Source organism: Odontesthes bonariensis, chromosome 1 (genome assembly GCF_027942865.1).
Source record: "Odontesthes bonariensis isolate fOdoBon6 chromosome 1, fOdoBon6.hap1, whole genome shotgun sequence".
Classification (NCBI taxonomy): domain Eukaryota; kingdom Metazoa; phylum Chordata; class Actinopteri; order Atheriniformes; family Atherinopsidae; genus Odontesthes; species Odontesthes bonariensis.
Window position 1 is genome coordinate 5,832,367 of NC_134506.1, and position 144,179 is coordinate 5,976,545.

The window sequence follows — 144,179 nt, forward strand, 5'->3', positions numbered from 1 at the left end:
ACGGGAGGCTTGGCGGGAGCCGGCCCGCTGGACACTAAACGGTTCCCCACTACCAGCACTTAATGTATGGTTTGGTTTGCAAAGGGTGTTGCAGTCACCGTGTTCTCTTAGGTGACAGGGGTTGGGGACCCACCAGAGTTACAGAGTTATACTATTTGTTTGTTTTGTTAACTGTCTTACGTGTCTTAAAGTACGCTGTCTTGAAGTCTTGGGGTATATCTATGGTGTATCGTTCACTATCATTCCTAATGGCTGACACAAATAACTTAGGAATGACTATGAGTTGCCTGGTTAACTTTGTAAGCTGGAACGTCAAGTCCTTAAATCACCCTGTGAAGCGTAGAAGGGTACTCTCACATCTTAATAATCTCAAGGCTGATATTGCATTCCTCCAGGAGACTCATTTCTGTACTGCTGATCAATTCAGACTGAGAGGTGGATGGATAGGACAAGCATATCATTCCAACTGGCTCCAAGGCAAGGGGGGCAGCAATCCTAATTAGTAAGAATGTACCATTTGTGATGTCTAGAATAGAATCTGACTCCATGGGGCGTTTCGTTATTGTAGTTGGTCGATTGCATGGATTCCCAGTTATTTTGGCCAACATCTATGCTCCAAATTGGGACGACAGCGCTTTTTTTATCAAATCGGCCCAATCAATCCAGGCATATGGTGTGGCTGATGTCTGGCGTTTCCGCAACCCTATATCTAGGGGCTATTCCTTTTTTTCCCCTGTCCATAAGACGTTCTCACGGATAGACTATTTCTTTATCGATAAAAAACTTCTCCCAATGGTAGCTTCTTGTGAATACCAGTCCATAGTCATCTCTGACCATGGCCCCTTGACTATGAAGATACGCATTCCCGGTGCAGACCCTGGTTATCGCCCATGGCGACTTAATTCTTTGCTTCTTTCAGAAGAAGCTTTTTTAAATTTCTTTGAATCTGAAATCAAATTTTTTCTTGCCCATAATCAGACCCCGGGAATGTCATCCTCAACGGTTTGGGAGTCATTGAAGGCATATTTAAGGGGACAGGTCATATCTTATTGCGCATTGCAAAGGAAAGCTAACACTATACGCCTTAAGCAGTTGACAGATGATGTTTTGAAGTTTGATATAATGTACAGCCATTCACCCTCAGATGACATACTCAAACAACGCCTGATACTTAAAATGGAGTTTGATCTCCTCTCGACGCGCCAAGCAGAAAATTTTATTTTAAAATCTAGATATGGCTCTTATGAACATGGCGAGAAGGCTGGAAAAATTTTAGCACATCAGTTGCGTCAGAGAACCGCCAATCAGTACATATCTGAAATTAGTGATGAACAAGGTTTGAAGCATACCGACCACTTGGAAATTAATTCATGCTTTCATCGCTACTATTCCTCCCTCTACACTTCAGAGCCACCAGATGATAGATCTGCTTTGGATATGTTTTTCCACAATCTTGACATCCCCAGAGTAGGTCCGGAGCTGTCTGCTGAGCTAGAGGATGATATCTCTATCGAGGAGGTCGTAGAGGCGATTAAGAGTATGCAAAGTGGCAAATCTCCAGGGCCTGATGGCTACCCGTCCGAATTCTTTAAAACATTCTGAGAAACACTTGCCCCTCTTTTGCTCTCTGTTTTCAAGGAATCGCTCTCCTCAAATTCTCTCCCTCCAACTATGCGCGAGGCGACTATTTCACTTGTCTTAAAGAAAGACAAAAATCCCCTTCAGTGTGGCTCGCCCAATCATATATATATCGCCCAATTTCTCTCCTGAATACAGATGTAAAGCTTCTTGCAAAGCTCTTGGTCCGACGTCTTGAGGTATCCCTCCCTTCAATCATTTCAACAGACCAAACTGGCTTCATTAAGAACCGGTATTCATTCTTCAATATTAGGCGCCTTCTAAATATACTTTATAGTCCCTCTCCATCCGACACACCAGAGATTTTGCTATCACTTGATGCTGAGAAGGCTTTTGATCGGGTAGAGTGGGATTATCTTTTTTACACTCTCAAAAACTTTGGCTTTGGCCCAAAGTTTTTATCCTGGATTAAAATTCTCTACTCCTCCCCAATGGCTGCGGTGCGTACCAACAATAACCTCTATGCTTATTTTAACCTGCAAAGAGGTACTAGACAGGGATGTCCAATGTCTCCACTCCTGTTTGCAGTTGCTATTGAGCCGTTAGCACTAGCTATTCGACAAGATATTCATATTAAAGGAACTGACAGAGGAGGTCAAGAGTGTAAACTATCACTTTGCGCTGATGATTTGCTATTGTACCTGTCGGATCCCCTGTCAAACCTCCCTAGAATATAAGACCTATTATCAAATCAAATCAAAAATCAAATCAAATTTATTTATATAGCACATTTCATATACAAACAGTTCAAAGTGCTTTACATAAAATAAAAGCATTGCAGCAGGGAGTGCAAGAAGCATTAAAAATACATAAAAGAATATAAAGAGAAACAAATAAAATAATTTAAATGAATTTAAAAACAGGCAACAGTCTAGATAAGTTAAAAGATAGCGTGCAGATTTCATGCATAGACACATGAGAAAAGAAATGTCTTTAACCTGGATTTAAAAATGTCTACATTTGGTGAAAGTTTAATCTCCACTGGCAGTTTGTTCCACTTGTTTGCAGCATAACAGCTAAATGCTGCTTCTCCATGTTTAGTCTGGACTCTGGACTGGACCAGCTGACCTGAGTCCTTGGATCTAAGAGCTCTGCTGGGTTTATATTCTCTGAACATATCACAGATGTATTTTGGGCCTAAACCGTTCTGGGATTTGTAAACCATCAGCAGGCTTTTAAAATCTATTCTGTGACTGACTGGAAGCCAGTGTAAAGATTTTAAAACTGGTGTGATGTGTTCAGATCTCTTAGTCCGGGTTAAAACTCTAGCAGCAGCGTTCTGGATGAGCTGCAGATGTTTAATGCTCTTTTTGGGAAGTCCAGTTAAAAGAGCGTTACAGTAATCGAGTCTACTGGAGATGAATGCATGGATGAGTTTCTCCTGGTCTTTTTGGGAGAGGAAACCTTTAATTCTGTTGATGTTTCTGAGGTGGTAAAAAGCTGCCTTGGTGACAGCTTTGATGTGGCTGCTGAAAGTCAGATCTGAGTCTATCAACACTCCGAGGTTACGAACTTGGTCAGTGATTGTAAGGTCCCGAGTCTCAAGATATTTACCAACGCTGACCCTCTTCTCTTTGCTACCAAACAGAATGATCTCAGTTTTGTCTTCATTCTCTCTCATCCAGGTGTTTACTTCTTCCAGACACTGACACAGTACGTCTGCTGGGCTGCAGTTGTACATACATACGTCGTATTAAAGAGATTTGGTAAAATATCCGGTTATATAACGAATCTTCAAAAAAGTGAGTCAATGCCAATCAACATAACTGCTAATGACATCTCCCTTAATTCGACCCCTTTTAAAAGCAACACAAAAAAGTTTAAATATCTGGGAATCTGGATTACACATAATTATAAAGACCTCAACAAAGCCAACTTCCTGCCCTTGATAGATTGTCTGAAACAGGACATCAAACGTTGGGATTTGCTGCCTCTTTCCCTGAGTGGAAGGATCAATACCATCAAGATTAATGTATTACCTAGACTCCTTTATCTGTTTCAAAGTCTTCCTATATTTCTGACCAAATTCTTCTTTAGCTCTATAGATAATATTATATCAGCCTTTATCTGGAATAATGAAAACCCACAAATACGGAAATGCATACTGCAGAGGCCTCGTCTCCAGGGCGGTATGGCACTCCCCAATTTTTTATTCTACTATTGGGCAGCCAACATCAGGGCACTGATGTACTGGATGAGTGACATGGACAGCCCTGATACCCTTAAATGGCTAATCCTGGAGAATACATCCTGTAGGCTCACCTCTTTACCAGCTCGACTGTGCTCGGAACTCCCGCTGGTAAAACCCATTTCTTATTATACCACTAACCCCATAGTTGCACAGTCAGTAAGAATTTGGAATCAGTTTAGGAGATCATTTGCTCTCCGGAATCTCTCCCTGTCCGCTCCAGTAGTTAAAAACCATATGTTTACCCCTTCAATACTAGATGGAGCCTTTGGTATCTGGCTTAAGTGGGATCCTATCATTGCAGGACCTCTATGTAGACAATAGTTTTGCATCTTTTGAGCAACTGGTAAACAAATTTGGTATCCGCAGGCCTCATTTTTATAGATATCTACAATTGCGGAACTTTATAACCTCACACTCCAATTGTTTCCCCTTATATCCCCCCACATCTCTGTTAGATTTTATTTTCAAGTTAAGGACAGATTTAAGGCAGATTATAGGTAGGATATATAACCTTCTCAATCTACATAATCTGACAACTCTAGATCACCTCAAAAACAAATGGGAAGAAGATTTAAATGTGCAGATCCCAGATGTAATCTGGCAGAAAATTATCCAAAGGATTCCCTCATCATCCATTTGTCAACAGCATGCTGTTGTGGAATTCAAGATAGTACACCGACTTCACTGGTCGAAGGTCAGGTTGTCTAGAATTAGACCAGAGTTGGACCCTACATGCGATAGATGCAAGCAAGCTCTTGCAAGTCTATTACATATGTTCTGGACATGTCCAAGACTATATAATTTCTGGCAATCTATTTTCAAGACTTTCTCTAAAGTGTTAGAAGAGCCGTTGGATCCTTCCCCCTTTATTGCCCTATTTGGTGTTGCACCGCAATGTGTACATCTCAGTAATTATGTGCAACATGTTGTTCTTTTGCACCTTGTTGGCCAGGAGACTTATACTGTTCAGGTGGAAAGACCCTCTACACCCTACGCATTCTCATTGGGTCAAAGAGATTATGCAACATCTTAAACTAGAGAAGATCAGACACTCTCTCCAAGGGTCTGCTCAGAAATTCTATGCAGTTTGGCAGCTTTTCTTGACATTTGTAGAAAAAATGGAAGCAGAGAATGTAACCCCATAGACTTGTTTTGTGCTGTGTCTGTTTTTTTGTTTTTGTTTTTTTGTTTTGTTGTTGTCTTTTATGTGGTCTTTTTTGTTTTTTCGTTTGCGTGTCTCTCTGGTGGGTCTGGCGGGTGGGGTGGGTAAGATGGGTGGATACTGGGGATTAGACTAGATACAGTATACTGTTTCTATTATGTATATTGTGAAAATCTTCAATAAAAAGACCTTGATCAAAAAAAAAAAAAAATTTTAAAAAAAAAATGTCCACAGACCAGAAGCAGTGTGTAAATCAAGTTATATTTGTGTGTACATCAGAAATACATTTGTGAATCTTGTCATGCGCATTTGTAAATCGCCCTGCGCATTTATTAAATCGTCCTACGCATTTGTGAATCTTGTCCTGCGCATTTGTGAATATTGAAACTGATTTAGCTACATAGGTTTGTTCTTAAATCGTGCGTACGAGTGATTTAAGAAGATTTGCGCTTTCACCAATCTTTTCGTATTTTACGTTTCCTTTCAGGTACGAACAGAATTTACGAGTGATCCAGACCTGTCGTAGGAGTTTCGTAAAATAAACGCTGTTATTCGAATCCAGTTTGCTTGACTAATGGATTGTATATTTAATTACTTTGAAGCAAACATAAATAAGTATATACATTATACCCCATAAGGATGCTGCCATTATTCTGTTTGACTTAAATTATGCGCTAATTGAAGGTTAATTTGACTCTGTATATAACAAGGTCAATGGGAAACGTAACCAGCGGCTGACTTGCTACTTTTGGATGCCTTAGCGCATGTGTGCTCCGAGACCGTGTAGACAGACAAATGGCTGACATCGCGATTTAGATTGCCAAGGACTGTGCTGATGCAAATATGCAACTTGCTAGAGCCACAACTCCAGAGAGAAACACGCCAATCAAACCCAATTCCACCACACATCCAGGTCCTCACCACCCTTGGATTTTTGGCCACTGGAACCTTTCAGAGGGATATTGGAGACAGTTCGGGGGTGTCCCAGTCCTCTGTGAGTCGTGCGCTCCCCTTGGTCATCAAAGCTCTCATCAGTTTATCACCCATGGTACATCAAATTCCCATACACCGCTGTCCAACAAGTACAAATTAAGAGGGACTTTCATGCCTTGGCTGGACTGCCAAACATAATCGGAGCACTAGACTATACACATATACGCATCAAAGCACCCGTTCCGTTGTGGAGCTGAAGGCCAGGTGGGTGTGTCTCGATACAGCAGGGGGCAAACTGCTCTATAGCCCAGATCTATAGCATGCCAGATTTGCACAATGTTGTCATGAACGAGGGTCTCCTACTACCTGAAACAGCCCAGGCAGAACAGAACGTGTGGTGCCAGAAGACCCCCCTCATTAATCGTCCCATTGAAGAGCCATCATGATGAGACAACAACTGATTGGACGGCTTTAGTTGCAGTCATCGAGCGCCTGACCATGGTGAGACGTTTTTTTAAGCCATTTTCATATCAAACCAATTTCTTTTTTATTTCGGTGACATTACGAACTACAGGTGACACGGAATTAACAGCACTCGTAATTGCTTCCCATGTCTTCTCTTGAGCAGGTCCCATAATTCCACTGCTGACACTGCTAAAAATGACAGATTTTCCTTTTTGGATCTCTGAAAGCAGAACTTCAATCTCAGAGCCCCTAAAGTTGTCCTTTTTGCGCCTTGATGCCATTGTCATGACTCAACACTTCCTGGCACAGGAGACAGGAAGCGTAGCCTAATATGGTAAAATTTGGGGCGTGGAGTATGCAAATCTACCATCCTCGTGCACGTGCACTTAAATATGCATGGGTGGCATTCATCATTTACGCAGGTCGTTTACACAGCCGTGGCCGCTGTATTTGGGCAGGATGGGCAGAGCCCCGCCTGCCACACCCCCAACCTTTCCGAAATTATAGATAAAATATTCATTTCAACTTCAATCACAGTGGGAATCATATTACACCATATTGTGGCTTGTGACGGACTTTGCGAGTGGAATCTGTTTTAATTTTCGCTGAAATATAGCCTACCTCCAGTGTGGCTGTTTAACGTTAGATCTATGGCCACTGGCCAGGGCAGATGCCTGGCTGCCCTCAGCTAAGCCCGGCCCCGCCGCCCCTTCTTAGAACTCTCGAGCACATTCTACCAATCAGAATCACTGTAGGCCCCTACTTAGCATAATATCATGTAACATTTAGCGTGCCTGTATAGATGCTATTGGGGCAGGTGTATGATCTGCCCTGATATGATGTATGACTTGCCCTGGACATGGAAAGGACTCAAAGGGTTTAAGAAATATATTACTCCGCCCATCTAGCAAGTGGGAACTTCAGTGCCGCCAAATTCCCCTACAAAGTTGTTGGATAAAACGGATAACTATGTCAGATTTGATGAAGGATATTGGCTGTTTAATCCGGATTCACGTTTGTGGTAGGTAAAGATTTTACTTTATAGTTGCTATCTTACAAAGTTTAAGTGATTGTGAACGAAGTCTTTGCAAAATGGGAAACTGGGAGTGATTTAATGAAATATCTTAGCTTGATGAGCAAAGCAATGTTGAGACAGTAAACAATGTGTTGACAGCTTCGTACATGTACAGTAGGTTACTTGTCTGCTAGCTTAGGTTTCCCCAAGACTAGCTAAAAACGTTGTAAGGATCTCCTCCGAGAATCTTTGCTACACACTGTCCCGCCTACTGCTATATTACTCTGCACAACCTCAGGAGCGAGTCAGTCTGATAGTAGGCTACAGTGAGTGAAAGCAGTAATCCGCCGGTGAAGTTTTAACCATGGCTGCTAGCATCGAACCTGTACTCAATAGCGTTGAGTTTCTCTTGGAGAACTCATTTGAAAGACTAGATTTGGGAACAAAATTGGCTATTAAAAACCTTGGCCCCCATAAACCTGATATTAATATAGTTCAGCAAACAATGGATAAGGGTAGGTCTTTCAATCGGACGTTTTCCCGTGCGTGGTATGACAAAAAGCCCTGGCTCTCTGGTTGTTCCAATAGGAATAAAATGTTCTGTTTCCCATGCTTGCTCTTCCAATCGCCTGGCACGGGGGGACAAGGGGATATGTGGAGCACTGTCGGTGTGTGTGACATGAAGCATTTTTCGGAAAAGGCAAAAAAATTGAAACGTAGGCAGAATTGATTCCTTTCACAATCTTTCTCTTCACTCATTTTCATGGGGCTTTTGTGTTTGTTGTATGGCAGACTTTTATGCGAGTGCGCACATCCCCCCCTGCGTATGGTTGCATAGACTATTGGCCTATTGCGTATGCTCCATAAAAGCTTGCATTTTGATAACGCAGATCATCTGCCCCGCCTATTTTCCAGACCACGAGCCGCTACTGCGTTTACACACTTTTTCCAAAGTTAAGAGCGTTTGTTGAATCTGACGTGGCGTGTTCATAAGAGACCTGTGTACCAAAAAAAGTAAGAGAAATTTAGAATACAAATCCAAAAATGCATGAGGCCCAATGTGTGATAAAAGTCTGGTAAAAGTTATGTGTTGGAGGAGATGCTAACACACGTCCCAAATAATTTATGGTCAAAATAAAACTCTTGAAAACACACAGTGAGTGTGACGCTCCAATATCTAAAGGTGTAAAAATAAAGACATAAAAGTGTAAGTTAAACTAGACACCTCCCTCCACTCAGTGACTACGTCTTGAGATCCTATCCATGAAAATCACAAACAGGATTGGTGACAAGTGACAGCCCTGCCAGAGGTCCTGTGCCAAGTGTGACGACCCCTCCGCTCCACTAGATGTCCCGGTTCTCTTCAGTGCCTTTTCCCTTCTACAGAGAGTACGGAGTGCTCGTCAGACTGATTGGGCACACCTGGAGCCTGTGCTTCAAAAGCTTCTCTCTTGCCAGTTTCGGCCCCTCCTGACTTGCCTTTGACTTGCAGGGCGGCGGCTGTTTTGTTGTTTTTGATCGCTTACACATTCACACACTCAGGCATGCATACACGACTGACAACTGACTTCCACGTTTCCTTAGTTTAGATTATTTTGTTAATAAAAGTTGTTTGAAATTTGGAAGCTTTCGTCTGTCTCCCATTTTTGTTACAGCCTTAGAGCCGGGCTGTGACAAATGGGTGGTGGTTGTTTTAGTCAGTGAGCCAGCTGCTGTAAGTCTGTTTGGAGATCGTGTGTTTTGTTTGGCACTGAGTTGTCTGGTCCCGTACGCGGCCGTGGTGGCTCACGGTGGTTCTGTCCCTGTTAGGCTTTACAGCGAGTTCCCTTTTGGAGTTCGTTGGGGGGGGGTGTTTTTTTAGAGCGTTGTGAACGTGGTCAGAGCAGTTGTCTCGGGAGCACATCCGGAGCTGCAGGTGAGTCGCCATTAATTTTTGGTTGCTTTACCGGGCTCACGGGCGTTGGTGCATAAGAACCCACCACAAGTAACATCCGAAGACCAGGGGGGAGCGTAGCTAGAGGTTGGTGAGGCAGTTAGAGGGACGGCTCTACTGTGACGTTGCGGTGCTTGTGGGCTGGTTCAACTCAGGTAAGTAGGCTTTTGTAATTTGGTTCGGGTGCATTGGTAGGCGTAATCTGTATTTTGGACAGGTAATTGTTTGTTAGTTGGCATGGCTAGTGTAGAGGATTTTTTGAGTGATCCGTCCGAGGAGGGGCTGGAGCGCTGCACACGCGACCAGTTACTAAGGATTGCTGATCATTTTGAATTAGAGATCAGTGATAGACGGTCTAAGGAAAGTATCAAAGCTATTATCAAAGCTAATCTGACTGAGTCGGAGGTTATCAAACCTGGTAAGTCGCAGGCTGCCGGTACGGTTTCGGAAGCTGTTGTGTTTGGTGATCCTGGTTTAACTTTTGAACAGAAGCGTGAGTTGCTTCAGCTACAGGCTGAGGTGGAACAAAAAAGACAGGACACTGAACTTAAAAGGCTGGAGGTGAAAAGGCTGGAAGTGGAGGAGCGTAGGCTGACTTTAAGGGGTGCAGGCCATGCTTCTGGTAGGTTAAATTCTGATTCGTTTGATGTTGCCAGTAACCTGCGTTTGGTTCCTCAGTTTGGTGAGCGAGATCCGGACACATTTTTCTCCCTGTTTGAGCGTGTGGCTGACAGTAGGGGGTGGTCAGATTCAGACCGAACACTGTTGCTACAGTGTGTGTTAACAGGTAAGGCGCAGGAAGCGTTCTCTGCTCTCACAGTAGCTGAAAGTAAAGTTTACATCACTGTGAAGGAGGCTGTTTTGACCGCTTATGAGTTGGTGCCGGAGGCGTACCGACAAAGGTTTAGGAGCTGGGAGAAGTCTGGGAAGCAGACTCATGTTGAGTTTGCCAGGGAGCTGGAGACTCATTTCAGTCGGTGGTGTGCTTCCTTGGAGGTCAGCACTTTTGGTGACCTTTGTAATTTGGTTGTTCTAGAGCAGTTTAAGAACTCTATTCCCAGTCACATCGCTGTGTACATTAGTGAACATAAAGTGAAGACTGCTGCCAAGGCCGCTAAGCTGGCAGATGAGTATGTGCTTACACACAGGGGTGGCCGTGAGTACCACTCTCGGGATGATTTTGGTTACCGGGGAGGTGGTAAACGTGGGGCAAGTCATGTGAAGGGAGATGAAGGAATTGGTCATCTGGGTAACAGCAGACCAGAACGGGTTGCATATGGTCAAGTCCAGTTTGACTCAACTAAAACATGCCACTATTGCAAAGGCAGGGGGCATTGGAAGGGTGATTGTCCTAAACGTAGGAATAGTGGTCCCCAGGTTAAATCTGTTGCTCTTGCTGCCTCTGATAAACGTGTTAATCCTATCATTTCCTCCTCCCAGCAGGTGGAAGCTGGAGGTACGTGCAGTTTGGATAAGGCTGATTTCTCAGCTTTTGTCTCGGATGGCTATGTGTCACTGGCTGGGAGTGATGCTACTGTGCCGGTAAAAATTCTGAGAGATACGGGGGCTTTTGACTCATATATTGTGAGTTCTGTGTTGCCTTTTTCTGAGGAAACAAATACTGGAGACTCCATTTTGATGCAGGGAATGGGGCTAATGGTGTTGCCAGTTCCGCTGCATAAACTGATGCTGCACTGTGGGTTGGTTCAGGGTGAGGTTACCATGGGGGTGCGTCCTGCACTTCCCCTTAAGGGGGTGGATATTATTCTTGGTAATGATCTTGCTGGGAGACATGTGTGGGCTGATGGTCTGCCACCTCCACCCATAGTAACATCTTCACCTGTTGTTACAGGAAGGCCAGATGAGAGTGCTCAGTGTTTTCCTGGAGTTTTCACGGCCTGTGCGGTGACACGAGCTATGTGCCGTGTTGAGTCGGAGTCTAATACTGACCTGGAGGATGAGAGAGCAGGAGAAAGTGAGCTTTTCTCCGTAGACATCCCTGAGTCTCTTTTGTCTGTTTCTCGCAGTGACCTGCTGGCGGAGCAGAGAGCAGATCCCTCTCTGAGTCAGTTATTTGATCAGGTTCTCACTGTTAAGGAGGCAGAGAGTGTTGCAAGTGGGTACGTGTTGAAGGATGAGTTGTTGGTGCGGAAATGGCTGCTGCATGGGGAAAACTTTGTCGGTGACCCTGTCTGGCAGATTGTTGTTCCTTCTAAATTTCGCAGTGAGGTGCTGAAGGCTTCCCATGATCAGTCTGGGCATCTGGGTGTCCATAAGACTTATAATTATATTCTGCGGTACTTTTTCTGGCCTTGGTTAAAAAAGGATGTGTCAAGGTACATTAGAACATGCCATACATGTCAGATTACCGGTAAGCCAAACCAGAGTATTAAACCGGTTCCTCTGTATCCTATCCCAGCAATATTACAGCCATTTGAACATTTGATTATTGATTGTGTCGGTCCTTTGCCTCGTTCCAAGGGTGGTAGTAATTATTTGCTGACAGTAATGTGTCAGAGCACAAGGTATCCAGCTGCGTACCCGCTTCGCACCATTACTGCTAGGTCTGTGGTAAAGGCTCTGACGCAGTTCATTTCCATCTTTGGCATTCCAAAAGTAATCCAGAGTGATCAGGGATCAAACTTTTCCTCTCATTTGTTCGCTCAGGTTTTGAAACAACTGAATGTAAAGCATAATCAGGCTTCTGCGTACCATGCTCAGAGTCAAGGGGCTCTGGAAAGATTTCACCAGACCCTGAAATCTCTGTTGCGTGGCTACTGTGTTGAACTAAACCAGGACTGGGAGGATGGGCTGCCTTGGCTTCTGTTGGCTGCTCGAGAAGTGGTGCAGGAGAGCACCGGGTTTAGTCCAAATGAGCTAGTTTTTGGACACACAGTGCGTGGGCCACTCACATTATTGCATGATGCTGTGGGGCTGTCGGAACCGCCGAGTAATTTGGTTGATTATGTAAATGGTTTTCGCCACCGGTTGTATGCTGGGGGGGAGATGGCTAGAGAGAAGTTGACCTCTTCCCAGGGGAAAATGAAGCGTCTATATGACCGTAAAGCTGAGCAGCGGCAGTTTAGCCCTGGTGATCAGGTACTTGCGTTGTTGCCAGTTTTCAGCTCCCCTTTCCAGGCAAAGTTTACTGGCCCGTTTACAGTGTTACGCCAGCTGTCAGACCAGAATTATTTGCTGTCAACACCGGGCCGTAGGAAGTCCACACAACTTTGTCATGTCAATTTATTGAAACCTTATTATACTCGGCAGGTCGACACATCCAAAGGTGAGGAACAGACAAGGACAGGTAAGGCTGTGGCTGCTGCAGTAGGAGGTTTGAGGTTTTTGTCTGTACCAGAGGTTGACGGGGTTATCCAACCTGATGAAAGTTTGTTACGTGGGAGGTTAAACAATTCTGAAACTCTGAAAAAAATGAAACTTCTGTTTGGACACTTGTCTGAGGTAGGGAGCTCTGAGCTGTTTGCTCTGATAAATGAGTATCTGTGTTTGTTTGGTGACGTACCAAGTCGAACTCACCTAATTGAACATGATATTGATGTAGGTGAGACGCAGCCAATCCGCCAACGTTTCTACCGGGTGTCGGAAGAGAAGCGCAAGGTCATGGACAGGGAAATACAGTACATGCTTGTTAATGGTATTGCTGAACCCTCTGCATCTAGCTGGGCATCACCTTGTTTGTTGGTAGATAAGTCTGACAAGAGTCCCAGGTTTTGCACGGACTACCGGAAAGTAAATGGGGTTACAAAACCAGATGCTTATCCCCTACCGCGAATGGAAGACTGCGTAGATCAGGTCGGCTCAGCTCAGTTTGTGAGCAAGTTCGATTTATTAAAGGGTTACTGGCAAGTTCCACTGTCCAAGAGAGCCAGGGAGATCTCTGCTTTTATAACTCCCTCTGGTCTTTTCTCTTACTCAGTTATGAGTTTCGGGTTGCGGAATGCACCAGCGACGTTCCAGCGCCTTATGAATATGGTTGTGTCTGGATTGGAGGGTTGTGCCGTCTATCTCGACGATGTGGTGATCTACAGTAATACGTGGGAAGAACATCTGGTCCGTATTAAAAAACTGTTTGATCGTTTAGCTGACGCACGCTTAACCATTAACCTGGCAAAGTGTGAGTTTGCCAAAGCCACCGTCACATACCTGGGTAAGGTAGTGGGGCAGGGGAATGTGCGGCCTGTGCAGGCAAAGGTGACTGCAATCGTGCAGTATCCAGTACCAGCAACGAAAAAAGAACTCCAACGGTTTCTGGGTCTTGTGGGGTACTACCGCAGTTTTTGTAAAAACTTTTCCACTGTGGTAGCTCCCCTAACAGACTTGTTAAAGGGTAAAGCAAAATACATCTGGTCACCTTCATGTCAGCAAGCTTTTGACAATGTGAAATCCGTCCTTTGTTCTCCTCCTGTGCTTGCAGCTCCACGCATGAACCAACCTTTCCAACTGCAGGTGGATGCGAGTGATGTAGGTGCAGGTGCGGTGTTATTTCAGTGTGATGATTGTGGTGTTGAACGACCTGTGAGTTTTTACTCCAAAAAGTTTAATCGGTTTCAATTGAACTACTCTGTTATCGAAAAAGAGACACTTGCGCTCATCTGGGCTTTGCAGCACTTTGAAGTGTACCTAGATTCTGGCAGTGTTCCTCTGGTGGTCTTTACTGACCATAATCCCATAACTTTCTTGCATTCATTACAGTGTCCAAACCGCAGATTGATGCGATGGGTGTTATTTTTGCAGTCTTATTGTTTGAATATACGCCACATTAAAGGCTCGGATAACATTGTGGCTGACGCTCTATCCAGAGCACCTTGCATTTAAATGTGTACTGTGCCATTATGGTTTACTTTGGTTTTTCAGGCTTCCTCATCACTGTGTCTCGCTTCTTCAGGCGCCGGAGTTGCTGGGTTGCAGAGAGGGCGGGTTGCTTGGCTGACTGGGGTTTGCAGTATGGTGCATGTGCCCTCTTTTAGTTCCAGGGGGGAACTTTGTTTTTATGGGGGGGGTGTGACGACCCCTCCGCTCCACTAGATGTCCCGGTTCTCTTCAGTGCCTTTTCCCTTCTACAGAGAGTACGGAGTGCTCGTCAGACTGATTGGGCACACCTGGAGCCTGTGCTTCAAAAGCTTCTCTCTTGCCAGTTTCGGCCCCTCCTGACTTGCCTTTGACTTGCAGGGCGGCGGCTGTTTTGTTGTTTTTGATCGCTTACACATTCACACACTCAGGCATGCATACACGACTGACAACTGACTTCCACGTTTCCTTAGTTTAGATTATTTTGCATACACAGCTCTTGCTTTGGTTACACAAAGACTGAATAGCCCATACTCCAGCAGCTCTTGGAAGCCGTATTCACAATGGAGGTCCTAATCATTCCAAATCCCCAACCTAGATAATGAAAATTCTCGCAGAGGTGCAGATTGAAGATATCCTTAACAGAGACCTCCTCCTGACATTCCCAGTTCACCCTCACTACCTATTTGGGCTTACCAGGTCTGTCTGGCAGTCTAACCCATCCAACTCACCATCAGGTGGTGATCAGTTGACAGGTCTACCTCTCTCTTCACCAGAGTGCCCAAGACATACGGCTGCATGTTTGATGATATGACTACAAAGTCGATCAACATTTTGAATCAGTTTTGCAATAGGCAAATTAAAACGATGTATAATTCTATGAAATTGGATTGGAAGTGATATCTGACATGTTTTTTTCCTTTTTGGAGAGTCCAAGTATCTAATTCATGGCTTGCTTGCAGCCAAGCTCAGTCTCTTCAAATTTGTAAGTTAAATAAAAATCAATATTTCAGTACACATACACTTTATTGCCAAAAGTATTGCTCATCTGTCTTTACATGCATATGAATTTAAGTGACATCCCATTCATAATCCATAAGGTTTAATATGACTTCTGCCCACCCTTTGCAGCTATAACAGCTTCAACTCTTCTCAGCAAGCTTTCCACAAGGTTTAGGAATGTGTTTCTGGGATTTTTTTGACCATTCTTCCAGAAGTTCATTTGTGATTCAGACACTAATGTTGGACGAGAAGGCCTTGCTCACAGTCTCTGCACTAATTCATCCCAAAGGTGTTCTATCGGTTTGAGGTCAGGACTCTGTGCAGGCCAGTCAAGTTCTTCCACACCAAACTGGCTCATCCATGTCTTTATAGACCTTGCTTTGTGCACTGGTCATGGTCATGGTGGAACAGCAAGGGGCCATCCCCAAACTGTTTCCACAAAGTTGGGAGCATGAAATTCTCCAAAATCTCTTGGTATGCTGAAGCATTCAGAGTTCCTTTCACTGGAAATAATGGGCCAAGCCCAGTTCCTGAAAAACAACCCCACACCATAATCCCACCTCCACCAAACTTTACATTTGGCACAATGCAGTCAGACAAGTACCGTTCTCCTGGCAACCGCCAAACCCAGACTCGTCCATCAGATTGCCAGATAGAGAAGCGTGATTCGTCACTCCAGAGAACACGTCTCCACTGCTCCAGAGTCCATCCTTTGTATCACTGCATCCGATGTTTTGCATTGCACTTGGTAATGTATGGCTTGGATGCATCTGGTCGGCCATGGAAATGCCCATGCCCATTCATGCAGTTGTGGGCTTTTACCAAGAGTGACGCTTTTTTGACATAAACACAATAGTCTCACATTTCGTTTGTACACGTAATGCGGAGAGACTGGGATGGAGATTATTAGAAGCTGTGTTTCTGTTTCTCTGAAACATAAAAAATACCTATTTTTTTCAGTTCTTTTTGTGAGAATTTTCCCCTTGGCCCCTCCCACAGGTGGTGAGCCCGTCGTAAGGGGGACTCACGTCATCTCTTCGGGCTGTGCCTGACTGGGCCCCATGGGTATAGGCCGGCCAACATATACATGTATATATATATATATGAAAACTGGGCTTTACACCAATTTGAAAAATAAAAAAGGAAGAAGAATGTGTATTTCTAAATCATTATTCACACAAAAATTAAAAAAAAAATCTGTACGTTTTGTAGGCTATATTAATTACCTGATTAGCGCTTGAGTGAAAAACAGCTTTGGATGCAGGGTATATTAGCGAATGCCCATTGGAGAGAATGGGTTGATATTGGGCATTCTTACTGATGGTCTTTCTTGTCTGTGTCTCTCTGTCCATCTCCTGCCACAAAGTTATTAGTAATAATTCCTTTGTCATACCTGACAGAACTGTAAACCAGCATGCTAATGTGAGTTTATGTGACAAAATGTTTAATACTGTAATTCAATTCAATTAAATTCCCAGGCACCTATGTCTTTACCAGTGTTTAACGGCATGATATTTTGGTGACTTTATGATAATAACTCCACTAGGCAAACTCAAAATACAGATATTACTGGTGTCCTGCAGTTATAGACAGTTTGAGCTACAATAATCACTGCTCCTCCCTATGGGGAGATGAGGCATTACATCTTATTTTCACACACAGTGATTAGGGTCGTTACTATTTAATGATGTCATGGTAGGGGGTGGTGCTACCTGGCTGAGAACTATCTCAGAACTGGCTAGGAGATGGCTAGGAGCCGGCTGGATAGAGCGACTATTTAGAGTTACAAAATCTGTAAGTGAGGAGCCATGAGAGAGCCAAAAGAGCTGGCTCTTTTTGGTGAGCTGACCTAAATGATCTGACTCAGAAAAGAGCCAAAATGACCATGACTAACTTCTAACTTACTATACGTACATACGTTTCTTATTATTAAAAATATTACAGAGGTACGAATAAAAGAGACAGCAACACGTACTGTGAACTAAATTCCAAATGTACTCTCTGTACTACACACAAAAAGTATGTCACAGCAGATATTAAGGATTTTACCTGTCAGATGGAGCTATCCACTACCTGAAAAATTGCCCCTGCTTACAAAAAATCTAATTCTCAACACAAATTTAATAGTACACAACACAAATTTATAGCTTATGCAATTCTCAATCCCTGTCTATATTTTTATCTGACAGCACTGTTATATATGTCAGGTCCTGACGAGCTGCAAACACTCTCACCTGTCCCTCATTCCATCATCACCAGCTGCTGCTACATAAGGGCGGAGTTCCATCTACTCATCGTCAGATTGTTGTGAAACCCGATGTGGTAACACCTTCAGGCCTCCGTAAACATTTGATATCGCAACCTTGTCGCTAACCAGTCTGTTTCCCCCTCTTGACCAGTTCGACCCTCTCCTCCAGCCAGTTCCACTCTGCTTGACGCTTACCCCTCCTTGGACTCGGATTCCCGGATCTTGGACCTGTCTGCTGCCTAACCCTCATAACTGGACCACGGCTTCTGGATCTCTTCACCCGGCTCTGTTCCCCTGTCTGTCAGACCTCGTGCACCTCAGGCCCATTGGCCCCGGACCTTGCAGTCTAAAATAAAAGACTCTTTGATTCTAAATCTGTCCTTCTGTGCCTGAACCGTGACAATATGTGCTTTGTCTTTTTCTAGTTTTAACAGAGTTCTCTTCATAAATTAGTTGCATAGGCATTGGATAGCATAACCCTTAAACATGTGTTTAAGCCTTAATAAAACACAGGTAAAGGTTGTGTTAAAAGTATTGCTAGTACTGTGGCGGATCCCAGGAAACAGGGGTGCCTATTGCAGACATTCCTTGGCTGCCCTCTCCGGGGGAGCCTCTCTCCCCCGGTCTTCTAGATCCCCATACCCCTCTCCCTTCTGGCTCCTGTACACAGCACACATTCACACACGTAGGGTTTGAGGGCGGGTGTGTTCTGTGGGGGGCAGCGGATGGGTCCACGTAGGTGGTCCCCTTTGCTGCACTCTGCAGCCCCCCGCCCTTGTTTTAATTACACCTTAGACATTATTAATCATGAGACACACACACACACACACACACACACACACACACACACACATTAGGTTTTGGGGGGCGATAGCACTGAGTGGTATCTGGTGGGCGGGGCTCTTTGGGTATGTAGGCTGCCCAGAGGGCCACGCTCCCAGTTCCACAAGGTTGCTTGCCCCTCAATTTTAAATGCTCACTATTAGAAAATATCAAAGAGCCAGAGGGGAGAGGGGAGGGGTCTTCCCGCACCCCTATTGCCTGGTTGCTGCCTGGGGCGGGGGGGCCAGGAGGAGGAGTTGTCCTGCTGGTTTGGGGTCTGTGGTGGCTGGGGGGCTGCTGGCCCCCGGATGTGCCCACTGCGCCACACTCCAGCGGAGGTGGGGGATTGATGTGCTGTGCGAGTGTTTGTGGATGTGTTTTTTTTTTTTTTTCTTTATGTATGTATTTATTTATATTATTATTATTATTATTATTATTTTTTTTTTCTTATATGATTTATGGGGTGACTGGGTCTGGGTCCTGGCGGGGCTGGTAGGCTGCCGCCTCTGGTCGCCGGGGGGGCTCTGCCCGATGCTTGTGGGGGCTCTGTCCGGGAGCTTCCTCTGCTGTCTTCTGGGGGATGCGTGGTTGTCCCTATGGTGGGCTTCCCGGGTTCTGTGCTCCTTGGGGTCTGTTGGTGGCCTGGGTCTGGGGGCCCTCTCATTGCTGGGGGGGGGGGGGGGGATTGTGACACTATACACTGATATTTAAGCATGGTTATTATGTGGGACCATCTATGTGTATTGCATGTTCATGCACACACACACACATTCATTAGCCCAGTAGCATGCTCACTAAGCAGTTGTTGTGCTGTCCTGTGGTTTAAGGTCATCTGTATCCACAGTTGTATTATATGTGATTGCTGCTGCTTGTGCTTTTTTGTTTGTTTGTTTGTGTGTTTGTTCTCTGCTTGTCTGCTTTCAGGTGCTCCTGGTGCTTCTAACACTGGATTCCCCACAAAAGCCGTGACTTGTCTTCAGTTTTGTTTCTACAGGTGTAGCAGCTGGTTGTCTGTTTTTTCATTGTTTTTTATGTTTGTCTCTTCATGTTTCTGTTCCTTTTTTCTCTTCTTCGCTCTCCCTCTCTCTCTGTCCCCCGGTCCGGTTCGGCACTATTATCATATCATGTTAAATATTGTAACAAAAATAAATAAAAAATAAAAATGAGGAGTTGATGGGCGTCAAGGGGAGCTTTACATTCATAAAGCTTCCCTTGGCATAGCAAATGTGTTTAGCATAAACGGTATTCAGATTACAATTCTGCTGCCATAATGCTGGACAGGACAAGGGAAAAAAAAAAAAAAAGTATTGCTAGTAATTATAGCATATATGGCATTGTATATATTCAAAATACATGTTATATTATTATAGTACTCTATTAAAGATTGCCATAAATCTTCTAAATCTATTAAAAATGTCCCCTTCCTCTTCTCCTTTCTCACACACATACGTGTTACTAAGTTATTACTGACACAATTTCCCATTTTCTAAAATTTAGCCCCCCTGAAGGAAAAGACAAGACCAACTGATTAGATAATTGTAAAATACATTTAATCCCTTTATATATTTGGGCAAACCAAAATCTACAAGTGTAGAGAGGGGTTAAGATTTAGATAGCAGTGTGACCTGAGAGAACACTGTGAAATAGAAAGGATGATAACATGGACAATATTGTCAGATTACTGTTAGTGAAACACAGTGAGTGCACTGATCATTAGGGTTTTAAGTGTTGTATTTTTCTTCAATGATTTGAACGATTTGGGTAGAAATTTACTGATGTGCTGTATGTTTGACTTCCCCTCAGTGGGTACTGCTACAAAATCTTCCACCCTTTCTTGGATTGTTTGACGTACCAGACAAAACTATCACAGTACAAACAGGAAAAAAGGCATACATTGTTTTCTAAAACTTTAGATATTTTCATTAGAACAATACTATAGAGCTGTATGATACACTTCTACTGTTTCTTAGATTAAGTTCACGTGGTTATCAAGGCAAGGTTTTAACTGTTTGACAAAATCTAAGATTATATGGGAGGTTACAAAACTGCTATGATTTAATATGATTCTTTATAAGGAATTAAAGCTACAGTGCTGTGCAGTTATGCATTGAGGTGATAGCTGTAACAGAATCAGGGTAATAGAATTTCAAGCCTAAAATGGTGGATTAAAAACCCTACTGGACCGTTTTAGAATGTGCATACAGGAGGCATGTAAGAGGCAACAGCCATGTAGCACATGAAAATGTTACAAAACGGTTACATTGGGAGAATAAGATGAGCTGCTCTAACTTTGTCTAACCCTGTATTGAAAACAGTTATTACATAGGAACTAAATAGAGAAGGTTAACAGGCAGTGGAGCTAGAGAGACAGTAAAATGTCAATGACATTCTATGTTAGATAAGACTGGACTCCACCTGAACTCATATCAAAGTTAATTCCAGCCTACTGAACTTAACCTAAGCTTGCTTTGTGGAATCCATTCCCAATCACAGAGTTTGGCTTCATCTTCCATGAATAAGTAGTGGCTGTCAGCACATAGCAATGTGGATGTGAACTAAAACATTTATCTGAGGGACAAGAGAGTGTCTGTGTGTGTCTACGCCACTGCAGGTTGTTACAGTGTTGTTGAGGCCAATCCCAGTGCTTCATTAGAGCCGGTCACATATATCACAATTAGATTCAATCTAAAGCAAGACAATGAAGCAGAGAATATATGTGGAATTTTGTAGAGGGGTTTCATGTAATACAATATCAATGCTCAGGCAGACATAAAACACTGTCAATACATATTTATATACAGTTTACACATAAAACAGTGAAATTAAACTGATAAGACAAAGAATTCATATTCACTGGCAAGAAAGTATTAAAAAAAAAAAAAAATCACTAAAGCATTAATGCACCTTTTGAATGTAGCTGATTTATGTGAAAGAAGGTATAAATTGTAATAAAGAGTTGACTAAATCCAGCATGCACTATATGTGTGATTTCCTGGTTATACAGTTAAAGAATAAGAAAGAGACTGAGTGTGTGTCGTGTGCAGTCATCCTTCCACCCTTTGGAGAACGAGTTGGCACCTGGTCATTTTAGTACACTGGGCTGTTGCGGATCCCACAGCACAAAACCATGCTGAAAATCATCTCAAAGATCTATGAGAATAAACACAAACACAAATAATGATCAGATATGTTCTTTTTTTGTCAAGTCTAAATTACAAGGCAATGCATCAATTAGAGTAACAACTCTCATTTCTGCAGCTCAACTCTCTCTGCCTTAAGCCCGTATCTACATACAAGCATAGGCATATGCGCATGCTTCATACATTAAAAAGTTGATTGCTTTTAAAAGGTGATGATCCTCTGTTTCATCTTTCCATCTACAATGTCACACTTCTGCCTACACAGATTTAGTTGCTTTTTGTACGATCTCATATGATCTGGTATAAAAATATATGACTGGTCTTTAGTTTCCCATCCTGTTCTATGTTTTAAAGCCTGAAAACCGAGCCGTACATGAGTCAAATTTTTCCTCACATTACTTGAAATGTTATTTTGGAATTTTTGTCTAATGGTGCAAAAGTAAACACAACAAAACAAAACAAACAAGCAAATAAATAAATGAAATGGCTATCCCATCTTCGAAATAGCACTTGACAATTTGGCTGTGATGTAAGAAGTTGGGTGATGTAACACTACTGTTCGAAAAACAAATCTTCCTGTGAGACACATAACATTTTTTTTTTAATCATGGTGAGAAGGCCACAAAGACCCCATCAAAAGCCTCTCTCAAAAGGGGCCGGAAACCAAGGTTGTGAACTGTGGTATCTCAGCCCTCAGGCACTCAAGGGCAGTTTCAGGCCCAGAAATATGCATAACAAAAGTCATTGTACTTCAAAACCATTCAGAAGCCATTAGTTTTAAGGTTCACAAACTTTTCTATTTTTTCTTTAAGACAGGAAAGAGGCTGTAAAAATAGACATACCAGTACCTCCGAACTACAAGTGTTTTCATTATAATGCCTGTTTAAATTGTACAAGCAATGTTAAACAATTTTATGGTTTTAGAGGTAGTTCCATGCTGGAGGTATTTGTGGAGTAGCAAGACTCCATGAAGTTACTTTCCTCAGCTACCATCTGTAAGAGAATTGCCAAACTTTAAATTAAAAGTTGAAATAGCAAGCAGGTATATCAAATTTCTCAGTAAAGGTCCATTGTAATGCCCCTGAAGTCTGATTTCAGACAAAAAAAGTCAGAGGAACATTACCACCCCCGACACCTAAATCTAATATGACTGTCACATGTAGACAAAGCGCTGATAGCTACAGATTGTTAGCTCTCCTGTCAGTTTGTTTCATTAAATATGTCTCGCACATTGTGCTGTCCAACCTTAATCAGTAAACATATTACTCTGGTGGATGTATGTATAAAATATAATGAGAAGTGTTGTTATAATCTTATGTTGCATATAATAGCCAACCTGGCCAATGAGTACAACAGTGAGCAAATCCTACTAATCTTCCAGCTTGAATCTGGGACAAGATCAAATACAGTGGGATTTCCTAGGCAAATTAAACATAGCATTGCTTATAATTGGCATGGATTTGAGTTGTTAAAATTTGCACTGAACAAGGTTAGTTGGCGTTGACCAAAGTCTTTGTAGTAAGCTAGATTTAGCTCTACACTCAACACACACATTATCTTTGTGCAACAAAGCTCTGTAGTTGTCAAGAAACAAATCAGTGAGCCACACTTTTGAAGTGTTATTTTATGTTCTTTCATTACCCTGAATACAAACACTAATTTATTTTGTCTTAATACTACAATCTCTGTTTTCTACTCTTACACTTACTCAAGCAAGACACGTGTTATTCAGCTTCTAAACGCACTCTTCGTAATTTACCAGAAGATTCCAACTCTTCTGGTAAATTACTCATTAAACTTTAAACAACGTATTAGATATTGGCACTGATAGATAAGGGAAGATAATAAATAATACTGTGAGATGGACTAACACATTTTGTTTTGATATTTTTTGTGGGATTTCTTGACTAGAATAGAGAATCAGAACAACACAAGTCTTACCGTTTAAGAGGAAGAAAAACAGGCAAACAGCTGACACCAAAGTAACTCTTACTCTAAAGAATGTAAACATGTCCAGGTGTATTAAAGTGAGTGTCACAATAATCAAATTGATAACTACAATAAAAACAAATTGATATATAGTAGGTTTAGTTGGTAGAAGGAAACAGATGTTCGCATATTTCTAATTCCTTTTCAGTGTTATAGATACACTTTAATTGTAAGGGCTGCAGTTCAAACAAATAATAAATAGACTCTTCTTTTATAGTGCTCTTCTAGTATTGTTAACCACTAAACATGCTTTTACACATCGAGCCACATTAATCCATTCAGTCATACACTCAGCACTTTTTCACTTCTTTACAGTTTCACAGGTAGTGCATTTTCTTTATCACACACATTCAAACATCAACGGACACATCGGAGGCAACATGGGGTACAGTGTCTTGCCCTAGGACACTTCGGCAGGTAGTCTGGGGAAGCAGGGAATCAAAACACTGAATCACTATACCCCATGACTATAGCTGCCTCAGTAATCAAAAACACTATGTGTAAGCTGTTTATTCGTGTTTAAGGAACCAAACTTGTGACATATATAACTGAAATATCCTAAAATATCAAATGCCTTGTTAGTAACACTGGTGTCTTGTTACAATTAAGCAGGATATCAATTACATTCATGAAATATGGGACATGTATGATGTGTACTCTCATATTCTCACCATAATCACTGCAACAACGAGAGCAGCGATTCCAATCACGTAAATCTTATTTGAAAATAACTCCTGGATCCTGCTGTGGCAGCTCTGGAAAGGAAAACCATCAAACATGAATTTAATTTCCAATAAAGCAATACTGACTGAGACTGAAATGAGTATCAACATTTTTTTTCTTTTAACAAAATTATTTGACCAGGTTGTTTTTGTTGTTTTAACTATTGTAATAATTATAAAACATGGAAATACTGCTAATAAGATAAGAGAGAACTTTATTATTCCCGAAGGAAATTCCTGTGCAAGGTAGCTCCAAAATTACAATTACAATATACAGCAGAGCATCAAATAGATGATGTATAAAAATAAGTGTAATGAGTAGAAAATCTAGATACATTAAATACAAAGTAAAGCAGATAATGGCAATTTTCATTGACAGTAATGTTGCCACTGCTATTGAGAGGTTGTATTGCACCAGATAATAAATGTAATTGTACATGGTAATAATAACAATGAAAAGTGAAAATAATGAAAAGTGAAATAATATTGCACATACAGTTAAAATATTGCACATCTTATAAAACATGATGCAAAATTGAAGTATATTGCACATGATATTGAATTGCACATGGTTTAAGAATAATAAGTGTACTATTGCACATGATAATAGAAAGTAATATTGCACATGATGCGTGGAATGACATGACCTAAAGTGCACATGACAATGAACATTATGTCACCCAGTATTGTTAGAGGTAATACTGAACATAATATTGGTGTTGCTACTCTCATTCAGGTGTGTCAGGTTTCCTTACTGCAGAAAGGAGAGGAGTTATAAAGTTTGATGGCCCACAGGTAGAAAAGACCTCCTGTGGCGTTCTGTGGTGCTCCTCGGTGGTCTCAGTCTACGACTGAAGGTGTGTCGTGCGGGGGGTGAGAGGTGTTATCCATGATACTGAGCAGTTTCCTCAGCATCCTACTCTCTGACACCTCCACTAACGATTCAAGTTCTATTCCCAGGACAGAACAAGTCTTTTTGACGAGCTTATTGAGTCTGTTAGCGTCAGCTGCCTTCAGCCTGCTGCCCAAGCACACTACAGCGTAGAAGATGACGCTGGACACCACCGAGTGATGGGACATCTGCAGCATAGTTCTGCTGTTGAAAGATCTGAGTCTCCTTAGAAAATACAGGCAGCTCTGACCTTTCTTAAATATGGCTTCTTTGTTTTTATTCCAGTCCAGTTTGTTGTCTATGTGGATGCCCAGGTACTTGTACTCGTCCACAATGTTCACCTCTGTTCCATTGATGGAGAAGGGGTTCAGACGGGTCCTCTGTTTCCTAAAGTCCACCACCAACTCCTTCATCTTTGTGATGTTGAGTTGCAGGTGGTTTAGTCCACACCACTCCACAAACCTGTTTACTACACTCCTGTACTCCTGTACTCAGCCTCCTGTCCTCTGCTGATACAGCCCACAATGGCAGAGTCGTCCGAAAACTTCTGCAGATGGCAGGACTGTGAGCAGAAGCTGAAGTCTGAGGTGTAGAGTGTGAACAGGAAGGGAGACAGGACCATCCCCTGCGGTGCCCCTGTGTTGCTCACAATAGTGTCTGACATGATGTTCTGTAGCCTCACATACTGTGGGCGGCCTGTGAAGTAGTTGGTAATCCAGGCCACTAGTGGAGCATCCACCTGCATGTCCAGTAGCTTATTCCTGAGCAGGGCAGGTCGAATGGCTGTCAAGTGCTGCCTGCCTTCTCCAGGTGAGTATAAGCCTTATGCAGCAGAAAGATGATGGCATCTTCCACTCCAATATGGGGCTGGTATGCGAACTACAGGGGGTCCAATGATGGCTCGAAGACTGCAGGAAGGTGCTTCAGGATGAGCCTCTCCAATGACTTCATGGCATGTGATGTCAAAGCCACCGGTCTGTAGTTACTGTGTGTTTTAGAGTGTATCTTCATTGGCACAGGGACCAAGCATGAGGTTTTCCACAGCTCGGGGACAACCATCATGCTCAGGCTCAGGCTGAATATAAATTGAAAAACACCACACAGCTGAGAAGCACATCCCTTAAGCACTCTGGGACTGAGGCCGTCAGGGCCCACAGACTTTCCCGGCTGAAGGCGACTGAACTCTCTTCTCATAGTAATTGTAACAGTGGACAGTTAAAAGATGCAAGAACCCACAGTGCTTTCATTTTAAGTGGGTATGTCATCAATATTAACTGAACAGTAATAATGAATAAAGGTTCCTGAAATGAAAGTGTTGCCTGCCAACACATTCATTTCAGCAGCCTTTTTTCATTACTCCAAGAGTCCAAATCAGCACACAGTCCAATAATTGAAATGGTTGATCTGACACCACATCCATAAAATGTAATCACACTATAGACAACTTATTCATCTTTTTATGCAGCAACTTGCTGTACGTTCTTATGGGCTGTAAAGGCCACTTTTTTTTCTTTTTTTTTTTAGATAAGCACTTGCTAGATGCCAAACACAGCAGACTTCTTGACTCATTTCATTAACGTTAATGAAAACAAGAAATCAAGTTCAGGCCACTGTGCAGCACAAGCCTCAATAAAGATTATTTCCACTGCATATATCAAGATTGCATATTTATATGTCTTCAGCCCTGAGTGATTCCCTGTTAAATTGTACACTCGGAACAATATTAGAATAGAAAAATACTTTATTCATATATAAACAGCACACATACATGTATATATGTATTCATATTTACACCGTTGTTCACATTTTCAACCCCTGATCCCAAAAAAGTTTCTCATCATATTTTGGATTTGTCAAACAGGTTTAACTGTTGACATCTGAGAAAAAGTTCAGGAAATTCACCTGTCCATTTGAATGCGAAGAGCAAAAGGAAAAGACTGATATAACATTCTCTCTCTAAAGGTGGATTTTGATCACAGGAATCTTTTCCAGGAACTAGGGAGGTATTTTCCTCAATCCCATGCAATTCCATTATAGGGACCTAAATAGAGTTACAAGGGAGATATTATCACTCAAAAATTGCCCTGGTAGGTGAATAGTACTTTTGAGATTACTCTAAATTTTAGAGTGAAGGTTGCAGATGAATATATTGACACATCATTTATAAAACTAATTGGAATAGAGAAACTTGACCTGTCATTTGTTCACTACACTAGTTCTTCTGTGTAAAAGAATAGTTTTCAAAATCCTATTACTTGTTTAGCCCTAAATCGTCTTTGGATCTCGGAATAACTTGAACATCATGGGGCACCCAGACCATTCAGGTAATCTGGGACAGGTTTAATTAATTTTAAGTACAACAACAGTAACAACAATGTAATCAACCTATAGTAGCAGCTTCAGCCAAATTAAAAGCTGTTGTATTTACATAAGATGATTAACAAAATTCCTAAAACTTCTTAGGCAATATACAATTTTGCTGTATGTCAACTCAGAGGTAAAGAAATATGTTATGGAAACATGATGTTTCATCCTTTCAGTGGAGCTCCAAAGAGCTGAAGAGTGAATAAAGTTAGACTGGTAGAATGTGGCTGTCTATCTTCTTTCTATGTCACTTTGTTTTTCCTTTATTCTATTACCCATCTAATTGGCCATATAAAGCACTTTGACCTGCCAAGTATCTGAAGGCTGGTTTATAAATAAACTTGACTTGCGTATTAACTGCAATGCAGTTCAAAGGGGTACAAATGGAAAGGTTAAGATACAGTACTCTGTCACAATGTGGTACTTCACAACGTTTTTGTTAACGTGGTATGTTTTGTCTCATATTGACTTCAAAATACGACCTGGTTTTTATCCAGTTACAGTGTGAATACAACCTCACACTTTGTTAGGGCATTGAAGAAGCTGTTGAGATGGAAGACAGCACTTACAGTGTTAAACTGTTGGTTGGGGCAGACGTTGCTAATACCTAGCTTGTCTGTCAGCTGTGTCAGAATTGAGGTCCCCATGCCCTTACCACAGCAGTTCAGCTGAAACACAAAAACAACAGAGAAATAACCCTGTAAATATGTTCTTTTAGAGCTTTTCTAAAACTGACTCCAGTCAGTCCTTCACCTGTGATTAACTTAGTGTTGTGCTTGACCAAATAATTCAATATTTGCTCTAACTATGATGTCAACACATCATACATCTCTTCACACAAGTATAGTAAATGGTTATACCGTCTCATGGAAGACTTTGAGTACATGAGCGACAGCATTCTTGGTCTCCTGATCATTCATGGTTGGTGTCATGGCTTTGTCATATACAGAGTCATAGAAGGTGATCATCTCCTTTGAGACCTTAGAAAGAAACAGACGTTACTATGAACACATCCTCCAACTGAATAGTATCAGTTAAATACTCAGTTATAAGTTAAGGTGCTAGTAAATAATTTTGTGCATACTCTGAAAAAGGCAAATAAATGAAAAAATAAAAAGCAATCATTTGCACATAACTGAAACATGAATACTGAAAATGAGAATTTTTGATTGTGTTTGGAAAAATATCTTCTCATCTGCAATTTGATGCCAGTCATGTATTTAAAACAAGCTGGGACAGGATAACCAGAACACTACAAAACGTCTGGAATGCTTAAAAACATCCCGATGGAACACTTCCCAACCAATTGGGCTAAGTTGTCAACAGGGTAACAACAATGCTCAGCCTTTCAGAAATAAAGATGAAGAGGAAGGTCTTTCCACTATGCAAAAGACTGTGTGGACAAATAATTAAACAATTAAATAATATTTTGTCTCAGAATAAACTGCAAAGAATGAAGGAATTTGATCATCTACAGTAGGTGATATTAGTGAAAGATAAAGAGACAATTTTTTTCAACATATTTAAGGATCAACTGAATTATATAAATAAGGCACAAGTCCCTAAATATTCTTTTTCTCTTTGAGCAACAAAAGAAAAACAGTTTGTATTAATTCTATGTTATGTTACTATAGACATAACACATTGATAAATAACGTCAAAGTCTTTAATCAAGCATAAATTGAAGGTGAATATGAATATGTTCAGTTGCCATCTTTCTTTGGGAAAGTAATAACTGTTTTAAAGTTATAAAGGTTAAATTAGAAGCTTCTATGATTGGTTTGTTTGCCCATACAGCAACAAACAGGCAGTTTGCCACCCAGAATGAGGTTTTGCACTATTTGGGAGGAAAAACAATGAAGATATTTGATTGCTTGTATCTCCCCTCATGATTTTTCATTCATGTAAATATGAACAAAATATCAGCAGTTTCCCTTTACTTTATAAGTATGGTGATTTTAATCAGACAAGGTTGTGGACTTCTTAGGCTGTGTAAACAAACAGAAAATGCATTTCCTGTATTTTTGGGATCCGTTTTGTGATTATCTCAACACCTAGAGCATCTCTGCAGGCTTACAGTGTCCTTGTGCATGTAACCCCAGATTCCAGCAGCAACTTCACAGGCGAAGAGGATGACAAGGCATGCAAAGAACTGCAGAACAGATAAGAAACATCAGACATGTGGATTATTATTTAAGGATGAAGTTTCACTGAAGTTTAACATTTGCTTTAAAAGACAAAATATTAAATGGCACCTGTGGAGATTTACTAATACAAATATGTGTATTCAATGTAATACTATCAACACATTTTGTGTATCCTTGATGTCATGAATGTGTTGATTGCTGATTGATTATTAGATTTGCAAAGACAGGACTGTGCCACTCGTGTACAGAATAACAAAGCCCCACTCAAAAATCAGCTTAACTACACAACTAGATGTCCAAATCTCCCCTGATATTCTGTAAGTGTGACTGACTCACTGTTCCTAACAAACACTGGGACTCCTGAATGGCACCATAACACCCAAGGAAACCGACCACCATCATCACTGCACCAACTGCAATCAGAATGTGAACACCTACACAAACAGAATGACAGACAGGTAAGAATGACTGGAACAACCTTTCTTTAAAAAAAATGCATTCAGCCTTATTGACAGGTGTTTTGGACCACAGACTTTCGTCCTTATGGACAGCAGGTGGACCCATTTATCTTCTGCACCACTAGTATAAAGTGAGTCGTAAACTACTTTCCCCTTTATCCCTGTTTTTGCATACAAAGCTCCATTTCCATAGTTCAACAGAATCATACTTTTTTCCCCTTCTCCTCACGGTCCCTATAAAGAATTCCATGTTTGTTTGGCTGTCCCATGTTTAATTTGACTTGATGCAAGATTGAAGGGCTCCAGATTGGATAAAAGATGTGCTAATGTGCTCAGCTGATTCTTCAGAGGCGGTCTTCCATTTTTTTTTTTTAAATCTAGCTTTATAGTGGTGTATAAAAAAAAAATAATTTGAATTTTGTTTTATTTATATAGCGCCAAATGTCATCTCAATCCACGTCAAAGATACAGTCCAACTCAAGCCATTTACAATTCAATTCATTGTGACACAATCATGATCCAATCAAATCAAATTCATTAAATTTCAAATTTGTCCAATTCATACTAAGCCAATTCAAAAAAAGTTACCTCGCTAAGGAAACCAACAGATTGCATCGAAACTTTTCTTCGATCCAATCTCCTGTCCTGAGCATGCATGAGGCAACAGTGGAAAGAAAAAACTCCCTTTTAACAGGAAGAAACTTCTGGCAGAACCAGACTCAAGAAGGGCAGCCATCTGCCTCGACCGGCTGGGGTTTGAGAGGATAGGAAAGAGGGGACAACAAACACCGTAACACCAGACCAGGGATACCTGCTGAGAAAGAGAAACAAAAGTTAATGTAAACAATCATTTCATATGAATATGGAGAGTAATAAAGAGCAGAGTGAGGAAAGGTGCATCATGGGAGATCCCCCAGCAGTCTAGGCCTATAGCAGCATAACTATGGGATGTTTCAGGGTCACATGAGCTATCCCTTTCATTTTTATCAAAAGGTTTTAAGCTCAATCTTAAAGATAGAGAGGGAGTCTGCTTTCCCGTTCCACAAGAGAGGGGCCTGTGGACTGAAGGCTCTGCCTTCCATTATATTTTTAGGAACTTTCTGAACCACAAGTAAACCTGCAGTCTGAGAGTGAAGTGCTCTGTTTGGAAAATACCAACTATGAGATCTATAAGATATGATGGAGCTTGGTCAGTAAGAGTTGTATGTGTGAGGAGAAGAATTTAAAATTCTTTTTGACAACAAGCTAAGAAAGAGAAGATGAAACTAGAGAAATATTATGTCTCTTGCTACTTCTAATTAGAACTCTGGCCGTGGCATTTCGGATAAGCTGGAGGCTTTTCAGAAAATTTTTGGGACAGCCCAATAATAAATAATTGCAGTAGTCCAATCTTGAAGCAACAAATGCACGCTCTAGTTTTTCTGCATCACTCTGAAACTCGAAGTTCCTAGATTTGGCAATATTTCAAAGGACCAGGAAGGAAGTCCTAGAAACCTGTTTTATATGAGGCAAAAGACAGATTGTGGTAAAAAATATGTAAATAAAAAATTTTTTAAAAATCATTTGACTCTTCAGAGGCAGTCTTTTATCCCTTTAAATCTTGCTTTTTGTGATGTATAAAAATCTTTAAATAAAAAATAAAAATCTGAAACTCACACTGAATGGGACCCTTTCTCTTTCTGAAATTTAAGAAAGTCTACACCATATCAATTGTGAAAGCCAAGAATATTTAGCTTTTTATTGACAAGTTATCATTAATGTGTCATAATTTTGTTAGCAATCTAGCAATATTTGACCTAGGTATTAGCAATTATTAACCAAGGGCAGTTAATATCCAATAAAATGAATGACACAAATTATAGGTACTACTACCCAAAGCAGAAGCTAATAACTAAACCCCAGGATGTCATCTTCCATCCAGCCTGGTGACTGAGGGTGGTGAGGGAAGAGTGTTTAACATCCTGACAGCCTGGTGGATGAAGCTGGTCAATTTACCTGCAGATACCACACCGTTGCAGGCATTTAATCATATTTTTACTGAGGAGCTTTGGGCGCATCTCGTTTCCGAGACGAATAGATACAGTGAGTAGATACTTCAGACTCCAGCTCAAGCAAAGATGGCAAGGTGGTCACACGTAACTGTGCCAGAGATGAAAACGTTTATTGGAATGTGTATGGGCATGGGACTCCTTGTGCTGCCAGGACGAAGAGGTTACTGGCGATAAAATAAATATATAAATAAATAATTTAAATATAAAATTAAATTTTATTTTATTACTGTTTTCTAATTGAAAATAGCGCTGTTCCTGCACTTGACTTTTTATTTTATTTTATTACTGTTTTTTTAATTGAAAATAGTGCTGTTCCTGTACTTTACTTTTTACATTTTGTATTTTCGTGAAGGTGTATGTAAATAAACTCAATTTCCAAAGAAAGCCACAGGTATAAGCTCTCAAATACTTTTTGAATTTTGTTTCTATCTGCTACAGAGGCTGAGAAATCAATCATTTAGTAGGCGTTGACACAATTGCTGAATTTCCAGAAAAATTTCAGGTTTTAGGGGGTCTTTCTGAAATCGCCCATAGGTTTTACAGGCATTCTTTTCCAGGCGTCTTAGGCCTTAATGGGTTAAAGGGCCATGTGGCCACATATAATATTTATATTGGCTAATACTACTGTATATGGATAAATATGGATGCCTACCGCGCCGTTTCACGGGCAGCTCTAGGACTCTCAGACCACTGTCTGCTTCACCTCATCCCAACCTATAAGCAGAAACTGAAAACTTCTAAACCCGTGGTAAAGACTGTTAAGAACTGGACAACGGAATCCAAGCTGGAGCTGCAGGCTTGCTTTGACTGCACCAACTGGAGTGTTTTTGTAGCCGCAGCTACAGACCTCAATGACCTCACTGACACTGTAACATCATATATCAGTTTTTGCGAGGACATCTGTGTGCAATCCAAGACCTTCTGCACTTACAATAACAGCAAACCTTGGTTCACTCCTAATCTTAGGAAGCTACGCCAAGCCAAAGAGGAGGCCTACAGGAGTGGGGACCGGGATCTGTATAAGCAGGCCAGGAACAAACTGTCTAAGGAAATAAATGTAGCCAAAAGATCCTACAGTGAGAAGCTAAAAAATAATTTAGCTTCAAATGATCCTGCATCAGTTTGGAAAGGTCTGCAACAGGTCACCAACTACAAGAAACCATCCCCCCACCCTGATGATAATCCCAGACTGGCTGATGACCTGAACGACTTTTACTGCAGGTTTGAAAAGCACCCATTATCACACCCATCACGTACAATGGGTTTCCCCTCAACACCCAACCCCCTCCCCCCACCTGCATTGACGATTTGTGAGAAGGATGTGCGCAGTCTCTTTCAGAAACAAAAGATCAAGAAGGCTCCAGGACCTGATGGCGTATCACCCTCTTGTCTGCGCGTCTGTGCTGAACAGCTGGCGCCAATCTTCACGCAGATCTTCAACTGGTCCTATGTGAAGTGCCCTCTTGCTTCAAAAGCTCCACCATCATCCCAGTCCCCAAAAAATCCTCCATCTCAAGTTTGAATGACTACAGGCCTGTCGCCCTGACGTCTGTGGTCATGAAATCCTTTGAAAGACTGATGCTGTGCCATCTGAAGGACACAACAGGACCCATGCTGGACCCTCTGCAGTTTGCCTACAGGGCAAACAGGTCGGCGGATGATGCCGTCAACATGGGACTGCAATTCATCCTGCAACATCTTGACTCCCAAGGGACGTACGCCAGGATCCTGTTTGTGGACTTCAGCTCGGCGTTCAACACCATCATGCCTGAACTCCTACACAAAGAAGCTCACTCAGTTATCAGTGCCTGCCTCTACCTGTCAGTGGATCATCAGCTTCCTGTCAGACAGGCAGCAGCATGTCAGACTGGGGAGTACCTCATCAAAGACCCGGTCTATAAGTACAGGTGCCCCACAGGGGTGTGTCCTCTCCCCACTGCTCTTCTCCCTCTACACTAATGACTGCACCTCAAAGAGCCCATCTGTAAAACTCCTGAAGTTTGCGGATGACACCACTGTCATTGGTCTGATCCAGGATGGGGATGAGTCTGACTACAGACAGGAGGTGGAGCAGCTGGTCCAGTGGTGCAGTCAGAACCACCTGGAGCTTAACCCCAAGAAGACTGTGGAGATGAAAATGGACTTTAGGAGAAGCCCCCCCCCCCCCAACTCCACCCACTCACCATTCAGAACGACACAGTGTCCAATGTGGATTCCTTTAGGTTCCTGGGATCAACCATCTCACAGGATCTAAAATGGTCTCCCCACATTGTCACTATCCAGAAAAAGGCCCAGCAGAGGTTATACTTCCTGAGACAGCTAAGGAAGTTTAATCTGCCTAAGGAGCTGCTGACCACTTTCTACTCGGCGATTATCCGGTCTGTCATCTGCACCTCCATCACTGTCTGGTTTGGGTCAGCCACCAAACGAGACAGGGCCAAACTGCAACGGACAATTAAGGCTGCAGAGAGGATTATTGGAACTGACCTCCCTTCCATACAGGACCTGTACCGGTCCAGGGCCAGGTAAAGGGCAGTAAAAATCTCTGCAGACCCCTCACATCCTGGTCAAAAACTGTTCAATCTCCTCCCCTCTGGCAGACGATACAGGGCACTGCTTGCCAAAACCAGACGACACAAAGACAGCTTCTTCCCCCAAGCAGTCACTCTGTTGAACACCCAGGAATAGCATTCACATCCATAGTTTCTATTTATTTATATTTATAATCAATTCAACTCTTACTGTTCTGCATTTCTAATTTTTATTATTTCATGTTATTATTGAGTGTTGTACTTTGTGAGTGAAGTTACCGGAGTCAAATTCCTTGTTTGTTTAGTCAAACCTGGCCAATAAAGTTGATTCTGATTCTGATTCTGATATTAAATAATTAATCATTAATTCGACTTTAAAAATTCAACATCCTAAACAATTCTTCAAACTACAACAGTCTTCACAACAGTGAAGTAGGCTATGCTCATGCATGTACTGACATCTTCTGCAAAAGTACAACCAGATTAGAAATTGAATGAATCATAACGTCATGTCCCATGCCGGATCAGTTTCAGATCAGATAATTGGGGTAGGAAGAACTGTGACACTGACGCTTGTGTCTTCTGCGTTCTGACTTGTTTGCAGTGTTGCTCTCCTGATGCATGCTGTCTTATGTCAGACAGCCCGCCGTGTGCTAGTGAAAACATGCGCCTGCATATTTTGCAATTTGCCTTATGATGGTCTCTACTGATGCTGTCCAGCCAAGGATGTGCCTGCTCCCACTCATTTCGGTATTGGTTCAATAAGGGACGCAACATATAATTGCCAAATAAAGGACGATTATGTATTTTACAGGAAGGGTGTCAGCACGTGCAAGCTACAGCACTTGTTCTACAGCATGATAAAGGAAATCTATGCAGAGTGGGATGTTCAAATCACTTCCTGTGGGTTCAGTTCTGTTCTTTTAGTGTGTGATTTGTGCTTACGGTGCCAGGTTAAACAAAAGAGAATGGCTGGTTTTCATGCAAAGTCACAAATAATGACTCAACTCAAATTTACTTTACGAATGAAACAACAAAAACCATAGTTCAAAACAAGCAAGTCATTACAGTTCACATAAAGTACAAATCATGACAAACTAAGTAAATTCAACTACTACTATTTTTTTTTTTGTAGAACTGAGATTCAACTTGTCTGAGATTAAGATGTCAAAAAGCATAATGCTAGTGTTATACTTCCAACATCTGCCAAGGTACAATTTTAGATGCTACTATACACTGGGTTATTATCTCTTTGAGTACTGCTACCTATGTTCAGGCCCAGCATCTAGCAGAAGCAATGAAGACAATTTGATTTGATTCTATTGATTCAAGGCCAGTAACTGCTGTTGTACTTTGTATACTCCCACATCCTCTCAGAGCCACACATGAATGGGTAATCAATATCTTGGCAAGTGCTGCCTCAGTTTGTGCTTTCTGATGTTACACAGTCTTTACTGTTTGTCAATCTCTCTCTCTTACCCAGGCTAGGAATCCATAAGATTCCTAGCCTGGGTGCCAGCCGAACTTAGCCCCGCCCATAAAAATTTTGGTCGGGAAGTTCGGTCTGGCTCTGCTCAGTTGGGAAATCATTATGCCCGACCTGGAATCGGTCGACCCAATCAGATTGCCAGGGCGGGCTTTATACGATGATGGACAGATGATCAACAGGGACATTATTGACTACGTCACTAAAGAGCGCTTGGTTTGACTTCGTTTGAAACAAACATGGCTGCCGCTGGAGAGCTAGGGTCTGTAGATTCTGCCATCGAGTCTGTTCTACAGGATCTCCACATTGCATTCATTTTGAAAGACGAACAGAGGAACGCGATAAAGGCTTTTATCGATAGAAAAGATGTTTTTGCCGTCCTTCCTACAACAAGTGTGTGTTGCTTAATCTACGTCACATACTACGTTGTTCTGATTGGTTGTAGGTCTATCCAATTGAGCGAAGAGGCATTTTTTCTCCTGGTTCGGTTGAAACACGCCCCATACTCAAAACTCTATTGAGCGGTATCAGACTGTTAAAATTGGCTTTGTTCTTAGACATTATGAATGAAATAGGGCTCAGTACTTTTCCATATGACCTAAAGTGATCCAGGAGTAGAAAGACAAAACAATTAGGAAAGCCTGGGAAAGCAAGGGCAGATTCACACACACACATTGTTTTGGGCTGATCCAGAGACTATGACGAAGCATGTTGAACCTACTCATGTCCAATCATACTCGGTCGAATGTGAGTCCAACCTATGACACTATAAATAAACATGATAACTGGAAATCATGGCCAGTCTGACAGACTTCCTGCGGGAGCTCTGTTCCACTGAGCCCAGCGCTGATATGCTTTGATGTGTGACCACCAATAAACACTTCATTTTCACTTGAATTACTTCGGTCCGTTCTTAAGCCTCCTACTAAAAGAACCGAATCTAACAAAATGGTGCCGTGACACGAGGTTTGAAGGCTAAAGGACCACCGTTCCGTGCGACCGACCCCCGTGCGAGGGAGGACGCCTCGAGGTGATAGGAGGGACAGCTTTTTTCAGACAAATCAGAGGCGCCAGAAAAAAGGTGAGCAGAACACCAATTAATGTCTGAATGTAAAATTTCTGCATATTGAATAACCTAAATGAAGTTGTCTGAATTAAGTTGTCCTCTGGTCATGAGATTCGAGTGTTAATGAACTGTCTGTCTGTTTGCATTGAATGGTGACACGTCCAATATAAAAACACATACACACAGGGAAAGTATATAAGTGTCCTGTCAAGTCAATTCGGAAAGTAAGACAAGACAAGATAAATTCATTTTATAAATGAAGATCCCAGTTGTGGTGCTTGTCTTCAAAATTTATTTTTTCCGTGCACTTTTGGTAAGTGATGCGAAGTAGTTTATAAAAGCCCATCTTGAATGGGTGAACTAATTAGAATTGCGAAACGGAAAGTTTCTCCTCTGACGAGGGTTAGAACGAGGGATTGAGACTTCCGGGGTTCGAAGAAGTCTGTAAAACCGAAATATACTCGGGTTGACAAGAATCAATTTATACTTGAAGGACACTAAGGGTCAGATTTTTTAATTTTCATACAACTGTGGGGGGAATCGCCGCTCGAAGATATTTGACTGCGCCAGCAGATCTCGAGTGGTTTCTGTTCAATATTGGGGTTTAGCATAGATAAAAAGTGGGGAAAACAAGTGGCTGCGCGTGCTATACGGGTCGCTTTGTTTGGGGAAATCAGTATTTTTATGGTGTGACCCAAAGTTTTGGAATAAACAAATGCTTTGATAAGTGGAGCGCACAGAACACAGCGTTCTGCGTAGAAGTTTCTTCACTACTTTCAGCATTTGGGCAACTAAGGCCTTCCATATACTTTGAATAACACGTGTATAACTTTTGAATATGTCACAAAAATTGATTGACGACTGGAAAAAATGCAAATCCGGCTCGCTGGGGTCGGTGCTGGTTGACACGTTAGAAAGATGGAAGAAATGGTCCCGGGGTGAGAAGAAAAACGAGGGACAGATAAATTAGACTGGAGAAATGCAGAAAAAGAGTGTGTGAGTTTGCTCCACTGAGACTGAGTGTGTGTGTTCAAAATGTTTTCAAAACAAACGAGAGACTAAGAATCAAGCACATGCATGATACAGAAGGAAAAGTTGATATATGATATATTTGATCCCAAAGTTTATGGACAAAAGTTAATAATTTTTTTCAGCATCAACGTACTAATAAGAGACCTATAAGGAAAAAATTAACAGATTTGTAGGCTTGACCTGAGGCCTGAGGTTTCTAACTAAAGATCAGCTGTGCAGCAGCATTACAAGGAATAATGAATAATGAATAATGAAAAGCCTCAAACACTTTTTGAGCCATAATATTCCCAATTTAATTTTATAGTTGTTCTCTTTGTCATAAATGCGCACACCCTAAGATTGTCTTTTCTCAACCCTGCTTTTTCTCTCATTCAGACCTGAGTGACAACAATCCAAACAGACTCTGGGTGATCATTGGACTGAGTTTATAATGATATACTGATTATAATAGGGGTTTAATTTTGTACTAGAGCAAATCGTATTAATTGATCCATCTATTTTAAAATGCATATGATTAGGAAAGACACCAAAGTATATAGATAAACTGAAAACAGCTTTACAATGAAAAAAATCGCAGAGATGAGATAAGAAACAATAAATCCAGGAAGAACAGTGTTTGAGACATTCATACAAATTGTTGCTGAAATAGGATTTAACAGCTCTCTTAAAGAGCTAAAGTCAAATACACAAGCAGAGTGTTTAGGAGATTTGCTCCTTTAATTAAAATATAATCTGAAAAAATGTTCTACAAAGTGAAATTTTATGATTCCACCTGAAACAGGACTGAGATCAGGCAGTCAGACCATATGACACAGATTAAACAACCAGGATCTAGGATTTAATATCACGGCCAGACAGTCAGATGTCAAACAATTTGATATCATATTAAATTTATTGAGGCTTAGCCTTTATTCTTATTAGGAGATATTAACTTGACTTTAAAATTTTAGCTGCTCGGAATTTCCTCTGCCTCAGGTCACCAATTCAATAGTCAATAGTTATCACCAATATTTAGATTCAAACTAAACCATTTGACTATTTAACTAAATCATTTAACTAGTTAACTGCAGCAGATCTATGAAATAATTAATATGCTCCCTTAACAAAAAAAAAGCAAATAGATTTAAATCCATTGGAAGAATAGCAACAGGACAGCTGCAGCAAAGACTGAGCCATAACAAGCCAAGTCAAGGTTTGTTTTTATGGCGCATTTAAAAACAGTGAGCAGAGTGCAACTTGGTTAGCCAAAATAACGATCTATGCAGACACAGACTTAATTTGGCTGAAGCTATCCCTATTATGCATTATATTATGCATTATTTAACCTACTATTTTATATGATATATAATATATGACCTATATATGAATGTTTTCAGGTTGTCCCACATGAGGCCTGGACGGGGAGAAAATACCCTGTCCATAGCTTTTTTGGGACACTATGAGGACAGGTGTGAATGTGGGAAAAAGGTTTGGTTGCCAAGCGACAGCCATGGTGAGTGGGGGCTGAGGAGTTCCCAAAGGGGGAGTTCCCAAAGGGGGCACTAACGGCTTGGGGGACAAGGGCTACCTGAGGGAGAAGGAGAAGGACGCCAATAGGTGGCGTGATGGAAATTCAAACTGTGCTGAGTCAGTGCCTGTGGTTGAAAGAAAAAGGATATGAATGGGATGAATGAAATGTTCTGTAATTAGGTGTTTTGGGTCATCGGAAGACGTTCCATTAGAGATGACCAGAAAGTTTTTAATCTACTAACCTAAATCGATCAATCAGACATTATTTATATAGCAGTTTATATAGCACTTCTCAACCCAAGAAAATATAGAACAAAGACCTTTCAGATCAAACGAAGCAGTGAAACCCAAGGCCACATACAGACACATGCACACTCACATATAAAGCCACGCACACACACACACCACACATACTGGAAACAGGGACCACAATGTGATCCTTAAAGAAAAATAAAGGATGAATTAGGATAAATAAAGAAATAAAATTAAACTAGACTTTTAATATCTGTATGGAAACATGTTAAGGTTAGGAACAGCTCTGATGTCACACCGTTGGTACCACATGAGGTGTTTCTGATTCAATTAGAACCGGAAAAAACTTAATGCTGATCCTGGACTGTCTGTGTACGGCTCAGCATCAAAAAACACAGCCACTTGTAAAAATTAAACAACATTATTACTAACTAACAAGTAAGAATAAAGCAGATTATGCTGAAATTTTACTTTTTTTAAAGCTCTGACCTGAATTCAGAGAGGACAGACAATATTTATCCTACACAAGTTAATCAGTTCGTCATTGGAAAAATGTCTACTTTCTTGATGCTGTGCTGCTCCCAAAATGAGATCTAACCACAAATATTTCTGTCCTGCAGCAAACAACAACACAGGAGGAGAAACTGCAGTGGAGCAGTTCGGCAATAAATTAACAATTAATCATTCAAACTTCTCAAGTTTTCCCAAAAATTCTGTGTGTGTTTCTGTCTTCTTTTGCATTAAGACTTCCCGGACCTGGAAGAGGAACACATGGATCAAACTCATAATATGAAGACCACTGTTTGTATACTTAGGCCCTAATGGAAACAGGAAGTTTGCTTGAGCAAACCCAGAAATGCAATATATGTTTGTCATCTGTTGTCCTAACCTGTGTTGTCTGGTGTTGAGTGTTGTTTGTGTGTTGTCATGATCCCAAAACTGTCTAAATGATTTTCCACAGCAGAATAAATGGATAATACAGAAGATCTCATGAATGCTGGACAGCAACTTGGTGAGAATTCTGTTGTTGTCCTATAAAGAAGGATTATACCAACTGTGTTGATGTTGATCGTGATGATGTGTTCCCTAGATAATTTGAATTTTTAAACAGCAAAATAAGGAGATGGTACTGGATTTCTCATTAAGGCTGCACAGCAGGTTGATGACTATTCTGGTTCCTTAAAGCAAGGGTTATACCAACTGGCCAGTTGTTTTGTTTTGGGTTATGTTTATTTTGTTATTTCTTTGATTTTCTTTTGTTTTGTTTATTTTGACTTTGGTTTTGTTTGGGGTCCATATGAAAAATAAATAAATAAAGAATGAATTGGGCATTGAAATTGAACCTATCAAAGAGAGATACCCTAGTATAGAAATAAAGTGCAAATGACATTTTGCACTACTGCGCTGCGAGATTTGCTAATATTATTCCACAGATTCAGAACCACTACAGGACGTACGGCCGGAGGACTCATAAGCTTGAGTTCTGGGAGGCCTTTCCCATCATGCCAAGATGATGGTGGAGAACTACACAACGAAATTGTCACAAAAGAAAATTAGTTAGGGAGGGGATGCTGAATATCCCTCAAGGAAGTGATGTACTGGTGACCTCTCCTTCCAAGATTAGTTCCGGATCAGAATGCTGAACATACGTTCAGCCAAGAGGAAAACCGAGCACCGACAGGATTGGACCACAAGAGACCACACGACTCGTCACGTGGTCATCTAAGAAAGATATATAATCTAAAAGAAAAGTTAATCATAATTGTTCAAGAGGCTAATATACTCATATAGTCGAGCCTTGGTTAAAATTATATGTGTTGTATTTCATTTGTAAAGTGTTTAGCTGATTCCTCTTAAAGGCTGATAATGAATCATTTTTAGAATGTCAATTGCCAGTGGGGTGACTCGGCTGTTTGGAGCGGGACCTTAGACTTAGAACGGTAATAAGTTGGTCGGTCGCCAAGTGCAACTAGGGGCCATAGGTGAATTTTTCCCGGATACATCGGGTTTTCGCTCCTATTCGCTGCAAACGGTGGACGAACCTGCTGGTAATGTTAATTGCCTTATGCAATGTTTGAGTGTCAGTAGAATAGAAATGATGTGAAATTTGTTGATAAATCAGTGTTGTGTTGTGTTGTTATGGTACTTATGAGGGAGCAAGGCCTTGCTAGCCACATAAGGTTTTAGGCCATAATGAACAAAGAGTCCACACAGACGATGGATTCGGGGCCACATACACACAATACATATAGCAAAATATGATTTTCTACATATAATCTATTAAGAAATGTGCTCATTTGCGGAGTTATTATCAGTTGAGTGGGGAAGGTTTTAAACTTACTAGAAAAGAGTCTCTATTTCTAGAATCTTGATTAACACTCCTGATATACAAGGTTTTGCTAACGCATCACAATTATTTTTAAATGTGCTTATTTGCAGAGTTATAATCAGTGACTTATGAAGGTCTTAACCCTCTCGGAAAGAGGTTCTGTTCCGAGTAAAATGATGGAATAGTCCGGATTTGAAGGTGTAGCTTAAGCATTAGAATTATGTTTACTATTTCCATGCCTGTGCAATGAAGATTTGCTTGCTGCTTTAATTGCAATGATGAACAGCTTTCACATAAGCTTACATAATAACACATGAAGTCACATCAAAAGGGGGATGACAGACGTCTCCTAACTGGTTGTGCTACATCTCAAAAGGTAAGTGGCTCTTGCAGTTTGGGGGGTGGCTGCTAAAGTCTTGCTACTGCTAATACAGATGTGACACAATACAGAAAATGACAGTCCTACCGCAGTTATTTGACTGAATTAGTTGAAATGATAAAATCACTTCAAAAGGGGGATTGTTAAAATTGGCTTTGTTCTTAGACATTATGAATGAAATAGGGCTCAGTACTTTTCCATATGACCTAAAGTGATCCAGGAGTAGAAAGACAAAACAATTAGGAAAGCCTGGGAAAGCAAGGGCAGATTCACACACACACACACATTGTTTTGGGCTGATCCAGAGACTATGACGAAGCATGTTGAACCTACTCATGTCCAATCATACTCGGTCGAATGTGAGTCCAACCTATGACACTATAAATAAACATGATAACCGGAAATCATGGCCAGTCTGACAGACTTCCTGCGGGAGCTCTGTTCCACTGAGCCCAGCGCTGATATGCTTTGATGTGTGACCACCAATAAACACTTCATTTTCACTTGAATTACTTCGGTCCGTTCTTAAGCCTCCTACTAAAAGAACCGAATCTAACAGACTCACATTCTGACTAGAATCGTGAGTATGACGTAGTCAGGCTATAAGATTCCTGCATGGTGCTGTGTAACACCAGCACACTACCATCCAGGAAGCCTTAAACATCAAAATCAGACCTGACTCTAGCAGATATCTGTTGTCACTTGGGAATTATATTGAAACTAAACAATAAAAAATGGCAGAAATGACTAGCGAGCACACTTGAAGCTCCAATTCCATAGTTCAACAGAGCAATAATTTTTTTCTTCCCCTGAAGCTTACATGTCCACTGAATTCTAATAACTTTTCATTGTCCATAGATGAAGAGCTAGGGCAATATGACATGAATGAGAAACCCCAAATAAGCTTTTAGGAATCTTGTGTACAACAAACACATCAGCTGTGTCCATGCAATTCCCTTTGTTGAAACCTGAATTGACGAAGTCAAATGTTTTGTCAGGTTGGAAATCTACACAGGAAATGCAGTTTTGCCACAATTAAGGTACTGTTCAAAGTCACTTAAACACTTTTGGCACAACTGAAAAATCTTATTTCTGACCCTCTTCATTCAAGCACTGTGGAGTGTAAAGTTTATAGTGGTACTCGAGAACGGCACACCAATGTTCACTGTGGAGCTTACCAGCTCCTTCAGGGTTACCTTTTTGTCTCTTTGTTGCCTCTGATTAATACCCTCCCTACCAACTGTGACATATGGTGGACAGCCCTCTTTTGCTATGATCTGTGGTTTTGCATTCAGTTTTTCCTGCCATTTTTACCATGTATTTTCATGATCTGCAGTTTGTTTTGTGTTTCCATAGTTTTTGTCTTGAGTTTATTGTAATGGCCTCGGAATCAAATTACACCACACAGTGAATGAAGTCTTAACAATTTTACTTCCAGTAAGGGATCATTTGTAAGCTAGTTTCCTGGGTCTCGTTCTCTGGCTCCGTGGTAAAACCACAGCTGTGGATGTAACTCCTGAGGCAATGATTTCCAGAGGGGAATGAGGTATCAGAAGAGTAGATGAGCTTGGAAAGGCTTGTGGTAAGGTTGCTTTCACTGAAGGAAAACAGAGAGGTTAGTGATGACGTCACAGCTAAACAACAGGCTGAGTGATGGGATATGTAATGGTAAATGGACTGTACTTGTATAGTGCTTTTCTAGTCTAGCTGACCACTGAAAGCGCTTCTAACACTACATGCCACAGTCACACACACTCATACAGCACGTCTTAACATGTCTGTACATAACTATGTGCTTTCTAACCATTCATACGCTGAGGGATGCATCAACGTGGGGTTCAGTGTCTTGCCCAAGGCCACTTCAGCACTTCGCCCCGGGGAAGCCGGAGTTGAACCACTTACCTTCCGATTGGTGGGCAACTGCTCTTCCTCCTGAGTTATAGCCACCCCCATCCTTAACGTTGCTGGTACTACTCCATGATTTTGTTTCCCCAGTTTGTTCTTGTTCCTAGTCAGTTCCTGGGTTTTGTTTTTCATTTTAGTTTTTTATAGTGTTCCAGTTTGGCTGTATTGTCTGTTTAGTTTTAATAAATCTGTCTAAATTTAGTCTACCTCTGGGTTTCATCTGTGTCTACATCTGGGTCCTCCACATCATTACATACAACTAGGGATGTCCCGATCCAGGTTTTTGCACTTCCGATCCGATACCGATATTGTATTTGCACTTCCGATCCGATACCGGCCGAAACCGATACGGCCTATCCAAGCATGTATTAAAGTTTAAAGTTATTTAGCCTACTAATTTAGTTGTCAGACTCATGTTGAAAAGGGTTTTCCTGTTTATTCAGGGATAAACACAAAATTGACAAAATTATAAATAACAAACAGAAATGGCATCAGTTAACAGTAAAAAGTGCAAATAATACTGTAAATTGTATTAAAAAAGCAAATCACACAAACAACCTGAGTAGAAAATAGTCTATTAACTCAGCATCAGTACTCTGCTCTTGGACAAGTGTAAACCAAGGCATTCGCATTCACTGTGCGTGAGCCTCTAAACTCACGCGCATGTAAAACAGCTCTCTTTGGGGTGAAGTCCGGCCCAATCCAATGTGCAGTTAAACTTAATAAAGATAAAGGACGGTGATCACAGCTCCATATCAGTTGTGAAACTAAGATAATTTGCACTCTCTACTTGTTTGGCAATGTAATCTCTAACATCTTTGTGAATCTGGGGGATAGTTTTCTCAAGGATGTAATGACGGCTGGGCATGTTGTACCGTGGTTCCAGGTGCTCGATGGTGCGTCTACATCCCACTTTAATCACGAGAGTTAATGGCTCGTCATCCATAATTATTTCCTCGGCAATGACTCTTGTTATTCCCTGGGCTTTAGCACTGTTCAGTGGCAGCATGTCAGGCTTCGCAAACGTTTCTGCTAGAGTTAGTTGTGTTGGACCTTTGTTTTTCTTGTCTTCGGTTTTCTTTAGAAACTCTTCATGTTCTTTATGGTGGTATTTCGCTAAATGCTTGATAAGATTGGTTGTATTGAAATGTCTTACAACTCTACCACCACGCTTGACCTTATTGTGGCAAGTTTGTCACTCCACCTCTTCATCTGTTTCGTCTTTTAGGGTAAAATAATCCCACACAGCTGACATTTTTACCGGTAACTTGGCCGTCTTAATGGTTAGGACACCTGTGGGTTAGGAGATGCTAATGCTCGTGTGCTGAAGGTGTGCTGGAAAATGCGGACCGGATATTAGGGAACAACACAGAAAAAAGTGGAATGGATTATTTAAATCGGTGCGCTGGAAAACACGAACCGGACTTTAAAAAAAACTACTACTGTCCCAAACTGGATCGGGAGTCTGGATCGGCATTTTTCCATGCTGGCGATCCTCATTTTTTTGCAAATATCGGCGGCCGATCCGATCCAAATATCGGATCGGGACAAGCCTACATACAACACATCGTGACAGAAGGATATGACCAACATGGACCCAGCGGACCAGCCTTCCTGTGAGGAGTCGTAGGAGAGGCATTTGGCCGTTAAGGCCTTCTGTGACCTTTATAGCCGGAGCTTCTAATCCAGACCTGGGCATTGTACGGCCCCCAGGCCACTTACGGCCCTTTGGTTGAGTCTGACTGGCCCCTGTAAGGTTTTTTAGACATTAGAAAATAAATATATTTTCGAATTTTATCTCGTGCATGGACTAAAGCTGCATTGCTTTTATTTTGAAGTTGTTTTTTTCCTGTACGTAAAGACGCAATATGTAAACCAATAGATGCGCTGATTGAATCTACTTTGTTACAAGCAGGTCACAAGACATTACCCCTCAAAATCGTGCAAAAAATATGCTACAAAACACGCTTAAAAAAGAAAGGTGATGCCGAATGCAGAGTTTTCAACAAAGCATTGACATATGGACTTGTGTTTGTGCTTGGCTCTCAGTGTTGCATTTGATACGGCCGATCACAGTATTTTATTAAAGAGACTTGAACATGTTATTAGGATTAAAGGAACTGCATTAGGCTGGTTTAAGCCATATTTATCTGAAAGATTTCAGTTTGTTCTTGTAAACGAAGAATCTTCCTCACAAACCAGAGTAAGTCATGGAGTTCTTTAGGGTTCTGTGCTTAAACCGATTCTTTTTACTTCATACCTGTTTCCATTAGGCAACATTATTAGACAGCATGGCATACATTTCCATTGTTATGCTGATGATACTCAGCTGTACTTATCTATGAAACCAGATGAAACCAATAGGTTGGTCAGACTACAAGCATGTTTTAAAGACATAAGGACCTGAATGACTCTGCTTCTAAATTCAGACAAAACTGAAGTCGTTATCTTTGGACCTGAGTGTTTCAGGGAGAAATTGTCTAGCTATATAGTTACTCTAGAATCTAGAGTCTAGATGGTATTTCCTTGGCTTCTCGTACTACAGTGAGAAACCTTGGAGTTATTTTTGACCAGAATTGATCATTTGACACACATATAAAACAGGTTTCTAGGACTGCCTTCTTTCACCTTCGTAATAAATTGTTAAAATTATTCATCATTAACTATTATTTATAGTTAATTTCTAGTTATTTATCATTAACTATTTGTTAAAATAGTTGTTAAATTATTAAATGTTGTATGCAGAAAATCTTGTCCATGCATTTGTTACTTCAACATTGGTCACTGTAATTCTTTATTATTGGGCTGTCCCTCAAATTCTCTGAAAAGCCTCCAACTGATCCAAAATGCTGCAGCTAGAGTTCTAATGAGAACTAACAGGAGAGATCATATTTCTCCAGTTTTAGCTTATCTTCATTGGCTCCCTGTTAAATTCAGAATAGAATTTAAGATTCTTCTCCTCACATATAAAGCTCTTAATGACCGAGCTCCATCATATCTTAAAGATCTCATTACAAGAAAAATTCTTCTATAAGAGAGAAGATTAATGGGATCCTTCCCACTATTATTACTAATGTATCATCAAGTACAGCAGCTTTAGAAGTATCTTTAGAGCCTGATTTGTATTTAGACTGTTGTTATTCTGTTACAACAGCGCACCGAGTTCAGAGCAACATGTTTCCAGTGGGTTTCTTATACAAGTAACTGAGTAAGTTGACTTCGTTTGTGAGGGATGTTTACATTAGCTGAGACGTTGGGAGAGAGCTCCCGAACAGCAAGAGAGACAACCGCTGCTAGAGAGCAAACAGTTGACCGGTCAGATATAGGATTTTAATTTAAAATACCTGTTCTGTATTTATCTGAAACAGTTGTATAGTGTTCAACTTTGACAAAAAATAAATATTTAATTAAAAATTAACCTTCTAATGTCATCAAATCTCAATTAAGAGTAACAGGAAACATGTAAAATTCACAAAATAGTGATTTGTTTTATATCATGATATATATCGATATTGACTGATATAAAAAAAATATATCGTGATATGACTTTTTCCCCATATCGCCCAGCCCTAATACATCCAGTGATGTTCAGCTGGAGCTCATTGACCTGCAGTCCGATGCAGTCCAGCAGTGATTCATGTCAGAATCACTGCTGGATTTTTACTCTTCTCTCAAGGAGAAGAACTTTCCAAACATAAGGAGACATGCTCAGAAGATGCTGGTTCTCTTTGGATCTACGTACATATGTGAACAAACATTCTCAGTGATGAAGTTTACCAAATCCAGGTATAGATCCTATCTCACTGATGATCATCTGTCAGCTGTGCTTCGCATCTCCACTTCGGTCAACCAGACTTTGATACACTTGTTAAAGCTCATCAGAGACTAGATTTATCTCACTGATCAAGAAAAAAGAACAGAAAAACACCAAATGAGGTAGTTAGAATACAAATGTTGGCATGTAAAGGCATGATACCAACTAGCAGTGAACTGGGACACTTTCTTTGGAGGCTTTTTCCCTAAATTACAGTTCAGTGCCTACCGTTATATAAAATGACGTATGTTGTTTAATATTTGGAGTACAAAGACAATACTGGGATATCTTTAGAAAGCTAAGAACCTCTTTCTAACTGTATATGAAAATCAAAATGTGTTTTGGGGTCAATATGACTGAAAATGATCATAAATGTAATGAGTTCAAATGGTAATAACATTCACATTTTGTTTACCACTGTTTTGGGAAATTTGATTGAATAAATTACATTATTTGCAAGACAACTCACTTTTTCATTGCTTAATTATAACATAAACTCATACCAGTTTACCAATCTTGTCAAAACAATGCTATTTACTGTTTTCTTTATAATGGAATTAAATCAATATTAAGCAGAATTGAGTTCAGCCTTTTGGCCCAGCCCTTTACAATATTTTCTGTGTTTCATGTGGCCCCATAGAAAAATAATTGCCCACCCCTGCTCTAATCCTTGGGAAAGACTGAGAGGTAACAATCAATCTTTTTGTCTCCGGGGAGCTGAAGGAGGAAGCCAGAGTGGAGCACCATGCAGCCCTGGCAGAGATCTTTCATTTTGAGCCTGCTGTGGTCTCCTCCATGTATGCCTCTTCCTTCATGTCGCCACCAGCCTCTTCAGTCTCCCCACTGCCTGGGTTTCCTAACTGTGTGCAGTCAGGTGGGCTTGCCTTGGAGATCCGGTTGGATGACCCTCCTTCAGCTTCTGAGGGGGTTGGTCGTGATGCTTCTCTTAAGCCACCCTTGAGCCCTTGTGGGCTCTCCTCTGCCTGTTCCTGCTCCATGCTCCAAAGGGATCCAAATGGCCATGTTTGGGGTTCTGCCTCACCTGATGTCTGGCCACCAGCCAGGTCATCCTCCAGGGACTTCCCAGTCCCTTTCCCCTCAGGACATTCAGCCATCCATGAGCAAGTTCTCCACCTCGTCAGTCCTGCCCTCCCTTCTGGCGGTCCTTTAGCTCGTTTCACCTGGCTTTCAGTCTGGTCCTGCCAAGACGTCAAGGGTGGTCTTCTCTTCAGTGCCTCCAGTCCTCGGAGGGGCCTCTCCCTCGTCAGTACCTCTGGGCCCCAGAAGTTTCCCCTGTCTCGCCCAGTTCCTCTGGCCTCCTCTCCGGCCTGAGGAGTTTTTTGAGATTTGGACTTGTTTTGTTTTTCTCTTTACTAATCCACCCATCCGTGTTTTCCTGGTCTCCTGTTTCCTTTGAACTGTGCACCCTTGATGATGACCTGGGCTTCTCCCCTAACCACAACTGCTGGACAGATATCTGTAACAATACTGTGTTTATGATCAGCAACACTAATATAGATCTTGCATAGTAAAATACTATTCATAGGAATAAGGAATGTTTAAAATGGGTTTTACATACAAAGTCACCTGTTCAGAATGCACCTCAAGTAGTATTGACAATTCCATGCAAAATGAAAATGTCAACCAGTTTACTCTCTGGTTAAAATAAACTGAGAAAATTTAAATAGTTCTGAGCTGTAGAATCCTCTGGCTGCTATTGGGTGCTGACAACCTTCTGGCCACAGCTTCTGGAAGCAGCATCCAAAATAGGGGTTCTGAACATGGTCCACATTCCATGAACCTAACCTCTGCCGATGGTGAGAAGATCTCACAAACAGAGGCTTCCACCAGGGGTTTCCAGCTCACCCTCACTATATGCTTGGGCTTACCAGGTAATTATGAGTATTTTACTCTCCAATGGATCCAACTGATCACCATGTGGTGATCAGCTGACAGCTCTGTCCCCTCCAACACAAGGCCACAGGTCTGATGATCGACTTCTAAATCGATCATCAACCTTTGGCCTTGGCCTAAACTGACCTGGTACTGAGTACACTTAGCTACCATATGCTCAAAAATGGTGGATGTTAGAGGCAGAGAAGTCCACCGCTGCCAGCACCGCTTGGGTTCAATTCAGGGAGACAAACTATCAAATTTCCTCCCTGCAGGTGCTGAGCCCAAGTGAAGGTGGCATTATGTGGCTTCTTTGGGCTGAGCCTGGCCAAACCATAAGGCTACCAGACACTTGCCGACGGGCCCATCCCCCGAGGCCTGGCTCCAGGGAGTGCCTCAGTTTCTCTATTCCTGCCGAGGTGACTTTAGTAGTCTGGTGCCGATCCATCAAGGTCTTTGAATCACTCTTTGTCTGACTTTATGTTATTTTTATTATACAGGACCTGTGTTTTTTGCATCCTTTTTATCACAAGATAAGATAAGATAAGATAAAATGTATTGATCTCAGAGTGGGGAAAGTTCACCGTTACAGCAGCTCAAGAAGACAGGGGTATAAGGGCAGTTTAAATTTAAATTATATATACAATATAATAAAAAAATATTGTAGAATTTAAAAAAAAAATCATATACAGAAGATATTTCAAAATGAAATTTCAACAGATTATTACAAGTTACAGTGGTAGTGTCAGCAGCAAGTGGTTATGTATGCTTACAGTGCAGCATTATACAGTCGGATTGAAAATGGAATAAAAGACCTGCGGAAATGTTCCTTCTTACACTTGGGGTGTAGCAGTCTGTTGCTGAAGGCACTGCTTAAGGCACTCACAGTCTGATGCAGAGAGTGGGAGGTGTTGCTCATGATGGCGGACAGTTTGGCCAGAGCCCTTGACTGGGTTGAGGTTTATGGCGCTTTACGGCACAGCTCGGTTTGGTTGTGTTTCCATTACACTTCGTGCCTCCTCGACGTGGGCGGGGTCGTCGTAACACGGCTGCGCGACCAGAACAACAACAACAACATACGAGGAGGATAGCATGGAGGACATCGAGGCGCTCGTGTTGCTGCTCACCCTGTGGCTTTTTGTCACACAGAAGGCAAGAGAAGAGAGGCAGAGAAGACTCCTGGCCGCCAGACATTACAGTATTGAAAAGTGACAACACTCATCGGCCAATCAGTGGAAGGCAGTCGGCTGACGTCACGTTTTAGTAACGCTTCGGCTCGCTTGGAACCAGGGCTGAGGTGATACGGAAAATCTACCCGGTTGCAGGTACTGCGTGCTAGTGGAAACACGCAATAGTATCTAAGTATATTTTTCTTGCGTACCAGGCTGCTTTTTGCTTTACTTTGGTTGCTAAGCTCACCATCGCTGTCGTTTATCACCCACCAGGCCCTACTGGGGACTTCCTGGAGGAGCTAGACAGTCTTGTCTCTCACTTCCCTGATGATGTCCCCAGCCTCATCATTCTCAGTGACTTGAATATCCAGACAGAGAAGCTTCACCCTCTTGTTTCTTTTCTCTTCTCCTTTGACCTAGCTCTCTCCCCATCTCCTCCGACCCACAAGGCTGGCAACTAGAGCTGTCCCAAACGATTATTTTTCAAACGATTAATCTAGAGATTATTTTTTCGATTAGTCAACTAATGTAACGACTAATTTTACGATTAATCTAACGATTGAGGCTCAACTTAAAAAATGATTTATGTCATTTAAATTGTCAACTTGTAATGCGTGTTTACTACTTGGAACTGGTTGCTACTAGATCGTGGAATTTCGACAGTCAACAGGTAGACTAGAACTACATAATGGCAGAGTATAAAATCCACCGTCCGGTGTTAGCAAATAGATAACACAGAAGAAACATGTCGGGACTGGTAGCGCTAACAGCTTTAAACTAGGCAAACACGGGACCTGTTCTAGTCGTAATTAAAAGACGTAAATTTTACGCCGGGAATATAACTAGACAACAACTCAACAGTCTAACATAGCGTTTATTCAGAGAGGATCTTTGGTTTAGCCAACTGCAACTACTGCTACTGCTTGATAAATTAACATCTGACGGAGGTGTTTGGTGGTCGGTAGCTACGCCCCTTGTCATGCTGTCACGGCTGAAATGTTTACTCATACAACACGGACACAACCGGCGGGTGTTTAATAAGTTAAACTTACACGTTGTCTCCTTTGTCTGCAGCACTCTGCTCTCCTTTCTTCCTTCATGAAATGAAAAAGTATCGCCTGCGCTCGATCCTGACTCTCTCTGTGTGCTCTTCCAGCCTCGATATTAGACGCCCGATGTGATCGTCCATGATTAATATCACCATCATGCAGACCATGAACACGGTGGCCTCCTAGCTCTCCATATTAGCTTCTTTGTGGTGTTTTTTCTTCTCTCCTTACTTTTACCGGGTTTTGTTTTGTTTTGTTTTGTTGTTGAATGTGGCGCTAAACGGCTAACGTAACACGTCACTGACACAAACGGCTGCGCGCGGCGCATCAGTCCCGACCTGGTCCCGACTCATGAGAGTTCATCTAGTAGGTCATTTTGGAACGGGGACTTCAACCAAAAAAAAAAAATAATTTGCGACGCATCGACGCGAATTATTCATGTCGACGAATTTATGACGTCGAATAAGTCGAATACGTCGAATACGTCGACTATTTGACCCAGCTCTACTGGCAACCTACTGGACCTTATCTTCACCAGGCACTGTTCTAGCGCCAACCTCTCTGTCACTCCTCTTCATCTTTCTGACCACTACTTCATGTCCTACACCAGGGATGCCAGGGTTACGGCCCGACTATACGTCAGGTCCGGCCCGCGGGTGATCAGTGAAAGTTTTTTTTTTTTTTTTTGTTACAATTTATTTATTTTTTATTATAATTTCATTTTCGGTGAAATCCGTCATTTAATCTGTTGGTTGAATGTGTTGAATGTATGCAGGGCCGCAACAAACTCACACAGAGTATTATGATAGTGTTCGTGCTTTTCAAAGTAAACTGGCATTATGGAAGACGCAGCTCTCCAAGTGCAATGCAGCCCACTTCCCCTGTCTAATAATAATAATAATAATAATACATAAGTTTTATATAGCGCTTTTCGAAATGCTCAAAGACGCTTTACATAAGGAACAAACAGAAAGCAGAGACAAAAACAAGACATTATAAACAAAAAGACAAGAGAAAAACACTGTTACAGACTTTAGGCACATAGGGTGGGGGGGGGGGAGGAACATTTTATCAGGTGTTGTAGGTGATTTTGAACAGGTGGGTTTTGAGCTGGCTTTTGAATGAGGGGAGTGTATCGGAGTTCCGGATGGCGGGGGGCAGGGAGTTCCAAAGGGTAGGGGCAGCGATGGAGAACGCTCTGTCCCCAAGGGTGCTGTACTTGGTCTTGGTGATGGGAGTGAGGAGGTTTGCATCAGAGGAGCGGAGATGTCGAGTGGGGGAGTAGGGGTGGAGGAGGTTTGTAAGGTATGGAGGTGCAAGGTTATTGAGGGCTTTGTAGGTGATGAGAAAGATCTTGAAGTTGATTCGCTGTTTTATTCTAAGCCAGTGAAGTTGTTGAAGGATGGGAGTGATGTGTTCTCTGGAGGGGGAGTGAGTGAGCAGTCGGGCGGCCGAGTTTTGAACATATTGCAGTTTTTGAAGAGCAGAGGAGGGGAGGGCATACAGGATGCTATTGCAATAGTCGAGTCTGGAGGTGATGAAGGCATGGACGAGTGTTTCGGCAGCTGAGGTGGAGAGAGTAGGGCGAAGGCGTGCAATGTTGCGGAGGTGGAAGAAGGCTATTTTGGTAACCTGGTTTATGTGGGATTTGAAGGAGAGTGTGGGGTCCATGATGATGCCGAGATTTCTGACCAGGGGGGAGGGAGTGACGGAGTGACCATCAATGCAGAGTGACAAATGCTGGGAGGTGGGGAGGGTGGATTTTGGGCCAAAAATTCTAATTTCAGTTTTATTGCTGTTGAGTTTGAGGTAGTTGTGAAACAGGCTTTGACAAGCTCAGAAGGCATGGGGTCCAGAGGGGAGGTGGATGATTTCATGGTGGAGAGTATTTTGGAGAGGTCGGCTGTGGTTATGGGGGAGAAGATGGAAAGCTGGTGGTCGGGGAATGAGGGAAATGGAGGTTCAGAGTTGGGGGTGGTGGCAGTGGAGGTGACAAGCTGGTTGTGTATGTTATCGATCTTAAGCCCTATTCGGACGGGACTAGTTCAATGGGGGGACGTATGGCAATGTTGGTTAACCAGACGACGCCAGGGAGAAGAAATGACCAATTCGGACGGGACAAGAAATCCCTGTAATATTCATCTAACATGGGAGGAGTTGTTGGTTACGCACAACCGTCACATCCTGGATGCTATGCACGTCTTCATTTCACTTCCGTAAACCCCATCTGTAAACAGACATGGCGCCGACCATGCGTGCTTGCAAGCAGCGCTTCATCCAGAACCTCCATTTTTGCAAACAGACACACCTAATTGTTTCTCTCTTTAAAAGGATGTGACGACATATTCCGTACTTATTACCAAAGGTCGCATTCGCACGGGATTAGTATTACCTATGGTAGATACTCCGGACCGTTTCACAGGAGGTAGAATTCTCGGCAAAGTTTACCGACATACTCCGCTATCTTTACTGACATGGCGCATTCGGACGGGACTAGATTTCCTGGTTATTATTACTTTACCCCAGGTCCCCCCATTAAACTAGTCCTGTCCAAATAGGGCTTTAGAGTGGAAAAATGATAGGAGATTGTTGCACTTCTCCGGGGTGAATGTGGATGAGATATTGTCCTGGGGTTTGAGGAGTTTGTTTATTGTTGAAAAGAGAGTGCGTGGGTTGGAGGATCCAGAGTGAATGATGCCAGAATAGTAAACAGAGCGGGCTTTGTTAAGTGCAGATTTGTAGAGATGCATAAGATCTTTGTAGGCGAGGGCGTGAGACCGGTTTTCTTGATTAATCATTCTAACTGTCTGAGTTGTTTAAAGTCTCAGCCTGTCAATCATCAGAGTATGGACAAGTTTGCAAACTTGCTTTCAGGACTCAAGCATGAGTTTGACAATAGATTCACGGTTTTTACTGAACTGGAAAAGGAATTTGCACTTTTTCACTCTCCATTCACGATTGACTCTTCCGAGGTCCCAGAGACGATCCAAATGGAACTAATAGAACTGCAGTGTTGCGCACCGCTTATGGATAACTACACATCTGTTGCAATCGATTCATTCTATCAATCCTTGCCACCACAGTACCCAATGCTCACGGCATTTGCAGGTAAAATACTTTGTATGTTTGGGACAACATATTTATGTGAGCAGGCCTTTTCCGTGATGAATATTAATAAATCGAAAGTGCGCAATCGGCTGACGCACGGACATCTGAATGATGTTATGAAAATAGCCATTGCTCAAAAACTGTCACCCGATGTGGACAAGCTGGTGAAAGTTAAAAGGTGTCTGGCTTCGACAAGTAAAATGTAGATGAAGTAGGCTGGTCTCCCCATTTATCATAATCCAGGGTGATATGGGTGGAAGGGAATAAAAGGGGTTGGGGTTGACTTGTGATGACTAGCAAAGTGTGCCTCATCTGTTGCTGAACCAATTTAATGTTTTTAGATTGCTCATATTTGGCAATTTTTTCAAGAACCTTTTTGTTTTACTAATTCCTACCTGATATTCAATCACATTATTGTTGTCACCTATTGTTGGAGTACTTTATTCTGGCGCTTACTTTCTGTGACTTGTTTAGGCCTACTTGGCCTGGTTTTCTTTTAATTGGCCTAATTCTGCATTGACGTTTTTTCATGTTCAAGCCTTTAATAAATATAATAAAAGTAATTAACAGTTTACACTTGTGTTATTTGTAGGAAATGTGTGTTTTTTGGCACCTAGTGTCTATTTTGTTGCATTTGTAATTTATAAATGTAGGCTACTTGCATGGATAGGAAAATATTACGTTTTTAGAGGGTAACTGTCTCCTGGTTTAGGCTGTAATTGTAATGTATGTAATTGTAGGCCTCATTGTGAGGCTATTTTGGTACCAATGCAATTTCATTTTGATGTGTATGCCTTCATGAATCATTTCAAATAGCCTGCCTATCCATGTGTTGAGTCAGTGTTTGGCCTTTTCAGTCTGAAAGTGAAATCCAGCCCCCTGAGGTCTCACTTGAAAAAAATCTGGCCCCCTGACCAATTTCACCCTGGCATCCCTGTCCTACACCCTCTCCCTCTCCTCTCCTCCCTCTCGACCTCCCCCCACCCACATGGTATCTTCTCGTCGCAATCTACGCTCTCTCTCCCCCACTGACTTCTCCTCTTCTGTTCTCTCTGCTTTCCCTGCCCCTGAATATTTTTCTCTTCTATCCCCTGACACTGCTACTGGTCTTATTCTCGCCACCCTGTCCTCCTCTCTGGACAATCTCTGTCCCCTCACCTCCTAGCCTGCACGCTCAACTCCACCTGCCCCTTGGTTGACGGACTCAGTGCAGTGAATTAACTGTCCAACACCCTATTTTTAGGTCTAATAAACATGACTGAAAATTATTCTTCTGTTTATTGAAAGAAATATAAACATTTTGCACCAAGAGCATAGAACCTAAGTAACTGACCTCTGGTTGCAACTGTAAAGTAACATGACTACACAGGAAGTTGCACATCAAGTCTCAGAAACATGAAAGTTTTAAAGAGTCACATCCACTTAATTTATATGAAACTTGAGAAAACTTAGTACTGATTATCTGGTTGTAGTTTAGTTATTTTTCATTGTTTTAAGATTGGACTGTCCAGAAAGCAGACAAGGCCAATTATATAAAAACTGTGTATTTGTTTAATTGTGTGGAAGGCAAGGAAGGGGGTGATTGCCACGGTGAGCGCTTGGGTGTAAGGTACAAGAGTAGCAGATGGAAAAAGGGAGATTAAGGCAGGAGGGACTAGGGAAAAATTAAGACATAAAGGAACTTCAACCCTAACCATAACCAGATGGGGAAGTAAGGGAGAGCCACAGTGGAAAGAAACTGAGCGACTGAGCGAAGAAAGCTGTACTCTCAGAGAGGAGGGAGGAACATTGGTGGTACTGCTAGGGAGGAGGGAGGCAATGTGAGGAATTTTTTCCCTATACTGACTGAGTATTTTTCTCCCTCTCTTAGGAATTAGAAGGAGGCTTTATATAATGGGTAGGAGGCAATCATTGAAGTTGTTTGAGAGAAAGGCCATAAGTAGCTCCTCTCCAAACAACCACAGCTATGCTGCCTAAGAGAACAAAACAACAGTGATCCAAACACACTATTTATATATCAGTTGTACCCATTCTGACTTTTCTCATCTAACTTTTTTCTCCCTCTTCATCATCACAAGACCGATGACTAATAAACAGGAGGAAATTACACAAAAGCATACTTCAGCCTCTTTTGACCTATGTCAGTTCTAGTCACAAATAGTTAGGGATTTGGCCGAGGAAAAGACACCTCCCGCTTTTTATATGATACACTCATAAAGAACTTAAAAAATGCCATGTGAATTCTAAATTACCTATGTTGCGCTCCAAACCCCATTAGATCTTAGCACAAATTCCACATGATGTTGTCAGGAAGCACCACAAAATGATTTGTGAGCTGCAAATCTAGTTATGCTATGGCCTTCAAACCTCGACTGATTAGTATTAAGGGAGCCAAAGTGTGTCATGTGAACTTTCTCCACACCATTACATCACCACAACCACCCTTGACTGTTGTCACCAGACAGATTGATGTCAAATGCTGAATCTGTGTGACTGAGCAGAAATAAATATTAATCAGACCAAGAAAGATTTATCCGCCAGGAATCCCAGCATGGTCCTCTGATGCCTGCTGCCCCTCATCAATAAGATAAGCTATCAATAAGCTTCTATCTGTTAGTCAACGTTGCTACATTTAATCATATCATGTAAAGCATAGAATGTTGTGGATAAATCCCAAGAGAACATCAGAAACATTTAAACCAGCCTGTGTGACACCACCATTCATGCCTCTGTTCAGGTTACTCAACAAAGGTGTTGCACAAATAAAATCCAAGAAATGCAAGAAATGCTCAATATGTAATTTTCCCCTAGTGGCCCAAGAAAAGCAGATAAAAGAAAAAAAAAGATTTAACATTAGATTTGTTAGCTTATCAAATCTTTAATTTTATCTAATACTCATCTTTCCACACAAATATGAAGTAACAGCAAGTAAGGACAATAAATGTGGCTGTACAGCCAAAATTTCTATTCTAATGCCATTTTTCCATCATGGGAGCTGACAACATAGTTTACTCGATCATACCATCATACACCTTCATTATATTGAATTTCTTAGCATGTGGAGCCTCCTACAAAAAATGCTATCTTGTTGCGTTTCATGGTTCTGAGAGCTTTGAAGTTGGGTGCATTAGTACCTACGGTCTTCCAAGGCAAATTGGTCTCAGAGAAAGGGTCAGAAAGAGAGCAATTCTAAAGACTTGAAGGAAAAAAACAGTTAGGGCAAGGTGACTCACCCGGAATAGGGAAACCAGTTTAGTCCTAGGGAGCCAGAGCATAGAGGATTAGCCCAGCTCAGTCTAGGAGAGCCACAGAGGACCAGCTGCCCTTGGGCTCACCACTTGCAGGGATACCTTTGAGGTCGAGTGCAGTGTGACCTAGGTGTAAGGCGCAGGTAGGGGCCTGGTTGTGCGATCCCTGGAGTTACAAACTGGTTCTTCGGACATCACCTCACTGACAGTGAAGGAGCCTTAGCTAGTGTGTGAGATGAAGTGGTGCCAAAAAATATAGTTGAGCTCACATCCAGGCACAACATGGGCTCTGGTAAATTGCATCTGTCCAAGGCCTTGAAGATTTACATTACTCTGTTGAAATGGATAAAACAAGGGGCGGCTGTAGCTCAGAAGGAAGAGCAGTTGCCTACTAATCGTAAAGTCGGTGGTTTGACTCCCAGATTCTCTGGGCAGGACACTGAACCCCACATTGCCAACAGATGTATCCATTGGTGTAGGAATGTGTGGGAACGTGTAGCACTGTGTAGCCTACATAAACTAAGATGTGCTGTATGAGAATGGGTGAATGTGGTAAGTAGTGTGAAAATACAGTGTGAGTGTTCAGCTAGACTAAATAAAAAAGCACTATACAAGTACAGTCCATTTACCACTTGAAATCCATAAACAAACAGACCAAAATTCAAGGACTGCCACTTTGAATTGTGTTACACTTCATGAATTGTGATGGAAAGTGGTGGATGGGGTTTCAGTGCCCCAGGGATGCCAGGTGCTATGTTGTCAAGGGCAAATTGCAGCTTGTCCCCAGTGGAGTGTCCGAAGGCAAACTGGTTGAGGGACCAGACAAAGAGTACTTCAAATACCCTACTGATGTTAAATTCATGGAACTCAATCATTTCTCCCAGGAAAGAGTAACCAGGCCCTCACCCTGAAGCCAGGCCTGGGTGAGAGGCTCGGCGGCAAGCACCTGGTGGTCAGACAATTTCTCATAGGGGTTCTGCCAGGAGTCATTGGATGGCTGGACTCAAATTCCTCCTGGAGTTGCCCTGGGTGAGAGACGATGGTTGGGGCTTATTTATAGCCCCCATTTGTGCTCTCAAATGTGAGTTTGCCTTCTGTGGTGCTTGTTAACTCTGCTTCCCTGTTCTCTCAATCACCAACCAGTTGAGACAGATGGCCATTATTCCTGAGTCTGGTTCTTCTGGATGCTTTTTCCTGGTAAATGTGTTTTTTTTTTCCTTTGGCCATCACCTCATGCATACTTCAGGGATACTTCAGCATCAGGGATTCACTCAAAAAAGATGTTTCAATGCAATCTGTTGGATTCCTTAGCAAGGCAACTTTATTTCAGTTTTCATAGTATGAACTGGACTGATTTGGATTTTAAATAATTTGATTTGATTGGATTATGATTATAATTCGCTTGTATTACCTACATTTGTTGTGATTGTGGTCTATATAAATAAAACAGAATTTAATTCACTTGTGGTTGAGTTAAATTCACAACATGGTTTTTTGTCTGTAACAAAAACTGTGTAAGAGCATGGGGTGACCATAAATGGCACCACAATTGTTGGGATCTGTTTGCATCAATTCCGTCAGTTCCTCAGTTTTTCCTGTAGATGGCGCCAATGAGCAGGGCTGGGCCACAGGCTCTGCAGGTGCGTTTTCCTTCGCACCTGCAAATCATCTACCCTCATAAGAGGAGGTGTTGGCCAGCACTTCCACGCCAGAGTGTTTTACCATCGTGGTAACTCTTAGCCCGCCGTACCTGAGAATTATGTGTTCAATCTTCTTACTGAAGACTTATTTCCGTGTTCTCATTCCCCGTTTCAGGTTTTTCTCCTGTTGATGGTCTGTACTCGGTTCCAGTTCCCTGGAAACCCCAATCAATTACAAGACTCTCCGTCCTCCTGGACTCCTCATTCCTCATATTCACCTGCAGAACCAGATTCGAACTTGATCTGCCCTCCAACGAGTTCCTTGGCCAAACCATCCTCCGTGACAGTTTTCCTGGACTCCTCCTGGTACAGTTCACTCTTCATTTCAACCATTCAGATCCCTCTCACCTTCCCCTGGCGGACATCAATCAACCATCCAGTAAGCATCCATTTTAGTCCACTGTAACGGTCTCCGATTTCTACTCATCATTCTGTTTGTCTCCAGAGCTTCCTGCGCATCCGCCCCGGAACGTTGCCCCAGAGAATCTTCATCATTTGCACATTTTTCTTATTATTGTGAATAAATCCTTTTCACCGATACTGGTCTTCCTTGAGTTTTTCTGCACGTGGGTCAAACAACTGTCCAGAATCATGACAACAATAACCTAGGTCGCAGATTGATGATTGATTTTGTAATTATACCATTTTTATGTTTATGCATTTAGCAGATTGCTCGGGTGGGGGAGGAGTTTGATGAGGCTATGGAAAATGACTTTGGGTCTTCTTCAAAGAAATTCTGGGATATCATCAGAAACTTAATGGAGAAGAAGTGCTTCACCAACACCGTTTACAGTGGGGATATATTCCAATAGTTTAGGGGTAGTCTCCAATCACTGTGGCAGAAGTTACTAAGGTAATTAAACAATTCTACAGTCACAAGGCCCCAGGGGTGGATGGAATCTGCCCTGAGTTCCTTAATGCCCTAGATGTTATTAGGCTGTCTTGCTGACATGCCTGTGCAAGATTTCATGGTGGTTTAGGACAGTGCTTCTGGACTGGTAGATCGGGGTGATGGTACCCATTTTTGAAAAGGGGTTCCAAAAGGTGCATCCAACTACAGGGATATCACACTTCTCAGCCTCCCTTGGAAAGTCTATATCGGCAAGAGTTCTGGAGAGAACAGTTCTGCAGTTGAAGCTGTTCTCATTCACATATTTTTCAGTTTCTTTTGTCAGACGGATAAACGCATCAGAAATTGGTATTGAAATTAACTCCATATCTAAACTATGTTAGCCAAGTGCTCTGCTTTAATAAAATACTTATTTCACAACTAAGCATCTTCTGAAAAAAATCAACTTCAAGTAATTTAAAAAACATCTGTGCATTGAATTATTTCCCATAGAAAAAGTTGGAAGCAGCAGAATGTCTTGAATAGTTTCTTACAAAGTATATATATATACAATATATCATAAGACCCCGATGAAGAAAAAGACACTTGGACACTTTGCCCGTGGTGAGAGGTGCAGAGCGGGTGTGGGCATACTCATTGCCCCCCAGCTGTGTGCCTGTACATTGGGTTTACCCCGATGGACGAGAGGGTAGCCTCCCTCAGCCTTCGGGTGGGGGGACGGGTCCTGCTGTTGTTTGTGCTTATGCACCAAACAGCAGTTCAGAGTACCCACCCTTTTTTGAGTCCCTGGAGGAGGCACTGGAGAGTGCTCCTGCAGGAGACACCCTCTGCTGGGGGACTTCAATGCTCACGTGGGTAATGACAGTGAGACCTGGAAGGGCGTGATCGTCATGGACTGTCTATAACGAACACCATGTTCAGGAAAAAAGGTGTTCACATGTGCACTTGGCACCAGGACACCATAGGCCGCGGTTTGATGATCAACTTTGTGGTTGTATCGTCCGACTTGTGGCCATATATCCTGGACACTCAGGTGAAGAGAGGGGCGGAGCTGTCAACTGATCACCACCTGGTGATGAGTTGGCTCCGCTGGTGGGGGAGGATTCCGATTAGGATGTCTGGCGGAATCCCCTATCAGGGGCGGTGCCCCGTCAACACCGTGTATGGGGTTCTGCTCACCTCATATTCCAATGAGGAAGCAGAGTCGGGGAGCTAGGTTGTGCAGCCTCCCATTTCTGGGGCTGAGGTTGCCGAGGTGGTCAAAAAGCTCCTCGGTGCCAAGGCCCCGAGGGTTCCTCAAGGCTCTGGATGTTTTAGAGCTGTCTTGGTTGACACGCCCCTGAAACATCGCATGGACATCGCAGACAGTGCCTCTGGACTGGCAGATCAGGTTGGTGGTCCCCCTCTTTAAAAAGTGGGACCGGAGGAAGTGTTCCAACTACAGGGGGATCACACTCCTCAGCCTCCCTGGTAAGGTCTATTCTAGTAAGGGGTACTGGAGAGGAGGATCCGTTGGATAGTCGAATCTCGGATTAAGGAGGAGCAGTGTGGTTTTCGTCTTGGCCATGGAACAGTGGACAAGCTCTACACCCTCAGCAAAGTCCTAGAGGGTGCATGGGAGTTCGCCCAACCAGTCTACATGTGTTTTGTGGACTTGGAGAAGGCGTTCGGCTGAGTCCCTTGGGGACTCCTGTGAGGGGTGCTCCGGGAGCATGGAGTGCCAGACCCATTGATATGGGCTGATGTCAGAGTCTGGTCTGCATTGCCGCCAGTAAGTCAGATGTGTTTCCGGTGAGGTAGTGCTGGGCGGTATGACCAAAAATACACATCACGGTATTTTTTCACGGTATCACGGTTTCACGGTATATCGCTTTCCCCGTGTTACCTGCTGATGTGGCGGGTGCTGACCTTAACTTCATGCATTCTTGATATTCTAAGACATGCTTACGGCTAAGGTGATGGAGCAAATTGCTCGTGTTGCCACCTCCAGCGACAACTGTAGACCCACAACACTTGCATAAAATGGTTGTTTGGTCGACGTCAGATTTTTTTTAAACCAAAAAACTTCCAAACTACATACACGGTGTTCTGTCGATTTGTGCTACTTCGTCGAGAAATGCTACCGCCGCAAAAACCGATAGGCTTGTCTAGGGGTGGGCGGTATGCACGGTATCATACCTTATGCGGTATTTTTCACCAACGGTAGAGATTTTTTTGCCATACCTTATACCGCAATAGCTCATGAGTCCTGTAGATGGCAGTAATGCAAAGTTTTGATCCGCTTGGATATGCCGGGCGACAGTAATCGCAAGACAAGGTAACACGAGTAATTTGTTTTACCACCTGCGGGCTAACCATGCTCCGAAATATGAAACGAGTCAAAGCCGGTGTTCTGTCGATTTCTCCTACTTGTCGAGAATTGCTACTTTGTGGTTTTGCGCATGCGCCGAGCCGATTTTCTAAGTTTCGTTTTCACGCCCATAATGTTTTGCTACCCTGCGTCTCATCTGTTGTGTAACGGTAACATCCTCAAAATCCTGATTATTTTCTCTTTTGGAAGACATGCAAAGTAATAAAACACTTATCGTATTAACAAGCAGTTAGCTTAACATGCACAAATGGGGTGTCTGAAACATGACGCATATTTGAGCATGTTGAATAAGTGGAAGGCGCCTATGAAAGTTACGTTATCCAAGAGGCAGCGGCTTTTCTCTCAGAGTTTATTTGAGGAAATGTACCTTTTCTTATTTTTTAAATATAAATATAACCAGGGTTCCTACAGGTTTCTTCAAGTCAAATTTAAGTCTTTTTAAGACCTTTGTAAGACCATTTATAAAAAAATAATACCTATTTCACGGCCTATTTCACAGACCTACCGGCAAAGAAAAACTTTTTTTTTTTAATTTGTTAATTTATTTCTCAAACAAATGAAAGTGTGGACTGTGTAAAGCATTGATGAAACATTGCAGCATAGTAGTAGTAAACGCTACAACACCACAGCACAGACACAGACAACAAGCCAAACAGAGGTGTGAAAAATCAAAAAAAATTTCAGCAGACCACAAAATAGTTTAACTGACACAGTTAAGTTGTTTTTTAACATTTGTTATGTTAGCTAGCTACTTATTCCATGCTGGGAATATGGGGAGTAGAGAGAACTATAAATAATGAAAATCAACTAAAAAATTTGTCGTTTTGTTGAGGCTCTCATCGAACATAAGAACGGACGGTGATTAATATACACAGCTAAACCAAACTTGGCTATGTACGCCGTTTTGTTGGGACCACAAGTAATTGTGGCAGCGATGTCGGAATCGGGGAACATGCATTTAAACAACTCTGAAATACCCTCGTTTCCATTATATGAATGGTGTTTGCCGATTGTGTTAGGAGTCCACAACAACTCTGCTTTCATGGTTGGTGTGGACCCAAAAGCTGTTCGCAGATCTACTCTAGTTGCGGTGACGGTCGTAACTTGAGGGGCTGTACTAGCAGTTGGCTGGTTAACGTTATCTGCTAGCTCAGATACATTAATAGCTAACTGGCTAGCGTTGGCCGGTTGAAACACCCCGGCGATGGAAGGAGTTTGATCCTTCGCTTCGATATTATTCATTTGCTTGGAGGACTTGGCGTGAGACTCTAACGGTGCGTTCACACTAGACGCGGTCGGGCAACGCGATTACATACAAAGTCAATGCAAAGACGCGATTAGACGCGGATTCGAGCCGGCGGCGCAATGAGGAGCGGTCGGGCGGCGCGGTGAGGAGCGGTGAGGAGCGGTGAGGAGCGGTGAGGCGGTGCGGTGATGCGGTGGCCGCCGCGCGAGTGAAAATATGTGATTCGCGCGAGTTCAAAAAATCCAACTTTGGCGAAATATTCGCGCCAGACAGCCTATCAGCGTTGAGATTCTGGACGACAGTGACGTGGAGACAGATGGACAGGCGCTGTCTGTGACATGCAGATGGGACTGCAGATGGAAATTAGCTTCTAAGCTACAATCTGGTGCAGGTCATCTATTTACTTTGTTATTAATGTACTTTGCACATGCGGTCCCTGACTAAATAAAATAAAAAAATTTAATCACCGCCTTCTCCAGGAGTTCCGTCTGGATGACGGCCGCCTCCGAGCAGGCCACCAAACTGGGTCCCGGCGAGCCCGAAACACCGCTGGAAGCGGCCGCCACGGGAGGATCGGTGCCGTGATCTCTCGGCGGGATGCCGGCTGCAGGCGCTCCGCAGCTGGGCTGCGGCTCCGTTTCAGCTGCGGGGCGCCTGTGGCATGGTGTCCTGCCGAGAGATCGCGGCTCCGGTCCTCCCGAGCGGGTCGTCGGGCTGGGTCCTGGTGGGCCTGGGGTGCCGCTGGAGGCGGCCGTCATCCAGACGGAACTCATGGAGGACCGGCGCCGCGATCTCTCGGCAGGACACCATACCACAGGCGCCCCGCAGCTGAAACGGAGCCGCGGCCCAGCTGCGGAGCGCCTGCAGCCGGCGTCCCGCCGAGAGATCACGGCACCGATCCTCCCGTGGCGCCCGCTTCCAGCGGTGTTTCGGGCTCGCCGGGACCCAGTTTGGTGGCCTGCTCGGGAGGATCGGTGCCGTGATCTTTCGGCGGGACGCCGGCTGCAGGCGCCGGTCCTCCCGAGCAGGTCGTCGGGCTGGGTCCTGGTGGGCCTGGGGTGCCGCTGGAGGCGGCCGTCATCCAGAAGCAACTCCTGGAGAAGGCGATGAAATTATCCGAGCTGAATGCACCACCGGATGATGTCACTGATCCAGACACGACGGCGTGTGCGTTTCAGACGAATCTCGGACTGCCACAGCAGGTACAAGGACGCGATCAGCCATGGATAGCCCCTTGAACTATTCACTCGTTTTTTACTCGCGCGAAAGAGGCGTTTGAGGCGATGGAATTTAATTTACACCTGCGGCAACGATCGCGCGATGAAGGCGGTGCGAATATTCGCATCGCGTTTGGTGTGAACGCACCGTTAAGCCTTCAAGCCCATGGTGCCAAGCTGAATCCTCTTTTTGCACACTGTGCAAAAAGCCTCGTATACATTATTGTCCACTGTTTTTAACCAGTGACTAAATGATTATTTCTCGCGCCACGCTTCATTACATTTACATTTCCCCATAATCCCAGCAAGAAATGGGAAGCAAGGAAACGCAAACAAATGTTAAAAAACAACATAACGGCGTAAGTTAAACTTTCTTGTTTTCTGCTGAGATTTGCCTTGATTTTTCACGCTTCTGCTTGGCTTGTTGCTGTGGTCTGTGTCAGTGCTGTAGCAATGTGATCGGACCCGGGGCGGAGCGGTAGCGGCAGCGTTGCGTTCTCAATGATTGGTTCCGCCACTCTTCATTTAGGCTACGTTATTTAGGCTTTTCAAAATAATAGTAGCCTAGTTAACAAATGAAACGTTTGAGGAGAATGCGATACAGAGAAGTTACTGCACAAATTTTAAGACTCAGATATCAAAATTCAAGACTTTTTCAAGTCTTTTTAAGGTATTATTTCCAAATTCATAAATTCAATGCTTTTAAGACTTTTTAAGACCCCGCGGGAACCCTGTATAACGTACATATTTTTTATATTTCCTGTGTTTTCTGTTTTGCACAATACATTTAATTTAATATTGCTGCAAACATCCTGATTGAAAGTGTTTATTTGGTGCTATGGTAACCACTGAGAAACTGTTCTGTTGTAATTTATATACAAAAGTACCATACCGCGATATATACCGTATACCTCCTCCACCCCTACTCCCCCACTCGACATCTCCGCTCCTCTGATGCAAACCTCCTCACTCCCATCACCAAGACCAAGTACCGCACCCTTGGGGACAGAGCGTTCTCCATCGCTGCCCCTACCCTTTGGAACTCCCTGCCCCCCACCATCCGGAACTCCGATACACTCCCCTCATTCAAAAGCCAGCTCAAAACCCACCTGTTCAAAATCACCTACAACACCTGATAAAATGTTCCTCTCCCCCCCCCCCCATGTGCCTAAAGTCTGTAACAGTGTTTTTCTCTTGTTTATAATGTCTTGTTTTTTTGTCTATGCTTTCTGTTTGTTCCTTATGTAAAGCGTCTTTGAGCATTTGGAAAAGCGCTATATAAAACCTATGTATTATTATTATTATTATTATTATTATACCGTCAGTGGCTCAAATTTTACCGGGGTATACATTTTAGGCCATACCGCCCAGCCCTAGGCTTGTCTATCGATTTGTGCTACCCTATCAAAAAATGCTACTTTATGGTTTTCTACCTCTGTATATCAAATAAAGTCATAAAGTAAGTTTTTTTTGTCTCTCATGTGTGTAATTATAAAAAGTGTAATGAAATTGATTTATTTAAGAGGGTAGCATATTTTGACAGTCCAATAACACGCTGTTAAATAATGCTCCCCCTTCTCAATGCATTTATGTAAAACGACTTATCACCTCACTGCCACTGTAGGATGAATGGCAGCATGTTCATAACATTTTCTAATCAATATTTAAGAGGGTAGCACATTTTGATAGTCCAATAACACCCTGTCAAATAATGCTCCCCCTGTTCTCAATGCATTCATGACAATGATGGAGCAGAGTTACCTAAATAAAGACAGAAGTGTCCCTCAGAAAGGTACTTGTGAACTGTAGTCCAGTTTTCTTCCATTCCTAAAAACAGCATCGCTGTTATTAATTAATGTTTTTATATAGAAGAGAAAAATTGTGTATTTATTGTGAGAGAGAAAAGCCGCTGCCTCATGGATAACGTAACTTTCATAGGCGCCTTCCACTTATTCAACATGCTCAAATATGCGTCATATTTCAGACACCCCATTTGTGCATGTTAAGCTAACTGCCTGTTAATACGATAAGTGTTTTATTACTTTGCATGTCTTCAAAAAGAGAAAATAATCAGGATTTTGAGGATGTTACAGTTACACACCAAGACGCAGGGTAGCAAAACATTATGGGCGTGAAAACGAATATCGGCTCGGCGCATGCGCAAAACCACAAAGTAGCAATTCTCGACAAGTAGGAGAAATCGACAGAACACCGGCTCCTTTTTTTGGCACAAGTTCTTCTGTGTCAGCATGTTCTACTAGTTCTGCAGCTTCGATTTCGGAACTTTCCATGTCTATCCTATCCACCATCACCTTCGCGTAACGCAAGTGCTTATTACCACCTCGCACCCATAGACAGTAAACATGCGTGTTTAGAAGCGCAACACTGAAAAGGGTCCCGTCTCAAACAATGTCGCGCGATGCAGCGTTCCCCCCGTTGTGTAATCAAATACACCGGTATGGCGGTATATTAAAAATTCATATATATATATTTTTTTTCAATTAATTTTTATTTATAGCGCCAGATACAACAAATGTCATCTCAAGGCACTTAGATAATAAAGTCCAATTCAAGCCAATTGGAATTCAATTCATTGTAATCATAATTATTCATAAAATAATCCAATTCGTTCATATAGAGCCAATTCAAAAACAATTTCCTAGCTAAGGAAACCAACAGATTGCACTGAAAACTTTTTCTTTTTCTTTTTCGGTCCAATCTCCCGTCCTAACGAAATTATAAACCGGTATTCGGTGTGAACCGGTATACCGCCCAGCACTACGGTGAGGGTTGGACTCTGTCAGGGCTGCCTTCTGGGCAGCTTCTGGGTCCCCCCGGAAGAGCCGGAGGAAGCTGCAGGGACAGGGACATCTGGGCTTCTCTGCTCAAGCTGCTGCCCCCGCGACCCAATCCCCAGAGAAGCGGCAGATAATGGATGTACTGTATATAAATATATATATATATATTAGGGCTAGGCAACGATTACATTTTTTAATGTAATTAATCACATGATTTCCCTGATTAATCACGGTTAATCACATTTGTACGCAAAATCCAAAAATGAATTCAAAAGTAGTGTATAGCTTTTAGCATTTAGTTTTATTTTAAATGTACTACGATATGAATGAAAGTGCCATAACATCTGTTGTGTAAACACACTTTTAACATCAGCATTTTTATGTAGTTTTTATGTAGAAGCCTCCCTCCAATGTCGGTTTCGTTGAATCACTTGCTGGTATCAATCATGTGTGCCTTTAAGTGATATTTTAGACTGGAACTACTACGGTGATAAGACAATTCAACTTGGCAGTGTTTACAGATAACTTTGGTTCTGTCGACTCCGCCGTCTGGAAGAACTTTAAAATGAAAATGGCCAAGTAAAAGTTCCGTACCCTTCTCCATGTTTGTTGGATCCGCCAATTACGTTCTTTTCCGGTTCCGCAGCAGACAGCAACAGACTTTTACAAAATAAAATAAATAATAAAACCTGCTCTAATGCGTGATAAAATATTTGTCGCCGTTAAATAATTTACGAGTTAACGCGATAATGACGAGTTAACTCGCCCAGCCCTAATATATATACATACACACAAATATAAGAAATAATATTCAAGGTACAACATTGTGCTGAAAGTTTATAAATACATTTCTAATATGTTGTTTTTAATACTATACTACCAATCAACTGAGAGGTCCTCAGTATATTATATTATAACCTTATATCATAACCTTTGTATATTCCTTTGTGATCATTTTCTCTATTTTATTGAGGCAAACGTCACATCCTACTTGTTCTCATTATAATAAATTTGAAATGTAATAATAACTCATTAAAAAATCTTAACCAACACTCCAATAGGCAAAGTCTTTAAATATTATTATTTTATGGTACTACATAGTTTAGTAACGTAGCCAAAGGAATGGACAAAAAGCCTATATACTAAAAGAAGTATAAAAAATATAAATGACCCCAGCAAGCATACAAAGAAGTCTAGTGGGCTCCAGAAAAAGAAATAATGAAATGTGTGGCTAAAAGTTACATATTTACATGACTGATCTGAGTGCTATCATTAACTGTTGTGCATTGTTTACACTTTAATACAAATAAACATAAAAGTTAACTAGACCTTTAGTCCAACACTACACAGGGCAGAGTTGCTCTGTGTCCACTGAAGAGGGTTGTTAAATATGCCTATAACAACAAATCCCACAACCACCAACATTTCCAAAGTATGGTGAGTGATTTTGCAGTTACCATACTTAACTGTGTATAAGCTGTAGCAAAACATTTTCCTTAAATCCAGTACATACTTATCAATGTAGTCATGAAGACAGCATAGATTAAATACATACTGATGTAGAAGGTATTGGGGGCTTGAGTTCCATCCACTTTAAGCTCCAGCAGGCTGCTGATCTTGTTTTCATGTCTCAACCAAAGGGCCACACCCAAGATTACACCTCCGGCAAGCTGAAAAATACATTAAACATTTAAACATTTTTTAAATGCATTGGATTGTCTGGTGCTAGACACATTTCCAAAATCAGATTTATGATATATTGTTTTTTTCACATTCATGACGCATGCTGACACAAAGGTCCTGATGCCAAGTCAATTTAATTTTATTTATTTTTTAAGTTTTAAGTATTAAAAGGATAAACTCCATCTAAAAACCTAGCAGATTTACAAGATGAGAGACAGTCAAGATGATACAATTTTATAATGTAATAAATGAAGAGATGGAACATATTATTATTACAAAGGTTTATATGCCCATTTCTATAAATAAATAAAAAAAAGATTTTACAGTTGCATTGCACTAGCAGTAGACTAAAGGTCTCCTGCGTTTTTTTTTTTGTACTTTTCTACCTTTAGTGTTACCACACAATAAACTCTGTGTTCATTAAGTTCTGGTTTTCCTACAATTTCTAAGAACAGTTGGTTTCACTTGATGCCAAACACTCACTCGATGTAATGCGTCACAAGAATAAAGCAATAAAGTAGTTCCACACTTTTAAACACACGATTATTTTTCCAAAAGTAGCACTAGAGGTTCTTTTGCAGAATATTTCATGAGGATAATAAATTTGCATGCTTCACACCCACAATAATACCATATAGGGGTATGCTTCCTCTCTCCTGTGTTAGGAAGTGTTGAGTGTTGAGTCATTAGAACAGCATTAAGGCGCAAAAAGAACAACTTTAGGGGCTCTGAGACTGAAGTTCTGCTTTCAGACATCCAAAAAGGAAAATCTGTCATTTTTAGCAGTGTCAGCAGTGGAATTACGGGACCTGCTAAAGCAAAGAAATGGGAAGCAATTAAGAGTGCTGTTAATTCCTTGTCAACTGTAGTTCGTAATGTCACAGAAATAAAGAAGAAATGGTTTGATAAGAAAATGGCTTAAAAAGAACGTCTCACCATGGCCAGGCACTCGATGACTGCAACTAAAGCCGTGCAATCAGTTGTTGCATCATCATGAGGCAATGATGGGCGTACATGCCACTTAAGTATTGTCCTGGCAGCCATTGTAGTCCCTGCCATGATAACAAAGAATTCTCCGCTTGATATATTGTGTATTTGGCTTCTATCCCCTAATAGGCATAATCTGGGAGATAATGGTATGTCACTTCCAAGCCAGTTGCTCAGGTTGTCCACTACTGGTTTCCAGAAAGGTAGAATGACAGAGCAATCCCAGATGCAGTGTAGTAGAGTACCTATGTGTTTCTGACATTTCCAACACAAGTTATTATTCATTATACCTGCTCTGTTGACTCTTTTAGGAGTCCAGTAATACCTGTGTGTTATTTTGTATTGTGTAAATTTCCCTTTAGCTTCCCTAATGTATTTCCCATTGTTAGATATGATTCTCAGCCACTCTTCTTCATCCATCAAACATCCCAGATCTCTCTCCCATATAATTTTCAGGCTCCAACAGTCATCGCTGAGCAATTGGTTGGTTGTGAATCCAGCTGAATTCTGATATTTCATGGACTGAGCTTGCACTAACCTGAGGGATAAAGGCCTACAAAGCAAGATTAATGTATTAGCGATATTGAGCCAGTAAAGTCAGAATATTCAAGGTCGCAAAGGTGTCTCTCTTTTGATCTATTTCATTTAATTTGATTGTAAGATCAAACCCTGAGATCCAAAATCACAAATCCTCACCAAGGATACGTGTGGAGAGGCAATGTAACTAGGTAGGGGTGCAGAGACATGTTGTAATTACGAATAGAACTTCACGAAGAAAAAAAAAAGACCAGATTGAAGTTGATTTCTATAACAAAACTAACACGTTCATACACTCCAGGGTACTTTAGTGCTTGTCAGACCAACTTGGAAATAAGTTCTTCTAACATAAAAGTATTTGGTCAGTTTTTACAAATTTAAAACCAAAATATTGGAAGTTTGAACCCTTAAAACATTCACTGATAACTTGCAATTAGGGCCGGCACGGTATATGTATTCGTACCGAACCGTCACGGTACGGGGGTCACGGTTTGGTATGCGCATTTCCACGCAGAATACACACGGTACGGAAATTTTCTGAACGCGGAACTGTTATTTTGCAAGAGTTTCTTTCAGGACCCATTTAAACACTGCCACATGCAAGCCCTGATTGGTCCGTAGAGATATACGCTTTCGGACAGAGTAGTTATAAGAACGCAGTTATCAGAACTGTCCTACTCGAATTTCGTTCTGATAACTGTCCTTCCCCAGCGGAGCTGTTTCAGTCTGCATTGCACATGAGTCGGGACTGATGCGCCGCGCGCAGCCGTCCGCGTCAGTGACGTGTTAGCCGTTAGCCGTTTAGCGCCACATTCAACACCAAAACGGAACAAAACAAAACCCGAGAGAAGAAAAAACACCACAAAGAAGCTAATATGGAGAGTGGGGAGGCCACTGTGTTCATGGTCTGCATGATGGTGATATTAATCATGGACATCACATCAGGCGTCTAACATCGAGGCTGGAAGAGCTCACAGAGAGTCAGGATCAAGCGCAGGAGATACTTTTTCATTTCATGAAGGAAGAAAGGAGAGCAGCGCGCCGCAGACAAAGGAGACAACGTGTAAGTTTAACTTATTAAACACGCGCCGGTTCTGTCTGTGTGGTATGATGAAACATTTCAGCCGTGATAGCATGACAAGGGGCGTAGCTACCGACCACCACACACCTCCGTCAGGTGTGTTCTATAGAAACCATGAAAAGACCCGACCAATTACGTCTCCCAAATGTATTACAACAACCCCTGGATACGAATACATGCAGAGCAAAAAAAATTACCGAAGCAATTGGAATTTACATCGCATCTCAGTGTTTCCCACACATAGACTAATTCGTGGCGGTGCGCCACAGATTAAACACCGGCCGCCACATATTGCGTTTCGTTATTATTATTTTTTTAACGCTATTTAAAAAATACTCGTATTCGTTAAGCTGCATTTCCTTTCCCTGCTCTACCTCCGTCTCTCTGTCCCTCGCGTCTCTCTCGCATAGCCTACTCACACACACAGCCCCTCCCCTCCGCGCTTCCCTGGAAGCGTGGAAGCTTGCTAGCTTCAGCGTCGCGTTAGATTAGCTCAACCGAAAGAATTCACGAAAGGTTGGTATCACGTGCACCTTTATAAAATCGCACATTAAAAAGTCCTGTAAAAATATTTTATATTTTGAATACAATGTTGTCCCGTCCCGTCCCGACCCATAGCAAACAAGCAATTACGCCTTCTTTTATAAAGTTAACTAGTCGCAAGTTTGCCGTAAAAAAAAAAAAAAAAATGTAGTTGGGTTGTCGAGGTCTAAACACTAGCAGCTGTGAATCAAATAAAGTAGTTTTTTTAAACTCTTACACTGAATGTTTGCTGCTTCAATCCAGATGAGTATTGAAAAATATTTTCCGCGATTGAAAGAGAAACGTGCGTGTTGATGATGAGGACCAGCCTGAACCGGAGGTATCAGTCTGAAACAGAGCTGAACAGTCCGACCAGTGTAATTAGCTATGTTATTAATTTGTTTACAATGAAGATGTGAATATCTGCAGAAAAGCCGCACCTGTGTCACCCACCGTGACACAGGTGTCACACATCCTTACGTCCCCCATAATTTTCCTTGATGGAGAAATTATCCAGGTTCTTAACTCCCAATGTGACATATATGTCACATTACAGATCTCTGACAGTGGTCTATTTAGTCTGTGTTATAACCCCTTTAATTTTCATTTAAGTAGAAATGGGTCTGGGTTCTTAAGGATTAATACAATAAAGTTTTGTGTGACCAATTATTAACGAAGGAATTATTTTGAAGAATTTTTATCCCCCCCGGCCCACCACCACACATTGGTTTCACATCTGTCGGAAACACTGCATCTGCTATGCGCCCATATTCCACTGTAGAAGAGGCAGGATTCAGATATCTATTACATGTGCTCGAACCTCGCTACACGCCTCCTTCGGCACTGTACCGAAAATGTACCGAACCGTAGGGTCCGTACCGAGGTACGTACCGAACCGCGAGTTTTTTGTACCGTTCCACCCCTACTTACAATACATAGTATTGTCGTATATACAATGCACTAGGGATGGGAACCGGTTCTCAACAAGAACCGGTTCCCTGTGTTTCAATTCCCACAAATCGTTTGGCAATTTTGCAAACGATTCCCTTATCGATTCCAGTGGGCGCGAATGATGTCACCACGCAATGTTGCGTGGCGAGTCCAGTGCAGCCAGCAGTCAACAGTAAACATGGTGCCCAAGCGGTACAAACGCTCAAAAGTTTGATTAGACATCCCTAAAATAGACGACAACAGGGCAACTTGCAAAGTGAATATTTCACCAAAAGAAGGAAATACTACCAACATGCAATAACTATGAATGAATGATTAAATGATTAGACACTAAAGACCCATTGACACCACCTGCCACTCTGCCACCTCTCCCCTCTGACCCCCACCAGCACTCACGATCTGTGAAGAGGATGTTCTGTCAGTCTTTCACAGACAGAAGATCATGAAGGCACCCGGCCCAGACTGTGTGTCACCCTCCTGCCTGAAAGGGTTAGTTCGCCATTTTGCACATTAAGCCCTGTTTTTAGGTAGTCTGGGGTGAATTATAGATGTTCTGATCACAATTTGGACATTTGGTGCTGAACAGAGCATTTAGGTATCCACTGCTGCAGCCCCCCCACCTTTGCATTGAGTCAATGACCACTCAAGCAAACAATCATAAAACGGCATTAAACTTTCGTTTGAAAAGACATGGAACTCACCGTGTGGTCAGTGGTGGACAGCGATAAATTGACCCGAAAATCGCAGCGAAATGTGCCTTCTAACAGTTGTTTTAGCATTTGGTGGACCTATTTTTCCGGACACCGTTGAATAGCAGCAGCAAGACATCCAGACATGAAGACGGACAATAATGGTAATATAACTTCTCTGGAAGCGTATTTCGTGGTGATTTTCGAGCCAACGTATCGCTGTCCACCACAGACCACACGGTGAGTTTCATGTCTCTGCAAACGAAAGTTTAATGCCGTTTTATGATTGTTTGCTTGAGTGGTCATTGACTCAATGCAAAGGTGGGGGGGCTGCAGCAGTGGATACCTAAATGCTCCGTTCAGCACCAAATGTCCAAATTGTGATCAGAACATCTCTAACTCATCCCAGAATACCCCCAAACAGGGCTTAATGTGCAAAATGGCGAACTAACACTTGAAGGTCTGCGCTGACCAACTGGCCCCCATCTTCACCCGGATCTTCAACAAATCCCTGGAGCTGTGCGAAGTCCCCTCATGCTTCAAACTCTCAACAATAATCCCGGTCCCCAAGAAACCCACCATCACAGGACTGAACGACTACAGGCCTGTTGCCCTCACATCTGTAGTCATGAAGTCCTTCGAGAGACTGGTGTTGGCGTACCTGAAGGACATTACAGACCCCCTGCTGGACCCCCTGCAGTTCGCCTACCGAGCAAACAGGTCAGCGGATGATGCTGTCAACATGGGACTGCACTACATCCAGCAACACCTCGACTCTGCAGGGACGTACGCCAGGATCCTGTTTGTCGACTTCAGTTCGGCGTTCAACACCATCGTCCCAGCCATCCTCCGCACCAAACTCACCCAGCTCACTGTGCCCTCCTCCACCTGTCAGTGGATTACAAACTTCCCGACTGATAGGAAGCAGCAGGTGAGGCTGGGGAGCATCACATCCAGCACCCGGACCATCAGCACTGGAGCCCCCCAGGGGTGTGTGCTCTCCCCACTGCTCTTCTCCCTTTACACCAACGATTGACCTCAAGAGACCCGTCTGTTAAACTCCTGAAGTTTGCAGATGACACAACAGTCATCGGCCTCATCCGGGACGGTGACGAGTCTGCATACAGACAGGAGGTTGAACGGCTGGTCTGCTGGTGTGGTCAGAACAATCTGGAGCTGAACACGCTAAAAACAGTGGAGATGACAGTGGACTTTAGGAGAAGTCCCCCCACTCACCCATCACCATCACCAACAACGCAGTGTCTGCTGTGAAATCCTTCAAGTTTCTGGGCTCCACAATCTCTCAGGACCTGAAGTGGGAGACCAACACAGTCACCATCATCAAAAAGGCCCAGCAGAGGTTGTACTTCCAGCAGCTCAGGAAGCTCGACCTACCTAAGGAGCTGCTGATCCAGTTTTACACCGCCATTGTTCAGTCTGTTCTCTGTTCATCCATCACCGTTTGGTTCGGATCAACCAGCAAACAGGAAAAAAACAGACTGCAACGGACAATAAGGTCTGCAGAGAAGATTATTGGTGTCAGCCTGCCCTCCATCCATGATCTGTACCTGTCCAGAGTCAGGAAACGGGCAGGTAACATCTCTGCAGACCCATCACACCCTGGACACAAACTGTTTAAACTCCTCCCTTCTGCAAGGCGCTGCAGAACTCTGTACGCCAAAACAACAAGACACAGGAACAGTTTCTTCCCTCAGGCTGTCTCTGTGTTAAACAGCTAAAACCGGACTTCAGTATATCATCCTTGCACCATGCACCAATTTGCACTTCTACTTTAGTCTTGTTCTATATCTATTTTTTGTCTATTTTTGTACTTGTTGCACTAAAGAGAGCAAGGTGTAACCGGAGTCAAATTCCTTGTGTCTGTCCACATACCTGGCAATAAAAAATATCATGTTAGCGCCATTTGCCTCATTGTAAAACCTGCTATTAGTAACAGTTAAGGTTAAATGAATGCCTTCTCATGCATTACACTTAGATGAAATCATGAGAGACAGAGCCTGACTGGCTCAGAGCCAGAGACTGGTGGTACTACCCCCAGTTCACGTCTACCTCCAGCTTCTCCTTTCACCAGAGCAGGGAAGAGTTAAATTACCCAGGCCATGATAGACCAATGTGGACCTCACCGTTGTTGGGTTTGTAAGGTCATGACTCGTGTTACTTCTAAACTAAACAAAGTTGATGCTAATCGACCGGTTTGTTGTCCTTTTTCTCCAAATGAGAATCGATAAGGGAACCGATAAAGAACCGAATCGTTAAGCAGAATCGAAAATGGAATTGGAATCGTAAAAATCTTATCAATTCACATCCCTACAATGCACATAATTTCACATTCAAAACCTGTAAAAATTGTAATCAGTAAAACAAACTTTATTACATATAAACTAAAATATTTTATCTTTTGTTTCTTCTTTTTGTGAGCCTGTTTGTTATTACACATATCATTATTATCATTATTCTGCTTCATCCTCCATTATCCTTGACAATTTTGGTGGTTTCCTGCTGCACCATGAAAGGCGTTGAAAGCATGATAATAAATTAATGTGTATGTCTTTGCAGGGCTCAGATGAAAGTTTGTTTTTACAACAGTGGCGTTAAATCCCACAACTGCAGCTGGAGGCAAAGAACAAAACAAATGCCAGATTCTCTAGTGATGCTTCATGGCTTTAAATTACCACTGCACCACTTGGGTTCTGACACATTAAACCTCTGGAATAGTACAATATCTGCAAGATTTTGTTAAGTAGGAGAGTTAATATCAGCTTAAATTCTTTAATATTTTCAAATTAATGGATCATCAGAATTTGTATAAAATTTGAAACTATTGCTCCGACTCCTTTTTGAGGGTCTTTGTGTATAAAAAAAACACAATCAAATGTGCAAAACATCCTAGAACCCTGCAAACCAGGTAAATATCTTGGTTGTCACAGATAGAATATAAATTTGTGATTGATATAAAAGAATTTGTGATGTAAATCTCATTTTTCACACTGTCATGCCACAAATGTCTTTTTCTGACTCAGTGAAAAACAAATTAAATTCATATGAAGTCGCAGTGTGAAAAGAGGAGAAAAATATCACAAGTCTTGCAAATTTGTGACTTATACACCCGCCAGAGCGGGATCTCTGCCCGGCAGCAGAATCTCCTGTCTACTACTGCCCTGCTACTCCATGAGAGGCAGCTTTGCCTGTGAGCTCCTAAAGACACGTTGTGCCTGTGACCTGTTTACAGGCGTGAACCGTGTGACAAAAATGAGACATTTTAATCGCATTTTAATTTCTCCCTGGGACATCATAGTACATGTAAATATTGCCAAAATCACTGCAGAGACGTTGTCTTTAGCTAATTGCATCTGCATGTTTTTCAGATAAAGCACCAGTTATGATATACAAAATTTTGATGGTTTCACTCTACATGAAAAAGTAAGCTGTTATAACTAGAGTGACCAGACGTTCCATTTTATTTGGGCATGTCCTCTTTTTGAGAGCTAAAAAATGCTATGGGGGCTAAGACAAAGTACAAGTTTTGGACAGGGTCTCTCTTTATTTCCTACCTTCTTCCAGAGTCTCTGACGATAGAGAATTACCATCACTGGTCGATCGCCTTCTCTCTTCAAACATTCATTTGGTCAGCACTATGATGAGCACCAATGACTGCCTTCAGCACGAGTTTATCTGTTTACAACAGCGAGAACATGCTGAAACGTAAATGTAAATTCACAGATAAACTACAGAAAAAAATACCCATGTTTTCGTCTTGGTCGTAATGTATGGGAAGCTCAGTGCATGACATGCAAAGTAATGGTCAGCTTATTAATTGTCTTATTTTAATCAGTGGCCATATAAAGACAGGTTTCATTCTTTTGTGTATTTAGGCCCGAGCAGCTAAGCGCTGCGAAGGCCTATTGTATCTGAAGGATTTCACTATTATTATTATTCCGACTCTTACTTCTTTTCCACACGGAATCGCAAATGGGGAGGCCTAAAAGTATTCGAAAACTCACCAAACTTTACCTAAAATTGTCCCTCGCGTGAAATCACACGATTTTAATGTATTCGAAAGTGGGCGTCGCCAAACTGCTCTACAGCGCCACCTAACTTGAGATAGCCCGAACCGTACATCGTAGAGATCTGAAACTCGGTATGTATGTAGATCGCCTCAAATCAAGAACAAAAGTCTCTTGGAGGTATGCTCTAAAACATACAAGGAGGTGGGTCAAAGGGCAAATTTTGGCCATTTTTCAGATTTACACACCTCGTATTAAAACTTTCTCCTCCTAGGGATTTTGAGCTACGGACTTCATCTTTGGTCAGTATGCAGGTAAGGGATGGGGGAGCAAAAGTTATCAAAAATCTTGAGGGTTTTTTTTGGGGCGGTCGGTGGCGTAGTGGGTTAAGCAGCCACCCCATGAACAGAGGCTATAGTCCTCGATGCAGCGGGCCCCGGTTCGACTCCCGCACCGAGCAGCCCTTTGCTGCGTGTCTTCCCCATCTCTCTGCTTCCTGTCTCTCTCACACTGTCCTATCATTAAAGGCATAAAAAGCCCAAAAAAATACTTAAAAAAAATAAATAAATAAAAATCTTGAGTTTTTGAGCATGTTTAGGGGGCTTGGCCAAGCGGCAAACTTGGCGTACTCGCCAGTGTAAACGAAATGCTATAACTTTCACGTAAAAAGTTCAATTTGCACCAAACTTGGTATGAGTCATCCATGTTGGATCCCCTACGATCCTATGTGGTCATGTGCTGACGTCATCTAAGCCCCGCCCCCTCAGAACAAGAAGTCACTTTTTTTACTTGGAAAGCTCCATCTCTGAACCCCTTCACCTAATCAACATGATCTTGTCTCAAAAAACAGATAACAAGTTGATCTCACTTGCTTTAAAGCACCAACAGTTTTCAGTAGAAGGCGTGGCTGTGGCGGCGTGGCGAAGTCAGACACCGCGCCGTTACCATACGTTTGGCTCTAAATTCTACAGTTTTGAGCCGAGATGCACCAAACTCACTGGGATCGATCCTAATCCACCCCTCAACAGGTGTGCAGTCCAATATTTGATGGGCGTGGCCTAATGCCTCCACAGCGCCCCCTAGAAACTCTACAAAAAAAAAAAAATCAGCCCCAAGCCATGCTTTCACCAACAATCATGAAACTCAGCACACCTGTGCGTCTTGTCAGGACCTACAAAAAAGTGTGGGCGTGGCAGAATGGCAAATTCCAATCCCTCGCCGTTTGCATTTGTTCGGCTCTAAATCTCACATGCATCATCCGATTTGCACCAAACTAGATAAGAATGACATTTGTTAACCTCTAAAGAGCCCAATAGGATTATATTGGAGTGTGACTCCACTGCGCCCCCTATATCATTTGAACAGCTATATCTCCTTGAGACATCATCCGATCTGCACCATATTTTTTGTGCATCATTACGTAGCAGCGCTTGACACATTGGTGTTGTACATTTTTGAAGTCACTAAACCCCGCCCCCACAAAACAGGAAGTGACGGTACCTCCTGTCTGGAAGGTGAGATATTGGTCCAACTTTGAACACGTGCCACTGGTGTCGTACTGTCGTGGACTGAAGGCGATTTGGGAGATTCGTCACATGCTCTGCCTGATGCAGGAGACACGTGAGAGCGTTGATGACCACGTCGGGGCGGCGGTGCTGGCACTCACACGGTCGCAAGGCGCTTGGCTGCGAGGGCCGATATCACTGCTCGCAGTTTTAATTTTTATTGTTATTGATTTGTAAAAGGACAAACATTGAATAGAAAGAATTAACACTTGGCCAAAAGTTATCTTCTTAGAGTATATTAAAGCACCACACTGAAAGTGGACTAAATGCCACAGCAAGAATTTTTTTTTTTTTCACACAGTTTTTCACACTCATTAATCTTTGGCCAAAAAAAAAAAAAAAAAAAAAAAAAGTTGTTGTTTTATGTTGTGGAAAGTAACCTATAAAGATTCAGTGGAAAAGTTCAAAAGTTCAGTGGAAAGTAGGCCTATTGGCCACAATGTTAAAGGCCAATAATGCTCATTACCTTAATGTAGAACCCTTGACTGTGGACACATGCGATACACTACATCTCATGTCTCGTCATGACAAAGAAAGTTGTGATATCGCACATTTGAAATCCAATCCTCCACCAGCTTCACATATTTATATTTATAACAGAGTAAAAGCTCTGACTACAGCCTTAAAGGGGAACTCCGGGGCATTTGAAGCGCATTTCCATTGCTAGAGGTTGTCAAATACTGACGGTAGGACACAGACCGGTGCAAATCGGCGCTCCCTGTGTGGAGATAGCGCTGTTTGCGCAGCCTGTCATGCTAACCAAATACGTGGTGGCTAAGGGGCAAGAGCTAAACCTTCCACGTAAAACAACAACTTGCACACTGCAGAAACGTCACACCACTTTATAAACCATCCGACAATAAAGTCACAAGCCTTACCATCAAAACCATATGCATGGTTCTCACATTACTGGCATGGGGACGTTACAAAACAACTTTATAAACAGCATGTCACTTACCTCTTGTCGGTAGGCGCGCGCATGTGAAAGCCCAAAAGAGTCAATGGACGATAATCCCATATACAAAACAATTATCTTCTCTAGAAAAACTGCGTTCAAGTATTTAAAACATTACAACAATACATGCCCAGTAATATTGTACAGGGAGCGCCGATTTGCACCGGTCTGTGTCCTACCGTCAGTATTTGACAACCTCTAGCAATGGAAATGCGCTTCAAATGGCCCGGAGTTCCCCTTTAAAGAGACGGTTCAGGTTTGAAGTGAGTGTTAATTCTCGTTGGGGAGCCAAACTATTACTCAGAGCACAGGGAAAGGAAAAGCAAATTGTTTGCCATCTAAAACAACTCAAACCTAAACATGTAAAAGGGATTCAGTGTACATTGTAGTGTTTTTCTTTTTTACAAATCGTCACTATTGCATCAGACTGTTGGTGACTTTGTCACCATTTTCTCAACCGAACAATGTTCATGTTGCCTTATGTCACTGCGTGCACTGCAGCTGCTGAGCATATCCTGTTGCTAATCAGCTGTGACTCAAATTTCCACCAGTCTAATCCCAAAACAACTACAAGACAGAACAAATTTGTGACTACAAAATCTATATGGTTGGAACAACCTAGAAAAGCACAAACACATATAATCTTGTAAATCTGTGCAAAAGTAATGCCAAGGAGGAAGATATCCAACAAGTCTGATAAAACTTCTGGCGGACTCAGCTGATCAGCAGCAGGATATGCTTGGCAACCACAGTGCACAGAGCAGCACAGACTTTGTTTGGCCAAGAAAACAGTGTTTTATAGTGACATAAGATGCAGCATCTTTTTGCACTGAGTTTTCTTTCAGTGACTTAGAGACACACCGGTACAACTATGCAGGTCAGTCCGGGGAAGAGAGACTGTCTTCTGCCTTTCATCACTCAAAATTTGGATGTGTGAGAAGTCTGACAAGGTGTGCTGCCGCTTCCCCAAAGAAAAGCTGCCTCCCTGTAGGCTTTTGAATCATGTGGAACATGCACCGTGTTATATAGATAGATAGATAGATAGATAGATAGATAGATAGATAGATATAAACACACATATATATATATACATACATATATACATATATGTATTGGTTCTGAAGGAGCTTGATCTAAGTGCAAAAAAATAGAAACATTAAGCAGCTTAAAATGCATTGTTTGAATTACAGAAGACAGTCGAAAGATTTCTTACTTTGTCCTCACAACTAATGACTGTGTGAGGAAAACTAATGGAAAATTAGGGACAAAGGAAATGTGGCTCAAAATCTAACATTGTATCAAATATATTTCAGTTTTGGGTGGAGCAGTATGTTTCCCCACCAGCTCTTCAACCAGTGTCTATTTCTGCCTGCTTCAGAAGAGGGCTATAAAATGTTGAGCATGCTGGGGGTGGGGTTCTGTCTACAGTTCCTTCAAGTCTCCTACACACCACAGAGAACTGTCTCCATGACTACCAAACCACACTTTTTTTTTTGCGCAGTAACTAATACACCCTTTGCAGTAACTCACACAAGACACTTTTATTCTATTTTTGATTTATCTTCATTCGGACTGAATAGAGTAAATTCATAATTTAGCTTTTTACTGTAAAAGACAAATTCCAAAATACTGTATATCAATATATCTAAACACACACACACAGATATATATATATATATATATAACGAACGAAGGCCGTTATATATCAGCCAGGAGCTGAGCATCTCCACTCACATCTGTCATTTCATCCAACTGCAAAGCGAACTGACCGGCTTGTTTTATTTTGTTCACCACTTGTCCAATAATATTAACTGACATACCATTGATCCGACGGGACACAGTGTTGTTCGACAGGGGAACTCTCTTGAGTGCGTCGGCTGCTTTCAGGGAGAATGAGCTCTTCAACTAGGGCTGGGCGATAATTCGATCTCGAATCGGGATCGCGATAAAATTTTGATCGATCTCGATAATCTGCTCGTGACCTACATTTGATAGGCTATCACATGGCAAAAGTAAACACAGCAACAGTATCAGCGGCTGCCGGCTGCTGTCTGCAGGTAGGACACGCCCACTTCCGTGTTGTGAGCAGCATGGCTGCAGTTGCAGAGAGAGACTGAGAGGGAGAAGAGAAAGAAAAAAAAATGTGGAAAAAGGAGGAGAAAATGAGTGTCGAAACTGGGGTCGAAGAAGGCGAGAATAATGCAGAGTACGAAGGCGACGACATATCCACACCTGAATCCGACGAAATTGCCGATAAAAAAGGAAACGCATACACATTCCCCAGCGCCTTTCCCGTGGCCTGGACCGTGCAGCGTTGGACACAGAGACGCAGGTCGTTTTTTTTTAAACGGTGACGGAAAAATCTGAAAGCAATCTGTCATTTTGACAGATTGCAATTCCCACCCATGGCCACTTGGTGGCAAGTGAGCATATTAATTAGCTATTGTCTCTCTTGATGACCTCGTTGGCTTCCCTCGTTCAGAGTCTTGCCGACTTGGAGAAATGTTCCCTGATTTCAAAACTTTGGCTGAAGTGGCGCTTGTAATTCTAGTCCCCAGTGTGGCAACAGAGCGCGGATTCAGAACAACATCAAAACAGCAATGAAAAATCGTCTGTCCGAGGCAAAAGTCCAAAAACTCATGACAACAGCCTCTGCAGCAATCCCACTTGAGACATTTGATTACACACAAGCAGGCATGCAATTCAAGTCCATGCGGACCAGGAGGAAGGTGTGAGACTGTGCGTTCAGGCCACAGCAAGTGAACTGTTCATATTTTAAGTCCAATCGTTTAATTTCATTGTTCATATGTAGCTACTGGGGCCACAGTCAGTATTTTTGTCTGCTATACATTTGCTTGATGTGTGATGACACGGTGCGGATTCTCTGTTCTGAATATTAATTAAAAATTAATGAAAATTAAATGCTATTGCATATGTCATTATTATCACAAGACAAATACAACTTGGAACAAGACCATTGAAACTTCAGTACTTATAGTTTATATCATTTTTTAAATTAAAGCGACAGGTAAAAATAGATTATGACAGACTTTTTTCGTTGTCTGTCATTTTGACTGACAGGGTCGTAAAAATCCTAGCACAACCTCTGAAATATATATATATATATATATATATATATATGCAGTTTAGATAGGCTTCTTGGTTGTTCTTTATCTAAGTAGTTAAGTTCTCAAAATATGAAGGAATTTTAATTATTTATTGATTTGAGTTGCACCTTCTGCCCTAAATTTCTTTGGGTTTATATTGTCTTTTTTATCCCCTTTATAACTCCAACTTACCATCTGGACATATTTTCCCTCTAACCGTAGCTGAGTAGGGTCGTAACAGTAGGACAGTAACAGTGAGAACCTTGTTTGTGGTGATAAGGTGTCTGATCTTGTTTTGAACCGTTCCTTTTTTGATGGCTTGGTATCACTCACAGCTCATCCTGTTGAACAGCAGCTGGTACGCATCTTGAGGGACACTGGAGGGCCCCAGCCTGTCATCCTCTGTAGCATGGTGTTTTACGCATCAGTGGTATTTATCAAGTGCAGAAAATTCAGATTGGAGTAGTGTTAAACGGATTGTTTTGCCAGCTATGTATGGTTTGGACACTTGGGTGTTACAAAAACATATCAGCTTTTGTTTTAGGACTTTTTCTGGCCCGGCATGAAACGGTATGTTTCGTTGAAACATTGAGTTAATTTTTCAATTTTAAACACGATTGCATAGTTTATTAATAGGTATGTGACTCGATTAAAATTTTTAATCGCGTTAACTACAGGCTTTGAAATTAATTAATCGAAATTAATCGCATTTTAATCGCATATACTTTATCCTTTAGAAAATTAACATTTTCAACAATATTTCAACAAACACAGAACATATCCCTATTTGAAATCTGAATGTAGCATGCATGAAAACACAGTATATAGAATCTTGGATGTTAAGCTGCGTTGGGCCCCCGTTAGCTTCCACGCTAGCTGCTACATGTTTAGCGTTGAGGTGATATTTGAGGCTTGATCAGCGGCGGCGCAAGCGATTTTTCGTTGGGGTTGCTATGCAGTTGCTGCATGAATGTGAGGGGTTGCTAGTCAAAACAGCACCCCCCCCCCGCGCGCATCAACGCAACAACGTTACTGACCCATTACTCCACCGTCTGCATGCAGCCTTGCATAGTGTAATGTAGCCTTGCATACTGTAAACTTTAAGTTATCAGCGGAGCTTACTGCTCACAAGCAGACAGATGTCGAACTGTGCGTTGTGGTGGAACAGCTGCATAGAAGGTCCAGGGGCAAGACAGCCCCAGCCCGTGTACGCAACCACACACGCACACACAGGCATACCTGTCCATCTCATTCATTCATAGCCCGTTCACTAAGGATAAAGTAGCCAATCCACAAAGGCTACTTTGCCCACTGTGTTCCTCAAATAAGTTTTGATCAACTTCATCTTGGAAAAAAAGAGCTGGGAGTGAATGAGCTACAGTGCGGACTTTCTATTTCATCTCATCTGAAGCACAACAGTTATAGGCGACAACTTTCAAGAGATAGTTCTACCCGGCGGGCTTCCAACAGTAGCCTCGTACAGTGCTAAATCACACAGGCACAACATTACGTTCAAACTTGTTGCTCACACCAGTCTGTCCGCTGCCACAGCGGACACATAGCCTACTCAAGCCAATCTACTCGCATCACATTATGGCAGAGGAAGCACGCTGGCAACCTAACATAAAGTAAAAAGTGTGTCCGTTATTTTCAAAATATGGTGCTAACTGCACTGACACTAGGCTACTTAGCAAGTAGCTCTAGATAGACTGCACGCACCTAGAGTCGACTAACAAACAAGTCACAAGAAGACTATTTGATAATAGTGTTTCGGCGAGCATATGAAAAACAACTGGGATTTCCTACCTTATTTGTGTTACTTGAAGAAGGACATTCTCAAAATCGCCATATTCCAGTTAGAATTGTCAAATATCCATTTAGAATTGCAGTTTAGCTATGTTATGAGTGAATGGGTGCTAAAACTGTAACATATGACTATTCAAAACGAATTAAACTGAGAATAAATTAAATAGGGTTTCTATTTACCGGTATCTCATAAATCTGCTTTATGGAAATATTATTTTAGACCTCCGATTTCCCCGGGTAATTTAGAACAGACGTGATTGGCTGACTGTAGAATGACATCACCACAGCTACTGTAGATCTAAGAACAATGTGGATAGCCGTTTCACCAGTAAAGCTGGTGTTTTATACCTTTCCATATGTATATTTATCAGCTAAAGAACGAAAAACGGGGATAGGCTACCACGCAGCAACATACGTGATTCTTTACTTCTTAATATTGTTGACGTTGTTGCACTGCACTTCTGTTCTTTGTGAGCAGTAAACCTGCCTCTAGCCCCAAAGTTGGGGTAGCTATGGGGTTGCTGACCACGCTCTTGTCGACGCTTCCATCCGTCTGTATTAAAAAAAAAATTAAAAAAAAATAAAATGATAGTGTGCGATTAAAATGTGTTATTTTTTTAACACGCTAATATGTGTGTAGTTAATTAATCGAAATTAACGCGCTAAAGTCCCAGCCCTATTTATTAACTAAAAATATAAAGATGCAACATGTCAGTATATATTGTGTACTTCTTTAAATGCAGTGATCTAATATTGAAATTAACTTTTTGTTAAATATTACTTTTTTTAACAGACCCAAGTACTGTTTTAAACACTAAGCTGTGCCACTTTTAGGATCAACCACTGAAGAAAATGAGAATCTAAGATCAACAAGGCATATGTTTAAGAATAAATCGTGCAACAGTTTAAAGAGTGAATTACGACACAAAAGTTTTTAAAAGAAAATCCAGCCACAAATGTTTCCATTCTCCATTCATCCAACACAGGGCTTTGACTCACCATATGGAAACTACCATGTCATCCCCTCCACACATGGTCTCCCTCTCTCTCACACACACACAAGTTAGGTGGAGGATGTAATCCAAACAAAGCATTTCCCCAGACCAAATGGTGTATCATAACAGACATTACCCCCCCACACACACACACACACACGCGCGCGCGCGCGCGCACCCACCCACACACACACATACACACATAGAACTATATCTTTAGATATCTATATCTATATTTGAACATTTAATAAGCATTCAATAAATTGCAAACAATTATTTAACGCTGATGTTGTTGATTTGTCACGCATATTTCAATAATAACAAATTGGCACCTTACCAAACATAAACCGTTAGAAGACTGAGAAGAGGCGGCTCTGCGCAATAATAACTACAATGCGTAATAAACAAGGTTGCTTACCCAGAAGATGAAGTTAAAGAAGAAAAGCATGTACTTGATGCATTTGGTACAGCCTTCGACTCCCATGGCGGTCCGGTAAAATAATGTTCTATGTTGAGTGAGATCGCAACTAGAAATTCTGATTTGAGCTCGTGGAAGGAGACAACACCCAACTCCTCCCCATTCTCCGTCATGGCCTCAGCGCCTTCCTGTAATCCAGTGAGGGAATTGACTGACAAAAAGAAGACCAATCAGAGTGGAGAACGATAAATCGCTGAAAACACAATTTTAAATTTAAAGAGAGAAGTAAGCATATTTTCTTTACAATTCAACATGTGTACCAGTCTATCAAATAAAGTGTTAAAATGTTACTTTATATTTTCATGTAAACGTTTAAAGGAAACAGGAAGTAGCCATATGGGTTTCTGTGCAACGTCACCACAGAACAGCATAGAGGCAGCAATCAAACATGTGTTGTGCCAGAAACGTGACGGTGTGCTAGAAGCTCATTGCATTTTAAATTCCATGGTCTGTTTTATTCTAAAGTAACATGGGCTGAGTATATATCAACAAAATAGTTGGAAAACGTTTGCAAGGTAAGTTTATTTGTATTGCACAATTCAACAACAAGGTGATTCAAAGTGCTTTACAGATACATTAAAACAGTAGAAATAAAAAGCATGATTTAAATTTTAAACAAAAAAGAAAGAAATAAGAACAATAGATAAAATCAGATAGAATCAGTAGTAAAAATATGATTGAGTTTTGAAACTCAAGCTTCAGATTTTGAGCTTTATTCAAACGCAGCTGAAAATAGGTGTGTCTTCAACCTGGACTTAAGTACACTGTGTGTTTCAGCTGATCTGAGGCTTTCTGGGAGTTTGTTCCAGACATGTGGCGCATAGAAGCTGAATGCAGCTGCTCCATGTCTGGTTCTGACTCTAGGAACTGATAGAAGACCAGATCCAGATGACCTGAGGGGTCTGGAAGGTTCATGCTGGGTCAGGAGGTCACTGATGTATTTTGGTCCTAGACCATTCAGAGCTTTATAGACCAGCATCAGAACTTTAAAGTCTATCCTCTGATGGACAGGCAGCCAGTGTAAAGACCTCAGAGCTGGACTGATGTGGTCCACTTTTTTGGTCTTAGTGAGGACTCGAGCAGCAGAGTTCTGAATGAGCTGCAGTTGTCTAACTGACTTTTAAGGAAGACCTGTAAAGATGCTGTTACAGTAATCAAGCCTACTAAAGATGAATGCATGAACTAGTTTTTCCAGGTCCTGCTGAGACATCAGATCTTTTAACCTCGATACATTCTTAAGGTGATAGTAGGCTGACTTTGTTATTGCCTTAATGTGCTTTTCCAAATTTAGGCCTGAGTCCATCACTACACCCAGATTTCTGGCTTGGTTGGTAGTTTCTAGGTGACTGGGAGGTATCATAGCAGTTATTTTGTGTTAAAAAGTAATTAAGCTGTTGACAAAACGCTTTTTCAATGATCTTACTTAAAAATGGGAGATTTGAGATAGGCCTGTAGATGTTCATTTGTGTCATGTCAAGATTGTCATTTTTCAGCAGAGGTTTGATTACAGCTGTTTTTAGTGGCTCTGGAAACAAACCTGACATTAAAGATTTGGTTCACGATCGGTAACAGGTCTGACTCCAAAATCTTTGAGACACTTGAGGAGGAGTTCAGCTGATGTAAGATGTTCTCCAGGTCTTTGCTGTTAATGGGTTGGAACTGTGTCATGGGGTTTAAACCGGTTTTCTGTGGACACGATACATATGCTGAACCTGCTGCTGATGTACCAACTGCTTGTCTAATATTTTGGATTTTGTCTGTGAAGAATTTAGCAAAGTCATTGCAGGCCATGGTGAAATGAAGTTCAGTTGCCACTAACACAGGAGGATTTGTTAGCCTGTCAACTGTAGCAAATAAGGCCCGAGCATTATGACTATTTTTGGTGATGATGTCAGAGAAGTAGGACTTTCTTGCATTCCTCAGTTGTAAATTATAAGAGTGAAGTTTCTCTTCATAGATGCTATTATGAACCTGGAGATTTGTTTTTCTGCATCTGCTCCCAGCTTTCCGACACTCTTTTCCCATTTTTCACCAGTGTGGAATTTCGCCATGGAGACTTCTTCCTTCCAGAGATAACCTTCACCTTAATGGGAGCAATAGCACATTTAACATTTTAGCATTGAAGCTACTGACGAGGTCATTGAAAAAAAAAAAAAAAAAAAAACCCGGACAGGGCAGATGTTAAAGAGAAAACCTGGTTAAAGATTTCACTACTGTTTTCAGTTAAACACCGTTTTGAGATCACTGCTGTTGAGACATTTGTGTGCAGTGAAATCGTACTCGCAAAGAAAACACATGAATGATCAGACAGGCCCACATCAGACACAGTAACCTTTGAAATGCTCAGACCCTTATGGCGCTTTTCCACTAGCTCGCTTCGGCTCGGCGCACTATTGCGTGTTTCCACTAGCACGCAGTACCTGCAACCGGGTAGATTTTCCGTATCACATCAGCCCTGGTTCCAAGCGGGCCGAAGCGTTACTAAAACATGATGTCAGTTTTTTTGTTTGTTTGTTTGGGTGTTTGTTCTCTGCTTGTCTGCTTACAGGTGCACCTGGTGCTTCTAAGGCTGAGCCGTGTCATGCTAGTGAAAAAGCGCCATTAGAGATCAGTAAGTCTAGAGTGTGCCCCCTATTGTGCGTGGCCTCTGTTACATGCTGAGTCAGCCCAAAGTTGTCCAGAGTGTTACTCAGATCTTTAGTACCTTTGTCCTGAGGGTTGTCCACATGGATGTTAAAATCACAAACAATAATTACAGTCAAAATCACAGGATTAGGGGATCGACTATGGGAGATGGACCATAGTCCAGATTTCATATTTTTCAGGGAAGGCCTTGTATATTGCAGTAAGACAATGCTTAACCACATATTGCATCTATTACAACAGCATGGCTTTGTAGTAGAAAAGGCCAGGGTCTGGACTGGCCTGCCTGCAGTCCAATTCATTTGGTGCATTATGAAACACAAAATACAACATAGAAAACCTAAGAGCTGTTGAGCAGCTGGAATCATCCTGTTATCTTCGTCTTTGATGTTAGCTGCACAAGGTGTGTTTTACTCTTTGAATGGTCTCTACTGAACAGCTTTGTTTTTGGTGACATGAGATAGCTGCTTGAAACACTGCCTGTCTAATAATAATAATAATAAATTTAATTTTAGAAGGCGCCTTTCTGGACACTCAAGGTCACCGTACATAAAGTAGATAAAAACACAATATCACAAATAGTAAAAAACAAAAACATAACAATATCACAAATAGACAGAATATGGATTGTTAAATTGAGATTAAACAGAATAAGCAATTTTGAACAGATGGGTTTTTAGTTGTGATTTGAAATGGGGGAGTGAGTCAGTGTTTCTAAGTCGGGGTGGTAGAGAGTTCCAGAGGCGAGGGGCAGAGCAGCTGAATGCTCTGCTCCCCATGGTGGTGAGACGGGCGGAGGGGACAGACAGGTGTATGGCAGAGGAGGATCTGAGAGAGCGGGAGGGGGTGGGAACATGGAGGAGGTCTGACAGATATGAGGGGGCGAGATTGTGAAGAGCCTTGAATGTTACCAGGAGAACTTTGTACTGAATGCCAAACTGAACCGGGAACCAGTGGAGCTGTTGAAGAATAGGGGTGATGTGGTGGATAGAGTGGGTTTTTGTTATAATGCGGGCAGTGGAATTCTGGACCAGTTGAAGTTTGCGGAGTGATTTTTGAGGGAGGCCAAAGAGGAGAGAGTTGCAATAGTCCAGGCGGGAGGTGACGAGGCTGTGGACAAGGATGGCGGCAGTGTGGGGGGTAAGGGAGGGACGGAGGCGGTTGATGCTTCTTAAGTGGAAGTAGGCGGACCTGGTAATGTTATTGATATGGGATTGAAAGGCTAGTGTGCTGTCGAGGATGACAGCCAGACTCTTAACCTGAGGGGAGGGCAAGACGGAGGAGCTGTCAATGGGTGGGAAGCTGTTGGTTTTTGATAGAGTGGATTTTGTGCCAATGAGGAGAACCTCTGTTTTACTACTGTTTAATTGAAGGAAGTTTTGAGTGAACCAGGCTTTTATTTCAGAGATGCACTCTGTGAGGGAGGTGGGCGGGAGAGAGGATGAAGGTTTAGTGGTGAGGTAAAGCTGGGTGTCATCGGCATAGCAGTGGAAGTGGATGTTGAATTTGCGTAAGATATTGCCAAGGAGAAGGAGGTAGATGATGAAGAGGAGGGGCCCCAGGACAGAGCCCTCGGGCACACCTGAGGTGACGGGGAGGGGGTGGATTTGAGGGACTTGAGTTGTATGAACTGAGTGCGGCGGGAAAAGTACGATGTAAACCAGTCCAGGGGAGTGTGGGTGATGCCAATGGAAGAAAGCCTGCTGAGGAGGGTGGTGTGACAGATGGTATCAAAAGCTGCACTCAGGTCAAGGGGGATGAGGATGGTGAGTAGTCCAGAGTCAGATGCCATTAGGAGATCATTGGTAATTTTGATGAGTGCTGTTTCAGTGCTATGGAGTGGGCGGAAGCCGGACTGGAACTGTTCATACAGATTGTTGTGGGATAGGAGAGAATGGAGCTGGGAGGCAACTATTTTTTTAAGGATTTTGGAAATGAAGGGTAGATTGAAGATAGGACGGAGGTTGTTAAAGTTGGAGGGGCCAGCACCAGGTTTTTTGGAGTAATGGCAGCAGTTTTGAAAGGTGTAGGAACAGTTCCAGTACTGAGGGAGGTGTGGATGATTGCAGAAATGAGGGGAACCAGAGAGGGGAGGCAGGTTTTGACAAGTTGGGTCGGTAGGGGGTCCAATTGACAGGTGTATGGTTTGGATTTCCGGATGAGCTCTGTGATTTCTGAGAGAGTGGGGAGATGGAAGGAGGAGAATGAGTGTGTAGGTGGGGGAAGGTCAGCTGAGGTGAGGCATTGATCCAAGGTTTTGATGGATGTTCTTGATCTTTCCTGAGAAAAATTACATGATGGCATTGCAGAAGGAGGTTGTGTAGAGGTGAGGGGGGAGAGAGTCCTGGGGTTTGATGGTATTGTTGAGTAGAGAGAAAAGTGACTTAGAGTTACCTTGATTGGCAGTGATTAAGCTGGAGTAGTAGTGAGTTTTGGTGCTGGCAATGGAGTCCTTATAGTGTAGGATGTAGTAATTGTACATTTCTTTGTGTATAGTGAGACCGCTTTTTCTATAGAGTCGTTCAAGTTGTCGTCCTTTGGCTTTCATGAGTCGGAGATCGGGGTTGAACCAGGGAGCAGAGACGGTGAAGGAGACAGCTCTTTTTTTTTTAGTGGAGCCAGGGAATCAAAAATTTTATGGAGACCAGTGTTGTAATGAGAGACCAGGTCATCGGGGTGGACAGATTATTAATGTCAAGGAAGCAGGAAGAGTGGATACTTGAAGTGAGAGTGGAGGGATTAATATTCTTTATGTTCCGGAAAGAAATAAGACGTGGTGTTTTCGAGATGGAGGGCATGAGTTTCACTGCAAATGAGAGGAGAAAATGGTCAGTTATGGGGAGTTCATCAGCTGTTATGTTGAGAGGGGTGACGCCAGAGCAGCAGATTAAATCTAGAGTGTGTCCTTTTGAGTGTGTGGGAATAGTGGTATGTTGCTGACATCTAAAACTCTCTAGGCAGGAGGTGAAGTCTTTGGTGAGCGGCAGATTGGTATTGTCCATGTGGATATTGAAATCACCAAGCAGTATTATGTTTGGTGAGAGAGAGGATAGATGGGTGAGAAAATCAGCAAAGTCAGTTAAAAAAGTCACTATTCGTTTTGGGGGACGGTAGACAGCAGCAATGATGGTTGGAGTGGTACCAGATAGCTCACAGACAAAAGACTTACGGTCGGTGATGAGGTCCTGGATGAGATGTCCCTTGCCTGTCAGTGAGCGGATGTTGAGCAGAGAAAAGTTGAGTGAGGTGTTGTCGCAGCTGATGGTGGTGCTAGCCGACCGAGCTAGGCGGGCTAACATGCTGTGGTCGACAGCCCGGCTGGTGGAGCATGGAGGGCAACGAGTCCGCCGTTGAGAGCTGGACCAGATGGATTTTATTGCTGTTGAGCTGTTATGGTGGAAATTCCGGCGGGACCATCGGTGGATGTATCTCCGATGAGGCTGGAAGATGATATCCGGGTGAAGGTGGAGTGCCTCTGGCGCAGGTCCAGGCGAGCAATAGCGGAGCCTGAGCAAGTCTGCGGCTGAGTACTGCAGCAAACCCGTCACTTGCAGGTGAACGGGCAGTAGAAGGAGCCAGACGCAGACAAATAAGATGTATGTCCTACCGATACACATTGTTGACGTGGACTCGGACAGCATAGACGGCCGGCGGGCAGGGGCAACAAGGCAGCAGGTACCGGCGAGCAGCGGCAGCAAGTTGTGCCAGCGTTCACTCGTCCGCCATTTATGCAGCACAGGTGAGCACAGGTGATCAGCTCATTTTGAGTTTGAGCAGAAACAGTGACACAAACACAGACTGAGAGTCAGAATGAGTGGAAGGTAAAGAGAGACAAGACATGGAGTATACGGAAATTATGTTTGGGAATAAAATAAAAGAATAATGAGCCGGATAATGAGCACGAGACATCCCAGTGCAAGATGCAGACGAGAGATGAGTACGGTGGCCGACACGTGGAAACGCGTTGCAAACAGCAAAACAAATTAGTATTAACAAATATCGACCTTTGGGATCGGGGATCGACTATGGTCCATCTCCCATAGTTGATCCCCTTTCCTACAGTTTTTAAGTTTTAATGTAAGCAGCTAGCTCATAGTGGAACTAATGAAATAAAGCCAATAGTTTTTGGCCACACACTGCCTTTATCAGGGCTTAACAATAGAATTAATGTATATAAGTAGTAGCATAACATAGCTAATGTTGCTACTTCTAGCTATTATTAGCAAGAGGCTAATAAACACACTAATTCACATTAGGCTATTGCTATCTGTTTCATAGCATACATAATACTCAGAGACACTGACATGATGGCATAGTACATACCTTTATCTTTTTGTAAGGATACACAAAGGGTATGGACATATTTTATCTTGTGCTGTTTTCTTTTATGGTGAAGCCCTTTTGAAAGAACTATGTCCAGTGGTGACACAAAACCCTGGCTTAGAGCCAACCAATGACTGGCTGTTGAAAGTAACCTCGAGCCAATTGGGGGGGCAGGACGAGGAGCAGAAGAGAACGAGTAGGTGAGAAGATGGCGGCGACGGGAGGAGCACAGGTGTACAGACGTAGCCGGCTTACAGTTGTCCAGAGGACAGTTTAATAACTTCAGTTCACTTCACGTTAACGTGGGAGTTCAGGCCAGCTCGGAGTGGGTGCGCCACTCATGAAAGACAGACAGTCAGAGCTTACGAAAGAAGTGCGGCCGGGAAGTCACGAGGACGAGTGGTCTGAGCGGCTGCACCCAGAACCAGAATTGAGGCCCCCGGCCACACCCAAGGCTGCGCTATGGTGTAAGGTCCCGCGGATGTCTGTAATTGCAGTAATTGCAGCAAAAGGCGGCGCTACAAAGTATTAACGCAAGGGGGCCGAATAATATTGCACGCCCCATTTTTCATTTTTTTATTTGTTAAAAAAGTTTGACACATCCAATAAATTTCATACCACTTCATGATTGTGTCCCACTTGTTGTTGATTCTTCACAAAAAATTAGAATTTTATATCTTTATGTTTGAAGCCTGAAATGTGGTAAAAGGTTGAAAAGTTCAAGGGGGCAGAATACTTTCGCAAGGCACTGTATAACCCAAAATTTTCTTTGGATCAGTGTTTGACTACACTTAATTTGCATTGTGGCCTCAAATGAAAAATTTTCTTCTACTTAGATACTTTTTTTTTCTTCCCCTTGTGCACGGTACGCCCTTTCACATATTGCGCCCTTGGCGATTGCCCACTTCGCCCATAGCAAAAACCGCCCCTGATCATCAGCCCACTCTTTTGACCAGTCATGGCACGCGCCACGTACCCACGGTACACGCGGCAACACACTTTGCCCAGCTTGTGTCATTTTCTCCCAAAAAGTCATCAATCACTTTGAAAATTTCAGCACTTGTTGTGCGTTGCGGTAGCTTCTTACTAAACAATAACTCCTCACACATTTCGTCTTTGTCAACAAAGCACACAAGTGGCCGCAGGCAATATCAAATCTTTTGCGATTGTGTACGTTTTTTTACACTGAGCAACGTGAAGAGCAACTTCATATGAGGCTTTCAAAGCAAGGTCTCCGGCTTTCGCGCCTTGGAGAGTGTGCAGACGAGCCTGAAAGTAGCCAAGTGGTTTACCTTGCAAGTGGGCGGGATACGTCTCAAAGTGTCGCTGCAGCTTCGATGGCTTCATGCTTTCATTTGATAGCGTCGCTGCACAGACAACACACACTGGCAATTCCACTTCATTGGTTTCTTTGAACGAAAAAATCCAAATTTCAAATACATTTCTGAATATTTTCGGCTCTTTTCTCTCTTGCGTTTTTCCACTGCCTGGAGGTGGATGGAGTAGCTGCAGGATGTTGAACTCAAGGCCTCTTTACCATGATATATTTATCCATTCTGCTTTGCTTCACTTGTAGCTAGCATTAATTTAGTAGCAAACACCTTTCGTGCCTTCTTTTTATTTTCCCTCCGATAGTGGCCGGTCACGTCATGTCAGATAGCATTATGAAAATCATGTAATTTGTAAATGTTTTTTTGGAGAGGTTTCTTATTGTTTCATATTAACGTTTGAAGTTTACTTAAAATTATTTTGTTATATTTCTTTAATTACTATGACAAGAATTGGCGGACCCCCTGCAGTACTTCTGCAGACCCCCGGTTGAAGACCCTTGGCCTAGTGTGTTGTGTATACACACAAATATATATACTTACGTATTTAATTCTGACAATCACCAGTTAATCTGGTTGTGTTTCTTGAATTACCAACAGCTTTTAAAAAGCTCACAGTAAACAATATTTTTACTATACTGACCAAATAGGTGGCCTAGTGGGTAAGATACCTGTCATGAAATTTGTCAGAACATACAAAGGTCTCAGTTTGAATCCTGGGTTATTTCACGAGATATAAATTTAATAACTTGCTTGTATGTTTTGCGGCCTTGTTCTTAGATTTTATGGAAAGGAATATTCACGTGAATCTATCTTTGCACTAAGATAATTCATTTTCATACCAAATTTCATATATAGTGAGGTGTGTGTGGTAAAATGACATATCTGTGTAAATGATCACAAAATTGAGCTGCAGCAATTCTTTCAAGAAGTTTAGACATGTAAGGTAGATTGGATATAGGTCCGCAATTAACTAACAGTCCTGGATCAAGAGTAGGTATATTAAAGCTGCAGTCTGCAGGATTTGTTGTTGTCATACGTAAAGTCCTACTTTTTGGCATTTTAAGAGTTTACATGATCTATCAGAACGCTTGAAGTTGAAAACGGTGACCTCTGTACTCGCAAAATGCAAGAAATGCTTATTTTTTAACCGAAAAATAAAAAGTTATTCAACTTCCTGTCCCGCCCCTTCAAAACACATGAGAACTCGTGCACGTCTACGTGCACACCAGATGCGCCCACACGACTCCTCATTCATCAACTCACCTGTCATTTGCGATCATGGAAGACACAGTAAGTAGACTAGCCCGTAATGAAGTTCAATAGCCTAGATAAATAAGCGTGGGGACGAGCCTACCTTGTATCGCGCGTGCACAATCGGTGATTGACAGGTAACAGAGCCCAGCTCGTAAACCCGATTGGTTACCTTTTACCGGTCCGGTCTGCAATTTTGTAAACAAACCTGCTGGCTTTGGAGGGACCTAGCGGGACATATAGGGGACCTAGAGAGCTAATTTGTTTTTGTATCGGGGTATTTAATGTACTACTTTCAGAATCCCCGGACAGTTCCAGGCATTATGCTTGAAAAAGAGTTGCAGACTGCAGCTTTAAGTGAAGGTTTAATTACAGCAACCTTCAAAGTCTGTGGTACATAGTCTGTCAACAAGGAATGATTGATCAAATCCAATATGAAAGTGTTAATTAAAGGGAAATCCTTCAAAAACAGTCTGGTTGGGATATAGTCTCAAATATACTGTATGTGACGCCCACAAAAGTGTTGCATTTGTGTGGTGGGAAATAAGAACTGTGGTGTTCTCTAAATACAATATATAACTATTTTATTTTGAGGGAAAAATATCCTCAGAATTCATGCATTTAGAACTCCAGGCCAGCAGGGGGCAGAGTCGGGTGACGGATTTGGCTGCGCGCATTGTGGGTTGTTTTCATTGCTGCAGAAAGCTTGAGAACTTGAAATACCGTCTCCTCATCTCTTTATAAACGTGTCTCTTTATAGGCTATATTTATATATTTATTCTTCCGTCCACATTAATGCAGGCCCTATGGGCCCGCACATCCCAACAATATATGTATCAAAACGACTGGCTCGATGAGTTTTCGCGGGCTATTACTTTTATTGAAGATTGGAGTTACCATGGCAACGTAATAAGCAAAAAACAGCCCCCCAAAGCCCCCTAGGAATAAACGGGGAAGACCTGGAAAAATCATAAAAAACCCTAAATTTTGAGCAGTTACCGTGTCATCATGCATTAACCTAGAAACGCCATTCAAATGTCAGTTTGTAGATACGTCCGTGCTGTGTTCAGAAGTGAAGACGCCATGTCGATACCAGCTACGGATTTACCACAGCATGCCTCCAAGCGACCCAAAGTTTTGGCCAAAATCTGAAAAATTTGAATTTTTAGAGCACAACTGCCATTTCATTAGAGTGTGGGAAGAGCAAGAGTTCTGACCTCAGATTCATTTTCGAATCGCCCTCACGCCTACAAATATCGCTCCAATGCCATTATGTACTGTCATAATATAGGCACGCATGTTGGGATTCATAAAATGTTTTCATATTTTATCTAGGGCTGACCGTTTGCTCTCAGAGCCCCTCAGAGCAAAGTGATGTCGGGGCTCAAAGACCTCAAATCCCCATTTTAATTCATCCAATTCTCAGAATCTCAGCAGCTCCTGCAGCCCTTCTTTCTCTCATCCGTGCTTTCACTGTGAATGTGCTACAGATCTGAAACGCGGGAATATTGAAGTCCAAAGGCGTCCCTCGCTCATTCTGTAAGAATTTTTTCCATAGCTCTTACGGTTTCCGAATGGGAAGCATCTGTTCGTAGAGGTTTTTTGGCTCTGAGAAGCCTGAGTCTCTTATAATTAATGTAGCAGCAGCTGGGGCACCTTAACTATCAGTTAAATGAGGGAGATTAATTACCATAGAAACAAGGCTATTAGTGGCCCAGCCAGTCCTTTGAAGTTTCAACAGCACAATTAACCGCTTTAAAGGGACAGTTCGCCGCTTTAAAGGGACAGTTCGCCGCTTTAAAATTTTAAATTTAAACGGCTTTGATGCCGTTTAGGCTTGAATGCTTCTTCTTTAGGCCTTGCGAACCATTCCTGAGCAGCCGTGATTGGTTGAGCGATACGCACACTTTGGCAGGCCCCTTCTAAATTTCTTCCGAAATTTTCTAGTTACTCTTACTGTCACTATAGTGCCATTAACATTTCAGACATCCCGTTACTGCACATTACTGAAGCTGCTCAATTAACTTTTTTTTAACTTCGCGCATACAGATAAAGGTCTCAGCGCAAGTGTGTGGGTGTGTGTGCGTTGTGTCTGTGAGTTACAAGGGAGGGGAGGAGGAGATACGCGCCTAAGCAATGATTGGCTAAGGTATAGTAAGACTACGTCTTCAGCCAATCAGAGAAATAAGGTGGGTGGGTGTTTAGAGTGCATGCATAGTGGCGGGTGTCTACACAGCTTATAGCGAGAGATGGCGAGTGAGAAGGACTCCTGTGGCAAAACAGCCTTTTCCAGATGGAAATACCGACACTATTTCAAACTCACTGAGGTCAAAGGTAAAAATGTGCATGTCGAGTGCACATTATGTCCCCGAACGAAACATTTGTCCACGTCTTGTGTAAGTTACTCCAACTTAATGAAGCACCTGTCGACGGCTCACGGTTCGACCAAACTAGTGTCCCAAGAATACACCGATAGTAGGGCTAGTGTTGAGGAAGGGTCCGCTAACAAGGAAGGACCCTCCCCATGCAAGCAACAAAAGATTGACTTTAGTGGCTCAGCTCCCCAGAAACTATCTCAGACAGAGCTCAATGGCTTGATAGGGGCATACATTGTGGAAAACATGCTTCCGATATCAACAGTGGAGTCAGACTCCTTCAGGGCGTTGATAGGCAAAATCCCAAGAAAAGGAGGCGCCGGTCCACCTTGTAGAAAGACATTTTCGAAATACATTGATGCAGAATATGCTAATGTGGGAGAATAATGTCATGACATTCTCATGACATCTGGCCCAGTTACATCGTGTGCCTTGTTGACTGGTTCAGATGAATATTGTTGATAGTTAGAATGAACAGTAGGCGCCTCCAGAGAGAGACACGTACGCTTGTTATGATAAGACGGTATAAGAAGGTGTCGCGAAGCACATTCTGCGGACATTTTGTACATCCTGTATGCACATTTGCTGTGACAGTTTGTTCAATAAAACTCCCCAATGGACTGCTGACCGACGCGTGATTCGACTCTATTTTCTCCACAACACTAACATGAATGCTGAGCTAAAAAGAGAATTCGAACACCTGGAATACTTGGCAACTACTGCAGATATATGGACTGCACAAAACAAAAGCTACCTGGGCGTAACTGCACCCTGGATGCATCCAGCAAACTTGCAACGAAAAAAAGCAGCCCTGGCATGCCGACTGTTCAAGGGACGTCATACACACGAGAGCATTGCCACAGAACTTGACAACATCCACTCGTCATATGGTATTTCGCACAAAATAACGGCAACTGTCACTGACAATGGCTCGAACTTTGTTAAGGCTTTTAAGAGGTATCAGTCAGTTGAGGAAGATGACTCTGTGGATGAGGAAGATGGCGAGGTTACTTTTGTTGACATGAATGATGTCTTGCAAAGCCGTATCCATGAGGATGATGATGTGATTAATTTACCACCACACTACAGGTGTGCATCACACACACTGAACCTTGTGTCATGTTCTGATCCTCTCCAGACCAGAGAAGGCAGTTTACAGGAGTGCAACTGCAAAATGCACAGCCTTGTGGAATAAGGCCAGCCGTTCCACAGTGGCTGCAGAGACAGTAGAGGATGTGGTTGCAAAGAAGCTGATAGTGCCTTGCAGTACCAGATGGAATTCTTTTTATGATGCTCTAGCTAGGATTTGTGAGATTCCCATAGTGGACCTCAACACCATCTCATCCAAGTTTGGCTCGAAAGCAATCACAGAAAAAGAGCATCAGCTCCTGAAGGAATATTGCATTGCGATGAAGCCACTGACAGTCGCCCTAGATATCCTCCAGGGAGAGGACAACTGCTACCACGGCACACTGCTACCTACCCTGGAGACCTTGATGATGAAAACCCTTGAGCTGAAGAGTGGACTTCAAGTACTTGTGGACCTTCCAGAGGCAATTGTGGAGGTAAGAACTACATTTCTGTCTAATACATCCATACATTTTGAAAATTAATATTATAGTATATATTGTACTCGTAGTGTGTGTGTGTGTGTGTGTGTGTGTGTGTGTGTGTGTGTGTGTGTGTGTGTGAGAGAGAGAGAGAGAGCGAGAGAGAGATTATTTTTGTATAGACAGTCATATGTTCTTTGCTTTATGTCATTTCAGGCAATGACATAAAGTCCAGAGGTGCTGGACAGCGACAGTGCTCTCCTGGCTGCTGTGACTCTGCCCAGGTTCAAGTTACATTGGCTGCGAACCCAAGAAAGAAAAGACAAGGCCAAAGCAGAGCTGCTGGCGGTATGTCGTGCAAGTGTAAGAAATGAAGACCAGCAAAAAGGTACAAGTACCACCACACCCACATGTGCCAGCTCAACTGTTGAGGATGCATTCTTCTCCTTCAATGATGAGGACGACACTTCTGCTACAGTAGAAAGCCAAGTCGTAGATTATTTGAAATCAGGAGCCCAAGGATGGACTCACTTCATGGATTTCCTCTTATAAAGAGAATTTCCCTGAAGTATAATGCTGCCACTCCATCCAGTGCTCCAGTGGAGAGACTGTTTAGCCTGGGGAAGCTGGTATTCACACCAAAGAGGAACAGACTCTCTGACCACAAGTTTGAGAAGTTGCTTCTCCTACGATACAACCACTGGTTTAAGGGCTAAAGTTTTGACATGACTGGGTTGGGTGGGTGGATGGATGGTTGGATTTAACAAACCCATGAACATTTTTTGTTGTCCTGTTAAGCTATTTACTTTCTTTAAGCAACAAAATTGGATCACTTTATGTCCATCCATTGGCTATAGTTATGTACTAGTTAGAGTTGCAGTAAATGAAAATGTGTGCAGGTAACTGTCTTTGCTGTTGGTGAGACAACTGGGTTGGCTGGGATTAATGATTACACACATACCCACAGGGGACTGTGCTCTCTCCCGTCCTCTTCACCTTGTACACATCTGACTTCCAGTACAACTCTGGGCTCTGCCACGTGTAGAAATACTCAGATGACACTGCGATAGTTGGCTGTATCAAGGATGGACGGGAGGGGGAGTACAGGAGCCTGGGGGAGGACTTTGTGGGGTGGTGCAAGTCCAACCGCCTACAGCTGAACACCTCCAAGACCAAGGAGATGGTGGTGGACTTCAGAAGAAAGAAACCACAGCTCCAACCTGTGTCCATCGAGGGGGTCGATGTGGAGGTGGTCAGGACATACAAATATCTGAGGCTGCAGCTGGATGACAGGTTGGACTGGTCAGCTAACATAGACTCTGTACAGAGGAAAGGACAGAGCCGTCTGTACTTCCTGAGAAGGCTGGGGTCCTTCAACATCTGCAAAAAACTGCTGCAGCTGTTCTACCAGTCTGTGGTGGCCAGTGTCCTCTTCTACGCTGTGGTTTGCTGGGGAGGTAGCAGCAAGAAGAGGGACTCTGCCCGACTGGACAGACTGGTGAGGAGAGCTGGCTCAGTGGTGGGCACAGAGCTGGACTCTCTGGTGACAGTGGCAGAGAGAAGGACCCTGGACAAACTGCTGTCCATACTGGACAACGCCCACCACCCTCTGCACAACACCTTCATCAGACAGAGGAGTGTATTCAGTGGCAGACTGGTGTCTCAGTCCTGCTCCACCAACGGACTGAAAAACTCTTATGTTCCTCTGGCCATCAGGCTGTACAACAGCTCTGTGATGGCACTTCTGAATTTCACTGATCACTTTATATTTCACTTTCATGTCACTTCACTGGTCACTTTATATTTTTATATTTTATATTCTTAAACAGTTTTTTAAATTCTTAGATTGTTTTTAAAGTGTTTGTTATTGTATAAACATTTTTACTGTTTTATTATGTCTGCTACTGGATGATTGAATTTCCTTCGGGATCAATAAAGTATCTGTCATGCAAAATGAATGAATGCATGTTATGGACTTTAAGTTGGATTTAACAAATCCATATACATTTTCAGTTCAGTTTAAACAAGCCTCTGTGAAATTGTGTGTTTCTCTTTTTTAAAACATATTTTGAGAACTGTATGGCCATCTGTTGTCATTTACGTTGAGTTGCAATAAATGCAAACCTCTGTGCAGGTACTTGTCTTTGCTGTTGTGCACGCTATTCATCTGGCTTATGAAACACGCTTTGAGAAGGTGGGGGCCGGGGGTGGGGGTGGGGGTGGGTGGGGGTTACGGGGGCGACTAACACAAAAGTAACGCAATAGTTACTTTTACTGGTAACTAGTTGCTTTTATAGTGGAGTAACTCAGATACTTTTTTGGAGAAGTAACTAGTAACTATAACTAATTACTTTTTCAAAGTAACGTGCCCAACACTGGTTACAGGTGGGTAAAGGTACAAAAACATCACAAAGCTATGATTTAGCCGGGTAGAAATGTGTTTGGGAAAGAGGTGAATTGATTTAGCGAAGTGATTTTTGTTAGAACCTGTTTTTGATGTTGTTTCTGATAAGTTGTAATGAGAGAGTAAAAGCCGACAGAGTCGCTGTCTGATTTTGCGCGCGCAAATCATTAAGAGTCATTAGCTCAACACACACACCTTCCCAACGTGCATATACACACCGAAATGTTTTATGACCTATTTTGAAGTGTACTTGTTAGCTACTGTATATTAGCTTTCCACCATCAGTTAAAATCGTTTTGTACTCAGTTCATATACGAATGTGTATAAGTTAAAAAGGAGATTTGAATTGATATAAAACATTTTATCTAGTTCTGAGCATGCCCTGCAGTACTGTATTGACTTAATACTGGTAAAATACTGTGAATGGGAGTTTATAAGGATCCTGAACATTTAGCTGGTTAAGATTACCATTGTTTATATATTTCATTTTAAATTGGATGCAAGTATGAAGAGTATGTGAACTTTGCGTTTGACATTATTTGATTTGATATGATTTTGTACGGACATGTACACTGAAACATTGTGATGTTTAGAGGACATTGAATATGTAATATGTGAAACATAAAATGAGTCTTGTTGAAGACGATTTAAATAAATTGCTGCAGAAAGCTTGAGAACTTGAAATACCGTCTCCTCATCTCTCTCCTGTGTTACAGGAGTCAATCTGTCATTACGGTGCCGTTGCCACGGTATCCGTTACATGTACATTGATGGTTTGAGTGAATTAATGATTGTTGTCAGCTCAGAGAGCTCAACAGCACAGAAACACAACAAATCAGGTTCTACAACGCCTATAAAGATGCTGTACTTGATGATACATCAGTGACATCAGTGGGAAGGATTCCATGAATTTTCTCCTGATAACATTTTTCTGGTAGTGAAGAAGTTTCTGAAGTCATCATGAATGAGTTAAAGGAATACATGGCTCAACCGAACTCCAACTCTTAGTTATCCTGACTACAGTGCTGAAAAGAAACTTGGGTTGTTTCATATTCTCTTCTATCAGTAATAAATAGTAAGCAGTTCTAACATTGTAAATTGGCTTTCTCATATGTTATCAAATTATCTGTCCATACTAATTGAAATTCTTCTAAATTAGTGGAACACCATTATCTTTCCAACTTTCTTCAAGTCTGCTTTTAAGAATACAGCTCTGGAAGTTACGTGATCAGCTGGACAAGATGGCGACTTAGGCTTTCAGCTCCCGGCCCAGCATTGCCAAATTGTTGATTTTTTTTTTTTGGAGTTACAGGTTTCCGTACTGGTCTATTGTGTTTGCTAAAGATAGATAAAAACGATGTCTGCTAAAAACAAAGCAACCTGGGCCATCACCTCATCAAGCTGGACCTTTATCTCTGCTACTTGGGCCTCCACCTCAGCTAGCTGGACCTCCACCACCACTGGTTGGGCCTCCACCTCTGCTGCCCGGGCCTCCACCTCAGCAAGCTGGACCTCCACCACCACTGGCTGTGCTGACATCGCTGCCAGCGGGACCTCCAAAACTTCCAGCAGCTCACTCAGACTCCATCAGCGGTATAGTTGTGGATGAGTCCAGGAGTGAGTGGGTTATGCCACAGGACTCCTGCGTTCAAAAAACAATGATCTGCAAATCTATACAGCACCCTTAACCAAGCTAAGGTAATCTGGGACCCACAATATAAGCCAAAAGGTCTACTTGGTGGACATTTAAATATTAGAAGCATTTTGCCCAGTGTGACCAAGTGCATCATCTATTAAGTAACTCGAACCTGGACTTTTTATGTTTGTCTGAGACCTGGTTAAATATATATTCACCGATGGCGGGACTGTATGTACCAGGCTACAATATTTTTAGGAAAGACCGGGTGGGAAATCGGGGTGGAGGGGTAATATTTTATGTAAGGGAACACTTAAAGTGCAAACAGATAGATTGGGTCTATGAACACAACTTGGAATGTATCGGTCTTGAAATAGCTCTCTCTCCACAAATGTCGATAACGCTGATTGGGATGTATAGACCTCCATCGGCCTCTAATGCTTTCTATGCCGAGCTTCAGGCTCTACTTAAGGAATGTGATACAAAAAATGAAGTTATCTTGCTTGGAGATTTGAATATTAACTGGCTGGACAAATCGATTCGGAGACAGTTAAAATCACTATTAACTCATTTTAACTTTACTCAATTAATCAAAGGTCCTACTAGATTAACTATTTCCTCTGAAACATGCATAGACCTTGTCTTTTCTAATAAGTGTGAGAGAATTCAACAGACGTTCAATATGATAACAGGTCTGTCAGACCATAACTTAACTAAACATAACATAACCATAACTAAAGCTATCTAAAAATGTATTTTCTTGTACTAAGAAAATAATACCAGAGCAGATGAGAGTACAGAGGCGGGAGGTTCCAAATTTGACACAGGCCCTAAACAATATCAATTGGGATAATTATCTCACTCGTAACCATGTTAGTGACAACTGTAATGTATTCATCCAAGACACACTGTCTGCATTTACTAGAAAAATCAAAGCAAAACCGTCAAAAAAGAATCACCTCCCGTGGTTGAATGAAACCATACGGATATTACTGAAAAAACGAGATCATGCTCTTAAAATATCACTTAAAACGAAAAGAGTGAATGATAGACAGAGATTTACTTCTCTTAGAAATAAAGTGGTAAAGGAACTTAGATTTGCAAAAGCAAATTTTTTTATTAATATAATTAGTATTGCAAGAGGAAATGCTAAAGAGATCTGGACAAATATTAAAAAACTGACGGGAAACAGTATAGTGCACAGAGAAATTAAGGAACTACAGCTAGAGGAGAAAGTAATCCATGATCCAAGGGACATTGCAACAACTCTGAACGATTACTTTATAGACTCAGTTAAAGAACTGACTCAAAGCAACCCTCGTCAAATACAATACCACCCATCAATGCCACTGAACACCGACAAACCCTTTCTTAATTTGTGCGTAGTGTCGCAGTCACAAGTTGATACAGCTATGTGTGGCCTCAAAAGCTCTAACGCCAAAGATGCATTTTGTATGGATGTAACATTTCTAAAATATTACAAAGATTCTTTCATAGCACCCTTGACTACTATTATAAATAAATCCATAAGCGAAAGTTCCTTCCCTGAACCCTGGAAGTGCTCTGTCATTACACCAGTCTTTAAGTCAGGTAACCCTGTAATAACCAGCAACTACAGACCAATAAGCATACTTCCAGCAGTCTCCAGTCATGGAAAAAATAGTAGCGGAGCAAATTGTAGATCATCTTAACAACAGTCCATATACCTTAAACAGGATGCAATTTGGCTTTAGAAAACATCATTCTACTGAGACAGCGGTTTGCTTCTTTCTAGAAAATATAAAATCAAAGCTGGATGCAGGCGGTGTTGTTGGTGCTGTTTTGATTGATCTTAGAAAAGCGTTTGACACCATTAACCACCAGATATTGTTGACCAAACTGTCTCGTTTTAACTTCTCCCCAGGTACTCTGAATTGGATTGAATCACATATATCTGCAAGATCACAGTGTGTTAGGATACAGAACATGAAGTCAACATCACGTAATAACAATCTTGGGGTACCACAGGGGTCAGTACTGGGCCCACAACTATTCAATTTGTTTATAAATGATCTGCCAAGTTGTTGTCCTTTGAATGTCACCTGCCAAATGTATGCTGATGATGCTGTTCTGTATGTCCGTGCAAAGGATAAAAAACACGCTGCGCAAGAATTGACAGATGCTATGACAAATGTGTATAACTGGCTTGAGAAATCCCAACTATACTTGAACATATCCAAGACTGTTTGTATGTACTTATCAAAAAGAGCAAATACCGACGGTGATCCTAACGTCTTAGTGCAAGGAAAAACAATTGAGGTGGTACAAGAGTTTAAATACTTAGGAATCACTCTTGACTCACAACTTCTTTTCAAACGACAGATAAAAAACATTGTAAATAAAATTAAGTTGTTAACTTGTTAACTTGTCTAACTTTAGGTTTATTAGAAACAATCTAACTCTTGAGTCAGCAAAATTGTACTTTGACATGATCATGTCACACATGTCCTATTGTTTAACAAGTTTGGCATCGGCCTGTAAAACAACACTAAAACCGATTGAAATAGTTTATAAACAAGTTCTGAAAGTACTAGATAAAAAACCAAAAACGTACCATCATTGTCAGATACTAAAAAAACATGAGCGCTTAAACTGGGACAACACTGTTAAACACACCGATGCTATCTTGATTTACAAAATCTTCCATGGCAAAGCACCTCCTCCATTACAAGAATTTGTGAAAAAAACCTCAAACAGATCAACAAGAGCTGGCTCTAGAGGTGACTGTGTAGTTCCTTTCAGAAAGAGTGTCTTTAGTCAAACCACGTTTTCTGTTCGTGCTTCTCACACTTGGAATTCAATACCACACACAATACGTGAACTCCCGACTCTGACCTCTTTTACCAAACATCTTAAAGCTTGGCTATTGGAGGAACAGCACTGTTGCCACAATCCTGCCTAAACATGTATATGTGTTTTATGATCCACTAAACTCTTCATTGTTCTTGCTTTTATTTTTTATTTTCTGTCCTATTGTGTTTTCTCTCTCTGTAATTATTCCCTCTTTTCACACTGGCCATGAAGGCTAACTATTCTAATTGTTGTTACTGTTGTTTTATTGATTTTACTATCCTATGTTGTTGACATCAATCTGCCGAAGGGACTAAAGATGGAAATTAGCCATTGGCTATAATCTTGTATATTTACATGTATATGTTCATTAATATGTATTCTCCCTGCTTTAAATAAATAAACTCAAACCGCCAAGATATTGACGCCATTACCGAGTCCATATTGCAGAAGCAGCGGGACTACCTTGAACCGCGCCTCTCCCAGATTCAACAGGTGGGGAAAGACAACGACGAGAAGCTAAGTGCTATCCAGGCAGAGCTTGCCATGCTGGCGGCCGGCCTTGGCACCATTAGATCCAACGTAAATACACTGAAAACCACCGACGCAAGCAACTCCAGTACACTGAACTGGCACGACCAGGCTCTTCAGGCTATGGAGCTCAAGCTAGCCGACATAGAGGACAGGAACAGAAGGTGTAATATCCGCATCACTGGCCTTGAAGAGGTGATTGAGGGGTCCAATACTGCTCAATTTCTCTCACACTCTCTACCTAAATGGTTCCCACTCTCTGTGACATTCAGATTGAGATTATGAGAGCGCGCCGAATTTACAACGACAACACCCACAACCGAGGCGCTAACCACACCCTGATTTTCAACGTGCTTTGCTACTCGACCCGCCAGACCATTCTGCGTGCGGCCAGGAAAGACCCTCTCTCCATTGGAAATCGGAGGATTCGCTTTTCTCCAGATTTCAGCAACTTCACCGTCAAACGACGCCAAGGTTTTCACCAGGCTATGGATACAGCTCGAGCTAAGGGTCTGGAATCCTTTTTACTTTATCCGGCTACTCTGAAAGTTAAGGTCGGTGCTCAGTACAAAGCCTTCACCTCACCCAAGGAGGTGGAGGATTTTCTGGCAGTGGTGCCGGCTCCATGCCTGGAGACTTTGGCGCGGGAGGACGGCGCTTCCTCGCCTTGACCTTAGACTCACACCGACCGTTTCTGCGGCAGAACTCTGTCCTTGCGTGATGCCTAGCAGAACGGCTATCTGCCGAATTTAAGACTTGGTACGTGTGGGCTGTTGCTTCGTTTTTCTCACACTACTTCACAGGACAGACATCCTGCTGTCACCGGACATTGAGGACTGACTTTAAGTCACCGCTTTGTTAGCCACCTGATGCTCTCCAGTTGGTAAGCTGCCAATGAACCTGATACAACTATGCTGATGGGTTATTGTTTTGTTTTATTATGGCAGTAGGACTATGTTCAGTTAAATTTGTATTTTGTGGGCACAGTGGTACCTACTGTTCTGTAGGCTATATGGATGGTTTGAAAGTTAAAATACGAGACCTCCATATCACAAATATTATGTGTGAGGCCTCAGCTTCACAGAGATATTTTACCCAAGCTACAATCAATGCTATTGTTATAATGCTGGGCTGCTCCTTCCCCCTGGCTGCCTCATATCCAATATGATCACAGACCTACTTTACAGTTTACATTGTGTTTATATGTTCATGTTCTTTTTTTCTCCTTTGTTACATGTTTTATACGTTGTGTCCACGTCTCGTTTGTGCTGTGTAATGAGGGACATTGCTTTGGGTGCACTTGTGTCAGATTTATTCCAGAAAGAGGGCTATAGCAACATTTTCTCTTTGACCATATTTAGAACATTTCCTTTAGATTATGGGTGAACTTAACATTTTAGTGTGGAACTGTGGCGGTTTGAATGCTCCTCACAAACGTGCTAGCACTCTTGGTATGCTGAAGAGAAAGAACATTGACATAGCATTGTTGCAAGAGACACATTTGTTGACAGCTGACGCTGGTCGTCTTGCTAATAGATTCTTTAATACTGTAGCATTCTCCTCTGCTGGCACGAAAACTAAAGGTGTGGCTATTGTTGCTAGACGCAGTCTTCCAATGAGAACTATAACATCCTGGGCAGACGACACGGGTAGGCTTGTGATTTCTAGAATAGAATTTAATGCAAGGAAAATAGCTCTTATATCAGCGTATGCTCCTAATGATTTCAACAGAAATTTCTACAATTTAATTACATCAAAAATGTTAGAATTAACAGAATATTCCTTCATTGTAGGTGCAGACTTCAATGCAGTGTGGGATCCAGTTCTTGATAAGTCGAGCACAACCTCCTCAGGGGGGCAGGTTATGGCCACAAAGGCTCTAAAATCTTGGGCCAGCAATTTCGGGCTTGTGGATATTTGGCGATTAATAAACCCCTCCATTAGAGACTACACTTTTTTGTCTGGCCAACATAAATCTTTTTCTAGAATAGACTTTCTTTTTGCTTCCCCCCAGCTCTTTCACCATATTAATACTGCTGCTTTACTCCCGATAGCTTTGTCAGACCATAAAGGCATCTTCTGTTCAGCAACTCTGGGCCGTCTATCTAAACGTGCAGCCAGATGGCGTTTTAACACCTAGTTATTAAAAAATGAAGCTTATATTGATCAGTTTATAACAGGATTCAGAGAATTTGTTGTTTTTAATGTTGAGGCAGAATTTTCTAGATTGGATTCTATTTTGCAAATTAATTTTACAGAGCAAGTTTCTCTACAGCGTACACTAATTAAGAAGGAAATCAACAACATATTGAAGCAACAGTCAGAATTTCAAATTCACAGGACAAGACAAAAGTATTACTTTCATGGTGCCAGACCTAGCCATCTCCTGGCCATGAGAATTAGGACCAGTTACCACTTTGCAGACATCCCTGCTATTAAGTCGGCAGGTGGCAATATTAGCACTGACCCTAAACAGATAAATGGTATATTTCAAACATTTTACTCCGAATTATATAAATCAGAGGTGTCCTTAGACAAAAATCAATGTGATCATTTTTTAAGTCAATTACATTTGCCCCAGCTATCAAGTACAGGTTCTACTGACTTAGATAAGCCAATCTTATTAGAAGAGGTGTTGGAAGCTGCAAAGGCTTTGCAGAGAGGTAAGTCACCAGGCATTGATGGGATCCCTCCTGAATTCTACGTTATTTTCTGGGAGCAGTTGGGCCCATTTCTTTTGGATATGATTATTTTTTCAATTGAAAAGGGCAGATTCTCAAGGGACATTAAAGCCGGAGTTACAGTTGACGCGTCTGTCACGGCAGTGTCGGACCGTGACGTCAAAATGACGTATCAGGCATGGAGCTTCCCTTGAAAAGACGGTGCAGCGCGGTGTCGTGCACCAGTCGATTTTTGTAACTTGGCGGCGCCAACAACGACAGACCGGATGGACCATTTCGAGACCAGGCTCAGTGAGGAAGTGCGTTTGTACAGGCACCTGTATGACACTTCTCTAAAACAGCACAGGGACCACGTAAACCCCTAAAACTCTTGGACGGAGATAGGCAGAACTTTGGGGAAAGAGGGAGAGTTCTGCAAGAATGTTTGGAAGAAGCTACGGGACCGACTGGTGAAGGCGAAGAGGGCAGAGGCTCGAAGTGGTGATGCCGGGGGCTTCAGACCATCACCTCTTTTAGGTGAATTATCTTGGCTCACAAATTTCGTGAAACACAGAGACACCGAAACAAATATGGTGAGGAAAAAGCTACTTTGTGTCCCCTTTCTTAAAAGCAAAACAAACAATTGGTAGCTATATCAACTTTATTTGAATTGTATGTTAAAAACGTCTCTTTTATGTTTGTTTAATGTAGACTCTCCAGGAAAGGCAACTGAACAGCACCCAGATTGATACACCAGTTTTTCGGGATGTTGTTTCGACACCACAGAGAACTCCACCGAGGATGTCCCTGTGTGTGCCCCCCATTGCCCCAAGAAGTTCACTTTCCTTCCTGACACCCGAGGACCAGCCACCTGCAACGGCATCCACATCGGCATGCCTTCCCGCACCCCCGGCACCAAGCACATCTAGCTTGTCCTTGCCCTCGCCATCTCGCAAGATGAAAAGGAACGCAGGTGACCCTGCTGTTGCCGAGCATAGACAGCAGCTTATGGACATGCTCAAGGAGAACCTGCAGCAGTCATACCGCACGCCAATGCAGTCCTTCTTTCTGTCGTTGGCTGACATAGCAGCACATGTGGTTCCTGTTGGCCACCACGACCAACTAAAACGCAGGTTGTTGGACTTTGTATCAAATTTTCATCCGGATGATGAGTGACAATGTTATGTACAATGGTACATTATTTGAAAATAAAAGTTTGGAAAATGTCGTTTGGAATTCGTTGTTGTTTCTTTCACTGGAAGCGAATGAAAACCGCTATATAATCATCATATAAGCCTCAGCCATTATGTAATTACAGGTGAAAATGCTCAGGCATTTGGGGTGCAGCTGGACATTAACATACCTATAGAAATTTCAACTTCTGCAGCCTCAGCCATTATGTAATTACAGGTGAGAATGCTCAGGCATTTGAGGTGCATTGGACATTAACATACCTATAGAAATTTCAACTTCTGCAGCCTCAGCCATTATGTAATTACAGGTGAGAATGCCTTGGCATTTGGGGTGCAGCTGGACATCAGGATACCTATAGAAATTTCAACTTCTGCAGCCTCAGCCATTATGTAATTACAGGTGAGAATGCCTTGGCATTTGGGGTTCAGCTGGACATCAGGATACCTATAGAAATTTCAACTTCTGCAGCCTCAGCCATTATGTAATTACAGGTGAGAATGCCTTGGCATTTGGGGTGCAGCTGGACATCAGCATACTTATAGAGATTTCAACTTCTGCAGTCTCAGCCATTATGTAATTACAGGTGAAAATGCTCAGGCATTTGGGGTGCATTGGACGTTAACATACCTATAGAAATTTCAACTTCTGCAGCCTCAGCCATTATGTAATTACAGGTGAGAATGCCTTGGCATTTGGGGTGCAGCTGGACATCAGCATACCTATAGAGATTTCAACTTCTACAGCCTCAGCCATTATGTAATTACAGGTGAGAATGCTCAGACATTTGGGGTGCATTGGACATTAACATACCTATAGAAATTTCAACTTCTGCAGCCTCAGCCATTATGTAATTACAGGTGAGAATGCCTTGGCATTTGGGGTGCAGCTGGACATCAGGATACCTATAGAAATTTCAACTTCTGCAGCCTCAGCCATTATGTAATTACAGGTGAGAATGCCTTGGCATTTGGGGTTCAGCTGGACATCAGGATACCTATAGAAATTTCAACTTCTGCAGCCTCAGCCATTATGTAATTACAGGTGAGAATGCCTTGGCATTTGGGGTGCAGCTGGACATCAGCATACCTATAGAGATTTCAACTTCTGCAGCCTCAGCCATTATGTAAACTTCAACTTCAATTCAATTCAATTCAAAAATACTTTATTTATCCCAGAGGGAAATTAAATGTTGATGTAACTCAATTAAATCAAGGAGTTATTATAGATGCTGATGGCTGTGGGCAGGAAAGATTTCCTGTAGCGGTCTGTTTTGCATCCAAACTGAAGAAGCCTTTGACTGAAGAGACTCTGTTTTCCGATAACAGTCTCATGGAGAGGATATTCAGGGTTGTCCATAATTCTCTTGATTTTATGCAAAATCCTTCTTTGCATTATTGTCTCCAGAGGTTCCACAGTCGTCCCCAGAACAGAACCAGCCTTCCTTATCAGGTTGTTGAGTCTTTTTAGGTCCCTTGTTCTGATGCTGCTGCCTCAACAGATGACGCCAGAGGAAAGGACGCTCTCAACAACAGACTTGTAGAAGATCTGCAACATCTTGCTGCAAACCTTGAAGGACCTTAGCTTCCTCAAGAAGTACAATCTGCTCTGTCCTTTCTTGTAGATGGCTTCACTGTTGTGTCTCCAGTCCAGTCTGTTGTCCAGATGAACACCAAGGTATTTATATTCCTCAACCACCTCCACTTCTTCTCCCATGATGGAAACAGGGTTTGATCTGACCCTGTTTCTCCTGAAATCTACAATCATGTCCTTTGTTTTGTTAACATTCAAGATGAGATGATTGTTCCCACACCATGCCACAAAGCGGTCCACCAGCTCTTGTGGGAGAAGGATGTCATGACATGTTCATGACTTCTGGCCTAGTTACATCCTGGGCCTTGTTGACTGGTTCAGAATATTGTTGATAGTTAGAATGAGTTGTTTAACATTAGGCACCTCCAGAGAGTGCCACGTACGCTTGTTTTGATAAGGACCAGCATAAAGATAGATCACAGTATGAAGACGGTGGACATTTTGTACACTCTGTACGCACATTTGCTGTGACGGTTTGTTCAATAAACTCCCCAATGGACGGCTGACCAACGCGGGATTCGACTCTAATTTCTCCACAACATAATGGTGACCCCGAATTCGTGAGAGTTTGCATCTGGATCCCGGCGGAGCGTGTCCTCTGTGCCCCGACAACCGACATCAGCTGTAACAAGCCGGCAGGTGGGATTTTGTTCCTACCATTACGCAGTTGATCTCGGTTAGTGGAGCACAGCTGACGGCTTCTTCCGGCTTCCCCAAATTTAAAAGAACACAGGAGAGAGACGGATCCTGCACACGGTAAGCTCTTCCATTGTTACCTCTGCGCAGGGGGGCTGTTGAAATTGTTGAAATTGTGGGCCAAGGGGAGCCAAGTGTTTTAATTGAGATAAAAATTGGGTAAACAGCAGCTTATGTGAGACGTGTTTTGTGAAGCAGACAGCTGTGAGCAGCTGGTCGGGCTATTGTGTTGTTGTATTGTTTTTTTTGTGGTAATTAAGAAGGGCTAGTCGCTAATGCTCGGGCAGGAAATAAATCGATGAGTTTAAACTGGAATAGTAGATACGCTTTTAGAGCGGGCAGGGTGGGAATCACCCGTTCATAGTGATGTCATAAAGCCAACGGCCGACCTTTTATGCATGGGGGGTTCGGGCTACCGTGGGATTATGGTTCGCATTAGTCATTAATATATGTGAAAGTTATTTTCACTAGTCAAGGAGTAGACGAATGCTGGTAATTGATTGACTTGCGAACATAAAAGTTTGAAGGTGGAATCAAAAGAGCAGTTCAAGAAAACTCCGAAAAAGTCAATTCCAGTTCTATACGGGCACATTTTAAGTATATATGTTTATATCATTTTATATATCTGCGTAGAACTCTTTGGAGTTATCCGAGACCTCAGTATAAAGACATTTTGAGAAGAAAATTCAAATTCGTTTATGAAATTGGCCACAGGAGATTATTATTGAGAGGTCACAGCGAAGCTGGTAAAGTACACGTCAGCATCTGTTGCTTTGGTCAGAGACCATATCACAAGGCTTGTAGGGAAAACACATTTTGTATTCCATATATTGCCGACACCAACATCTCCTGAAAAATTAAAAGTCTAAATGAAAGAAATTGATAATTTAAAAATGTGAAGATTTGAACGGTGACTGACAAAACTTTGGACCGACTGACTTGAGTGTGTGGGACCGGTCTCTGTTGTCTGTCAATGTGTGTGTGAAATCTGATGTTTGTGTGAATCAAGAAAGAGAAGAAAAGAAAAAAGGTTCTGACTCATATCATCCCTTGACTTTTGAGTATTCGTAGCATTTTAAGTTAAACTCAGATTTGCTTCATTGTTATAACTTGCTTCATTGTTATAATTTGCTTCATTGTTATAGTTGCCACATTAATAACTTGGGGAGATAAGGAGTTGTTGCAGTAACGTGCTATGACTTTTTCGTTGAGTGCATCTTGTTATTATTGAATTATTGAGTACTGCTGTGATTGGTGTTAAGTTTCTAAAGTTCTATTCTCAACAGGCGAGTGAATGTGTTTTGGCTTTCAGGGGGACAGAGGGTGCTGCGCGTTCACGAGGCCGGTGTGGAGGCGCGGGCTCTGGCCTTGAGAGTTTTCTGCTGCTGCAAATGTTCGTGTGTGATCACATTTTCTTTCCTTGTGTCTTCCAGGGGCACTTTATGGTTGAACTGTAATAATTATTAGTTTTCTTTAGGTAATGTGCTAATTGCGGAGTTGTTATCAGTCGAGTAATGAGGGTTTCGCAATTCTAGAGGAGAGGTTGCTGTCTCTAGTCAAGTTGAATGTGACATTCCTGATAAAGAAAGTTTTTCGCTTATGCATTGTTTCTGTATCTTTTGATTTGTAGTTTCCCTGTCCACAGCGTGTTAAATTGTATTTCTCTCTCTTTCTTAACAAATGCCATTTCGAGGTGAAGAATAGTGCAACTGTTATTTCTGTGTTAAATTGTAGTTCTTCTCTGTCCAGCTGAAAGTTTGTATTTCCTCCTTTTTCTCAACTTGTAATATAAGTGTGACAAACGCCATTTTGAGTTGGAGTGTGGTTCAATTGTTATGTCTGGTTCAATTGTTATGCTTGGGAGGAGTTAATAACAGTCTAGGAAGCAGATGTAATGATGTGTTCAGATTTGGTTGGTTAGAAATTCACGTGGTTCATTGGAGGCAGGCTTAGAGGTGTGTTCATATTTCATTGGTTAGAAGTTACTGTCGTAGACGTGTTTCACTGGAGTTAGATTTAGAGGTGTGTTCAGATTTCATTGGTCAAAAAATATTTTTATTTCATTGGTCAGAATTGACGTAGCTGTGACGTACATTGGATCATCTGGATTGGTGGAGGACATTGTGTGTGGATTGGATCGGAAGCATCCGGATGTGAGCAAAAGTTGGGGCAACGCCTTTAGCCTGAGTCACTTCAAACAGAGTAAGCATTAACTGAGCTTTTGATTAGTAATAAATTAACATTGGGTAGTATTAGTAATACAGCAAGTATTGATTAGCAATAATTAGTATTGATTAGCAATAACTAGCATTGTTTAGCATTGATTAGCATTGATTAGCAATCAATAGTATTGATTAGCAATAACTAGCATTGATTAGCAATCACTAGCGTTGAATAGCATAATTAGCATTCAATTGGCATTGGTCAACAAGGAAGCTAGTATTGATTAGCAATACAGCAAGTATTGATTAGCAATAATTAGTATTGATTAGCAATAACTAGCATTGTTTAGCATTGATTAGCATTGATTAGCAATCAATAGTATTGATTAGCAATAACTAGCATTGATTAGCAATCACTAGCGTTGAATAGCATAATTAGCATTCAATTAGCATTGGTCAACAAGGAAGCTAGTATTGATTAGCAATAAGTAGCATTGATTAGCAATAGTTAGCATTGGTTAGCATTAGTAGCATTTGTTAGCATTTCATTAGCCATAATTAGCATTGATCAGAAAGACAATTAGCATTGATTAGCAATAGCAATAAGGCAAATATTGGTTTAAATCTTAATTAGCAATAGGTTAGCATTTATTAGCAACAGCTAGGAAGCTAACATCAATTGGCATTGGTTGGCAAACATTAACATTAGCAATAATAGTAACCGAACTCCAAACCAGAAGTCAAAAAGCTAAATTAGCCTAACATTGAATTAACATTGGTTTAATTTTAAAAAAAAAAACAACCTAGAGCATAAGCTTTCAAAGCTAACGTAGGCTAACCTTAACATTAGCATTGACAACATCCAATCCAATAATTAGCTGCATCTAAGCTAAATTTAGCCGAGCATTAAATTAGCATTGATTAGAGTTAAATAATTAGTGCATTTAAATTGACTTTCAAAAAAAAAAAAAAAAAAAAAAAAAAAAGGGGGAATACGAATAATAAATAAGGGAAACTTAGAAAATAGATAAGTAAATAAAAAGAAAAAGTCAAAAGACAATAGAAGGGAACTAACTAGGTGAAACAATGGATGTAACACCAACAATAATCATCAGCGCCAAACATCCTGAACATTCCAAAGATATTAAAAAGATATCTCTAAAATGGGAAAAACGAACAAAAAATAACGTCTCACCCTGGCCAAAAGGTGGCACTTTCAATGTAACTACCTGTAAGAGTATGGAACAAAGGATTAAAGCTTACAAACCAAAGGACAAAAGCAAAAAGAGACAGGAAAAAAGAGAGCTTGAATTAAAAGTTTTACATTTCTTTGAAAATGCAGAGCTATTTCCAACACTGCCGGGAGCAGCAAACATACAAGGAGATTCCGAAATAAAAGATCATAAAATATCTCATGAACGTCCAGAACTACAAATAGCTACATCAAGCAGTCATGGAGCTCCTGAGCCAGACGCCATCTGTAATTCAGATCAGGCAAGGGGACAGCTCCCACAAGACCAAAAATCACCCAAACTGGCACCTCCAGTTTAAAAGGCATCTTCTGAAGAACATAAGAGTCCAACAGCGTCGTCACCGAGTTTGATAGAAATGACGCAGGGACAGTATGTGCCGTGGCAGACGCTCGACCTAGGGGGGCTGGTTGCTCGATTGCCGGACATTCACAGAGGTGCAAGTAGATGGATAAGAGCTTTTGAACAAGAGACTGTGCATAAACTGTTGTCTGTGGGACACATTAAGGCAGTGTGGGCACTGTGTTTTGGAACTTCTACCATGGAGGGCATTTTGAGACACAGTGAGAATGACTGGATGTTGAGCCACCGAGCTGATGGAACTGATTTTAATGCATATCGAGCTGCACTCTGGAGAGCGTTACGAGCTGAGTTTCCTGTGGGAGTGGACCTCGAAGCATTGAAGGGGGAGCCACTGTCAGGAACAGAGAGTCCAGCTGTGTACATTGCACAACAATTGAAGAAATGGAGACAGGAGTCTGAGGGAGAAATCGAGAAGAGCCCAGCTTGGGTGACATTGTTCAGAGTTTCCATCAAAGAGGCTCTGCCTGCCCCAGTTCAGGGGAGGCTGGAGGATGTGGTGGGGTTGAATTCAATGTCACATGGACAATTCCGAGACCACGTGGTGCATGCAGTAAACAAATACAGAAAAGAACTGAAACGGAAGGAGCAGGAGAAGGATGTGCAAAGGGAACTTGCACGGTTGCAGTTAGAAGAACTGCAAGCGAAGCAAGAAGTACGAAATGAGGCCATGACAGCGGGGGCCGCTGAACAGCCATCACAGGGGCAAGTCCATCGTCGACCCTGTCGGAGGTCAAGAAGAGGTGCACCTGGAGGACGAAGGTCCTCGGGGGCATGTTGGGCCTGTGGCGAGAGGGGACACTTTGTTTACAGCTGTCCGAGAGCACCGAGAAACCCGAGTGTTCGGCAGGACCGTGGCCAGTCCCTGGGGGGCGGAGCAAGTGGCCCGGCAGGTCCAAGGCGTTCCTCTGGCAGAGGAATCCCAGTATTGGTTTACATTGACATATAGAGGTAAGAAGTACACTTACACCGGACGTACTCAAAAGGGTTTAAAAACCGCCCTCAGGTGTGTCATCACGACAAAACAAAACAAAGTTTTTAAGTTAAATGTATCACGACTACTAAGTTTCTAAAACTTGAATTTAAATAGGTCACTGTTACTAGGACAGAACAAAACAAAGTTTCTGAATTTAAAATTTAAATGTGCCACTATTACGAAGTTCTAAAATTTGAACGGAACAAAGTTTCTAATTTAAATTTTAGCATTGTTAGCCTAAATTAGAGTATCTATTTAGCCCATAGGGAATTACTGATATCTCTCCATCCCACTTGGAGGGAGTAAGAAAAGCGCCATGTCCAAAATAAATAAATAAATAACTAATGAACAAATAAGTAAAATTAAAATACAACAAGTATGATCTTCTTTTGGGAGGATGATGCAATAAAATGCGCTTCCTCTGGAAGGAATCATGAAAGATCCAAAGATCAAAGGTTGAAAGCACAACTGGAGAGGACAACCGAGGCTAAGTTAGCCTTTGAAAATTTGAAACGAAATTAGCAAAAGTCATCCAAAACGGGCAACATTAGTCTATGAGAAGCCATTTTTCTTATATGTCTCCAATAAAAACCATAAGATCTCAGAACTAATAAATCAGAGTAGGTATGTTGTGACTCGGACAGGATGTTTGCAGGTTGTGCATCTTTTGACACATCCAGATGTGATTACAGAAGTGTACTACATCGGGATCTGCGGATGTCATTCCACGTGAGTTTGAAGGAGAACCACATGAGCGTGTGTCAGAAGCTGTGAGATACATTAAACTGAGACCTGACTTAGAAGCAACTCCACTTGTGCAGGCTGATGTCACTTATGTTGTGCATGGTTCATGTTGTGAGATCATTTGGGTGATCATGAGGTTTTGCAGTTGTGAAACAGGAAGGTGGAAACTTTGTGACGGTGAAAGCTGAGAAGTGTGAACGGCCATGTTCGGCACAGTTGGCTGAACTGAAGGCATTAACGGAAGCATGTTGACTGGTGAAAGGTAAGGTTACGAATGTATACACAGATTCTGCATATGCTCATGATATTTTCTCTTCGTTTGGAGCAGTTGTGAAGCAGAGAGGGTTCAGGAGGTCAGACGGAAGTCCAGTGCAACATGAGGTCCAAATGAAGGAGCGGATTGCAGTCATGAAAATTGAAAATTGGCAGTGATACAGTGTCAAATAATCATAAAGGTAACAAAATGGTTGGTAAAGGTAATAACGCGGCTGATGAAGCAGCGAAAGTAGCATCAAAGTGCCAGCTTTCTGTTTTGGCACCAATGGTGTTACTGGAGCCAGAGGTCGCCTCATCACAAGGATATTGGTCATACATATTGGATAAATAGTCGTAAATTTTTTTTATTTTTTTTTTTGGTAAGAGAATTGATTCATCTGTTTGTCTTTCCATCAGAGATTAGCTCAAATAATGGTTAAGTGTTTGTTTAGAAAAGTGCAAGAGGCATTCTGCAGCAGCTGCGAATCAAGCAGCGCTGTGGGGCCGTTTATCATCCACAGAGTCAAGGGATGCATGAGAGAATCAATGGAACCTGGAAAGTGAAATTGAATTGAATCTGTGCTTCAACTAAACTAACTAGATGCTTTGCCGCTTGCACTAATGAGCTTTCGTATGCAGACTCATAGAGTCAGGCACTAACACCGCATAAAATGCTAACGGGTCGACCCATGCCGGCACCTCAGTTCCCACTTGAGCAGGTGCAAACAGAGTGGACAGCTTACATGAGGCAACTAACTGCAATCCACAGAACAATCTATCTACAGGAGGAGTCCAGAGACTTGAGTCTCAAACAGCTGGTTGAGAGGCCAGTGGTGCCAGGCGACCAGATGCACATCGAAGTGTTCCGGAGGAAGTGGCTTGAGCCAAGACGGAAAGGACCGTACACAATGGTGCGAGCAACATCAACAGCAGTTCAAGTGGAAGGTAGCAACACATGGTACCATTTGAATCACTGCACTAAGGTTCGGACTAAAGACACAGACGGAGTTGAGTCCGAGGGAAAGGATGAACAAAAGGGAGAGGTTAAGATTTCTGACACTGTGAGCATCCAGGTGTGGGTGTTGGCCGACAGCATGGGCTCAGGAGAACGAAGCCTGGAGATGTTGGACGGGATCCCGCGGACAGGAGAGGCTGGAAGGGTCCCGTGATGAAGCCACCCCGCAGGGAAATAGCCAGCCTGGGTCAGATGAGTATGATGCAACAATACACACCCACTCAGACCATGCCACGCCACAAACTTTGCCAGCAATACACACTAGAGCTAGTCGTGAAAAGGCAGATGTTAAGCTTGAATTTAAGTACGTGGGAATAAAGGTTGGTGGAAGGATGAGTAAGTATGAGTAAGTAGGGGTAAGTGTGAGGAAGTGTGGATCATGGGTCCGGTGGAGGAGACGACCAAATCACCGCCTCTGGACGCCACGACAAAGGGACGATCTGGTAAGATCATGTCAGATTGGGTCAGAAGGAGTTGTTCGCAATGGTTGTAAGAATAGAAAGATTTTTCGGGAAAACTAGGGGGATTGGATACCATTAGCACTACAGGACAGAATAATCATGTTAATCCAAGAACAGACGGAGTGTACATGCACAGGTGGAGTCGGGAAAACAGTGTAACTGTGGAAAATGGGTTAAGGTAGGATAAACGGTTATTGTTTCCTATGTGTGGTATTAAATGCAGATTGATGTTTGGGCCAAATAAATTACATAGTTATTTTCAAAATAAGGGAGGGCCACAAATTTGAGTCTTCTTGTGCTGAATTTAATCACAGTACATCACAGGATGGGCCTCCCACTGATTATAGAGTAGATTACGATGGTGAGTTTGGATGCTTTTGGAACTCGCGTAGGTAGTACTAATGTTAAATGAAAACAAGATTTATTGGGATTTATTTATTTGGATCAAAAATGTGAAAATATAGAAATGATCATTTTAACTCTATATCTTTTTGGGGATCAGACACACCCAGTAGCTGAGAGTTACTGGATGTGTGGAGATCATGTTTTGTTAAATGTGCTACCCAACAGGGAGATAGGTTTTTGGGCACTGGTGAGGAGGAACACATCAGTTGTGGTAGTGTATGACAAGGTAAACGAGATGCTAGGATTGGATGTGGAAGAAGGGAGAGTTAAAACAGATAGTGATGACTACATCATGGATAAGCACGTTTACTTGGATGCAATATGACAGCCGAGAGGGATTCCTTTGAGCTCAAAGCACGCAGGGAGACTGCAGCTGGATTTGAGGCTGGTTTGCAGGGAATCATATTTAACAAAATGGGGAATGGACTAATTACATATAATACAACCAACAGAGAATTCTTAGCTACACGAGTGAAGGGTTTGCAGGCTTTGGAGAACAACTACATGAGACGAGTATGATGGCTTGGTAGAACAGACAAGTTTTAGAATGTATATTAGAAGGGAAAAATGGTGTGTGCCAGATGGTTGGGGAAAATGTTGTACATTTATACCCGGGAACACTGCAGCTGATAGAACGTTTACAACGGCCGTGAAGGAGTTCAGAGAACGGAGAGAGGAGCTGACGTGTGATGCTGGTGGAGGTGAACGGAGGTGGACTGGTCTGTTTGGGATTTTGGGAGAAGGGGGAGCGATGACAGTTAAGGCGGGAATAGCAATATTGTTGATAGTGAGGATGGTTTCCCTATTGTTGTGTTGCATTATACCCATTCTGAGAAGGTGTTTGCTGCAAGTGATGTTCAAACAAACAGCGGAAGGAATCTGGAGGCAGATGACCATGCGAGACCAGGTCTGAGGACCAACGCATGGGAAGAGCGGGTCAACGAATGAAGGTTATCAACGGACGGTTCACAAGTTTCTTTCTTCGAGGGTGGAACCAAGTATAGTCTGACAGGGAGAAGAGATGCTGAAGATCTCTTTGATTGGGAGTGACGTACTGGCGACCTCTCCTCCCAGAGTTAGCTTAGCAGTTCCAGACCCAGCCGGACGGATGTTCGGCCAGAAGCAGACGACACCAGAGCACAGGAGATGGGACGGGACTGGAGGAGCTGCATTACATTGCATTTTATTACTATTGTTGTGTGATAATCCATAATTTTATGGATTATACTTGATACAAAACAGTGATTAACTGATTTGAAGGTGGTGTATTTCTTGTCCATCTCTGATACACCCGACAACTGCAGAGTCATCTGAATATTTCTGTAGATGACAGGAGTCTGACTTGTACTGGAAGTCTGAAGTGTACAGAGTGAAAAGGAATGGTGAGAGTACAGTCCCCTGTGGTGCTCCTGTGCTGCTGATCACCTGGTTAGACACACAATTCTTCAGTCTGACAAACTGTGGTCTGTTTGTCAGGTAGTCATTAATCCAGGTGATTGTTGAGGCCTCCACCTGAGTCTTCTGGAGTTTCAGACGAAGCAGATCAGACTGAATTGTGTTAAATGCATTGGAGAAATCAAAGAACATGATCCTCACAGTGCTGCCTGCTTTGTCTAGATGACAGTGGGTTTGTTGAAGCAGGTGTATGATAGCATCTTCAACTCCAACTCCATGGCGATAAGCAAACTGCAGGGGGTCCTGATGTGTGCTGGTTTGCTTACACAGGTGGGTCAACAGGAGTCTCTCCAGGACCTTCATGATGTGGGATGTCAGGGCAACAGGTCTGTAGTCATTGATGACTGAAGGGTGAGTTTTCTTTGGTACCGGAACCAGACAGGATGTCTTCCACAACAGTGGTACCTTCTCTTGGGTCAAGCTAAGGTTGAAAAGGTGTTGCAGAATCCCACAGAGCTGCTCTGCACAGGCCTTCAGGACTCGGGGGCTGACACCATCTGGACCTGCAGCCTTGTTCCGGTTCAGTCTCTCCAACTGCCTCTTCACCTGACTTCTAGAAACAGAAAAGTGGGAGGGGGAGGCAAAGGGGACAGCAGCATCTCCTGATTTGGTTGAAGACAAGCTAGTGGAAGCAGAAGAATCCATGACTGAGGTGGAGGTGGAGATGTTACAGGAAAGCTGTGGGTCAGAGGAGGGTGGGATGTCTCTTTGGCTGGGAACAGGAGGGGAGGATGGTGAGCTTGTTCCTGAACTGAACCTGTTGAAGAATGTGTTCAGCTCATTTGCTCTGTCCAGACTTCCATCCATCCGATCCTCCCTCTGCTTGAGGCCTGTGATCTTCTTCATTCCTGACCACACATCTCTGATATTGTTCCTCTGCAGTTTACTCTCAAGCTTCTTTCTATACACCTCCTTGGTCTCTCTGATCTTGACTTTGAGCTGCTTCTGTATACTCCTCAGTAACTCCCTGTCTCATTCCCTAAAGGCTCTTTTTTTCTTGTTCAATAGTTCCTTTAGCTCACTGGTGATCCAGGGTTTGTTATTATGGAAGCATCTCACTGTTCTGGTGGGGATGGTGTTGTCCACACAGAAGTTTATATAGTCAGTCACACACTCGGTCATGGCATTAATGTCCTCTCCATGTGGCTTACAAAGAGAAATCCAATCAGTTGCATCAAAACAACCCTGTAAGGCTTCTTCAGCTTCCTGTGACCACTTTCTAACAGTCCTTTTTGTGACAGGTAGTCTCTGGACAAGGGGTTTATATGCTGAACAGAGAAAAACAAGGTTGTGATCTGATTTACCCAGGGGAGGTCAACTTCTGCAGCCTCAGCCATTATGTAATTACAGGTGAAAATGCTCAGACATTTGGGGTGCAGCTGGACATTAACATACCTATAGAAATTTCAACTTCTGCAGCCTCAGCCATTATGTAATTACAGGTGAGAATGCCTTGGCATTTGGGGTGCAGCTGGACATCAGCATACCTGTAGAGATTTCAACTCCTGCAGCCTCAGCCATTATGTAATTACAGGTGAAAATGCTCAGGCATTTGGGGTGCAGCTGGACATTAACATACCTATAGAAATTTCAACTTCTGCAGCCTCAGCCATTATGTTATGTAAACAACTGTCCTCTCTTTAAACAACTGTCCTCTTACCTCCACCAGAACAACCTCTTGGATCCCTACCAGTCCGGGTTCAAGGTGGGCCACTCAACCGAGACGGCCCTCCTAGCAGTAACTGAGTCACTCCAAACTGCTCGAGCTAACTCTCTCTCCTCTGTCTTGATTCTCCTGGACCTCTGTGCAGCATTTGACACAGTGAACCACGACATCCTTGTCTCTACCCTGGAGGGAATGGGGGTTTCTGGCTCTGCACTCTCCATGTTCTCCATGTACAATTTGGATTGCTTCACTGTGTGCCACCTGCTTGTCTGCCTGCCATTGCTCCCTTCTCCTTGCCATTCTCCTGCTTCTAGTGTGTGCCTTGTAGTGGCAACAGTAGGGCATGTATTGTCTATGTTTTTAACGTGTGTGTGTATGTGTATGTGTATGTGTTTTAGTTCCCTGCCCAGGGACCACAGATGTAAATGAGCTTTTTAGCTAACTCTGGTACTAAAACTGTCTTGTACATGGCCCCTGTCAAATAAGCTAATAAACTAAACTAAACTATCTGCCTGCCTGCCTGCCATTGCCCATCACCGCTTGCTTGCCTGCCATTGCCTCTCTCCCTCTGCCTGCCTGCCTGCTACTTACCTGCTTGCCTCCATCTTGAACATCTTCATCCATCTTGACCAAGGTATGAACAACAGCTGTACACAGTGTTTTAAGATAAGCGCGTGACAACAACTATACAACACCTACCCTTTGAAGTTTGAACTGAATCGAAACTGACACTCACATAAAGTAAAAAACTGTTCATGAAGTGCTTACACATGGAGACTCCACTTGAAATGGGATTTGTTTGACAAAGGAATGTGGATTTGTTTGGATTGTATACACTTTGGATACTGGATTTTGGACCACATTCTTGAATTTAAACTGAATTTCTGTGTTGAGTCACTTTATTTGAAATAAGCTCTTTTGGGGAAATTGTTTGAAGATGTCTCAATCAAATCAAATGAAGTTGAACTTCAATGAATTTGACAAAGCTCATCTGATGGTGCAAGACATGTTGACTGGTGATGGAAGGCAAGATGACCATGTCAAATGGTATGAACCAAAAAAGAACACCTTCTTGTCTTTTCTTGAAAATGCGCAGACATTCAAAGGCAGTCTGTCTCAGCCATTACCTATTATTACTCCTATGGACAGTGTTTCCAATGCAACCAGAAAGACAAGGAGTTCTCACAAATCAAATGCATCATCAGTGTCATCATCTCGTGCAAAGGCTGAAGCAGAAAGGGCATCTCTTCTCGAACGTGCTGCGGGACTTAAGAAGAAGCAGGCTCTTGAGCTGCAAAGGATGCAACTGCAAAGTGAAATAGAGCAGAATGAACTGGATACTGACATTGCTGCAGCAGACGCAAAAGTGAAAGTTTTGGAGAATTATGAGAAACAAATGGAAACAAAAGCACGCTCTGTTTGTCGATCAGAACCCATGGATGGCATGAATTCTTATCTGGAGGCACATGAAAAAAGTGTAAAGGAAACTTATTTGGATCCAGAGACTTCAGTTGAATATGCTCATATACAAGCTGTCCCCAAGACTTCTCTTCAGGTGCTTACAGCACAAAGACAAACCCAAATCTCCTACCAACTACCTTCTTATCCACCTCAGCCCACAGCTGTCACCTCCAATGCACCTGCGGTAGCAGCAGCTTCAGTCCCTGCTGCTGTCACCTCAAATGCAGCCGGTGTAGCACCCATGTTCATTCCTACAGCCGTCACCTTTACTCCAGCCGCAGCAGCTGCTTCCATTCCTATAGCTGCCACCTCCACTCCCAACATAGTAGCAGCTACCTCTGCTCCCACTGTGGTAGTAGCCACCCCTGCCCTCATGACTGCAGCAGCTAATCCAGCCACGCACTCTGCACAGCCAAATGTGAATAGTGGCTTAGGTGACATTGCAAACCTCTCCTTTTCTTCATGGAGAAGCAAGCTAGGATCATGCAAGATCCCCTCTTTGGTGACATCCAACAGCCACTTCCCACAAGGAAGCTCTTGCAACCCAAACCCCCATTAGATTCTAAGCTTTCATTTAAAAGCAAAGGTAGTTTTGTAACTGCTGTGACGAATGCATCTGCTCCTACCACTAGTGATGTCCCCAAGCAGCAATCTGCTAATGCCAAGTGTAGGAGCCATTCCCTCAGTTTATTTATTTTGCAATTTCTTAATGCCTGCAATTGTTGTATTTTTGTGAGACTATGCCCCTTACAGGCAAAAGAAGCTTATAAATTGGGAGGCTACCTGAAGGAGGCGTGGCTTACTGGGAGCGCAGAGTCTTTGACCTTGGCTTGCTGTGACTCACCTGCGCTGTTGAACATTGTATTTATTTAATCTCAAGTCTGTCTTTATTTTCTTTTATTTTCAATGGCTAAAGGAGCCTCATTTGATTTGTAATTTTGAACAACTTTAAGAAACTAAAAGCAAAACATCAACTTCAAATACTGTCTGTCTTTCCTGGATTCCTGGATTTTTGGTCACTCAAACACAAGCGTCAAAAGGTTGTCAGTCACCACCAAAAAAGGGACAAAACAAATGGACTTTTAAAATAGGATAACTTTTCAATTCATTAGTCAAAGACTCTTCTCTGGAAATTGGAACTTGTGGATTACGCGGAGTATTGGACTCTGGAGCGTCGAGAAGAACAAAGGATTGTAACGCCAACAACACGCGCACCTGAAAATGCTGGTAGGCCGCATCTAATTTCATTTGTTTGAACTGGAACTCGTGCACGGAAAAGGAAAGGACTGAAAGAATTTGTTTGATAAAAACCTCTTTTGATTTATGGACTATTTTTGAGACAAACTGAATGAACTTTTAAGTTAGATAAATCAAGTTTGAAGAAACAAAGTAAGAAAAGCGCATGTTTTACGCGCACCTTTAATTTCATGACTTCTCAGTTTTACAATGAATTTCTGAAAAGAAACAACAGCCTTTTTTGAAACTTTTAAGACAAGAACTGCACAAAGAGACGTTTAAGTTGAAATTCAAGGGAGACACTTAAGTTGTAAAAACATGGCTGAATCAGACGCCGATGCAGCTTCGCAAACTGATGTGGATGAACTTGCGGAGATAGAGAATGCTTCTCAAACAGAGGGCACTTTACGCATCAGAAGAAGGATTAAATTGGGACAGCTTACACGTCGAATGAACATTATCAAGAAAGCAATCCATGATGAATCAAGTGTTGACGAAGTTAAAACTACAATGCAAAAGTACAGAGAGACGCTGGAAGAATTTGATATTATTCAAGGCGAATATCAAAATGCGCTTAGTAATGAAGGTGAGCGTGAAATGGATCACGAGACGTGGTACGCACCAAAAAGAGACCACCAACAAGCATTTGTAAATTATGTGGATAAGTGGCTTGCTAAACACGAAATTGACGACATACGTCCTGGGGACAGCGTGTCTAAAGCCCCTGTAGGATCAAAGGCTTCACGCACGTCTTCAGTTTTGAGGCGCGCTTCAGCTGAGAAAGCTGCGCTTGAGATTAAATTGGCTGCGCTTAAAGAAAAACATTACATTGAACAAGAAGAGGAACAATTAAGGAAAAGGCAAGAAAAATTGAAGAAACAAAAGGAAATGTTAACTTTATCGAGTCAATTGGATGCAGCTAACGTAAAAGTCGCTGTATTATCAGACAGTAAAAGTGACGCTGTAGGAGACTCATTGAAATTACCAGAACCCAAGGCAGCAGACGCAATGAACGAGTATATAGGATTTGCAATTTCTTAATGCCTGCAATTGTTGTAATTTTGTGAGACTATGCCCCCTACAGGCAAAAGAAGCTTATAAATTGGGAGGCTACCTGGAGGAGGCGTGGCTTACTGGGAGCGCAGAGTCTTTGACCTTGGCTTGCTGTGACTCACCTGCGCTGTTGAACATTGTATTTATTTAATCTCCAGTCTGTCTTTATTTTCTTTTATTTTCAATGGCTAAAGGAGCCTCATTTGATTTGTAATTTTGAACAACTTTAAGAAACTAAAAGCAAAACATCAACTTCAAATATTGTCTGTCTTTCCTGGATTCCTGGATTTTTGGTCACTCAAACACAAGCGTCAAAAGGTTGTCAGTCACCACCAAAAAAGGGACAAAACAAATGGACTTTTAAAATAGGATAACTTTTCAATTCATTAGTCAAAGACTCTTCTCTGGAAATTGGAACTTGTGGATTACGCGGAGTATTGGACTCTGGAGCGTCGAGAAGAACAAAGGATTGTAACGCCAACAACACGCGCACCTGAAAATGCTGGTAGGCCGCATCTAATTTCATTTGTTTGAACTGGAACTCGTGCACGGAAAAGGAAAGGACTGAAAGAATTCGTTTGATAAAAACCTCTTTTGATTTATGGACTATTTTTGAGACAAACTGAATGAACTTTTAAGTTAGATAAATCAAGTTTGAAGAAACAAAGTAAGAAAAGCGCATGTTTTACGCGCACCTTTAATTTCATGACTTCTCAGTTTTACAATGAATTTCTGAAAAGAAACAACAGCCTTTTTTGAAACTTTTAAGACAAGAACTGCACAAAGAGACGTTTAAGTTGAAATTCAAGGGAGACACTTAAGTTGTAAAAACATGGCTGAATCAGACGCCGATGCAGCTTCGCAAACTGATGTGGATGAACTTGCGGAGATAGAGAATGCTTCTCAAACAGAGGGCACTTTACGCATCAGAAGAAGGATTAAATTGGGACAGCTTACACGTCGAATGAACATTATCAAGAAAGCAATCCATGATGAATCAAGTGTTGACGAAGTTAAAACTACAATGCAAAAGTACAGAGAGATGCTGGAAGAATTTGATATTATTCAAGGCGAATATCAAAATGCGCTTAGTAATGAAGGTGAGCGTGAAATGGATCACGAGACGTGGTACGCACCAAAAAGAGACCACCAACAAGCATTTGTAAATTATGTGGATAAGTGGCTTGCTAAACACGAAATTGACGACATACGTCCTGGGGACAGCGTGTCTAAAGCCCCTGTAGGATCAAAGGCTTCACGCACGTCTTCAGTTTTGAGGCGCGCTTCAGCTGAGAAAGCTGCGCTTGAGATTAAATTGGCTGCGCTTAAAGAAAAACATTACATTGAACAAGAAGAGGAACAATTAAGGAAAAGGCAAGAAAAATTGAAGAAACAAAAGGAAATGTTAACTTTATCGAGTCAATTGGATGCAGCTAACGTAAAAGTCGCTGTATTATCAGACAGTAAAAGTGACGCTGTAGGAGACTCATTGAAATTACCAGAACCCAAGGCAGCAGACGCAATGAACGAGTATATAGGATTTGCAATTTCTTAATGCCTGCAATTGTTGTATTTTTGTGAGACTATGCCCCCTACAGGCAAAAGAAGCTTATAAATTGGGAGGCTACCTGGAGGAGGCGTGGCTTACTGGGAGCGCAGAGTCTTTGACCTTGGCTTGCTGTGACTCACCTGCGCTGTTGAACATTGTATTTATTTAATCTCCAGTCTGTCTTTATTTTCTTTTACTTTCAATGGCTAAAGGAGCCTCATTTGATTTGTAATTTTGAACAACTTTAAGAAACTAAAAGCAAAACATCAACTTCAAATATTGTCTGTCTTTCCTGGATTCCTGGATTTTTGGTCACTCAAACACAAGCGTCAAAAGGTTGTCAGTCACCACCAAAAAAGGGACAAAACAAATGGACTTTTAAAATAGGATAATTTGTCAATTCACCAAGCCTCTTGTGACAAACACTTGTGCAATTTGCAATGGAACACACGCCTTGACTTCATGTGAAGAGTTGCTTTCTAAGACACATGAAGAACGTGTTGAAATGTTGAAGAAGAAAGGTGTTTGCTTTGGCTGCTTGGTCAAGGGCCATATGAGCAAAGATTGCAAACGGCGCCTTACTTGTACTGTATGTTCTAAAAGGCATCCAGACATCCTGCACATTCCGAAGACAGATGATGGAGTCACAGACCACAAAGGAAACTCCAGTGGATCTGGAAAGTCAATAAATAGTGGATTGGTCTCACTAGAAAAGGAAAGCATTGGATCTAGTGACGATCATTGCACACTGGCTATTGTACCTGTTCAAGTGAAGCTGAGTAAGTCCAATCGCGTTGTCCAGACATACGCATTCCTTGATCCAGGAAGTTCCACCACGTTTTGCACTGAGAGCCTTCAAAGACGTCTGAATGCAAGAGGAAGACACCATAGGATTCTTTTGCAAACCATGGGTCAAGAGAAACCCACTGACAGTATCGTCATCAGTGGCTTAGAAGTAAGCAGTTTGGAAGGAGGAAACTTCTATGGACTGCCTGATGTATACACACAAAAACAAATACCAGTCAGCAAAGACCACATACCAAGGCAGAAGGATTTGGAGAAATGGCCACACTTGAATGATGTATTGCTGCCCAGCATTGATGCCGACATTGATCTCTTGATTGGTACAAATGTGCCCAAACTCATGGAGCCATGGAAGGTGATAAATAGCCATGGCAATGGGCCTTTTGCAACCAAAACCCTGCTAGGCTGGGTTGTCAGTGGTCTCCTCCATAACGAGCAATCAAGTTTGAATAAGCAAGCCAAACCATATGTTTACAGCCACCGGATTTCTGTGGAAGCTGTACATGACCTGCTGGTTCAGCAATACAATCATGACTTTCCTGAGAGTGTGTATGAGAAGGAGGAAATGTCTCAAGAGGACCTGAGATTTCTGGACATAATGAACACCTCTGTCAAACTGCAAGATGGACGCTACCAGCTGCCGTTGCCATTTAAAGGGGATCCCAATATGCCCAATAACCGTCTGATGACAGAGCAAAGGGCAGAATCTTTGAAGCGGAAGTTTGGCAGGAACACAATCTTCAAGGATGAATACACGTTGTTCATGAACGCCATGTTGGAATGTGGACATGCTGAGCTCGTGCCTAAAGAGGAAGTGGCATTGCAGAGCACAAGACGTTGGTACATACCACATCATGGAGTACGGCACCCCAAAAAAGGAAGCTTACGAGTGGTTTTTGACTGCTCCGCCTCTTACCAAGGAACATCTCTCAACAATGAACTCTTGAAGGGCCCAAATCTCACAAACTCCTTGATTGGCGTCCTGTTGCGTTTTTGTCATGGGAACGTGGCCATACTGGCAGATGTGGAGAAGATGTATTATCAGGTGAAGATACCATCAGAGCACGTTGACTTCCTGCGCTTCTTGTGGTGGGAAGATGGAAACACATCTCAGCCGCTCATGGAGTACAGGATGACCGTTCACATCTTTGGAGCAACATCATCAGCTAGTTGTGTGAGTTACGCCTTGAGGAGGACTGCTGAGGACCACAAGGACAGCTTCTCAGCTGACACAGTGAACACGGTCCTCAACAACTTCTTTGTTGATGACTTGCTGAAGTCCGTGGATACCGAGACCAATGCCATTCACCTGTACAAGGAATTGAAGGCTCTGTGTGCAGTAGGAGGTTTTAATCTCACCAAGTGGTCCAGTAACAGCCGAGCTGTCCTGGCCCACATTCCAGATTGTGAAATGGCTAAAGGAGTGAAGGACTTGGACCTAGACCTGGAAGACCTGCCGATGGAAAGGGCCCTTGGTGTGCACTGGAGTGCAGAAGATGACGTCTTCAAGTTCCATGTGGCTCTCAAAGAACAACCATGCACCAGGCGAGGCATTCTGTCTATGGTCAGTTCAATGTATAACCCGCTAGGATTTCTTGCCCCAGTGACCTTTCCAGCAAAACATCTGCTGCAGGAACTTTGCAGGCTGAACCTTAGCTGGGACGAAGACATACCCAGCACCCTTGCACGATCCTGGAAACATTGGCTGCGGAGCCTTGAGACTCTCACAGACTTTAACAACACCCGCAGTTTCTAACCCAAGAACTTTGGAAAGGTTGAGCATGCACAATTGCACCACTTCTGCAATGCAAGTGAAGTCGGATATGGCACGGTGACCTACTTGAGGTTAGTTAATCGTGAGGAGCAGGTGCATGTGAAATTTGTGATGGGGAAATCAAGAGTGGCACCGTTGAAATTGATGACAATCCCACGTCTTGAGCTGACTGCTGCAGTACTGGCAGTTCGTATAGACCGGATGCTCATGGATGAGTTGAAACTGGACCTGGAACCATCCGTGTTTTGGACAGACAGTACTACAGTCTTGAAGTACATACGAAGCGACAGCAGGCGCTTTCACACATTTGTTGCCAATCGTGTAAATGCAATCAGGTGCATGTCTGATGTGTCACAGTGGAAACATGTTCCTGGAAAACTGAATCCTGCAGACTATGCATCGTGTGGATTGAATGCTGCAGAGTTCCTGAAAGACAACAACTGGATCAACGGTCCCGAGTTTCTGAAAGACTTGCCCAAACACTGGCCCAACTCACCTGTCAACCTTGCAATTCCTTCAGATGACTCAGAGTTGAGGAGAAAGGTACTTGAAGTTCATGCCACTGTTGCAAGTCCTCATGATCCGACTAGTGTCTTGTTGAATTACTTTTCCACCTGGAATAAGCTCAGAAGAGCTGTTGCCTGGTTCTTGAAGCTGAAGAATATACTTACCCAACGCATTCTCAAAAGAAAGGGAGCCTTAAAAGGAGTTGAGGCTGGCCCCATGGCACTTTCTGTTCAAGACCTAGAAGAGGCAGAAGAAACCATTGTGAAATTCTGCCAAAATCAAGGATTTCCTCAGGAGATGGAATGCCTGCGCAATGGAAGGAATGTTAACTGGAAAAGCTCCATCTTCAGACTGGACCCTGTACTTGACCGTGGTGTATTGAGGGTTGGTGGCCGCCTGAGCAGGATGGCTATGCCAGAGGAGCAGAAACATCCCGCCATCCTGCCTAAGAGGCATTTTGTTTCAGAGCTTCTGCTTCAACACATCCATAAGCAAGTTGGTCATTGTGGCAGAAATCACATCTTGGCAAGCTTAAGGAAAAAATATTGGATTCCTTGTGCAAATGCTTTTGCAAGGGAAATCGTGAACAATTGTGTCCCCTGCAGGTGGAACTATGCACGTGCAGGTGAACAAAAAATGTCCGATCTGCCAGTTGATAGTTTGACACCTGACCTCCCTCCATTCTCACATGTTGGAGTGGATTACTTTGGACCAATAGAGGTGAGAAGAGGGCGTGGCATGGCGAAGCGTTACGGTGTGCTATTTACTTGCCTGACTACCAGAGCAGTTCATTTGGAAGTAGCACACTCGAGGGATACAGACTCCTGCGTGAATGCGTTCAGACGCTTCATATCCAGAAGAGGCCAAGTCAAAGAATTAAGGTCAGATAATGGAACTAATTTAATCTCGACTGAAAAGGAGCTACGTGATGCACTGAAACATTGGAACATGGATCAAATTGAGCACAGCCTCACCCAGAAAGGTGTCAAGTGGACATTCAATCCTCGAGCTGGTGCCCACTATGGAGGCATCTGGGAGCGCATAATAAGAATGGTGAAAAGGGTTTTATCCTCCATCACAAACCAGCAGTTTTTGGATGATGAAGGTCTAGTCACAGTGATGTGCGAGGTTGAATCCATCTTAAACAGCTGTCCTTTGACAACCGTTTCCAATGACCCCAATAACTTGGAACCATTGACGCCTAATCACCTACTGCAACTTAAGGTCCAACCCGTGCTTCCACCAGGAACATTTAAACAGGAAGACCTGTATGCCAGAAGGCGGTGGCGACAGATACAGTATATTGCAGATCTTTTCTGGACACGGTGGATACAGGAATATGTTCCACTCATGCAAGAACGATCCAAATGGTCCCGCATCAGGCCCAACTTCTGTGTGGGAGACATCGTAGTGATCGCTGATCCTACAGCAACACGAGGCTCATGGGTGATGGGAAGAGTCATCGAAGCCATAGCTGATTCCAAGGGCCTTGTTCGGTCTGTGAAATTGCAAACTAAAACCAACCAGCTCCTAAGGCCCATCAGCAAGATCTACCTGTTGGTTAAGGCCAACAACCAACATTGAACAAAGACTCATGACATGCGCACGTGCATCCATTTGCACTGCATTCATACACTGATTCTTGCACACATTATAGTATAATTGGAACAGTTAGAATTTAGAAATTGAGTTTATTGGTAATTGGCCCCATTGTAAATATGTTGTTATAGCACACGTGGAAGCTATAAGGGGCCGGATATGTTGGAGCCAATTTGGTCTCCTTAGTTAATATTCTTAGTTTGGTTAAGATTTGCTGGCTTTGGGCCATTGACTTTTATTTTGACACAGCCTTTGGTCACGTGACCAAGTAAAGATGGCTGCCTCTCACTTGGTAGTCAGTCTCAGTTAGACAAAGACAAAGGAAAGTTGTAGTGATATAGTTTTTTACCGCTCTAACCGCTTTAACCACTTTAAGCTTGAACATTTGAACTTGGAAAACATATACTTTAGTTTACTTATTGGAATCCTTTATGTTGAGCCTTTATACTTGGATTATTTAGCTTTACTTTGGATAACAAACAATTTGTATTGCTTCACTGTGTGCCACCTGCTTGTCTGCCTGCCATTGCTCCCTTCTTCTTGCCTATCTGCCTGCCTGCCATTGCCCATCACCGCTTGCTTGCCTGCCATTGCCTCTCTCCCTCTGCCTGCCTGCTACTTACCTGCTTGCCTCCATCTTGAACATCTTTATCCATCTTGACCAAGGTATGAACAACAGCTGTACACAGTGTTTTAAGATAAGCGCGTGACAACAACTATACAACACCTACCCTTTGAAGTTTGAACTGAATCGAAACTGACACTCACAGATAGGCTCCAGCCCCCCCGTGACCCGACCGACGGATTCAGCGGTATAGAAAATGGATGGATGGATTGCCTGTCCTCTCTTAATTCAGGTCAGAGCTTTAAAAATAAAATTTCAGCATAAACTGCTTAATTCTCACTTGTTACTTAATACTAAATTAATTCTTACCAGTGGCTGTGTTTTGTGATGCTGAGCCGTCCACAGACAGTTCAGGATCAGCATTAAGTTTTTTCCGGTTCTAATTTAATTAGAAACACTTCATGTGGTACCAACAGTGTGACATCAGAGCTGTTTCTAACATCACATGATACCATAACATGTGTCCATACAGATATTAAAAACATAGGTTAATTGTATTTCTTTATTTATCCTAATTCATATCCTTTTTCTTTCAACCACATGTTATGACTTAGCACAGTTCGAATTTAACCATACCATCTTGTTTCTCATTAAATTGCAATTGAAGTGGGTAAATGCCCTTCTCCAGAGATCTTTTAGCCACCTGGTATGGAGTGGTGGGAAGAGAGGCTTTGTCCAGATTACTGTTGTAGATTTTAATGTTTGACTCTCCCACCCCAGGCAGAGAATGAAAATTAGCAGTTATTGTAATGTTACTGCCACTGTGGTACTATTGTCTAGTCTCCAAAGTTGTGTTTTTCTTACTGTTTTCATCGTTAGTGGTCTGTTCAGAGTTTTAGTCAGAGAGTGATACAGTCTTTGTCAGTGGGTGAGGTTTCTCTGTCAGTCCGAACCTTGTTTCACACATTCACACAAGTCCTCATACTGTCGTAAAAAAGGGTATGGACAGGGTATTTTTTCCCCATCCAGGCCTCATGTGGGACAACCTGAAAACATTCATATATAGGTCATATATTATATATCATTCAAAATATTAGGTTAAATAATGCATAATATAATGCATAATAGGGATAGCTTCAGCCAAAGTTAGTCTGTGTCTGCATAAATGTTTGTTTTGGCTCTCACCAAGCTGCACTCTGCTCACTGTTTTTAAATGCGCCATAAAAACAAACCTTGACTTGTCTTGTTATGGCTCACTCTTGCCGCAGCTGCTACTAATGGCCTAATTTATTTAAACCTCTTTGCTTCTTTGTTAAGAGAGCATATTAATTGTTTCATAGATCTGCTGCAGTTAAATAGTTAAATGATTTAGTTTGAATCTAAATATTGCTGATAACTATTGACTCAGAATTGGTGAAAAGAGGCATAGGAAAACTATTTAGAGCAGCTAAAATTTTAAAGTCACGTTAATATCTCCTAATAACAATAAAGGCTAACCTTTAATAACTTTAAGATGATATCAAGTTGTTTGACATCTGACTGTCTGGCCGTGATATTAAATCCTAAATCCTGGTTGTTTAATCTATGTCATATGGTCTGACTGTCTGATCTCAGTCCTGCTTCAGGTGGAAATCAAGTTTCAATTTGTAGAACATTTTTTCAGATGGTTTTTCAATTAAAGGAGCAAATATCCTAAACACTCTGCTTGTGTATTTGACTTTAGCTCTTTAAGAGAGCTGTTCAATTTTATTTCAGCAACAATTTGTATGAATGTTTCAAACACTGTGTTGTTCCTGGATTTATTTTGGACATTTTATTGTTTCTTATCTCATCACTGCGATTTTTGCATTGTAAAGCTGTTTTCAGTTTATCTACATACTTTGGTGTCTCTCCCAATCATATGCATGTTAAAATAGATGGATGAATTAATACTAATTGCTCTAGTACAAAACTAAACCCCCATTATAATCATTATATCATTATAAATTCAGGCCAATGATCACTCAGTGAGTCTGTTGGGACTTTTTTCTCACTCTCAGGGCTGAATGAGAGAAAAAAGGAAGCAGGGTTGAGAAGAAACAATCTTAGGGTGTGAGCATTTATGACAAAGAGAACAACTATAAACTTAAATTGGTAACATTATGGCTCAAAAAGCGTTTGAAGCTTTTCATTATTCATTATTCATTATTTCCTGTGATGCTGCTGCACAGCTGATCTTTAGTTAGAAACCTCAGGCCTCAGGCCAAGCCTCCAACTCTGTTGATTTTTTCTTTTTCTCTTATAGGTCTCTTATTAGTGCGTTGATGCTGATAAAAATTATTAACTTTTGTCAATGAACTTTGGGATCAAATATATCATAAACTTCTTCCTTCTGTATTATGCATGTGCTTGATTCTTAGTCTCTCGTTTGTTTTGAAAACATTTTGAACACACACGCTCAGCCTCAGTGGAGCAAACTCGCACACTCTTTTCTCTGCATTTCTCCAGTCCAATTTGCAAATGTATCTGTCCCTCGTTTTTTCTTCTCACCTCAGGACCATTTTCTTTTCATCTTTCCAAAGTGTCAATAAGCGCCGAGCCGGGTTTAATTTTTTCCAGTCGTCAAATAAATTTTTGTGACATATTCAAAAATTATACACGTGTTATTCAAAGTAGATGGAAGACGTATTTGCCCAAATGCTGAAAGCAGGTGAAGAAGCTTCTACGCAGAACCTATGCGTTTTGTGCGCTCCACCTCTCGGGGTTTAACCCACTTGTCAAAGCATTTGTTTTATTCCATCACTTAGCGGCACACCATAAAAATACTGTTTTCTCCCCCCCTTTTTATCTATAAAATACTGTTTTCTCCCCCCTTTTTATCTATACCAAACCCCAATATTTTGAAACAGAACCACTTGAGATCTGCGTGATATGTGCAGTAAAATATCAATCAAGCAGGAACCCCACCCCACAGTTGCATGAAAAATAAACGAAATCTGACCCTGTGCCCTACAGTTTAAATTTGTCCAGTCAACCTGACTCAGTTTCGGGAATTATAGACCGCTTCGCAGCCCGGAAGTCCTCAATCCTTCGTCCCAACTCCCGTCAGGGGAGAAGTCCTTTCGTCCCGGAATTCCCCTAATTTTATTTATTTAGTTGACCCCCCAGTTTGGGATTTTATAAAATACTTTGTCACACGTAGCTATTCGTGCACGGAAAACTCTTAATTTTGAAGACTTCATTTATAAAATGAATTTATCTTGTCTTTTATTTGTTCAAATTCACTTGTCAGGACACTTATTCACTTTCCCTGTGTGAGGCTATATGTTTATACTTGACATGTTACCATTCAATGCAAATATCAGACAGTACATTCACACTTGGATTTACCGTGATCAGAGGACACCTTAATTCAGACAACTTCATTTAGGTTAACCAATATGCAGAAATTTCACATTTAGTCGTACAAGAGGTTTTCTGCTCACCTTTAGTTTTGGCGACTCAAATTGTCTGAAAAAAGTCGTCCCAACGATCACCTCCAGCCGTCCTCCGTCGCACGGGGGTCTATGAGTCAGCCAACACGTGGTCACGGCACCATTTTGTTAGATTCGGTTCTTTAATTGGAAGCTCAAGAACGGACCGGAGTAATTCAAGTGAAAATGAAGTGTTTATTTGTAGTCACACGTCAAAGCATATCATCGCTGGGCTCAGTGGAACAGAGCTCCCGCAGGAAGTCCGTCAGACTGAACCTCGACTTCCGGTTATCATTTGTATTTATGGCCTCATAGGTTGGACTCACACTCGACTGAGTATGATTGGACATGAGTAGGTTCAACATGCTTCGTCATATTCTCTGGACCAGCCCAAAACAATGTGTGTGTGTGTGAATCTGCCCTTGCTTTCACAGGCTTTCCCAATTGTTTTGTCTTCCTACTCCTGGATCACTTTAGGTCATTATGGAAAAGTACTGAGACTTATTTCATTTATAATGTCTAAGAACAAAGCCAATTTTTACAGTGGCCTGGCTGTCCCTAATTTTCAACTTTATTCTTGGTCGTTCGTGCTCAGGTCCCTGCTCTCCTGGTTTGATTCTCATTCTTCTGTCTCTTGGCGCATGCTAGAGAGCAATATAGTTCAGCCATGGACACTTAAAGACGTTCTCTTTAGCAACATTTCTAAAAAAAACAGTGTCAACTACGCCTTGGCCCCATTATTTCTCATCTTGTGCTGGTATGGAGATCAGTTGAAGCACACTGTCATCTTTCCTGCAAGTGGCACACCTTTTCTCCAATATTCAATAACAAGGCACTTATAATTGGGGGAGACCTATCTGTGCCTCCCAGTGGGAGACGAGAGGTGTTGACTATTTAAAAGACATTTATAATGATTTTGGATTACTCTCTTTTGCTGATATTTTATTTATTTTTTTATATTTTTGGGGGCTTTTTATGCCTTTAATGGATAGACAGTTGGAGAGAGACAGGAAGCAGGGGGCAGAGAGATGGGGAAGACATGCAGCACAGGGGCGTCCGGTGCGGGACTCGAACGCCGATGTGATCGTCTATGATTAATATCACCATCATGCAGACCATGAACACCGTGGCCTCCCCGCTCTCCATATTAGCTTCTTGGTGGTGTTTTTTTCTTCTCTCCTTACTTTTCGCGGGTTTTGTTTTGTTTTGTTGTTGAGTGTGGCACTAAAGTAACACGTCATTGTCGCAGACGGTTGCGCCGCATCGGTCCCGACCTGGTCCTGACTCATGTGCGAATGCGGACTGAAACGGTTCCGCTGGGGAAGGACAGTTATCAGAACGGAATTCAAGGAGGACCGTTCTTTGAACGGCTCTGTCCGAATGAGGCTTATAATACAATAATATACATATATATATATATACACACATGTATATATACACACATATACACATAAAATAAAATAACATAACAAAAAAAGAATTAAAAATAAAATTATATACATAACAATATTACTGGGCATGTATTGTTGTAATGTTTTAAATACTTGAACGCAGTTTTTCTAGAGAAGATAATTGTTTTGTATATGGGATTATCGTCCATTGACTCTTTTGGGCTTTCACATGCGCGCGCCTACCGACAAGAGGTAAGTGACATGCTGTTTATAAAGTTGTTTTGTAACGTCCCCATGCCAGTAATGTGAGAACCATGCATATGGTTTTGATGGTAAGGCTTGTGACTTTATTGTCGGATGGTTTATAAAGTGGTGTGACGTTTCTGCAGTGTGCAAGTTGTTGTTTTACGTGGAAGGTTTAGCTCTTGCCCCTTAGCCACCACGTATTTGGTTAGCATGACAGGCTGCGCAAACAGCGCTATCTCCACACAGGGAGCGCCGATTTGCACCGGTCTGTGTCCTACCGTCAGTATTTGACAACCTCTAGCAATGGAAATGCGCTTCAAATGCCCCGGAGTTCCCCTTTAAGGGTGCTATCATTAGCACCATTAATCCGAGCTGTTGAAAGCTCCATGTATATGACGTCCAAAAGAGAGAGAGTCCAAGACTTGGTGGTCAGAGAATGAGGTGGCTTCCAGCGAGTTGCTATCATTTTCTTGGCTGCTGTCAGTCCAGCAAAGATGACTCGCTTTTGGAGTTTAGAAATATTGAGGATTGACAGATCATTTAGAATCAACACACATATAGTTACAGGCACTGTATCATCTATCAAATCAGACAATTTGGATGCAACATTGCCCCAAAATTGAAAAAAAAAATGGTACAGTTTGGATACTAAACCCGTAGCTGTTTTGTTTAGTGTATAAATCTCGAAGTGGGTGGGTAGGTAAAGGATATTGCCAGGGCACGCCATATACTCTAAGTGCTGACTTTAGCTGTAAATAAAAGAAAAAGGTGGAACCTGGCAGATCGAATGCATCCTTAATATCAGCAAAAGAGGGGGCGGTCGGTGGCATAGTGGGTTAAGCAGCCTTCCCATGTACAGAGGCTACAGTCCTTGCTGCAGCTGGCCCCGGTTCAAATCCCGCATCAGTCGGCCCTTTGCTGCATGTCATTCCCCCTCTCTCTAGCCCCCTTCCTGTATTTCTTCAACTGTCCTGTCCATTAAAGGCATAAAACATTTTTTTTGAAGAATACAGCTCTTAGTTTAATTAGGAGCCAGCCTCGTCTGACTAATGACCTTCTTTTTCAGAGGGTCAATAATGTCCAATGTTGTACGCATTGAAATGGTAGCTCAATCAACAAGATCATAATTTTGTTTGAGAATAAGGTTTAGGCGATAGCCCTCTGTTATATTGGTACATGGCACTGAAGAACAGGATAATGGAACTGATTCTTTAAATTTGTTTACAGGAATCTGTGATAGACACCCACCAAAAAGACCTACTAAAAACTTCTACAGATGCTGTGTAGTCAAGTAATGTAAACTCATAGGTGATTGAAAATGGTCAGATAAGACAGGGTTATAAGCAAATACTGTTGTTCACTCTCAATGCCACATGTCAGCACAAGATCAAGGATATGATAAAGAGAGTCAGTAAGTATAAACACACTTTCAGAAAATCCAATTAAATCCAATATCTAATTAAAAGTAACATCCACACTGTCATTTTCAAAATCTATGAGACTGTTAAAGTCACCCACTACAATGTCTTTATCTGTACTCAGCACTAACTGAGATAAAAATAAAAATCTCATAAAAGAGACAAAATTAGGATAAGGGCCATGGAGACAATACACAATAACAAACAGAAGTGTTTTTTGTGATTTCCACTTTTGGTGAGAAAAACTGAGAGTCAGGTATTCAAAAGAACTAAAAATAATCTTGAGTACATCCTGCTTCTGAAGAGTGCAGATGTGTCTCTGCTTCCTCCTGCTGCTTATTGCTTTATTTGCTTTTAAATCATTTTACTTCTTTCCACAAGTCTTGGATATAATTTTATTCTTCTTCTTTTAAGTGAACCAAGACTTGGTGTGTGGAAATTCCGTTGCAGCTTCCTGCTTTTGGACAGGGCTCTCAAGTTTTCAAGTTTGCTTGGAGTGAGATTCGGGCGGGGCAGGGGCCGGGCCGTGTGCGTGGGGGGGTTTCTTTCGGGTTTTTTTGGGGGGCTGGTCCCTTGCAGTATCCCATCGCCATAAACTAGCTACTTAAAGAACAAAGAAATTGTTTTATTTATACCAAAATCACAAATCTTCACTTTTACACTAAATTCTGCTATATTTTAAAATAAATTGTTTTAGGTATGCAAAGTCTTAACAAACAAAAAAACAGACAAATTAAATTAAGAAAAACAAACATAACCCCAAATGGGCCCCTTGAGCAGTCCCTCTGTGTGTGTTTGTTTATGAGTGTTGTTGTAAGTGTTTGTGGCAGATTTTGATGCTTGATGACTGATATTGGGGGCTCCCATTTAAAGCACTGTGGCTCAATGTCAGCCATTTTCACAGTCATGATGGATGACAGAGTTCCATTCAGAGCCAACGTGTTCCTGGTCTTGGTTTTATTGAGCCCCACCATGGAAAAAACCCTCTCTGCATCAGCATTTCAGTGTGGCAGAACTAATACCAGTTTGGCAATTGTAGATAGCC

The 144,179-nt window shown here is 42.2% G+C and overlaps 1 protein-coding gene across 1 annotated transcript; it reads right to left on the reverse strand.

Moving 5' to 3' along the window:
- Positions 1-19,746: 19,746 nt before the first annotated feature.
- LOC142382173 (CD81 protein-like) lies at positions 19,747-88,424 on the reverse strand. The gene is made up of 8 exons (XM_075467779.1): positions 88,258-88,424; positions 70,492-70,606; positions 29,809-29,906; positions 29,403-29,477; positions 28,186-28,305; positions 27,895-27,993; positions 24,019-24,102; positions 19,747-21,368 (listed from the first exon to the last, which is right to left on the reverse strand). Exons 1-8 carry the CDS (start codon positions 88,321-88,323, stop codon positions 21,306-21,308), a joined length of 720 nt encoding a protein of 239 aa, XP_075323894.1. The 5' UTR covers positions 88,324-88,424; the 3' UTR covers positions 19,747-21,305.
- Positions 88,425-144,179: the final 55,755 nt, after the last annotated feature.

Coding starts and splice junctions, on each gene's coding strand:
- LOC142382173 (XM_075467779.1), bottom strand. CDS start 88,323: ATGGGAGTCGAAGGCTGTACCAAATGCATCAAGTACATGCTTTTCTTC. Junction 70,607..88,257: donor TCTTTAACTTCATCTTCTGG/GTAAGCAACCTT, acceptor TGTATTTTTCAG/CTTGCCGGAGGTGTAATCTT. Junction 29,478..29,808: donor CCCAGTGTTTGTTAGGAACA/GTGAGTCAGTCA, acceptor TCTGTTCTGCAG/TTCTTTGCATGCCTTGTCAT.